At 51.9% G+C, this 139,754-nt stretch overlaps 9 protein-coding genes and 1 pseudogene across 9 annotated transcripts; 6 read left to right on the plus strand and 4 right to left on the minus strand.

Moving 5' to 3' along the window:
* The first annotated feature begins 27,691 nt into the window (after positions 1-27,691).
* Positions 27,692-28,651, plus strand: LOC147412957 (olfactory receptor 14C36-like; annotated as a pseudogene).
* A 9,570-nt stretch (positions 28,652-38,221) lies between these two features.
* LOC147412958 (olfactory receptor 6E1-like) lies at positions 38,222-39,241 on the minus strand. Its single transcript, XM_086480828.1, has one exon. The coding sequence runs from the start codon at positions 39,239-39,241 to the stop codon at positions 38,222-38,224; it is 1,020 nt and encodes a 339-aa protein (XP_086336954.1).
* Positions 39,242-49,872: 10,631 nt separating this feature from the next.
* Positions 49,873-50,853, plus strand: LOC147412959 (olfactory receptor 6E1-like). Its single transcript, XM_086480829.1, has one exon. The coding sequence runs from the start codon at positions 49,900-49,902 to the stop codon at positions 50,851-50,853; it is 954 nt and encodes a 317-aa protein (XP_086336955.1). The 5' UTR covers positions 49,873-49,899.
* Positions 50,854-60,471: 9,618 nt separating this feature from the next.
* On the minus strand, positions 60,472-61,395 carry LOC147412960 (olfactory receptor 14C36-like). Its single transcript, XM_086480924.1, has one exon. The coding sequence runs from the start codon at positions 61,393-61,395 to the stop codon at positions 60,472-60,474; it is 924 nt and encodes a 307-aa protein (XP_086337050.1).
* A 13,456-nt stretch (positions 61,396-74,851) lies between these two features.
* On the plus strand, positions 74,852-75,790 carry LOC147412961 (olfactory receptor 14A16-like). Its single transcript, XM_086480830.1, has one exon. It carries the CDS (start codon positions 74,852-74,854, stop codon positions 75,788-75,790), a length of 939 nt encoding a protein of 312 aa, XP_086336956.1.
* A 5,280-nt stretch (positions 75,791-81,070) lies between these two features.
* On the plus strand, positions 81,071-83,213 carry LOC147412962 (olfactory receptor 10AG1-like). The gene is made up of 2 exons (XM_086480831.1): positions 81,071-81,181; positions 82,566-83,213. The coding sequence occupies exons 1-2, from the start codon at positions 81,071-81,073 to the stop codon at positions 83,211-83,213; spliced, it is 759 nt and encodes a 252-aa protein (XP_086336957.1).
* An 8,144-nt stretch (positions 83,214-91,357) lies between these two features.
* On the plus strand, positions 91,358-92,284 carry LOC147412963 (olfactory receptor 14C36-like). The gene has a single exon (XM_086480893.1). The coding sequence runs from the start codon at positions 91,358-91,360 to the stop codon at positions 92,282-92,284; it is 927 nt and encodes a 308-aa protein (XP_086337019.1).
* A 6,897-nt stretch (positions 92,285-99,181) lies between these two features.
* On the minus strand, positions 99,182-100,117 carry LOC147412964 (olfactory receptor 14C36-like). Its single transcript, XM_086480918.1, has one exon. The coding sequence runs from the start codon at positions 100,115-100,117 to the stop codon at positions 99,182-99,184; it is 936 nt and encodes a 311-aa protein (XP_086337044.1).
* A 13,804-nt stretch (positions 100,118-113,921) lies between these two features.
* LOC147412965 (olfactory receptor 14C36-like) lies at positions 113,922-114,887 on the minus strand. Its single transcript, XM_086480832.1, has one exon. It carries the CDS (start codon positions 114,885-114,887, stop codon positions 113,922-113,924), a length of 966 nt encoding a protein of 321 aa, XP_086336958.1.
* Positions 114,888-133,316: 18,429 nt separating this feature from the next.
* Positions 133,317-134,282, plus strand: LOC147412966 (olfactory receptor 14A16-like). Its single transcript, XM_086480833.1, has one exon. The coding sequence runs from the start codon at positions 133,317-133,319 to the stop codon at positions 134,280-134,282; it is 966 nt and encodes a 321-aa protein (XP_086336959.1).
* The last annotated feature ends 5,472 nt before the right edge of the window (positions 134,283-139,754 follow it).

Below are 139,754 nucleotides of genomic sequence, written 5' to 3' on the forward strand. Positions count from 1 at the left end.
AAGTACATGGGGGTGTGCAGGCGGTGGTCACAGGCTACGGCGGTGATGATGAGTCCGTTGCCCAGGAGGGCAGCCAGGTAGATGCCCAGGAAGAGCCAGAAGGTCAAGAGCTGCAGCTCCTGTGTGTCTGTGAATGGCAGGAGGAGGAACTCTGTGATGGTGCTGGCGTTGGACATTATTTCATTGCAGGAATGGGGGACTGTTGAAAGAGGAGAAGACATTGACAGGTCAGGACCGATTTCTATTAGCCCGTCTTATGTCATTTCTCAGAGATGTCCCCAAAAATTACTTCTCTTTCTTTAGGGAGACCTTCTGTCAGTTCCTGTCTGTGAGATCAGGATTGATGAGCAGAGGCTCTGCCCATGGGCTCCAGAGAAGTCAGACCTGTGCTATTGCAGTGGTGTCAAACAGCCCATGCATTCAATAGCTGTTCCTGGCAGCGGGTGCCTTCACTTGAGTGAGAGGTATTTCCCTCAGTGACCGTGTGATAATTGTCCCTATTTATTGCAGTGTGATGGAGTCAGCACCCAGACCAGCTGTGTCTGAGAGGGAAGAGGCGAGAGAGGGACCCAGCCCTTCCAACTCTGCGCTCCTGAACAGCAAAGTCTGCGTCGGAATCACTCACGGCCGACACAGAACATTTCTCACCCCCATTTTCCATCTCCAGGCTCTCTCCAGACATGATAACAGCATCGTGCCTGTGGGGGAGAATGGGGCTGTCACTAGGTTCCCACTCTTCTCTGCTGAAGTCCCCCCAGCACGGGGGAAGGGCACTTCAAACTCTTCACCCCAGCGACATGTTCAGTCGCCCAAAAGACAGCGCCCAGCGTCTCCTGAAGGGAGAGTCAACTTGTTTACAAGTCTCTCACGCTGCATTGCCCACAGCCCCCCATGGTCAGTGTCCCAAAATGCAACTGGAAAACCCTTCTTGCCCTCAACCCCCACAACACAAACATTCCACAAGCAAGAACAGGAGCAGCAGGAACAGGAGAAAAAAATGGTGAGTAAAACTCTGATCCTTCTGCACATGGGGAACAGGAGAGGAAGACAGGTGCACTCAGGAAAGCCTTCTCCTTACAGAGCAGAGAGCAGCACCTCCACACTGATGACATCCCAGGCAGGTTGCTCTCAGTCCCTTTTCTCTGCAGAAAGAAGAGGTGTATGTGTCAGGAGAGATGCATCTTTGCTGGGGATGTCACTTTCCACCCACAGCTTCTCCCCACAGCTCCATGAGGAGCTCCCAGGGGCAGGATGAGTACTGATCCTGGCTGATGACAGAGTCCATGCCCAAGGTCACAGAGCCCCATGGTGAAGACACCCTGCTTGGAAGGACAGCCCTGGGCTCCCCCGGGTGCACATCCACCTTTACACCCTCACGCCATCCCCACCAGAAGGCAGCCGTCATGCCCTGTCCCTCTCACACTGCACTAGGGAAGCCCTGCTCTGCAGCCCGGCTTCCTCTTCTCCATCACAGACAGATCCCAGAGGTTGGACACATTCAGCAGATCCTGCAAGGAGCCACCGACACATCACCCTGCACCCAGAGACTTACTGTGTCAGAGGCTGGGAAGAGTTCTCCTCCAGTGAGCTCTCAGCCATCCTCCCCCTCTCCCCTGCCTTCAACCTCTCTCTGCCCCGCTCCTTCCTCCTTGGTGCCCACAGGCAGCCCCCTCAGCCCTGCTGCGCTTGGCAGAGCAGCTGCTGCTGGGCAGAGCTGTCTCCCTGCAGCTCTGCCTGCTTGCTAGGAGCTCTCTCTGTCCCAGGAGCCCAGCCCAGATCAGCAGCACAGCAACAGCCCAAGAACATTTTAATCATCTCTCTAGTGGTTTAGTGTGATGTTCATGAAACTCAGAGACTGAGGTGAAGCTGAGGAAACTTCTCGAGGAGTCAAAGTCAGAAGCAAACTCCAAAATTTCTTGGAGTGCTAATGGGTTCCACTGAGAGATGTTACTGACAAAGCCTCCCTCGGGGCTTGTTAAAGGAGAAAACTGGAGGCAGTGAGGAAGATAGGCAAAGGCAAGGTGAAGGTGGCTCTGATGTGTAAAGCTTGGTGTGCTTTATCAAGACAAAAGAAGCCCTGACTCCCCAGCCCCTGCAAGGCAGACCCTGTCCCTCAGCCGTTCCTCAGGGTTCTTCCTGGGGCAGGGTGATGTGGGGATGTGCAGTGCCAAGGGCAGGGCCAAGGTCCTGTGCTTCTGGGTTTGTCCTGGGTGAGCTGAGGAGGCACTGAGGTGCTGGTGCTGTGAGGTGAAGGTTTCTTCTGGTAGGCCTTGGGGGTTGAGACAACAGCCCTAGCCAAGGGGAGAAAGACCTCGGCTCTCTTGGGGGCTTTTTGTCTTGCCAGAGCCCTTGAGCGTCTCCACCACAGGATGTCCTACAGTGTCCCACACCTGCGCTTCCCATTGCACCGTGCAGATCAGACTGTCCCCAGGAGAGGCCTCTGCAACGTATGAGGGACATGTGGCAAGAGGACAGTGCTGCAAAGCGCTCTGTAGTGTCACCCTCCTCCCAGAATCACAGAACCAAGGAGGCTGGAAGGCAGCCAGCCGCCACCTTTTCTGGGCTTCCCCTTCATGCTTGGTTTTAGCCAGCAGCTCCTTTCTCAGCCATGCCAGCCTCCTGCCACCTTTATGTGACCTCCAGCATATCAAGGTGGACTATTCTGGATCATGAAGAGGAGATCCTTGAGTATCAAACAGCTCTCTGGACCTGTCTTCTCTGCTTGGCTGTAGCCCATCCATTCTTCTAAGAAGGTCCATCAGCAGGCCAAAGTCTGCCCTACAGAAGCCCTGCTCTTTCTTTTCTTCTCTTTTTCTCAGTATCTTAAACTCTACCTTCTCTCCCTGGACTTTTCCATTCCTAGCCAGCTCTTCCTTGTTTGTAAATGTTGTGTGTTAAACCCAGCAAGAATTTAGGCACAACCCTGCAGCTTGCACACCTCCCTCCTCCAACCTCTGTGGAACAGCGGAAAAGGAAAGAAGAGTAAAAGCAAGAAAACTTGTGGGTAAAGATGGTCACTTGGGGTCATTGCCCTGATTGTGTCCCCTCCAAACCTCTTGTACTCTCACCCCCCCAGTCTATTCACTGCTGGAGCACAGTCAGAAACAGAGCAGGCCTTGACGCTGTGCAAACACTCTTCAGCAACAGCCACAACATTACTGTGTTCTCAGCACAGTTTTGGTCACAAATCAAACACAAGACCATGGGAGCCTCCATGAACAAATGTATCTCCAGCCCAGCCAGACCCAGTCCAATCTCCACCCCTTCTCCATCCCCTTACTCTCATACTCAGCTCCACACTGTGCAAAAGCACCTCATCTGCCACCACCCCTTCCCATCACGTGACTGACAGCTATTATTGCCTTATCTATGGGTCATCCCTCTCACATGTCCATGAAAAGATCCATAAAGTGTCCACTGATTTAATGTTGTCCATGACTTGGGCTCCATTTGGTATGGCGGTTACTGAGGACAAGAGAGGTGTGATGTGTGGAGTTACTGGTCATGAAACCAGCTCAGGTTGGATCATTGCTGCACTTGCTCAGGTTTTTAGAATGCTCATTTAGGTGATATGTGCTGTAGAACTTTCTAAAATGTACAACTCAAATTGTGAGTTTTTTTCTACCCAGGTTAAATCTACTGCAGGTACACGTCAGATTTTCCAGAAATAAACCCAGTGCACCCACATCTTTGAGAAAAGAAATCCCACAATCAGGTTGGCCTTTTCCTGAGGGAGGTATAACCTGTGCTGTCTTTCCCAGACAGTTCCCTATGTGCACTATGGGTCCTTATCTCTTTCTACAATACGCAGGTTTTTGTCTGGGCAGAGCCAGGTCGGTCAGTCGATCCTCTGGTATTAACCAGGCAGGTGGCTTCTGCCCACTCTGCACCCCACCGCTTGTATTTCCCAGCCCCCTTTGCTCTCACTCTTGTCCTTAACAGTCCCTTCTCTCCGTCAATCATTCCGGAGGCTGGTGTGTGACAGGGGATGTGGCACACCCAATCATTGCCACGTTCCCTGGCCCAGGGGCTTCTGAGGGTGTTTCAGAAAGGAATCCTGCTGTCTGCCTCAGGTCTTTCTGGGGTGCCACAGCACTTGCTGTTCAAGGCCCAGGATGGTGTTTTGGGAGGTGGTTTGCGTCACGGGCCATGTTGCCATCCATCTGGTTGTCACTTCCACCACAGTAAGCACATGGCACTTGCCTGGGCAGGTTCATGGCAGTGTGATATAACCCATCTGTGAGGCCTCTCTGGATTGATATCGCAGCCACCATCCTTCACACCACAGAGGCTTTGCTCGCTTGGCTCACTTGACTATGGTGTGTGTGTCACACTCCTGAATAACACCTGCAATGGCTTCAGTGGTCAAGTCCACCCCTCCATCTCAAGCCTATCTGGACATCTGCTAGGGTGATTACTTTAGTGAGTTGGGGCTTGTCTTCCTGTCTCGTCCCTGGTTCCCTCAGGTGTCATTTGGGTTCCCATCCCAACCATGGTGTCCTCCATTGTTATGTCAATGTCACAGTCATGGCATCCTCAGAGGTGGCTTGGGTCCATATCTCAACCATGTTGTTCTGACAGCACCAAACAGTGACTAAATGGGTTTCACTGGGTTAGGCAAGACACCCTTCTGTTAGGCAGTGTGTCCATGGAGAGGGATTATCTGCCTTTTCAGGCTTCAAAACACAGGCACTGGGAGGTGATAACCACCCTAGGCACCTGCCCACACACCCTGACACCCAGAGACTGGCTGCCTCAGGGCATCTCTCAGGATCTCCTCACCACTAACTTCTCTCCTCTGATGCCACAATTCCACACCAGATTGCACAGGCATTAGGAGACAGGAACAATGTTCCCATAAAATTGCTGCATCATTATCTGGAGACCCAAGACTTATCACCTCCCCTTTCTGAGAAGAACAAGTGGGCAACAAAGAAAAGGACACCTCTGGTCTCCCAAAAGTAACAGATGGAACCACATTGAAGAGAAAAACCAGTTGCTGATGCCCAATGACTTTGCAGAAGTCAATGATGTAAACATAGTATCATAGACTCATGTAATTGTTTGGGTTCAAAGGGACCTCAAACATCACCTAGTTCCAACCATTCTGCCATGGCAGAGACACCTCCTACTAGACTAAGTTGCTCAAGGTTCCATCCAACCTCATCTTGAAGACTTCCAGGAATGGAGCTGAGGCTGACCGGTCTGTAGTTACTTGAGTCCTCCTTCTTGCCCTTTTGAAGACTGGAGTGACATTTGCTTTCCTCCAGTCCTCAGGCACCTCATCTGTTCCCCACGACTTCCCAAAGACGAGGAGGAGTGGTCTAGCAATGACTTCCGCCAGCTCCCTCAGCACCCATGGGTGCATCCCATGAGAGCCCATGGATTTGTGTATGTCCAGCTTGCTTAACTGATCCCAAACCCAGTCCTCATCAACCAAGGCAAACTCCTCCTTTCTCCTGATTTCCTCTGGGACCTCAGGGGTCTGGGACTCCTGAGGATTGTTCCCAGCAGTGTAGACAGAGGCACAGAATGCATTCAGTAGCTCCACCTTCTTTGTATCCTCTGTCACCAGGGCACCTTCCTCATTCAACAGTGGGCCTGCATTGCCTCTGGTATTGGTTTTGTCTGTAGTGTATTTGGAAAAGCCCTTTCTGTTGTCCTTGACCTCCCTTGCAAGGCTTAACTCCAAGGAGGCCTTAGCTTTCCTAGTTGCCTCCCTACATCCTCTGACAACACTCTTACAGTGCTCCCAATTGGCCATCCCCTCCTTCCAAGATCTATAGAATCTCGTCTTCCACTTGAGTTTGCCCATCTCTTCCTACTTTTGACATGCAAGTCACCTGGCTCCCTTTCTTGATTTCCTACCCACTGGGATGCTCAGATCTTGAGCTTAGAAGAACTGGTCCTTGAATAAAAAACAACTCTCTTGGGCCTCTTTACCTTCTAGTACCCTGTCCCGTGGGATTATCCCTAACAATTGCTTGAAAAGGCCAAAGTTGGCCCTGCTGAAGTCCAGGGTTTTGATTTTGCTTGGTATTCTCTTCCTGCCACACAAGATCCTGAACTCCACCATCTCATGGTCGCTGCAGCCAAGGATGCCCTCGACCTTCACTGCTTCAACCAGATCCTGCTTGTTAGTGAGGAGGAGATCCAACAGTGCTTCCCTCCTAGTTGGCTCATCCACCAACATTGCATCAAGAAGTTATCACCGATGCACTGGAGGAATCTCCTGGACTGTGAATGACTGGCTGTGTAGGCCTTCCAGCAGATATCTGGGGAGTTAAAATCCCCCATGAGAAGCAGGGCCTGTGATTGTGAGGCTGCTGTCAGCTGCCTGTACAAGGCCTCACCAACTTCCTCATCCTGGTCAGGTGGCCTGTAACAGACACCCACAACAGTATCTCCCATGCTAGCCTGCCCCTTGAGTCTCACCCAAAAACTCAGCTCACTCCTCATCCACCCCTGGCCAGAACTCCATACATTCTAGTTGCTCTCTCACGTAAAGAACAACTCTTCCACCTCGCCTTGTTGGGTTGTCTTTCCTAAAAAGGACACAGCCATCCATGACCACATTCCAGTCATGTGAGCTGTCCCACTATATCTCTGTAACTGCCACCAGATCATAACCTCTGGACTGCACAAGGGCACATTGCTGGCTCATGGTCATCCTGCTGCCCACCAGGACCCCTGCCTGTCTTTCCTCAAGAGCCTGTTCCCATCTGTTCCTGCATTCCAGTTACAGGAGCTATCTCACCACCTCTCACTGGTACCTGTAACATCACAGCCTTGTAGATGTGCACACATCTCTCACGCCTCTTGTTTGTTCCCCATGCTCCATGAGATGCATAGAGGCGTTCATGTGGGTCCCTCCTCCTATTGAAGCCGACTTCCCAGCTGGAGTGCTTCCTGGCTGGAATTCCTTCTCTTACGCTTGATGTGCTCTCTCACTGGTCTGGGATCCATCTCCAGGGAGAGGGCATCTGTTTCTGGCACATGGCCTTGAAGTGGGATGGATTGAGGATCCCCTCCCCCAGCCAATCTAGTTTAAAGCCCTCCTTCCGAGATTGGCTAGGCTTTGTCCAAAGATGTTCTCCCCTTCTCTGAGAGAATGTCCTCCAGCAACCCCCAGGAGACCAGGCTTCTCAAAGCGAGTCCCATGGTCTAAGTAGCCAAAGACCTGGCTGTGGCACCACTCCTTCAGCCGTTCATGGATTTTCATCAATCTGACGTCTCTTCCAAGCCCCTTGCCTTTGACTGGGAGGACTGGTGAAAAGATGACCTTGGCCCCCGAGTCCTTCACTGCCTCTCCTAGGGCTCCAGAATCCCTCTCGATGCTCCTGACATTGCTTCTGGCTGTGTCACTGCTGCCCACGGGGAACAGCAGCAATGGAGAGTGCTCCATGGGAGGTACCAGGTTAGACAGACTCTCTGTGACATCCCTAATCCCAGCCCCTGGTGAGCAACAAAACTCTCTAGACAGTGGGTCAGCAAATGGGCGCCTCAGTACGCCTCAAAAGAGAGTCTCCCACTACTGTTACCCATCGCTTTTTCTTGGATGCACTTATTGTAATTCGGGGAGCCGATCTAGCCGCCTTCCCCAACTCTGAGGCGTTGTCTATCTCATCATCCTTTTTTCCCTCCTCATTCTGCAGAGCCATGAAGTGGTTCTGCAGGAGCATCTCAGGCTTTGAGGAAGGCTTCTTCCTCCTTCTGGATCGTCCCTGCACCAGTTCCCAATCTGCACTAGGGTTGGCTTCCCCCTGTTTTGGGTGTGCCAGTGGAAGAATTGCTCTTTGGCTGGAGGGAACGGTTTAGGGTGTGCTGGTGGAAGAACCTCAGGCTCTTTGGCCAGAGGCTGTGGTTCCGCTGCTGCGTTCCCCTGCATCCAGCTCGCTCTCTCCTTCTCTGCCTCCCTGGTGCTCCACAGACTTGTGACCGTCTCCTGCAGCTCAGCCACCTGCCGCAGGAGGTCCTCCACCTGAGCACAGCTTTTGCAGCTGCGTTTGTTCCCCACCCCTTCCCCAGGAGGAAGGTCTAGGCACTTCCCCCAGGCTGAGGGCTGAACCGCAGCCTCTCCCTTCAGCAGCTCCGTCTGGGTGGAGACACTGGTCCCCGCCGGGGCCGGTGGTGCAGAGTGTCCAGCCAGAGCTGCAGCCTTGGCTCTGCCACGAGTGCCCACCCTTCTGCCTCGAGGGTCAGGGAGGATGAGCGCCCTTGGCCTCTCCAACTGGCGGAGCTTCAGCGCCCTCCCCGCACAATGCCGCGGGAGCTGCTCGCTCCGCTCCTTTGCTCCCCACAGGCTCCTGTTGTGGGCAGGCAGTGACAGCCGGTGACAGCCGTTGCTCTGGCCATGCCGACGGCCCCTCCGCCTCTCCCCGCAAGAGCTGCCGGCTCCAGGCGGGTCTCACCGTTCCCCTGGCGTTTCCCTACAACCGGAAAAACCTCAGGAAACCTCCTGAACATGGAGATCCGCTGCTGGGCCCGTCCCCAAGCAGCTGATCTCAGCGACTGATGTTTAATATCTTTAAGTTTCCTCTTGAGAACATGTCATGTTCTGTGTAACCAGAGTGTCATTTTCTGTATCTGCCTTCCTGTTTGTAGGGACTGGATTTGTTGCTGACAGTATCTATTTCCTGAAATCCTCGAGTGTGAGGGTTTTTTGGTTGAAATTTTTTTTTTTAAAGACTACTCTAAACTTTCTATTAAACTGAGGCAGCTGCTTCTTTACAGTTTCTTCATATATTTGTTGGGAAGAAATGGATCTTATGAATCAGAAAACTTGGAGGAAAGCTCTGCTTTGTTCAGTGTAAGCTTGCTTCTCAAATCCCAGTTGCATGGAGGATTTGTCAGCTTTCTTTTGTAATGCTTTTTATTATACAGAAAGTATGTGCGTGTTCCAATTGGTAGCAGAGCGCGTTTTTAGCCTTAGTTCATCCATCCAGAAAGTGTCAAATTCAGTAGTAAGAGGGGAGGTTACAGGCAGGGCCTTAATCATTCCTCAATGTGGAATCTTTCATCCTAGTCAGGTGTCTGCTTGTTATGGAGTGTCTGCGTTTGTGGGGCGTGTAACAGTGGTCAGCTCGTAACCTTTGGAGTGAATCACTGACATGTGACGCACAGCAATGAAGTAAAACATCCCGTGAGCTGCCTGAAAAACTTCTCTGGGGGAAAACTCACCCCCATGACTGCTCTGAAGAAGCTGTGGTTGGCTGGGGCAGACATGGTAACCGGCTCCGTAAGGAAGTGTCAGTGTCAAAAGGGCAAGTGGAGCATTCCCCACCTCTGGTTTTTTGAGTGAGGTGCGTGTGAGTAAACTACACTCACAGCTCAGACATGAAGGCTTTTATTGCCCAGAACAGGCTGCCGGAGGGCTAAAGTACTGCATGGGTCGCTGAGAGCCGCCAGACTCTCTGGAGTGCTCTGAGGTTCCGTTGTGGTAGGAAAATGAAGAATATTTGGGTCAGTGCTGTCCCTGCTGTTCTTGCTTCACACTAAAACAGGACACTAAGCTAAATGGGTCGTGCTGGGTGAGGTCATAGGTGGCTGCACAGGTGACAGGTCAAGAGCAGCCCCTGCCTTGTGCAGCTCCTCCTGCTGTCCCTGATGGCTCAGGAGCTGCTAGGGCAGGAGTGTGCAGCAGGCTTGTGCCGCTGCTGGGGATGTCACTGGAGGCTTTGTGTCAGTCCCAGCAGAAGCAGGCAGCTGGCTTGTGCTGGTGCTGGTGATGGCCATGGTGGGTGAGGAGGTGTGAGTCCAGGGGCCAGCTGGGTCTTTGCCAAAGCCATGGTGATCTTCCCCTGTAACTGCATTACCACTACTCTGCCTATCACACGCTGTATTTGATTTCTCTGCCTTTTCATGGATTTTCACCTGTCCTGATAAAACGACCATTTGTAAAGTCATCTTTTCAGATGCCAACTGCCCAGGCAAAGGCCTTTTCCATCATTCTCCAGGTTTCTCCTTCCTTTACACTTTGTTCATTCAGACACCTCTCACCAATGCAGCTGCTTTGAGATTCAGCAAATAAAAGAATTTCAGTAGTTTAGTTTTCTCTCGCCAGCTCTTTCATTAGGTTTATACCTACCTTTGTGTATGTATTGATCTAACACATTTCTCATAGGATTATCCCTAGTCGAAAGGTGCCATTAGAGAAACCTTGTACTTAGTACATAGTTGAGGAGTGTGTTTTATTGTTGATGAGACTTGGTCATGCTTTATTTTTTTTTGCTTGCCCATGGGAGAAGTCCTTCTGTGCCTGTGTGCAGGCAGTTCTCTAAGGAAAGCAGGTGGGAGATGGTGCAATGGAGATGTAACTGTTGTCTGCAGACTTGAGTGGAGAAGTGTGAGGTAAGAGAGGATGTAAATCCCTGTTGGTCAAAGACAGCAATGGGGAGATAGAGGAGGTGAGGAGCAAAGCTGTCCGTACAGTGTCAGACCTCAAGGGACTGCTGTTCCTAGCTGTCCAGACCTGCTGAGGAGACACTCTGGATCAATATCGATTGCAGAATGCTTCTATCATCTCTTCTCTAAACTGAAAATTAAATAAAGATACCCCTTAAAATATAATTAATTTTAATTCGGTGCACTTTTCAATTTTCGTCTGTAACTATATTCTGAAAGGACTCCAATTAGCTGTAGAAATCTCGAAGACTTGAAAAAAATGAAAGAAAGACAAATAGCTCCTTAGGGCTTTCTGTCTTTTAATGAACCACATGGGGTATTTGGCCTTAAGTAAAGGAATCTCAGCTACTGAGAGGAGTCTGAGCAAACTGCTCAAGTCGTCAAAGTCAGAAGCAAACCCCAAAGTCCCTTGAAGGACTGATGGGCCCCACTGAGGGCCACTGCTGACAAAGCCTCCCCAGGGACTCCTCAGAGCAGAGAATTGGAGGCTGTGCTTGCAGGTAGGCAAAAGCCCTGTGCAGGGGGCTGTAGTGCTGAGAAAACCCTGGCTTGGTTTCACCCAGCAGAAAGTCCAAGCCCTGACCCTCAGGCCCTGGGCAGGCAGATCCTGCCCCTCATATGGGGCTCAGGGCTCTTCCCGGGGGCAGAGGGGCGTGAGTGGGAGCAGTGCCAAAGGCAGGGAAACTGGACAAGCCCTCCCGGCTTCCCCAAGCAACGGGGAAGGAGAAACGGAAAGTTGTGCCTGGGAGGCCTTGGTGGCAGAGGCCACTGCCATAGCCAAGGGGCCCAAGGCCTTGCTCCTGTTGGGCCTTTGAGCCTTGCCAGAGCCCTCGGCCATCTCTGCTGCAGGCTGTCCTGCACTCTGCCACGCCTGCACCTCTTCCCTTGCAGGCTGCACACACCCATCTTGCTTTCCCACACAGCTCTGCCCTCAGCATTTCTAGACCTTTACTTACGTCTCTCCACCCTCACTGCCTGTTCCTTGAAACACAAAGCCGTGGGCAGATCCTGACACCCTCTGGGGGACCTCTTGCACCACAAGGCTACCCTTTGAGGGAGATTTCTTTTTCCTCACATGCAGTCTGAACCTTCCAAGCGGCACTTTGTGGAGGTTTCCTTCTTTCCTTCTCTTCCCACTTCCCAGAAAAGCTCCATCATCTCTGGAACCACCATTCAAGCAGTTATTATAGAGCCTTGGGTGTGCACTTCATCAGCCTAAAGAAGCCCAGGTCCCTCAGCCCTCCACACAGGCCCCAAACCCCATCCTGGAAGATCCTATCTAGAGCTTCTCCAGCTCCTGCCCATTCCTCCAAGATAGAGCACCCCACATGGAGACACACTAGTCCAGATGTGGCCACACCAGTGCTCAGACAAGGGCCATCATAATTCCTGTCTGGCTGGCCATGATGGCCCTAATACAGCCTTGTGTGCAGCAGGCCTTATTCATGGTCAGCGTGTGCCACTGGCTAATGCGGCATCCCTCATCATGCCCAGGCTCCTCTCCTCAAGGTCATAGAATCACAGAATGGTGGGAGTTGGAAGAGCCCTCTGCAGGCCCAGGCCACACTCTTCTTCACACACCCCAGGATACCACTGGTCTTTTTTGCCACAAGGGCACGTCTGGCTCATGGTGAACTTGCTGTCTACTACAGTTCCCGGGTCCTTCTCTGCAGAGCTGCTCTCCAGCAGGTCAACCCCCAGCCTCTACTGGTGCAGGGGGTTATTCCTCCCCATGTGCAGGACCCTACTCTTGCCGTTATTGAACCTCATGAAGTTCCTCCCTGCCCAGCTCTCCAGCCTGTCCAGGTCTTGCTGAATATCAGCACAGCCTTCGGGTGTGTCAGCCACTCCTCCCAGTTTAATATCAACAGCATGTTTTAGTTCTATATTTTAGCAAGTACTACAGCAGGTAGCACCTAAATGCGAGTTTCAAAAATCTAGGCAAGTGCAACAATCGTAGAATCATGGAATCGTTTTTTTTGAGAACCTCCAGGAATGGTGACTCCACCACTTCCCTGGGCAGCCTGTTCCAGTGTTTGAGAACTCTTTCAGGAAAAAAAAAAATTCCTAATGTCCATTCTAATCTTCCCCTGGTGCAACCTGAGGCCATTTCCTCTTGTCCTATGACTTGTTACTTGGGAGAAGAGACTGACCCCCACCTCACTACAACCTCTTCTCAGGTAGTTGTAGAGAGCGATGAGGTCTCCCCTCAGCCTCCTCTTCTCCGGACTAAACAATCCCAGTTCCCTCAGCTGCTCCTCACAAGACCTGTTCTCCAGACCCTTCATCACCTTTGTTGCCCTTTTCTGGACACGCTCCAGCACCTCAGTGTCTTTCTTGGAGTGAGGGGCACAAAACTGCACACAGAAGTTGAGGCGCGGCCTCACCAGTGCTGAGTACAGGAACACAATCACCTCTCTGCTCCTGCTGGCCACACCATTGCTGATACAGGCCAGGATGCTGTTGGCCTTCTTGGCCACCTGGGCACACTGCTGGCTCACGTTCAGCCACCTGTCGGGCAGCACACCCAGGTTCTTTTCTGCCGGGCAGCTTGCCACCCACTCATCCCCAGCCTGTAGCAGTGTGTGGTGTTTTTGTGACCCAAGTACAGGACTCGGCTGTTGGACTTGTTGAACCTCATGCAATTGTCCTCAGCCCATCGATCCAGCCAATCCAGGTCCCTCTGTGGAGCCTCTCTACCCTCGAGTAGAACAACACTCCCACCCAATTTAATGTCATCAGCAAACTCACTGAGGGAGCACTCAATCCCCTCATCCAGATCGTCGATAAAGATGTTAAACAAGACCGGCCCCAAAACTGAGCCCTGGGGGTCACTGCTTGTGACCAGTCACCATCTGGATTGAACTCTGTTCACCATCACCCTGTGCTTGACTGTCCAGCCGGTAACCTCACCCAACCTGACCTACATGTCATGATCAGTAACACCACACAACACACCTTTCCTCTCCTGTGTAACCACCATACCAAATGGAAAAGAAGTTATTGACGAACTCAGTCGACACTTCACGGACAATTTCATGGACATTTGAGAGTGGTGGCCCACAGTTAAAGCAGTGCTAGCTGTCTGTAAACAGTACGATTGGAAGGGGGTGTTTGCATATGAAGGTCTTCTGGATAGTGTGGGACCTGATTATGACAGAAATGGGATGGAATAACGGATGGAGATTGGACTGGGCCTGGCTGGGCTGGACTTACTTCTCTTCATGAAAGCTCCCGTGGTGCTATGTCTCAGTTTCGTGACTAAAACCATGCTGAGAATACACGAATGTAGAAGCTGTTTCTGAAAAGTGTTTGAAAAGACTCAAGGCCTGCTCTGCTTCTGACTGTGCCACGCCAGTGAATAAAGGGGTGAGGGTGCAAGAGGTTGGGAGGAGAAACAAGAAGGCCATTGACCGCAAATGGTCACCTTAACCCACAAGTATTCTTGCTTTTACTACCCTTTAGTCTTCCCCTGTCCCAAGGAGGTTGATGAGGGATGTGAGCAAGCCGCAGGGTGGTGCCTAATTTCTTGGGGTTGTTAATCCACAATACATACAAAACAAGGAAGAGCTGGCTAGGAACGGCAATGTCAGGGGTGAGAAGGCAGAGTTGAGGATCCTGAGAAAATGGGAAGAAAGTAAAGAACAGGGCTACTGGAGGGCCTGCTGAGGGACATCCCTAGAAGAACCCACGGTCTACAGCCCTGAAGAGAAGACAAGTGCAAAGAGCTGTTTGATGCTCAAGGATCTCCTCTTCATGACTCAGAATGTTCCACCTTGACATGCTGGAAGTCACATAAAGGTGGCAGGAGGCTGGCATGGCTGAGAAAGGACTCCTGGCTAAAACCAAGCATGAAGGGGAAGCCCAGAAAAGGTGGCGGCTGGCTGCCTTCCAACCTCCTTGGTTCTGTGATTGTGCGAGGAGAGGGACACTCCAGAGCTCTTGGCAGCACTGCCCTCTTGCCAGGAGCTCCCTTCATCCCAGGCAGGCAAAGGCAAGGGCAAGTTCGCTCTGATGCTGAGGAGACCTGGAGGTGTTCCATGAAGGCTACAGGTCCTGACCTCCAGCCTCTGGGAAGGGAGAACATGTCCCTCAGGCGTTGCTCAGTCCTCTCCTGGGGACAGTCTGATCTGCACGGTGCAATGGCAAGCGCAGGTGTGGGACACTGTAGGACATCCTGTGGTGGAGACACTCAAGGGCTCTGGCAAGAAAAAAAGCCCCCAAGAGAGCTGAGGTCTTTCTGCCCTTGGCTAGGGCTGTTGTCTCAACCCCCAAGGCCTACCAGAAGACTCCTCCAACTTCTGTCACTAGCACCTCAGTGCCTCCTCATCCCACCCAGCACAACCCCAGAAGCAGAGGACCTTGGCCCTGCCCTTGGCCCTGCACATCCCCACATCACCCTGCCCCAGGAAGAACCCTGAGGAATGGCTGAGGGACAGGGTCTGCCTTGCAGGGGCTGGCGAGTCAGGGCTTGGTCTTTTAGCTGGACAAAGCACTCCAAGGTTTACTCAGCATCAGAGGCCCCTTCACCTTGCCATTGCCTACCTGTCATCACTGAATCCAGGTTTCTCCTTCAACCAGCCCCCAGAGAGGCTTTGTCAGTAACGTCCCTCAGTGGAACCCATGAGTGCTCCAAGAAACTTTGGAGTTTGCATCTGACTTTGACTCCTCAAGAGGTTTCCTCAACTTCCTCACAGTCTCTGTGATTTATGAACTTCACACTAAACCACCAGAGAGATGATTAAAAAGTTGTTGGGCTGTTGCTGTGCTGCTGATCTGGGCTGGGCTCCTGGGACAGAGAGAGCTCCTAGCAAGCAGGCAGAGCTGCAGGGAGACAGCTCTGCCCAGCAGCAGCTGCTCTGCCAAGCGCAGCAGGGCTGAGGGGGCTGCCTGTGGGCACCAAGGAGAAAGGAGCGGGGCAGAGAGAGGTTGAAGGCAGGGGAGAGGGGGAGGATGGCTGAGAGCTCACTGGAGGAGAACTCTTCCCAGCCTCTGACACAGTAAGTCTCTGGGTGCAGGGTGATGTGTCGGTGGTTCCTTGCAGGATCTCCTGAATGTGTCCAACCTCTGGGATCTGTCTGTGATGGAGAAGAGGAAGCCGGGCTGCAGAGCAGGGCTTCCCTAGTGCAGTGTGAGAGGGACAGGGCATGACGGCTGCCTTCTGGTGGGGATGGCTGTGGGGTGTGAAGGTGGGTGTGCAGCCAGCAATGTCCAGGCCTGTCCTTCTAAGCGTGGTCCCTTCACCATAGGAGCCTGTGTCCTGGGGCAGGGACTCTGTCACCAGCCAGAGTCAGGACTCGGCCTGCCTGGGGAGCTCCTCATGGAGTTGTGGTTAGAAGCTGTGGGTGGAAGGACAGTTCCCCAGCAGGGCAGGGCAGGGATCTTCTGCTGTTCAAAGGGTGTTGTGCTGCTCAGGACTTCTCACAACTCCAGATCCGCCCCCCCCGGACATTGGCAGAGGCAGCTTCTCAAGAAGTACATCAAGGCAGGGTTTACCTGAATGGGAAGGAGCCTGTGCTTTCAGTCTTCTACTCTGAGTGGCCTCTGGGGTGGAGGGAGTGTTGGACATGGACATTATTCTCTCAGTTTGGGAGGAGGCACTGAAACTCTAGATGTGTTTCACTTGGAGGTTTCTAAATCTGAGGTTATCAGAAACAAACCACCTTTGGCTTACTGAGCTCCTCAGCATCACCTCTGCAGCCTCATCAGCAATGAACTCATGTTCCCATCAGAGCCTGCAGCTACGGAGATGGCCCTGGGCAGTGCTCTGCTGCCAGGAGGGGTCTGCAAGGCTGAGCTGAGTACACAGCGCGTGGGACGGTGTGTGTGAGTGCTGCCAGGGAGGAGATGTGGGACAGAGAAACAGCTCCTGACAGGGACAGCTCCAGGCAGCAGAGACTTGGGCAGGGAAAATTAGAAATGTCATGGCAGCGGGAATTCAGAAAGCTCCTGACTCAACACAGAGAGCTTCTTCTGAGCAAGCCTCCCTGGTCACCTCTCCCCCTCAGCAGACCCTCTGCCCTCAAGGCGAGGGGGTCCAGGGCAGGTGCTGCTTCCTCTGCAGCCAGAGCTGCAGTAGAGCAAAGATGCATCTCTCCTGACACATAAACTTCTTCCTTCTGCAGAGAAAAGGGACTGAGAACAACCAGCCTGGGCTGTCACCAGCGTGGAGGTGCTGTGCTCTGCTGTGTAAGGAGGAAGTTTTCCCAAGTGCCAGCTGTCTTTCTTTCCTTTTCCCTATTTGCAGAAGGATCAGGGTATTGCTTTGTGTTTTTCTTTTCTTCTTCCTGCTGCTTTTTTTCTTCCTTATGGAAGCTCTGGGTTCTGGGGGTATCTCAGATCCACTTTGAGACACGGGCCCTGGGAGGCTGTATGCAATGCAGTGGGTGGAACTTACAAACAAGATGACTCTCCCTTCAGGAGACACTGGGCAGAGTTTTTCAGGCACCTGGGCATCTCCCTGGGGTAAAGGGGTTGAAGTGCCCTCCCCCGTGCTAGGGGCACTTCAGCAGGGGAGGATGGGAACCTACCGACAGCCCATTCTCCCCCACAGGCACGCTGCTCTTATCATGACTGGAGAGAGCCTGGAGATGGAAAATGGCTGTGAGAAAGGTTCTGTGTCAGGCATGAGGGATTCCAACCCAGACTTTGCTGTTCAGGAGAGCAGAGTTGGAAGGGCTGGGTCCCTCCCTGGGCTCTTCCCCCTCAGACACAGCAGGTCTGGGTGCTGACTCCATCACACTGCAATAAATAGGGACAATTGTCACACGGTCACAGGCAAATACCTCTCACTCAAGTGAAGCACCCATTGCCAGGAACAGCTATTGAATGCACGGGCTGTTTGACAGCACTGCAATAGCACAGGTCTGACTTCTCTGGAGCCCGTGGGCAGAGCCCCTGCTCGTCAATCCTGAACTCATAAAAAGGAACTGATCGATGTCATGTCCCCCCCCCCCCCCTAAAGCCTTTGAGGCAGTTATGTGTGAGAAATGGCATAAGACTGGCTCAGAGAAATCTGACCTGACCTGTCAAAGTCTTCTTCTCTTTCAACAGTCTCCCATTCCTGCAGTGAAATAATGTCCAATGCCAGCTCTATCACAGAGTTCCTCCTCATGGCGTTCGCAGACACACAGGAGCTGCAGCTCTTGACCTTCGGGCTCTTCCTGGGCATCTACCTGGCTGCCCTCCTGGGCAATGGACTCATCATCACCGCCGTATCCTGCGACCCCCACCTCCACACCCCCATGTACTTCTTCCTCCTCAACCTCTCCCTCCTTGATCTGGGCTCCCTCTCCACCACTCTCCCCAAAGCCATGGCCAATTCCTTCTGGAGAACCAGGGCCATCTCCTACTCAGGATGTGTTGCCCAGGTTTTTCTCCTTGTCTTTTTGATGACAGCAGAGTTTTGTCTCCTCACCGTCATGTCCTACGACCGCTACGTTGCCATCTGCAAACCCCTACGGGACCCTCCTGGGCAGCAAAGCTTGTGTCCACATGGCAGCAGCTGCCTGGGGCACTGCTTTTCCCTATGCTGTGCTGCACACGGCCAATACATTTTCACTGCCCCTCTGCCAGGGCAATGCTGTGGACCAGTTCTTCTGTGAAATCCCCCAGATCCTCAAGCTCTCCTGCTCAGACACCTACCTCAGGGAGGCTGGGCTACTTGCGGTTGGTGTCTGTTTATCTTTTGTGTGTTTTGTGTTCACTGTGGTGTCCTACGTGCAGATCTTCAGGGCCGTGCTGAGGATTCCCTCGGAGCAGGGACGCCACAAAGCCTTTTCCACCTGCCTCCCTCACCTGGCCGTGGTCTCCCTTTTTCTCAGCACAATTTTTTTTTGCCTACCTGAAGCCCCCCTCCATCTCCTCCCCATTCCTGAACCTAGTGATGGCAGTTCTGTACTCGGTGGTGCCTCCAGCAGTGAACCCCTTCATCTACAGCATGAGGAACCAGGAGCTCAAGGATGCCCTGAGGAAACTTATGACTGATTGCTTCTCAGAAGCAGCAATGAACTGCCCATTTTTTTCTGCGTATCACTAGTAATAGAACTCATTACAGGCCCAGCGTCTCTTTCGCAGGTTATTTGCTTTCATTTCTCTGGGTTTTTGCTCTTCTTGGTTGTATTAATGCTGTCCACAAAATGCTGTCATTCTTCATCGTATTTCTATGCCAGTATCTGCCTGCCTTGTGTGCCCCACAGACTTGTGTAAATAAAGAGCTGTGCTCTCTGTGTGTTGAAACCAAATAAAGGACCCTGTACCAACTTGTTTGAGTTCCTTTCTCCAAGACCTTCTCTGGAGCTGCTGGGGCAACTTACGCGTGCTGGGGTGGAGGGGACAGTGGCCAACCTGAGCTGGGTCTGCCTCTCAGCCTCCCCAGCATGGCACTGGCCACCACAGCCCATTTGCTCTGCAGAGCAGCACCACCAGTTCAGGGTCTGTGGGGTTTCCACCACGCCTTACGGACAGGCAGTTACCAGTCCCCCAACCCAATAATGACAGAATGCCTTTAACTTCTCCTGGGGAACTTGCTTGAGCAGTGCGGTCTGGGGATCGGTGGTTCTCCCCGAGAATCCCTCGGTGCCGGCTGGAGGTCCTGCCATCCCCAGGATCCGACGAGGTTAACAAGAAGTGTCCCAGTTACTGGTTATACTGGATACATAATACATAATAAACAAGTTCTCCTACATAAACAAGTTAATTCTTGTAACTCACTATCATCTCTCCACCTTCATCCTGTTGTGTGCAGTAGGTTCTTGAAACGAGTCAACGGGCTGCGCTGCGACCACCCGCAGACCCCAGACTCAAATGTGCGACCCTCCAATGTCCTTGAGTCAAAGCCTTTGGCTCAAACTCTCCTTTGGTCACGATTCAAAGACTGTTAACAAAAAGTTAGAGTAATAAATCCCACCTAGCAGACATCCCTAAAGAAGAACATATTACCTTTGCCCTTAACCATGAACAGACCATCGGTTAACGAACACCTCTGGTCTACGTAGCTTGGGACTCTACAGGGTATCTTAACAGAATATATAGAATTGATTTTTATACATACAATTAATTTTTATAGCTGTTTGATACCATTGGGAGAGGCTGGGGGCGAGCAGGGGGGTCTTGGAGGCCAGTGTCTTTGCAGAGCCTTGCGAAGAGGCCTGACAGCCCTTTCCTGGGGCGCTGGGTGGGACAGGCTGGAGAGGGCTTCAGCTGCTGCTCGGTGTCTGGGGGAGGAGATGCAGCAGGTAGAGCTGTGTCATGTCTGCCTGACCTCTTGAGGCCACGTCCTTTAGGTGGCTTCAGGTTTTAGAAGAGTGAACGGAAATCTTTTTTTAGAAGTAATTGCTGATGGATGTGAAAAATGTCTTGTGCTATTTTTGGTTTTGGTTGGATCTGCTGCTGCGTTGGTGCTTGATGCAGAGCCCTGGGGCTTAAGGAACTGCAGGGCTGCTTTTCCTTCTGCAAAGAAGCTGGGCTGTTGCCATTTCTTATATACGGGAATGAATCGTTTTGCTGAAACCAAATTCGGAGCTTCCAACCCCCCCTGCTTTCTAACGCCCCTCACTGAGGTGGGAGGACAGCTGCAGCCGGGTGAGCATTCCGAGATGACCGCTCAGTAACAACAGGTGTCATGAAGCAGCGTTCTTTGTTGCAGCACTGGTCAGCACTGGGGATCGCTCCGCCACAAGCGGTCTCACAAAGCAGCTTAAGGACAGTTTAACTGGTGCCTATTCATTACATCTCTCAGAACTAATTAGAATAATCAGGATTTTCCTAGAAACCATTACTATACACTAATTTGTTGGAACCTGCACAGTTAATTATGGTAGAGGACTCTTCTCCCTCTGGTGGTCTTTTGTAGTCTTTCTCACTTTGTCCTTCTTTAACCCCAATCGGTGCACATGCTTAAGTTGTCCTTTGAACGTATTTTTGTGTCTCCTGGTCTCATACTGTACTTGGGTATTTTTCCAAGGTCTTGTTATTTACACACATTGATATGTCTGTATCTTCCAGACACCAAAGGCCACACAAACTGTTCTTCCTTGACACAAACACATGATCAAATTCCTTATGCCTTAACTAGTAAAAATATCATTCTCTGACAAACAGTGTAAACTACAGACAGAGTATATAAGATCAAATGCTTCTGAAAGACAGTAGTTTAAAACAACCAGGCTTAACATGGTAAATACAAGGAAATCTTAGCCCTTTCATTCAACCCCTTTTATTTAATCTCTGCAAACTCTTTTACAGATCTTCTAAATTCTCATACTTCATTACTTTGGCTAAGGCCCATATTCTGCAAGTAAGAGTTCTAAGCTTATACATCATTTTTCCTGCACTCCATTGGATAGGACTTCACCCAATGCTGCGGACTGATCCACTGTTTCAATCATTGTCTCCACAGGAATTCATTATTCCTCATTAAGCCCGCCTGTACCTGGTCCTTTTGAGTAATTCCCCAAATAATCTGTAAAGTACAAACCATCCAGTCCATGAATTGAGTTCGGGTTTTGGAGGTTTCCAACTGGTTCAGAATGCTCACCTCAAATAAATGTAAGAACCTGTGATCACAATTTAGGGACCGGATCTACAATTTAAAAGTGGTTGGTAACTATTCTGCCTGAAGTCGTCCAGATTGAGAAACATCGAACCCTGCTCTTCCTACTCTATTTTGCAGAGTTTCCAAATCCACAGCATTTAGAATCCCCATAACGGTCCCAGCTCCTCCGAATAATATCTCCTACCAGGTGTGCTTTATCCTACAGCGAGGGGTAGCTGGGAGAGAAATGTTGAAGTATAACACAGGTTTCTGCTGATTTGGTGCCATTTCTGCACAGGTAGGTGGGATTCTAACTAGCTGATCCTTATTAACTTTGCGTCTAGGATTGAGCATGGTAAGCGTATCTCCCCACTAACTCCTGTTTTTAATAGCAGTAACATTCATACAAAATAACGTCTCTAACTCCCTTTTAGGCCAGGTGTGGGACCGAGAAGCATTAAGTGCTTCGTTTCTTGATTGACATTGTGTTAAACCGGTTGATATGCCCATTATATTACAGCAAGAGATGGCTCCTTCACTAAGAATTGGGATATTTGTCTCGTCTAGCCTTGGACATGAAATAAAGACCCTCCCCTGCCATTCAGTTACGCTCCTGTTGGTAGGAGCTGGCCTCCAGCTTGAACAATTACCACTTAGGGTAATATTTAGAATCTTACTGTTCTGATTTGCTGGGCACATAAAATCATCTCCTTTCTGAACTGTGGTCACATTCACCCATCCACACGACCCACTCAGGCAACTCGAATAACCTCCTCCTGTTAAGGGCCAACCGGGGGAAAAGGCAACTCTTTCCATTCCCCACCCTAAAACGACACATACAGCTGTTAACTTCATCTCTTCAACAGTCTCACGGAAGGTGGCCCAGTGACATCAGGTCTTCACAGTGTTGGTGCTTTCTTAACTCTGGAGAAGCGGATCCACGCGGTGAGTTTCTGGACCTTCACAGCAGTGTAGGCAGTTAGCAGCACTTGAAATGGTCCCACCCACTTCTCATCCAAGGCAGATCCAGAAATGCTCTTGACGTACACCCACCCTCCTGGTTTGTAGGAGTGAACAGGCGCATCCAGTCCTGCGGGATGACTAGATAGCACCAATTTATTAATACCTTTTAATACTGATCCCAAAGAAAGAAGTACTGATTAATCTGAGCCTCTCCTTCTTGTTGAAGATTCTCATCTTTAGAGTGAGTCGGAAATGACCTGCCGTACATTATTTCAAAAGGGCATCTGCAGGTATAATATGTTTTCCTTCCGCAGCTGAAAGTCCTTTTCCCTTCCAAATAGCTCCACGGGCGTGTGCAACTCCAAAAGCACATTTGAAGTCTGTCTGGATCATTATCCTTTTATCTTTCCCTGGCTCTAGGGCTCTGAGCACCTTCACCCTTCAGAGCTGCTTCCCATGGCCCCACTTGTGTCGGTCTCCTGAGGACACCAAAGTCTCCTCCTCTGAAGTCCCAGGTCTGTGTACTGCTGCTGGCCTTCCTCGCGCCCCTCTCCTGCCTGGGACCCCCCTATTTCCTGGTCACAACAGCCAAGGCTGACACAGATTATAGTGTCCCTGAGCAGCTCTTCTTTGTTTGCCAGGACCAGGTCCAGGGGAGCATCCCCCTTGGTGGCCCTTGTAGCATCTCTGCTCAGAAGTCATCCCAGCAGCCTCCACACTGTTGGCACTGGGTGGCTTTGTATGGCCAGGGGCTGCCAGGGCCCTTCCCATTCCCAACAGGAACCTGCTCATCAACCTGGACACTCCCAGACCTTTTCTGCCTACCCACCCTCATCAAGTAGTTCATAACTGCCAAGACAGTGTCACCCTCACTGTCTTCTCCTCTAACCCTCACTCACACAAGCTAACGCAACCTGTTGCCCGTCTTGTAGCGGAGCTTCATGTATCTGAGCTGCTCCTTCACACTGGGGGCATCCCCCCACCCTCATCCTCCTTGCCACTGCCTCTGGCACAGCCTGTATCCTTCCAGCGCAGCACCAGTGCTCAGCAAGCTGTCCCACCACGCCTTGTTTAGTGCAGAAATGTCACAGGGCTGTGACAAGCCATGGGGGCTCCTCCTGGCCGTGTGTATTTGGGCCACAGCCCCTCAGCTGTGTCACCGTAGGGGAGCACAGACTTCTCAGAGGGAAACCTGGGCACTGATCCTGACCAAACACCATTGTACCTCGGGCAGTTAGTGCTGTGCTGCGCTGTGCTGCACGTACAGCGTGGCCTTCAAACCCGCGCTGTGCTGCCCAGATCCCTTGGAAGCAGGACAACCTCAGCAGCATGTGGTCACACAAGAGCCTGGAGGCAGCTCCCACTCTCTACCAGACATTATGCCTCCTGCGTGGCCTTGCCTCTATCTAACACAGCACCAAATAGTTCTCACTCCAAAAACATTTTCATTTGACTGTAGAGCTGATCAATAGAGTTGTTTCCTTGTAAGAAAATCCTATAGCAGCTGGAATGACCAAAACTGGGGCCTGTCCTCTATGGATGGGGTCTGCATGGTTTGCTGCATTCAGGTCGAAGGCCCGTTCAGTGCCACATGCCCTGGGGTTCCCATCAGTTAAAGGGACCTACGATTATCTGCATGATTCTTTCCTTATAATGTCAGTGCTATTAAATAGGGTTTTAAAAGGTACCTCACCGAGTCTGAGTGCTGTTCTTACTGGCATTGTGATGAACCAGTGTCTCCTGGTTCAGCACCCTTGGATGCAGCCTCTCCAGTCCCGTGGCCTGGGAAGAGTGCAGTTTGCTCAAGTAACCCCTGCCTTGACCCCCATCCATCCCAGGTTGCTCTCCTTCAAAGGCTGCCTCAAAGCTCAAAGGCCTTGGAGACCTTACTGGTGGCAACTGAGGCAAAGGGGTCACAGACTATTTCAGATCTATCCACACCTGCTCTCACTAAATTCAGCAGTGGTCCTATGTTATCGCTTTTTCTTCTTTAACAGTTCCTGAAGGACTAAAAATTCATCTTGGTGCCCTTGAATTCCTTTTTGAGTACCAGTTGGGTTATGATATGGACCCTTACTGTGCTTGGAGGACACTGTCCTGGAAGACACAGTATCCAGGCACACGGTTAAAGTTCTTGGTCTTTGCATGGATTTTATCCTCAAGGAGCCGGTAAAGATCCCTGGGTGATCTGCTTTGTGCTCATGCAATGCCTGACGCTGGTGGGCAGAGAAGGGACAGACCTTGCCGCTCTCATGGCATCTGAGGACTGATCGATCGTATCAGTCAATGGCACACGGGCACCAAGTCAAGCTCTCATCGATGCTGTCTGGGGCCTCTGTGACACACCTGCCATAATGGGAATTGCTTTCCTGTAGGTCCTGTGCTGTCCCTGCCAGCCTCGGCACCTCATGTAGCTCTGGGGGCCTGGGCTTGAGCATTAAATGCAGTAGCTGCCCTGAATTCTGTCAGGCAACGTGGGGATGAACATGGGACAAATGCCATTGTAGTCACTGGTGATCTAGTAAATCCAGCTGGTGAAAAGAGAGACACCTCGCTGTCCCTATGGCAGATGACCGAAATAGTCCATAGGATCACCTCTATAACCGGCCATGAGCGTGATGAGCAGGAAACGATTATTTTGGCCTTTATAGGGCTGTCATTTCCCTGGGCCAAAGGAATTTCCACCACACTCATATATGATCCTTGAGATGTTGCCCTGTCTCTATAAACTTCTCCATTAGAGCTTGCAGTTACCTGTGTGCCTCTTGCATCACCTCTGGCAACTCAGATGTGGCCAGGGGGTTGCATCTGAACACCTCCCTCCTGCCTTTCACCTCCAGGAATTCCCAGGGGAGCTGAGAAAAGACTTCTCAAATGCAGGTGCTTATTTTATGCAGAGCTGAAGAGAGGCCAGAGGAATCCCACCTCCTGTGGGTCTGTGGCAGGCATGGGAGGGAGCTGAGTCTCCTTCAAATGCCAGGAATAGAACTGCAGGGTGAGATGTCTCCATTGATTCAGCTGAATCTCTTCCCTCAGCAGGGGTAAAGGAGATCCCTGCCTGTCACTGCCTCCATCTCCTGTCTGATAATGAGACAAAAAAAGGTGATTTTTAGATATAACTTTGTCTCTGAAATCTTTTCTCTCTCCAGCTGAGAAAGAAAAACCTCAGGATGATTTCAGCCTGTTTGAGAGCAGGTGTTCCTGGAGCCCCAGGGACAGCTGGAGGGAGCCCAGAGGGGGCAGAGAAAGGGCTGCCTTGGGCTGCTCCCCTGCTGCTGAGCTGGGCTGGGCTCCTGGGATGGAGGGAGCTGCTGGCAAGCGGGCAGCGCTGCAGAGAGACAGCTCTGCCCAGGAGCAGGGCTGGGGGTGCTGCCTGCAGGCAGGGAGGGGAGAGGAGCCAGGCAGAGAGAGGTGAAAGGCAGTGTGGGGTGGGAGGAGAGAGGAGAGCTCGCTTGGAGAAAAATCTTCAGAGCCCTTGACATGGTAAGTCTGTGGCTGAAGGACGGTGCAAGTGCCTGGAACGATCTCCTGAAGCTGGCCCACCCCACAGCCTGCAGCTTCCCTGCTGCACTGTCAGAGGGACAGGGCATGTTGGCTGCAGAGTGTGAAGCCGGATGTGCAGCCAGGGGTGCCCAGGGCTCTCGTTCTGAGCAGGGTCCCTGCATCCCAGCAGACTCTGTGCCATTCCAGGGACTTTGTCTCCTGCCAGGGTCAGCACTCAGCCCGCCCAGGGAGCTCCCAACAGCAGCGCAGGGAGAAGCTGTGGGTGGAAGCAGCAGGTGGTGGCAGGAGAGGGTCCTTCTGGTTTCACGAGGGTGCTGTGTGGCTCAGATCTCCTCACAGTTCCTCATCACCTCAGGACATTTCTGAGGGCACTTTTCAAGGGCAAGGCAGGGATCACTACAAAGGTAAGGGGCTCTCCTGAGTCTGTGTTCTCAGTTTCTTAGTGTTGGGGATTTGGGGGGAGAAAAGGCGAAGGAGCTCTCGTGCTTGAACAAGTCACTCAGCCTGCTGAGCTGTAAGTGAGAGTCCCCAGTAGGTCTGACAGCAGCCTCCGAAAGTGCCTCCAGCCACTCCTCTGCCTACGGACAGCACCAGCATCACCTTTGCTGGACCCAGCAGTGTTGGTCTGACCTGCCCTTTTCCACCTGCAAACAGGAACATGCATCCAGCCAGTGACCTGCAAGCAGTGTCTGTAGGGCCAAGGTGAGTGCACAGCGGTTGGGATGGGGTCTGTGAGCAGTCACAGGGAAAAGGCATGGCACAGGGAAACACCTCCCAGGAGAAAACTCTCCAGGCAGCAGGGATATGATCTGGGAATGAGAGGAAACTAAAACCAGGAATGTTGTGGGAGGGAGAATTCAGAAAACCCCTGGTCATCCCCTCCCATGCAGAGCCCTTCCTCTCAGCCAGCCCCCTTGCCTCCCCTCCCACCCACCAAAGCCTCTGCCCTCAGGGCTCCGGGGGTCCAAGCCATGAAGCAGCTCCTCTGCAGCCAGAGCTCCAGCAGAGCCGTGCTGCAGCTCTCCAGCCCCGTGCCCAGGGCCCTCTGCAGAGCACAGGGGCTGAGAGCAGCTGCCTGGCCAGGTTGGGGTCTGGGAGGTGGCGTGCCCAGCTGGGGCAGGGGGACGCTGCCCTGAGTGCGCGGCTGCCTCTGCCCTGGCCTCTCTCAGCTGGACCCTCCCTGCATTTTCCCTTCTCTCTCTTATTTGCGTTGTCCTCTTGTTCTTGCTGTCAGTCTCTGTGGGGATGGGAGCTTCATCTGCAGAGTCACACACTGATCTTGGGTGTGCTCCCATGCAGGTGTGTCCGTGGGAACGTGTGTCCCAGCTGTCCTGTCACCTCCTAGGGTCTGGTCCATGCAGTCCGTGGAGCCTGAGTAGGAGCTTACTCTTCCTTTTTGAGGTGCCGTCTCTAGGGCACTTGGCTGTCTCCTTGAGGTGTCCTTGCCAGCTTTGAGCTGCCCTCCAGGATGCAAACCTGTCGAGTAGAACCTCTGTTATATCTGAATGCCATGTGGAGAACGGAAAGACTTCAGAGCTGTGGAAATACTGTTGGGTTGGTGAAATGAGGCAAGAGTGTCCTTGGATAGAAGTGGGGTGCTGGGACCTTGAGAAAGGGTGGGACATTGAGTGGTGTGCACTGGATCCCTCTGCTCCCAGCAGGGTCGAGTTGCTTTTCAGGGTAACATGGGATTGTGATCCTCCTGCACCTGAGAAAGGTGCAAGCCCAGGGCAGCTGGGCACAAGGCGGAGGGACAGACCAGCTCCCTTCCCTCTGCACTAAGCACAGGCAATCCTCCTGCCTCACAGGGCTCTGCCGTTCCCTTCCAGTGCAGCAGGAGTGCTGAGGGTTTCTGAGATCCAAGAAAACTGCCAGGGGAAATGGGAGATCTGTAGCACCTCCCCAAACCTCTCCGACTGCCTTCTGCCCTCCTGGTTCCTTGGCATGGGGAGTGCAGGTGCTGACCAGCCCTTTTGCATTAGGAGTGGTTTCTGCTGACAAAGTCGAACCCCTGGACTGGTCTCTGCCCGCTCTGTTCCCGTGAACCCCCTGCTGCAGAGCAGGGCTGACTCCTTGGCTGCCAGCAGGCACAGGTCCTGCTTCTCATGAGACACCAACGAGAGCTCCAGCCACAGAGCTGAAGGAAGAGCTTCTAGAAAAGTGTCTGTGTGTGTGTGTGTGTAGTGGGGAGAGGGGGTATGGGAACTGGCTTTCATGTTTTAGAAAGTCTCCCCTAACTTATTGTGTTTCCCTCCTAGAACAGTCCCCCACACCTGAGAGCAGCAAATGTCCAACGGCAGCTCCATCACCCAGTTCCTCCTCATGGCATTCGCAGACACACAGGAGCTGCAGCTCTTGACCTTCAGGCTCTTCCTGAGCATCTACCTGGGTGCCCTCCTGGGCAATGGACTCATCATCACCGCCATAGCCTGTGACCACCGCCTGCACACCCCCATGTACTTCTTCCTCCTCAATCTCTCCCTCCTTGACCTGGGCTCCCTCTCCACCACTGTCCCCGAAGCCATGACCAATGCCCTCTGGAACACCAGGGCCATCTCCTACATGGGATGTGTTGCACAGGTTTTTCTATTTCTCTTTTTTATAGCAGCAGAGTATTTTCTTCTCACCGTCATGGCCTACGACCGCTACGTTGCCATCTGCAAACCCCTGCACTACGGGACCCTCCTGGGCAGCAGAGCTTGTGTCCACATGGCAGCAGCTGCCTGGGGCACTGCTTTTCCCTATGCTCTGCTGCACACGGCCAATACATTTTCACTGCCCCTCTGCCAGGGCAATGCCCTAGACCAGTTCTTCTGTGAAGTTCCCCAGATCCTCAAGCTCTCCTGCTCACACTCAGGCTTCCTCAGGGAGGCTGGGTTTCTTGTGGTCAGTGTCTGTTTAGGCTTTGGGTGTTTTGTGTTCATTGTGGTGTCCTACGTGCAGATCTTCAGGGCCGTGCTGAGGATCCCCTCGGAGCAGGGACGCCACAAAGCCTTTTCCACCTGCCTCCCTCACCTGGCTGTGGTCTCCCTCTTTATCAGCACTGCCATGTTTGCTTACCTGAAGCTCCCCTCCACCTCCTCTCCGTCTCTGGACCTGCTGATAACAGTTCTGTACTCGGTGGTGCCTCCAGCAGTGAACCCTCTCATCTACAGCATGAGGAACCAGGAGCTCAGGGATGCTGTGTCGAAAATCATGACTGGCTTTTATTAGGAAGCAGGAAACTGCCCATCTTCCTCTGCATAGCCGTTGTCCTGTACCTCTGTAGAGGCCCAACATCTCATCTGTATTTTCTGGTGTTGATGGTGGCGTTTTACCAGCCATGATGTTGTACCCCCCTTCTAATTCACTGCCTGATTTTCTTTCCAGACGGAGAGGATGTGTAGAGGAGGAGCTGTGCTCCTTGTGTGTTTAAACAAAACACACAACCAAGATGTCCTGCGGAGACATTTTTCCTGAGATCCTTGCTCCGTTTTGGAGCTGCTGGGGGAATTCCTGTGTGCAGAGGTGGAGGGGAAGAGAGTTCCCAGCATGGCAGCGCTGCCAGGAGCACTTGGTCTTCCAGAGCTCTTCTCTTTCCACTTCCACATTCTCCCTCTGAGCCCTTGGGTTGCTGTAAGGCCCGATTGCTCTGGCAGCTTGGTCACAGTCCTCCTGCGTGGTAGTCCTGTGACCGCAGGCAAGGACAGGCAATGGACACTTCTCTGACAGAGCTGCCCTCCATAAGAGTGGTTCCATCAGGGAAGTGGATCTCCTCAGGGCACTGCCTGAAAGCTTAGGTCTTCCTCCAAAGTTTCTCTCAAGAACATGCCCAAGAAACTGTCCCACAGATGACAACGCCGATGAACAGAGGAAGAGTGTGAGTGTGCAGGGTGTGGGGTGTGGGGAAAACAGCAGTGTCCTCACACAGCCGGGCCTCCTGGGAGAGACCTGAAGGACCAGCAGAGCAGGGTCTTGTCTGTGCCTGGGCTCACTGGACACCCTGGGGAAGCTGCCTGTGCTGGTTTGGGCTGGGATAGGGTTAATTGTCCTCATCATAGCTGGTAGGGAGCTGTGTTTTGGTTTTGTGCTGGAAACAGTGTTGGTAATACAGGGATGATCTCTTTATTGCTGAGCAGTGCTTGCACAGAGTCAAGACCTTTTCTGCTCCTCACCCCACCCCACCAGCGAGTAGGCTGGGGGTGCACAAGGGGTTGGGAGGGGAAAGAGCCGGGACAGCTGACCCCACCTGACCAAAGGGATATTCCATACCATGGGATGTCATGCTCAGCAATAAAACCCGGGGGAAGAAGAAGGAAGAGGGGGACATTCGGAGTGATGCCATTTGTCTTCCCAAGTAACCATCATGCACGATGGAGCCCTGCTTTCCTGGGGATGGCTGAACACCTGCCTGCTGGTGGGAAGCAGGGCCTGAATTCCTTCTTTTGCTTGGCTTGGGTGCGCTGCTTTTGCTTTACCTATTAAACCACCTTTATCTCAACCCACGAGTTTTCCTACTTTTACCCTTCCGATTCCCTCCCCCATCCCACTGCAGGGGTAGCAAGGGAGGGAGCAGCTGTGTGGTGCTTAGTTGCCGGCCTGGGTTAAACCTCGTGCCCTGGCGCTATCGTCATGGAGGAGCCCCATCACAACCACCATTTCCAGCACTGCCCTCTCACCCCAGCTCAGAGAGGTTCTTGTCCCAGCACAGAGGGACACTGAATGACCAGGTCAGACGTCCATGTTCTCATTGTTCAGATGAGATGTAAGAATGCACATCACATCCACGAGGAGAGATGAGCCTGAAGGAGCACAAACGCCATCAGCTGTTCCTGGGGATGCCATGAAGGGCAGTGGGACAGGCAGTGTCTCAGGGTCACTTCACATTGACGGTAACGTCCCCTGGGAAACCACCGGAATGCAGCACTGGGGTGGGCTTCCTTGAACCCAAATGTCCCTGCATCCATTTCTCTTGCCATGGGACATCTCAGATGAGTGCAGGGCAACGTGACACACTGCAGGGTTGAGGTGCCTGCCAGCCTCTGGGAATGGCAGCAGGAGGCCAGAGAGGCACGACAACTCCTGCCCTGCACTGCCTGTGTGTGTGCGAGGGAAGGACTCGTGTCTCTGAGCAGCCCTGCGGGTAAGATGAGTGCACGAGACCAGCTCAGATGTGCTGAGGGAGCTGGCAGATGCTACTGCTAAGCTACTCTCCATCATCTTCGGCAGGTCACGGCAAACAGGAGAGGAGCCTGAGGACTGGAGGAAAGCCAATGTCACTGCAGTCTTCAAAAAGGGCAAGAAGGAGGATGTGGGGAACTACAGAGCAGTCAGCCTCCCCTCCATCCTTGGAAAGGTGATGGAACAGTTGATTCTGGGTGTCACCTCTAAACAGGGGGAGGAAAAGAGGATTGTCAGGAGTAGTCAGCATGGATTCACCAAGGGGAAATCATGCCTGACCCACCTGAGAGCCTTCTGCGACAGCATGACTGGCTGGGTGGATGAGGGGAAAGCAGAGGATGTTGGTGACCTTGACTTCAGCAAGGCTTTTGTCACTGTCTCCCACCACATCCTCACAGGGAAGCTTAGGAAGTGTGGGCTAGACGAGTGGAGAGTGAGGTGGATGGACAACTGGCTGAAGGAGAGAGCTCAGAGGGGTGTGCTCAGTGGTGCTGAGTCCAGCTGGAGGCCTGTGACTGGTGGTGTTCCCCAGGGGTCAGTACTGGGTCCCATCCTATGTATCATATTCATAAGTAACCTGGATGAAGGGACAGAGCACACCCTCAGCCAGTTTGGTGATGATACTAAACTGGGAGGAGGGGCTGAGACGCCAGAAGACTGTGCTGCCATCCAGCAAGACCTGGACAGGCTGGAGAGCTGGGAAGGGGGGGAACCTCATGAGGTTCAACAAGGGCAAATGTAGGGTCCTGCACCTGGGGAGGAATATCCCCCTGCACCAGTCCAGGCTGGGGGTGGACCCACTGGAGAGCAGCTCTGCAGAGAAGGACCTGGAAGCTCTGGTAGACAACAAGTGGACCATGAGCCAGCGATGTGTGCTTGTGGCCAAGAAGGCCAGAGGTATCGTGGGGTGTATCACGTATAGTGTGGCAAGTAGTTCGAGGAAGGTTATTCTCCTGCTCTACACTGCCCTGGTGAAGCCACATCTGGAGTGCTGTGTCCAGTTCTGGACCCTCCAGTTCAAGAGGGACAGGGAACTGTGGGAGAAATTCCAATGGATGTTACTAAGATGATGAGGGGGCCGGAGCATTTCCCCTATATGGAAAGGCTGAGAGACCTGGGGCTCTTTAGCCTGGAGAAGACTGAGAAGGGACCTTACCATCACTTATGAATGTCTAAAGGGTGGGTGTCAAGGGGACGGGGCCAGGCTCTTTTCAGAGGTGCTCAGTGACAGGACAAGGGGCAACGGGCACAAACTGGAGCACAGGAAGTTCCACCTCACCATGAGGAAAAACTTCTCTACAGTAAAAGTGACAGAGCATTGGAACAGGGAATCTCCTTCCCTGGAGATATTCAAACCTCCCTGGACATGATCCTCCACGACCTGCTTTCGGCAAATCAGCTTTAACGGGGGGGTTGGAGTACATGATCCCTTCCAACCCCCACTGTTCTCTGATTCTGTGATTTTTTTCTGCAGTAGCTGATAGATCAGCCCTTGACTCCTGGCTGGGATACGTGATTTTAGGCTCACCTCTGCCAGTGTCTCTAACAGGCCAGCAAAAGCACATTGATGGTGAGAATCCCCTTCCCTAAGAACCTGGTAGAGCCCTTCAGGAAGAGGGCATGGATAGGGGTTGTCACAGCTCTTCTGCTGTGGAGGGCAGCTTTGGTTGAAGTATGGGTGAAGGTAGTAGGGTACAAAAACCATGAGGGAGGTGAGCAAGAGAAAGTGTAGCAGTGCTGAGAGGAAGGATCACTTCCACCAACCCTCTGGCAGTGCTCTTCCTACTGCTGCCCAGGATGCTCTTGGCCACCTTTGCTGCCAAGGTGCAAAGCCAGGAGAGGACAAGGCTTTGGGGAGCCCTCACAGCCTTCCCAGATCTTCTTGGATATCAGCAAGAAAATGCAGTGAGGCTCTACTCTGTTGTGCATGATGGGAGGATGAGGGCCAACGGGCATCACCTGAAAGAAGGGAGGAAATACTCTGCTCACCAAGACACTCAAGCACCGCAGCAGATCTCCCAGAGAACTGGTGTTGTCTCTGTCCTTGGAGATTTTCAAGCCCCAAATGAATGAAGCCCTGAGCAACCTGCTCTGACCCCATAGCTGACCCTGCTGTGAGCAGCAGGTTGGCCTAGAGACCTCCTGAGGTCCCTTCCAGCAGGAATGATTCTGTATTTCCATCCAACACAGATCTTGCCTTCCTGATGGAGGGAAATCATGCAGGTGCCAGCTGACCATTGACGTCAAAGAGAAAGTTTGGTCAGATGACCTGTGGCTTTCTTGTCCCACTCCAGGCATTGTTGCAGAGATGCAGGGCTGCCTGGCAGGTACCCCCAAACAGCCCTCATCAGCTCCACGACATCACCTTTTCTTTTCTTTTTCCCTCACTTCCTGGTCACAATTTCTTCCCTTTGACCATCCTTGTACCCTCCCATGCAAACTGCCCATCTCTGTTCACCCTTCCCTCCCTAGTCCTACTCTGCCTTGCTTTGGACCTTCCTTTGGTGTTTCAGAGCTGAACACCATGGGAATGTGTCCCTTGGTCAGCACTATCACTGAACAAGTGCCTTCTGTTATGATCTGTAGTGCCCTGCAATTCCTCATGCTGTTGTCTTGTCAGAGGCACCACAGGTCAGGGTGAGCCATCTGCGGGTGCAGATGAAGAGCTGGTCCAATGGTGCTTCCCTGCTGGGGGACCTTGGAAATCTCTGGGATTTGGCACTAGAAACCCCAGGAAGCTTTGTGAGGAGAAGTGGTGAGTCCTTTACGGGGGCAGAGTGAAACCATAGCTGAGGGCAGGCTGGGAGCTGAGCAGCTCAGGAGTGACCCTGAGGAGAAGGGCCTGGGCACTACGAGGGATGCCAGAGGAGCCGGTGGTACACGCTCACCATGTGGAAGGCCAGCTGCAGATGGGGCTGCAGAGACGGGGCTGCATTAGGGGGTGTGTGGCCACCCAGACAAGGGACCTCTCATCCCCCTCGACTCAGGACTGGTGTGGCCACATGTAGATGACCAGAGTCTGGCTTTGGAGCTCCGTTGTCTGGGGGAATGGGGAGGAAATGAAGGACTGCCGAGGAGATCTGCCAGGCTGGAGTTTGGAGCCTGTGCAGGAAGGATGAAGGTTCTGGGCTTCTTTAGCCTGCTGAAGTGGAGGCTCAGGGCACAAGAGCAGCGTGCACCTGCTTGAAGGGTGGTTTCAGAGCTGACGGAGATTTTCTTGGTAGTGGGAAGAGAAGGAAAGCTCCACCAAGTGCGGCTTGAAGGTTCAGACTGGAGGTGAACGCAAAAGAGATGTCACTGCAAGGGTAGCCTTGTGGTGCAAGAGGTCACCGAGAGGGGGTCTGGATCAGCCTATGGCTTTGTGTTTCATGGAATGGCCAGCGAGAGTGGAGAGACATGAGGGAAGGTGTAGAAATGGTGGGGTGAGAGCTGGGTGGGAAAGCAAGCAGGGTGTCAATGGCCTGAAGGGAAAGAGGGGCAGGCTTGGGGCAGGGCAGGACAGCCTGCAGTAGAGATGGCCAAGGGCTGTAGCAAGGCTGAAAGGTCCAAGAGGCCTGAGGTCTTGGTCCTCTTGACTAGAGCAGTTGCCTTTGCCAGCGAGGCTGGTGACATGGAACATGGAGGGTGTCAGGATGGGCCTTGGCAGGGCCTGAGGGTCAGGGCTTGGCCTTTCTGCTTCCTAAAGCAAAGCAAAGGGTTTTCTCAGCATTCCAGCCCCCTGCACAGGGCCTTGGCCTGCCTGCAAGCATGGCCTCCAGTGATCTGCTCTAAGGAGGCCCTGGGGAGGCTTTGTCAGTAAGGGCCCTCAGGGGGGGCAGTCAGGGCTTCAAGGGACTTCTGGGCTTTGCTTCTGACTTTGACTTCTGCAGAGGTTTCTTCAGGCTTCTCTCAGTACCTGAGGGTCATGGAATGAGCCCCAAATGCCCTAATGAGCTGTTTACCTTGTCATTTTCTTCAGGTCTTCAAAACTTGCACAGATAACTGGAGCTATTTCATAGTGTAGTTCAGGAGGAAGTTTTCAAAGTGCATCTAAGAATTTTTTTTTTTTTTTAAGGGTTACACCTTCTGCCTTTTCTTTCAGCGAAGGGGTTAGAGCAGCATTCTCTAAGTGCTAACGATCCCGAGGGTCTCCTCAGGAGGTCTGGACTGATCAGAAAGGCATTTTTTTGAGGTCTGACACTGTATGGACAACCTTACTTCTCACCTCCCCAACCCCACCGTTTTCCTCATTGTCCCCTTTAACTTGCATCACTTTTTGTCATATCAGCCTTCTCCACTGCATTCTGCAGCTGGATGTTACAGCTCCATTGCATCATCTCCCGCCTGATCTCCTGACAGACCCGGCTGCACACAGGCACAGAAGAACTTTCCTGATGTGTAGAGAACAGTGCGGCATGATAAAGTTTCATGAACAATAAAACACACTCTGCAAGCACATGCTCTGTCCGAGCTGTCTCTAATGATCTTGAACTTCCTACAAGCGATAATCTGAGGAGAAATATCTACAGTAGGTGGATACAAGATAATTAGAAATAAAGACAATGAAAGGGTTGGCTAAGGACACAATTAGACTGTTGAAAGACAGGTAAGATTTTACTGCCTGAAGCTCAAAACAGCAACATAGGTGAGAGGCATCTGAATGAGCAAAGATTAAGGGGAGGAGGAAACCAGAGACTAATGATCTTTGTCAGTCTGCATCTGAAAAGATGACTTCAGAAATGGTCATTGTATCCTGAACAGGTGCAAATATCTGAAAGATTAAAGAAATTAAATCCACCATAGAACAGGAAGAACAGTGTTAGTGACCTCACAGGGGAAGATGGATATTTCTTTGGAATATCCCTTTGGAAAGGTCATGGGAATGGCAGAGGTCTCTTCTGAGAGAGGACAAACATCCATCTTTGAAAGAGGCCGAAAGTGCATCCCAGGGAACCCCAGACTGTACAAGCTCACGCTGGGGAGGAGTGTGACATCACTGAGAGTCCTCATGGGTGACAGTTCTGAGCACCTGCGAGAGAGTGACTGTCAACATGGACTCTCCAAGGGTCACTCGTGCCTCACCAACCTGACAGCCTGCACTTGTGCACGAGCAGATAAAAAGTGGCTGCCATTTGCCTCAGCTTCAGCCCAACCCTTGCCGTGGTCTCCCTCAATATTCTTCTACCCAAGTCAGGCCATTCCAGTCGGGACGGGTAGAGAAACATTAGGTTAAAACTGCATTAGGAAAAGCATTGCTGGCAGGTGGAGGGAGGTGACCCTTCCCCTCCACTCAGCACTGGTGATGCCACACCTGGAGTGCTGTGTCCAGTGCTGGGCTGCCCAGGGCGAGGAAGTTGCTGTTCTACTAAAGCACGTCCAGCAAAGGGCCACAGAGCTGGTTTAAGGGACTGGAGCAGCTTTCGTAGGTGTTAAGGCTGAGAGTTGTGGGACTGTTCAGTCTGGAGAAGGAAGCTTGGAGGGATTTTATTAATGTATAGGAATACCTGATGGAAGGGCATGAAGACCAGGGAGCCAAACTTTTCTTGGTAGTTCCCAGTGACAAGGGGGTGATGGACACAGGTATATAGACACAAAATTCTGTCTGAAACAGGTAAATGCTTTTTGACTGGAAGGGTGGTCAACAACTGGAACAGAGTGCCCCAGTGGATTGGTGGAGTCTCCATCAACCGACCTCGACCAGGTCTTCAGCAACCTGCTCCAGCTGGCCCTGCCCCAGCTGGGGTTCGGACTAAATGATTTCAGTGTCTTTAGATGACCATTGAATGTCCCTTCCAACCAAATCTATTCATGATTCTATGATTCTAAAAGCTCATTTTGGTGAGGAGTGTGCCATCAATTAGAGTCCTCTTGGTGATGTTCCTAGGCCCCTAAAAGAGAAGAATGTGTCCAAATGCAGGCAGTATGGACTTAGCAAGGATACATACTGGGACGTACGTGGGGAACACACAGACCTTTTCTGGGCCCTGTTCAATTTAATACCTGTATCCATGACCCAGAGGAGTCACCGTGTTTAACAAGAACAAATGTCAGATTCGACTCCTGGGATGAAAGAACACCAGTCACAAGTGTAGACTGGGAGAGGAGTGGTTGGAGAGCAACCCTGTAGAACGGGATCTGGGGGTGCTGGTTGACAGCAGGCTCAACAGGAGTCACCAAGGTTCCCCATCAGCCAAGAGGGCAAACTGGAAGCTGGGGTGCATCGATCAAAGTAGAACCAGCCAGCCCAAAGAGGGGATTATCCCACTCTGTTCAGCGTTGGTGTGGCCTCACCTTGAGCACTGTGTGCACTTCTGGGCCCCACAATTTTCAAGGATGTTAAGATACTTAAGGTGCTCAGAGGAGGCCAACAAAGCTGGTGGCAGGGCTGGAAGGCATGTCCTATGAGGAACGGCTAAGGAGAGTGGGTTTGTGTAACTTGGAAATAAAGAGGCTGAGGAGTGACCTCATTGCTCTCGACAGCTTCCTGAGATGGGGATGTGGAGAGGGAGGGGCTGAGCTCTCCTCCCTGATATCCTGTGACAGGGTATGTGGGAATGGTTCCAAGCTGCACCAGGAGAGGTTTAGACTGGACATTAGGAAGCATTTCTTTACCAAGAGGGTGGTCAAACCCTGCAATGGGCTTCCTAGAGAGGTGATCAACACCTTAAGCCTGTCAGTGTTTAAGAGGCATTTGGACAACGCCCTTATGAATATGATTTATCTTTTGGTGAGAGGTGAAGTGGTCAGGCAGTTGGACTAGATGATCATTGTAGCCCCCTCCCTACTGAACCATTCTGTTCTATAGAGGTACCTGTACAGGGTGGATCCCTCCAGCACCCGGGCTTTGACACTCAGTCTCCTCAGTATGAGCCCCTGAGGCTACAATCCCATTCCAGATGCTGGTACAGACCATCTCAGTCTCACACACACACACAAACTCTGACCTCCAGTCACTCCCATCTCTCAGTTGCTGGCACAAACGACACAAGGGCTGTCTGACCCCCTGGTCCTGCTTAAGTTGCTGCACTCACACCCCTGTGCTCACAGGTTCACGCAGAGGAGAGATTGACTCACCCAGGAAAGAGTTAGAAATAAAGTTTCATGAGAAGACAGAACAGGTTATACTCGTCGGGGTCCTCCCCTAAACTTCCCATAATAAGTCCTGTGCAATCCAAAAATGCTCCTGCCCTGCATCCCAAAAGGTGTCCTACACCTCAAGGCAAAAGTCCCCTTAGCCCAAGTGGCAAACCAGAAAGCTGCTCTCAGTGACTCCTCTTGATGGGTTTCACACCTGGAAACGGGGCTGATGGCTTTCCCAGGGCAGCCCTGGAAGGAGCTGGGACAACTTGTTCATGCCTCAGAAGCCTGTAATTTGGGTTTCCATCTGCCACTGTGCCTCTGTGCTCTTCTTAGTTTGCAGAGAAGGGCTCTTGATGAGCTGGTGGCTCTCCTGGGATGGGTCTGGGAGAGCTGAGGCAGGGTATTAGCTGAGCTACTCCTTCTGCCATTGGTAGTGCTTTCTTCGACTGTACAGATGAGCTTCGTATCACTTAGCCTGACACAATCCCACAAGAACTTCAGCCTCCTGAGGCATCTGTGTTTGGAGGTCACATACATATGCACTGGTATCATTTAAGAGGTGACAGCAGGTCATTGGAATCAGTGTCCAGAAAGGCATCACGATGAGGGGAAAAGCTGTACTGTTGCACGGGCAATGGCTTTGTTCAGGGCCAGCATCACAGCCTTGTTTCTAAGGCTGTAGATGAATGGATTTAAGAATGGGTACAGGACGGTGTTCAGCAAAGCTACGATTCTGTTTGTCTCCAAGGAAACGTCTTCGGAAGGACACACATAGAGAGCAATGCAGCTCCCATATACAATGGCCAAGGTGGTGAGATGGGAAGAACATGTAGTAAAAGCTTTTTTCCTCCCAGAGGCTGCTGGAAGGTGTAGAATACAGAGAAGGATGCCCATGTAAAATGCCAGAGTTAAACATAAGGAACCCAGTACGACAAATGGCAATAAAAAAGAGTCTAGTTTCCAAAACAGGCTGGTGTCAGAGCAGGACAATTTGAACAAGGGGGAGTTGTCACAAAAAAAATGGTGGATCTTGTTGGAGCCACAAAAAGTCAGCGTGTGGAGGAGGACCAGACGGTAACTCATGAGTGTGATGCCTGTGACCCAAGCAGCAACAACCAGGCGGATGCAGAGCTCAGGCTTCATGATGGCAGCGTAACACAAAGGCTGGCAGATGGCAACATAGCGGTCAAAGGACATGACAACCAGAAGAGCCAACTCTGTGCAGCCCAGGGCAAAATAGAAATAGGATTGGGCAAAGCAGCTGCTTAGGGAGATTCTTCTCCTCCCAGAAGCCAGGATCACAACAAGTTTGATGCTTGTGGAGGATGTAAACCAGATCTCCAGGAAGGACAGGTTGCTGATGAAAAAGTACATGGGGGTTTGCAGGCGGTGATCCATACACACCAGGAAAATGATGGTCATGTTCGCCACCACTGTTGTCAGGTAGACGAGCAGAAGGACCAGAGAGAGAAATAGCTGTAGTCTTTGATCAAGCCCTGAGAAACCCTCTAGGATGAACTCAGTAACTGCACTTTCATTTTCTGGTCCCATGCTCAATTTCAGTTCATCCTGAGGAGACAGGGACCTGGCAAAAACCAACTGTGGTAATTTCACCATCTGGGTGAATAGTTCTGTCCTTCCTTCTCTGCTGCTTTCCTTTCTTGCAGTCTTCCTATATGACACAGACAGAGACAGTTCTATAAGCATTTCTCCCACCTGAATTTTTCTGTTTCACATTTTAGTGGCAGTCCTCACAGAATTTTTTCTCCCTTATCTACCCTTTCCAAACACTCACAAAGGATTTTTTTCTCCAGATCACATTTTAAAGAGGCTGTTAGCTATTTCATCCCATTCCTGGGTAATCCCAAATTCATTCACTCAGACCTGTTGCAAACCTCTGTCACACCTATGTGCCAAACTCTCCTCTTCTATTGCACAAACATTAAACAATCAAAGAAATGAAATCAAATCAAATATGTATGGTGAAAGCTGTTCTTTCTACTTTTCAATACTTGCCTTTTTGGGCTAGGAATCGCCGACAATATGTTGATTTCAAAATAAATAATATCAAGTATCTTTTCTGTAATCCTCTGCTTTCTTCCATAGCTTCTTGCACTCTGTTTCTTCAGGAAAGGGCAGGGGGGTGACGGGGGAATAAGGACCAAGTCTAACTTGTCTTCCTTAGTACTCTAAATAGCGACTGAAATTTTTTATGGTTCCACACAGTCTCATCTGACATCTGCCTGCACAGAAACGCAGGTCGCTCTGATGCTGAGGAAACTTGGAGGTGTTCCATGAAGGTTACAGGTCCTGACCTCCAGCCTCTGGGAAGGGAGAACAGGTCCCTCATGCGTTGCTCAGGCCTCTCCTGGGGACAGTCTGATCTGCACGGTGCAATGGCAAGCACAGGTGTGGGACACTGTAGGACATCCTGTGGTGGAGACGCTCAAGGGCTCTGGCAAGACAAAAAGCCCCCAAGAGAGCTGAGGTCTTTCTCCCCTTGGCTAGGGCTGTTGTCTCAACCCCCAAGGCCTACCAGATGACCCCTTCACCTTATGGCACCAGCACCTCAGTGCCGACCCAGGACAAACTCAGAAGCAGAGGATCTTGGCCCTGCCCTTGGCACTGCACATCCCCACATCACCCTGCCCCAGGAAGAACCCTGAGGAATGGCTGAGGGACAGGGTCTGCCTTGCAGGGGCTGGCAAGTCAGTCCTTTGTCTTTTGGCTTGATAAAGCACACCAAGGGTTACTCAGCATCAGAGCCATCTTCACCTTACCTTTGCCTACTTGTCCTCACTGCCTCCTGTTTTCTTTTTCAACCAGCCCCCAGGGAGGCTTTGTCAGTAACGTCCCTCAGGGGAACCCATTAGTGCTCCAAGAAACTTTGGAGTTTGCATCTGACTTTGACTCCTTGAGAAGTTTCCTCAACTTCCCCTCACCGTCTGAGTTTCAAGGACTCAACATCAAAACCACCAGAGAGATGATTAGAAAGTGGTTGGGCTGTTGCTCTGCTGCTGAGCTGGGCTGGGCTCCTGGGACAGAGAGAGCTCCTAGCAAGCAGGCAGAGCTGCAGGGAGACAGCTCTGCCCAGCAGCAGCTGCTCTGCAAAGCGCAGCAGGGCTGAGGGGGCTGCCTGTGGGCACCAAGGAGAAAGGAGCGGGGCAGAGAGAGGTTGAAGGCAGGGGAGAGTGGAAGGATGGCTGAGAGCTCACTGGAGGAGAACTCTTCCCAGCCTCTGACACAGTAAGTCTCTGGGTGCAGGGTGATGTGTCAGTGGCTCCTTGAAAGATCTCCTGAATGTGTACAACCTCTGGGATCTGTATGTAATGCAGAAGAGGAAGACGGGGTGCAGGGCAGGGCTTCCCTAGTGCAGTTTGAGAGGGACAGGGCATGATGGCTGCCTTCTGGTAAGGATGGCTGTGGGGTGTGAAGCCCGTTGGGGATGGCTTGAGGATGTGAAGGTGGGTGTGCAGCCAGAGGTGCCCAGGGCTGTCCTTCCGTGCGGATTGTCTTCACCATGGGAGGCTGTGACCTTGGTCATGGACTCTGTCACCAGACTACATCAGCACTCAACCTGCCCCGGGAGCTCCTCATGAAGTTACGGGGAGTAGCTGTGTCTGGAAGGACAGATCCCCCGCAAAGATGCATCTCTCCTGACATGTAAAACTCTTCCTTCTGCAGAGAAAAGGGACTGAGAGCAACTGGCCTGGGATGCCACCAACATGGAGGTGCTGTGCTCTGCTGTGTAAGGAGAAGGCTTTCCCCAGTGCCAGCTGTCTTCCTCTCCTGTTCCCCATTTGCAGAAGGATCAAGGTATTGCTCTGCATTTTTTCTCCAATACCTGCTGCTCCTTTTTCTTACTTGTGGAAGATCTGGGTTGTGGGGTAGTGTTATGCATCTCAGATGCATTTGAGTCACTGATCCTGGGGGGCTGTGGGCAATACAGTGTGTGGGACTTGGAAACAAGTTGAGCCTCCCTTCAGGAGAGGATGGGCGCTGTCTTTCAGGCACCTGAGCATCTCCATGAGGTGAAGAGGTTGAAGTGCCCTTCCCCCGTGCTGCGTGCAACTCAGCAGAGGAGGATGGGAACCTAGTGACAGCCCCATTCTCCCCCACAGGCACGCTGCTGTTATCATGTCTGGAGAGAGCCAAGAGATGGAAAATGGGGGTGAGAAAGGTTCTGTGTCGGCTGTGAGTGATTCCGACGCAGACTTTGCTGTTCATTACAGCAGAGTTGGAAGGGCTGGGTCCCTCCCTGGGCTCTTCCCTCTCAGACACAGCAGGTCTGGGTGCTGACTCCATCACATTGGAATAAATAGGGACAATTGTCACACAGTCACTGAGGGAAATACCTCTTACTCAAGTGAAGCACCCATTGCCAGGAACAGCTACTGAATGCACGGGCTGTTTGACACCTCTGCAATAGAACAGGTCTGACTTGTCTGGAGCCCCTGGTCAGAGCCCCTGCTCCTCAATCCTGAACTCACAAAAAGGAACTGATCGTGGTTCCTAGAAAAAAAAAAAAAAAAAAAAAAAAAAAGCCATTTTGGGTGTTTTGTCTTAGAAATGGCATAAAAGAGGTTCAGAGAAATCTATCCTCAATTGTCAATGTCTTCTCCTCTTACAGCAGTCCCCCATTCCTGCAGTGAAATAATGTCCAATGCCAGCTCCATCACAGAGTTCCTCCTCTTTAGATTTGGAGACACATGGGAGCTGCAGCTCTTGACCTTCGGGCTCTTCCTGGGCATCTACCTGGCTGCCCTCCTGGGCAACGGACTCATCATCACTGCCGTAGCCTGTGACCCCCACCTCCACACCCCCATGTACTTCTTCCTCCTCAACCTCTCCCTCCTTGATCTGGGCTCCCTCTCCACCACTCTCCCCAAAGCCATGGCCAACTCCCTCTGGAACACCAGGGCCATCTCCTACTCAGGATGTGTTGCACAGTTTTTTCTCTTTGTCTTCTTGCTCACAGCAGAATATTCTCTTCTCACCGTCATGGCCTACGACCGCTACGTTGCCATCTGCAAACCCCTGCACTACGGGACCCTCCTGGGCAGCAGAGCTTGTGTCCACATGGCAGCAGCTGCCTGGGGCACTGCTTTTCCCTATGCTCTGCTGCACACGGCCAATACATTTTCACTGCCCCTCTGCCAAGGCAATGCTGTGGACCAGTTCTTCTGTGAAATCCCCCAGATCCTCAAGCTCTCCTGCTCAGACACCTACCTCAGGGAGGCTGGGTTTCTTGTGGTCAGTGCCTGTTTAGTGATGGGATGTTTTGTGTTCATTGTGGTGTCCTACGTGCAGATCTTCAGGGCCGTGCTGAGGATCCCCTCTGAGCAGGGACGCCACAAAGCCTTTTCCACCTGCCTCCCTCACCTGACCGTGGTCTCCCTGTTTCTCAGCACTGCCATGTTTGCCCACCTGAAGCCCCCCTCCATCTCCTCCCCATCCCTGAACATGGTGATGGCAGTTCTGTACTCGTTGTTGCCTCCAGTAGTGAACCCCCTCATCTACAGCATGAGGAACCAGGAGCTCAAGGACGCCCTGAGGAAACTGATGACTGGTTGCTTTGCAGAAGTAGCAATGAACCGCTCATATTCCACTGCATGTCCCTAGTAATGGAACACATTACTGGCATAGTCTGTATGTTTGGGAGGTTGTTTGACCTGGTTTCTTTGGGTTTAGCTTTTCTTGGTTGTATTAATTCTGTCCCCAAACCCTCCCCTTATTCTTTACCCTATTTCTGTGTCAGTGTTTGCTTGTTTTGCGTGCTCTAGAGACTTTGTGTAAATAAGGAGCTGTGGTCTCTGTGTGTTTATTCCACATAAAGGACCCTGCACCCACTTCTTTGTCTGAGTTCTTTTCTCCAAGATGTTCTGTGGAGCTGCAGGGGCAGCGTCTGTGTGCTGAGGTGGAGGGGGCAGTAGCCACCCTGAGCTGGGTCTGCCTCTCAGCCTCACCAGCATGGCCCTGGCCACCCCAGCCCACTTGCTCTGCAGAGCGGCACCACCAGTTCAGGGTCTGTGGGGAGCCTGGGGAGGGGGTGCAGGAATGGCCGTCCACGTCAGCAGAGATGAGCTCTGTAGGGAAAAGCCTCTGTGGGGAGATGGGATGTCCTGGGAGAAGAGCAGGGCACTGTGTGTGTGTGCAGGGGGGACATGGAAAGAGAAACCCTTTGGTGTGGGTGTCAGCTCGGGTCAGGCTGCCCTTTCCCTGGGGCAAAAGGACCTTCCTGAGGATCCCCAAGGCCAGTTGTCTCCTGCTGTCCTGGGGAGCAAGTTTGGCATTTGGGACTGCAAAATGCTCGGTGTGGGGATCTCCTCAGCATGCCGGCTGGATGAACGTTCTGTGGCCTGTTTCTTGCTCTGGGACGTGAGGGATGCGCAGAGCAGTGTGGAGATTGAGGGCACGGACTCCAATTTGGGATAAACCAAAGACCTTTATTGTTTGCTACAGCATCATTATATACTTTTCTCTACTAGCACACGCACCACTAAGCAAGCTGTGATTGATTTATGGGCATTGTCCGCCCGCCACTACCGCTAGCCCCATTGGCTGCTGTCCTGCAGGTTTGTGTTCTTCTCGTGTCTAAGGGTCTGCACCTGTTTACTTCCCTGTTCTCTTCCTTTGCTCTTGTTCAAGGCTCAGGGCAGGAGCTGCCTGAATCCTCTTCCCACCCCTTCTCTCCTTGTTCCTCCTCAGTGCAACAGTGCCTGGCTGGCTTCCAAAGGTCGCCTCTGACTTACTCCTACGTCTCCCCCTCCTTTGCTACAACCAAGACAGCTGTGACAGTCATATATTAAACGCTTAATACATTGCAGGAGACATGGTATACAGAGAAGGATATGTAGGAAGAGAAGGAGACAGATTAACAACACCTTATTAAGTGATTTAAACCAGCTAACAAAACCCCATCCCTCTAAAACTGATTTAGCGATTGTCATGGGTCATCAACCCGAAGCTTGAGAACTCCATCCTTCAGCGTCTGGATACTTTTAGGGATTGACTCAGAGTGATCTGATAAATTCATGCAACACATTCCTTCAAAATCCTCACATCCATGACTTGTGCTAAAAACAAAACACCAATAGCTGTACGATTTTGCAGCGTGACATGCCCAACTATTACACAGGCTTCTGTAGAACAACTGCACTGGTGCTCGCTCTGAGTGACCAGTTACAGATCAAAGGAAACACACGTGACCAAGGCAAAGTAAAGCAAACACAGGAAAAGAAGCTCAGCCCCTGTAACTCAGACTTTTCCTAGCTAGCAGGAATCCACTTCTAGAAATCTGTCAAAGGCTTTTATATCTTTTATGCAGTTCCCTTCTTTCTTCCCTGTTTTTTTCTTTTTTCCTTTTTTTTCCTTTTTTTTTTTTTCCCTTTTTTTTCCCTTCTCTTTCTTTTTTTCTTTTTTTTAAAATTTTCTTAGAAACACGCTCCACCTGGAAAATGACTCGGGGGGGTGGGGGGGTTGGGCAGGGCCATTCCATAGCATTTTGGGGGTGAGGTCCGTTTTGGGGGGCGGTGAGGGGGTGAAGTCCGTTTTTTTTGTGGGGGGATGTGTTGGGCTGACTCCAGGTGTGACGCTGGGGGTCCCCCATCCCCGGCCACGAGCCTTCAGCGTCGTCCTTGTCCTCCTTCCTGCTCATGGCATGGGGGGCTACAGGAGGTTCTTGGCCAGGCCATCGGCGTCTGGGCCAAGGGGGTCTGGGCCAGCTGGCCCTGGCAGCTGTATGGGAGGACGCACTCACCGGGCGCGCCTCACTCTGCCACGCCAGGAAGATACTTTGGGAGCGGGCGCCGCTGCCAGCACCAGCTGTGCCGCCTTCAGCTGCAGCAGGGTCCTGTGGAACCAGGGGTACTCAGAGAGGGGGTGCTCCAGGGGGTCCATCTGGCAACTGTACCGAACCGGCAAGGCACGTAACATTTCCAAGTCCCCCTCTTCCCGAGCCTTAGGGCGAGCTTCGTCCCATATCTCAGGGGAATAGGTAGTACATGAGTCCACTCTGGGGACTGAGACCGTGATCCACTTCAAGATACGCTTAAGTTAGGACTCAATTTTGGCCTTTCTCTCCTGCATTTTTTGTTCACATTCACTTTTTAAACTATCGAGATTCTTGCTTTGTTTATTGTTCGAGGTTACAGTGTAAGATGTGCCCAAAAAGTATTCCATTACCATCTTCATGAGCTTTTGAGACCAGGTGGGGCGGTGCTCCCTGCCTCCCACCTCTGGACTGTCTCCTGTTAATGGCCCATCAAGGAACTGCCTCAGGACTCACCATCCCAATGTGAGATGCTCCGCCCAGGGGGGGAAGGAGCCAAGCAGTCCATGCTAAATAAAAACTGAGATCTCGAACACCCTGGCAGCCTTCTTCCACTGGATTCGCAGAGGAGTTTTTTCCCACTGGAGTTCCAGAGGACAAGAGCTACCTACCTACCACTGGACCTTTGGAGGAAGACCAGACACTTTTACATGATCGCTTCTTCAACAGAACTACATCCATCACTTCAGGAGGACTGCAGCCAGCATCTTATCGGACTGCTACTGCCACCTGTAATAAGTAACATATTGTGCTTTGTTCATTAAACCTGTATGGGAAGGTATGGATGGAAGATTTATGTGCCCGCAAGGCTTGATAGCCCAACCGAAGGACATTCTTGCATAAGTCAACAGGACCCGTAGCTGAGGGGGTTGAGTAGTCACATTCTTGCATAAGTCCACCCACAGGGCAACGAGGAAGACCTTCAGCCTTCATCCTTACGATCACCAGGAGGCAGAGAAAGACCCCCCAGCAACAGAAGGAACATGCGCAGAGTATCGACCTGATTGCAACACCACGAATGCAGGAAATGAGACTGTATATAATGTGCTTACATGAGGCGGGAAGTTGCGAGCCGTTGGCGGAGCGCAGACTCCCCGGCCGCCCAGCGCTGCCTTTGCTCTTGTTCGCTTGCTAATATAATAAAATTCACATTGGATTTTGACACTTTAAATTGTCCGTGTCTCTACCTATCACACCACCCTAACAGGGTGTCAGATTGTATTTCTGACTCTCAGTTTAAACCAGTGGGTTTTTTTTTTCTGCCTTGTTTTTTATATATATATATATATATATATATATATATTAGTAAAGAACTGTTATTCCTATTCCCTATATCTTTGCCTGAAGGTCCCTTAATTTCAAAATTATAATAATTTGGAGGGAAGGGGGTTGCATTTTCCATTTCAAGGGAGGCTCCTGCCTTCCTCCGCAGACACCTGTCTTTCAAACCAAGACATTTATCCAGCTGCTCGTTCAGATTATTTAGCTCTTCATGACAGTCTTTTCCTCCCCAGACACAGAGCTATCCATTATGCCCCATTTCTCACTCCTGTCCTGCAGAGAAGATTAATGTGATTCCGCGATCCTGCTTCCTTTCAGCAGCCTGAGGAGTTCAACGGGGTTGCCACTGGATCAGCTACTCCTTAAGTTACATTCCCAGCCGCTCACCTTTTTTCCTAGGTGATTACTTGTCCGGACGGCAGCTCTCAATCCTCTGCTTTATTCCTTCTGCTGGGCTCTCCACCGGTCGCTCACTGCCGCGATTCAAGTCCCTGTTCGGGTGCCATTTGTGAAGACTGAGGGCACGGACTCCGATCGAGGATGAATCGGAGACCTTTATTGTTTGCTACAGCATCATTATATACGTTTCTCTACTAGTATACGTGCCACTAAGTAAGCTGTGATTGGTGTACAGGCATTGTCCACAGGCCACTACCGCTAGCCCCGTTGGCTGCTGTCCTGCAGGTTTGTGTTCTTCTCGTGTCTAAGGGTCTGCACCCGTTTACTTCCCTGTTCTCTTCCTTTGCTCTTGTTCAAGGCTCAGGGCAGGAGCTGCCTCAATCCTGTTACCTCTTTCCATCCCTTCTCTCCTTTAAAGCCACCACACCAGCAGCAGCACATACACAGCTGGGAAGACAGCGGGTCCCATCCCATTCCCCTCTCAGGCTCATCTGGGGTGAAGGTCATGAGGGGGCCTTGCATCCCCTGCAGCATTGACCCGTGGATTTGGTTCACTTTGGTCCTTCCCCCTGACATGTTTGTCAGTCCCGTGTTGCAGACTAAGAGATCTCTGTGGCTGCTCACGAGCCGCAGACATTCTCTGTCTCCCTGGGCACGGCTGAGTTTAACCGAGGTGTTGCGACGTGTTTCGACGGCTGCAGGGCCATTTGCAAGCCCTCGCGTTGCTCTTGTCTTTGCCAGCTCCTGCTTGTGCTCCGTGCTCGTGTTCACCTGCTGGGGAATGTCTCCTCTGCCCATGCTCAGACTCACCATCTTGTGTGCCACCCGACCCTCTGTGCCCAGTGCAGAGACTGCTTCTTCTGGGACATCATCCCTTTGCTGAGAGGAGCCCGCACGGGCACCAGCTACTATGAACCAGGAGCGTTGCTCTCTCCTCCGCTGTGCTGCTGAGCTCCTTCACATGGACTACTGTGGTTTATGCCTCCATGAGAGGCACCATCCTGAGGATAACCTCTGTGCAAAGCCACAATAAGGCCTTCTTCACCCGGATATCCTTCATCTGCACATCCTCTCTTTCTTCACTCTGTGTCTCTCATGCTGGCTGCGTGTTTGGCGATGCAGGGCCTGAACAGAATCTGTCTGCAAATTATCAGGTTCCCCTAAGGAGGTGCCTTCAGGAGAAGAATACTTTTAGATAATTTAGGTGTCACCCAACAGAGTAAGAAGACACCAGCCTTTGAGTGTGTGAACTGACCTAGAAAATGGAAACTGGGATGACCACCTCTGATTCACCAATTCACCACGCTCAAACTGCTGGAGGTGACTGAGCTTGAGCATTTGCTCAAATGCAGCCAGTGGTTTAACCTCAGAAACTTTTCCAGACGAACCCAGTGCAGAGCTTCCCCTGTGCCAGACTAGAGGCAAAGAACAAGCCAGGCATTTGGGATGTAAGACAAGCCTGAGCCCCAAGCTGAAATGTCATGCCAATGTGGAGCACCACCCTATGCTGAAATTCCCATTTTTGCTCCTTCCGTAATGCTACCCATTCTGCCCTGGGACAGAGCCTGAGGGGACAGCACAGCCTGTGGAGAACTTTTGTTTCACTGCTTGAAACCCACCAGCTCCTCCCCTCGCTCTCCTCCCCTTGCATTGTGAATCATCCTGTGTCTGGTCTCATCTGCTCTGCTCCTTTCTATGTCTAAAAATAACGGTGAAGATGAAGGGAAAAACATTGGTCGTTATTATGTATACTTTTCTTGTGCTTCCTTTTGTTAGATTAGTATTTTGATTTTAAAAAATAATAACTGAGTACATCCGAGATTTGAGACTTGAACAGTGAGTGTCACCGACTGTGCTGCAGGTGCCTGTGAGAACTTGTTTCCCAGAGGCTCCCTCTATACTCAATGGAGACAAGAGAAAACACTAGAGGCTGGGTCCTCCCAGCCTATAACTGGCACGCAAAAGAAAGCTTACAAATCTCTTCGGGACACCCTTGCTCTGCGTTTTGGTCAGGACATTTGAGGGTAATAGCAATGAGCAGCTGTTTGGAAACAACTGCGTTTCTGTGCAGGCGGATGTCAGATGAGACTGTGTGGAACCACAGAAAATTTCAGTCACTATTTAGAGTACTAAGGAAGACAAGTCAGACTTGGTCCTTGCTCCCCCTTCCCACCCCTGTCCTCTCCTGAAGAAACAGAGAACAATAAGCCACGGAAGAAAGTGGGGGATTACAGAAGAGATACTTGATATTACTTATTTTAAAATCAGCAGATTCTCAGCGATTCCTAGCCCAAAAAGGCAAGTATGGAAAAATAGAAAGAACAGCTTTTAACATACAGATTTGGTTTGATTTCATTTGTTTTGCTTTTTTAGTATTTGTGCTATAGAAGAGGAGAGTTTGGCACATAGGTGTGACAGAGGTTTGCAATAGGTCTGAGTGAATGAATTTGGGATTACCCAGGAATGGGATGAAATAGCTAACAGCCTCTTTAAAATGTGTTCTGGAGAAAGAAATCCTTTGTGAGTGTTTGGAAAGGGTAGAAAAGAGACAACAAATTCTGTGAGGACTCCCACTGAAATGCGAAACAGAAAAATTCAGGTGGGAGAAATGCTTGAAGGACTGTCTCTGTCTGTGTCATATAGCAAGACTGCAAGAAAGGAAAGCAGCAGAAAAGGAAGGACAGAACTATTCACCCAGATGGTGAAATTATCACAGTTGGTTTTTGCCAGGTTCCTGTCTCCTCAGGATGAACTGAAATTGAGCATGGGACCAGAAAATGAAAGTGCAGTTACTGAGTTCGTCCTAGAGGGTTTCTCAGGGCTTGATCAAAGACTACAGCTATTTCTCTCTCTGGTCCTTCTGCTCGTCTACCTGACAACAGTGGTGGCGAACATGACCATCATTTTCCTGGTGTGTACGGACCACCGCCTGCAAACCCCCATGTACTTTTTCATCAGCAACCTGTCCTTCCTGGAGATCTGGTTTACATCCTCCACAAGCATCAAACTCGTTGTGATCCTGGCTTCTGGGAGGAGAAGAATCTCCCTAAGCAGCTGCTTTGACCAATCCTATTTCTATTTTGCCCTGGGCTGCCCAGAGTTGGCTCTTCTGGTTGTCATGTCCTTTGACCGCTATGTTGCCATCTGCCAGCCTTTGTGTTACGCTGCCATCATGAAGCCTCAGCTCTGCATCCGCCTGGTTGTTGCTGCTTGGGTCACGGGCATCACACTCATGAGTTACCGTCTGGTCCTCCTCCACGCGCTGACTTTCTGTGGCTCCAACAAGATCCACCATTTTTTTGGTGACAACTCCCCCTTGTTCAAATTGTCCTGCTCTGACACCAGCCTGCTTTGGAAACTAGACTCTTTTTTATTGCCATTTGTTGTACTGGGTTCCTTATGTTTAACTCTGGCATTTTACATGGGCATCCTTCTCTGTATTCTACACCTTCCAGCAGCCTCTGGGAGGAAAAAAGCTTTTACTACATGTTCTTCCCATCTCACCACCTTGGCCATTGCATATGGGAGCTGCATTGCTCTCTACGTGTGTCCTTCAGAAGATGTTTCCTTGGAGACAAACAGAATCGTAGCTTTGCTGAACACCGTCCTGTACCCATTCTTGAATCCATTCGTCTACAGCCTTAGAAACAAGGCTGTGATGCTGGCCCTGAACAAAGCCATTGCCCGTGCAACAGTACAGCTTTTCCCCTCATCATGATGCCTTTCTGGACAGTGATTCCAATGACCTGCTATCACATCTTAGATAATATCAGTGCATATGTATGTGACCTCCAAACACAGATGCCTCAGGAGGCTGATGTTCTTCTGGGATTGTGTCAGGCTAAGTGATACGAAGCTCATCTGTACAGTCAAAGAAAGCACTACCAATGGCAGGAGGAGTAGCTCAGCTAATACCCTGCCTCAGCTCTCCCAGACCCATCCCAGGAGAGCCACCAGCTCATCAAAAGCCCTTCTCTGCAAACTAAGAAGAGCACAGAAGCACAGAGGCAGGTGGGAACCCAAATTACAGGCTCCTGAGGCATGAACAAGTTGTCCCAGCTCCTTCCAGGGCTGCCCTGGGAGAGCCATCAGCCCCGTTTCCAGGTGTCAAACCCATCAAGATGAGTCACTGAGAGCAGCTTTCTGGATCACCACTTGGGCTAAGGGGACTGTTGCCTGGAGGTGGAGGACACCTTTTGGGATGCAGGGCAGGAGCATTTTTGGATTGCACAGGACTTATCATGGGAAGTTTAGGGGAGGCCCTCGACCAGTGTAACCTGTTCTGTCTTCTCGTGAAATTTTATTTCCAACTCTTTCCTGGGTGAGTCAATCTCTCCTTTGCGTGAACCTGTAAGCACAGGGGTGTGAGTGCAGCAACTGGAGCAGGACCAGGGGGTCAGACAGCCCTTGTGTCGTTTGTGCCAGCAACTGAGAGACCGGAGTAACTGGACGTCAGAGTTTGCGTGTGGTGTGTGTGTGAGACTGAGGTGGTCTGTACCAGCATCTGGAATGGGACTATAGCCTCAGGGGCTCATACTGAGGAGACTGAGTGTCATAGCCCGGGTGCTGGAGGGATCCATCCTGTACAGGTTTGTCTATAGAATAGAATGGTTCAGTTGGAAGGGGCCTACAATCATCATCCAGTCCAGCTGCCTGACCACTTCTCACCAAAAGATAAATCATGTCCTTAAGGGCATTGTCCCAATGCCTCTTAAACACTGACAGGCTTGGGGTGTTGACCACCTCTCTAGGAAGCCTGTTGCAGGGTTTGACAACCCTCTTGGTAAAGAAATGCTTCCTAATGTCCAGTCTAAACCTCTCCTGGTGCAGCTTGGAACCATTCCCACATGCCCTGTCACAGGATATCAGGGAGGAGAGCTCAGCCCCTCCCTCTCCATGTCCCCATCTCAGGAAGCTGTTGAGAGCAATGAGGTCACTCCTCAGCCTCTTTATTTCCAAGTTACACAAACCCACTCTCCTTAGCCGTTTCTCATAGGACATGCCTTCCAGCCCTGCCACCAGCTTTGTTGCCCTCCTCTGAGCACCTTAAGTATCTTAACATCCTTGAAAATTGTGGGACCCAGAAGTGCACACAGTACTCAAGGTGAGGCCACACCAATGCTGAACAGAGTGGGATAATCCCCTCTTTGGGCTGGCTGGTTCTACTCTGTTTGATGCACCCCAGCTTCCAGTTTGCCCTCTTGGCTGATGGGGAACCTTGGTGACTCCTGTTGAGCCTGCTGTCACCCAGCACCCCCAGATCCCGTTCTACAGGGCTGCTCTCCACCCACTCCTCTCCCAGTCTACACTTGTGACTGGTGTTCTTTCATCCCTCGAGTCGAATCTGACATTTGTTCTTGTTAAACACGGTGACAACTCTGGGTCATGGATACAGGTATTAAATTGAACAGCACCCAGAAAAGGTCTGTGTGTTCCTCACGTACGTCCCAGTATGTATCCTTGCTAAGTCCATTCTGCCTGCATTTGGACACGTTCTTCTCTTTTAGGGGCCCAGGAACGTCACCCAAGAGGACTCTAATTGATGGCACACTCCTCACCAAAATGAGCTTTTAGAATCATAGATTCATGAATAGATTTGGTTGGAAGGGACATTCAATGGTCATCTAAAGACACTGAAATCATTTAGTCCAAACCCCAGCTGAGGCAGGGCCAGCTGGAGCAGGTTGCTGAAGACCTGGTCGAGGTCGGTTGATGGAGACTCCCCCAATCCACTGGGGCACTCTGTTCCAGTTGTTGACCACCCTTCCAGTCAAACAGCATTTACCTGTTTCAGACAGAATTTTGTGTCTATATATCTGTGTCCATCACCCCCTTGTCACTGGGAACTACCAAGAAAAGTTTGGCTCCCTGGTCTTCATGCCCTCCCATCAGGTATTCCTATACATTAATAAAATCCCTCCAAGCTTCCTTCTCCAGACTGAACAGTCCCACAACTCTCAGCCTTAACACCTACGAAAGCTGCTCCAGTCCCTTAAACCAGCTCTGTGGCCCTTTGCTGGACGTGCTTTAGTAGATGAGCAACTTCCTCGCCCTGGGCAGCCCAGCACTGGACACAGCACTCCAGGTGTGGCATCACCAGTGCTGAGTGGAGGGGAAGGGTCACCTCCCTCCACCTGCCAGCATCGCTTTTCCTAATGCAGTTTTAACCTAATGTTTCTCTACCCATCCTGACTGGAATGGCCTGACTTGGGTAGAAGAATATTGAGGGAGACCACGGCAAGGGTTGGGCTGAAGCTGAGGCAAATGGCAGCCACTTTTTATCTCCTCATGCACAAGTGCAGGCTGTCAGGTTGGTGAGGCACGAGTGACCCTTGGAGAGTCCATGTTGACAGTCACTCTCTCGCAGGTGCTCAGAACTGTCACCCATGAGGACTCTCAGTGATGTCACACTCCTCCCCAGCGTGAGCTTGTACAGTCTGGGGTTCCCTGGGATGCACTTTCGGCCTCTTTCAAAGATGGATGTTTGTCCTCTCTCAGAAGAGACCTCTGCCATTCCCATGACCTTTCCAAAGGGATATTCCAAAGAGATATCCATCTTCCCCTGTGAGTTCACTAACACTGTTCTTCCTGTTCTATGGTGGATTTAATTTCTTTAATCTTTCAGATATTTGCACCTGTTCAGGATACAATGACCACTTGTGAAGTCATCTTTTCAGATGCAGACTGGCCAGATCATTATTCTCTGGTTTCCTCCTCCCCTTAATCTTTGTTCATTCAGATGCCTCTCACCTATGTTGCTGTTTTGAGCTTCAGGTAGTAAAATCGTACATGTCTTTCAACAGTCTAATTGTGTCCTTAGCCAACTCTTTCATTGTCTTTATTTCTAATTATCTTGTATCCACCTACTGTAGATATTTCTCCTCAGATTATCGCTTGTAGGAAGTTCAAGCTCATTAGAGACAGCTCGGACAGAGCATATGCTTGCAGAGTGTGTTTTATTGTTCATGAAACTTTATCATGCCGCACTGTTCTCTACACATCAGGAAAGTTCTTCTGTGCCCGCGTGCAGCCGGGTCTGTCAGGAGAGCAGGCGGGAGATGATGCAATGGAGCTGTAACATCCAGCTGCAGAATGCAGTGGAGAAGGCTGATATGACAAAAAGTGATGCAGGTTCCAGGGGACAATGAGGAAAACTATGGGGTTGGGGAGGTGAGGAGTAAGGTTGTCCATACAGTGTCAGACCTCAATAAAATGCCTTTCTGACCAGTCCAGAACTCCTGAGGAGACCCTCGGGATCGTTAGCACTTAGAGAATGCTGCTCTAACCACTTCTCTGAAAGAAAAGGAAGAAGGTGTAACCCTTAAAAAAAAAAAAAAAAAAAATTCTTAGATGCACTTTGAAAACTTCCTCCTGAACTACACTATGAAACAGCTCCAGTTACCTGTGCGAGTTTTGAAGACTTAAAGAAAATGAAAAGGTAAACAGCTCATTAGGGCATTTGGGGCTCATTCCATGACCCTCAGGTACTGAGAGAAGTCTGAAGAAACCTCTGCAGAAGTCAAAGTCAGAAGCAAAGCCCAGAAGTCCCTTGAAGCCCTGACTACCCCCCCTGAGGGCCCTTACTGACAAAGCCTCCCCAGGGCCTCCTTAGAGCAGATCACTGGAGGCCATGCTTGCAGGCAGGCCAAGGCCCTGTGCAGGGGGCTGGAATGCTGAGAAAACCCTTTGCTTTGCTTTAGGAAGCAGAAAGGCCAAGCCCTGACCCTCAGGCCCTGCCAAGGCCCATCCTGACACCCTCCAAGTTCCATCTCACCAGCCTCGCTGGCAGAGGCAACTGCTCTAGCCAAGAGGACCAAGACCTCAGGCCTCTTGGACCTTTCAGCTTGCTAGAGCCCTTGGCCATCTCTCCTGCAGCCTGTCCTACCCTACCCCAAACTTGCACCTCTTTCCCTTCAGGCTGTTGACACCCTGCTTGCTTTCCCACCCAGCTCTCACCCCACCATTTCTACACCTTCCCTCATGTCTCTCCACTTTCGCTGGCCATTCCATGAAACACAAAGCCATAGGCTGATACAGACACCCTCTGGGGGACCTCTTGCACTGCAAGACTACCCTCAGTGAGACATTTCTTTTGTTCTCCCCTCCAGACTGAACCTTCCAAGCCCCACTTTGTGGAGGTTTCCTTCTCTTCCCTCTACCAAGAAAACCTCCGTCAGCTCTGAAACCACCCTTCAAGCAGGTGCACGCTGCTCCTGTAGTGCCCTGAGCCTCCACTTCAGCAGGCTAAAGAAGCCCAGAACCTTCATCCTCCCCATACAGGCTCCAAACTCCAGCCTGGCAGATCTCCTCGGCAGTCCTTCGTTTCCTCCCCATTCCTCCAGACAACGGAGCTCCAAAGCCAGACTCCAGTAATCCAGATGTGGCCACACCAGTGCCGAGTCGAGGGGGATGAGAGGTCCCTTGTCTGGGTGGCTACGCACCCCCTAATGCAGCCCCGTCTCTGCAGCCCCATCTGCAGCTGGCCTTCCACACGGTGAGCGTGTACCACCGGCTCCTATGGCATCCCTCATAGTGCCCAGGCCCTTCTCCTCAGGGTCGCTCCTGAGCTGCTCAGCTCCCAGCCTGCCCTCAGCTATGGTTTCACTCTGCCCCCATAAAGGACTCACCACTTCTCCTCACAAAGCTTCCTGGGGTTTCTAGTGCCAAATCCCAGAGATTTCCAAGGTCCCCCAGCAGGGAAGCACCATTGGACCAGCTCTTCATCTGCACCCGCAGATGGCTCACCCTGACCTGTGGTGCCTCTGACAAGACAACAGCATGAGGAATTGCAGGGCACTACAGATCATAACAGGAGGCACTTGTTCAGTGATACTGCTGACCAAGGGACACATTCCCACGGTGTCCAGCTCCGAAACACCAAAGGTAAGTACAAAGCAAGGCAGAGTAGGAGCAGGGAGGGAAAGGTGAACAGAGATGGGCTGTTTGCATGGGAGGGTACAAGGATGGTCAAAGGGAAGAAATTGTGACCAGGAAGTGAGGGAAAAAGGAAAGAAAAGGTGATGTCGTGGAGCTGATGAGGGCTGTTTGGGGGTACCTGCCAGGCAGCCCTGCATCTCTGCAACAATGCCTGGAGTGGGACAAGAAAGCCACAAGTCATCTGACCAAACTTTCTGTTTGAGGTCAATGGTCAGCAGGCACCTGCATGATTTCCCTGCCTCAGGAAGGCAAGATCTGTGTTGGATGGAAATACAGAATCATTCCTGCTGGAAGGGACCTCAGGAGGTCTCTAGGCCAACCTGCTGCTCACAGCAGGGTCACCTCTGGGGTCAGAGCAGGTCGCTCAGGGCTTCATTCATTTGGGGCTTGAAAAGCTTCAAGGACAGAGACAACACCAGCTCTCTGGGAGATCTGCTGCGGTGCTTCACTGTCTTGGTGAACAGAGTATTTCCTCCCTTCTTTCAGGTGATGCCCGTTGGCCCTCATCCTCCCATCATGCACAACAGAGTAGAGCCTCACTGCATTTTCTTGCTGATATCCAAGAAGATCTGGGAAGGCTGTGAGGGCTCCCCAAAGCCTTGTCCTCTCCTGGCTTTGCACCTTGGCAGCAAAGGTGGCCAAGAGCATCCTGGGCAGCAGTAGGAAGAGCACTGCCAGAAGGTTGGTGGAAGTGATCCTTCCTCTCTACTCAGCACTGCTACACTTTCTCTTGCTCACCTCCCTCATGGTTTTTGTACCCTACTACCTTCACCCACACTTCAACCAAAGCTGCCCTCCACAGCAGAAGAGCTGTGACAACCCCTATCCATGCCCTCTTCCTGAAGGGCTCTACCAGGTTCTTAGGGAAGGGGATTCTCACCATCAATGTGCTTTTGCTGGCCTGTCAGAGACACTGGCAGAGGTGAGCCTAAAATCACGTATCCCAGCCAGGAGTCAAGGGCTGACCTATCAGCTACTGCAGAAAGAATCACAGAATCAGAGAACAGTGGGGGTTGGAAGGGATCTCTGATGATCACGTACTCCAACCCCACTGCTAAAGCCAGTTTGCCTAAAGCCGGTCGTGGAGGATTGCGTCCAGGTGGGTTTTGAGTATCTCCAGGGAAGGAGACTCCCTGTTCCAATGCTCTGTCACTCTTACTGTAGAGAAGTTTTTCCTCATGGTGAGGTGGAACTTCCTGTACTCCAGTTTGTGCCCGTTGCCCCTTGTCCCGTCACTGGGCACATCTGAAAAGAGCCTGGCACCATCCCCTTGACACCCACCCTTTAGATATTCATAAGTAATGGTAAGGTCCCTTCTAGTCTTCTCTTCTCCAGAGTAAAGAACAGAGGTCTGTCAGCCTTTCCTCATAGGGGAGATGCTCCAGCCCCCTCATCATCTTAGTAATATCTGGTGGGCTTTCTCCTGCAGTTGCCTGTCCCTCTTGAACTGGAGGGCCCAGAAATGGACACAGCACTCCAGATGTGGCCTCACCAGGGCAGAGTAGAGGGGGAGAATAACCTCCCTCGACCACCTTGCCACACTCTTTGTGATACATCTCAGGATACCTCTGGCCTTCTTGGCCATAAACACACATGGCTGGCTCATGGCCCACTTGTTGTCTACCAGAGCTCCCAGGTCCTTCTCCTGCAGAGCTGCTCTCCAGCAGGTCGAACCCCAGCCTCTACTGGTGTGTGGGGTTATTCCTCCCCGGTGCAGGACCCTACACTTGACCTTGCTGAACCTTATGAGGTACCTCTCTGGCCAGCTCTCCAGCCTGTCCAGGTCTCTGGATGGCAGCACAGTCTTCTGACATCTCAGCCCCTCCTCCCAGTTTAGCATTGTCACCAAACTGGCTGAGGGTGCACTCTGTCCCTTCATGCAGGTTACCGATTATTATGATGAATAGGATGGGACCCAGTACTGACCCCTGGGGAACACCACCAGTCACAGGCCTCCAGCTGGACTCAGCACCACTGAGCACACCCCTCTGAGCTCTGTCCTTCAGCCAGTTGTCCATCCACCTCACTCTCCACTTGTCTAGCCCACACTTCCTAAGCTTCCCTGTGAGGATGTGTTGGGAGACAGTGACAACAGCCTTGCTGAAGTCGAGGTCACCAACATCCTCTGCTTTCACCTCATCCACCCAGCCAGTCATGCTGTCACAGAAGGCTCTCAGGTAGGTCAGGCATGATTTCCCCTTGGTGAATCCATGCTGACTACTCCTGACAATCCTCTTTTCCTCCCCCTGTTTAGAGGTGACACCCAGAATCAACTGTTCCATCACCTTTCCAGGGATGGAGGGGAAGCTGACTGCTCTGTAGTTCCCCACATCCTCCTTCTTGCCCTTTTTGAAGACTGCAGTGACATTGGCTTTCCTCCAGTCCTCAGGCTCCTCTCCTGTTTGCCATGATCTGCCGAAGATGATGGAGAGTAGCTTAGCAGTAGCATCTGCCAGCTCCCTCAGCACATCTGAGCTGGTCTCGTGCACTCATCTTACCCGCAGGGCTGCTCAGAGACACGAGTCCTTCCCTCGCACACACACAGGCAGTGCAGGGCAGGAGTTGTCGTGCCTCTCTGGCCTCCTGCTGCCATTCCCAGAGGCTGGCAGGCACCTAAACCCTGCAGTGTGTCCCGTTGCCCTGCGCTCATCTGAGATGCCCCACAGCAAGAGAAATGGACGCTGGGACGTTTGGGTTCAAGGAAGCCCACCCCAGTGCTGCATTCCGGTGGTTTCCCAGGGGACGTTACCATCAATGTGAAGTGACCCTGAGACACTGTCTGTCCCACTGCCCTTCATGGCATCCCCAGGAACAGCTGATGGCGTTTGTGCTCCTTCAGGCTCATCTCACCTCGTGGATGTGATGTGCATTCTTACATCTCATCTGAACAATGAGAACATGGACATCTGACCTGGTCATTCAGTGTTCCTCTGTGCCGGGACAAGAACCTCTCTGAGCTGGGGTGAGAGGGCAGTGCTGGAAATGGTGGTTGTGATGGGGCTCCTCCATGACGATTGCGCCAGGGCACGAGGTTTAACCCAGGCCGGCAACTAAGCACCACACAGCTGCTCCCTCCCTCGCTACCCCTGCAGAGGGATGGGGGAGGGAATCGGAAGGGTAAAAGTAGGAAAACTCGTGGGTTGAGATAAAGGTGGTTTAATAGGTAAAGCAAAAGCAGCGCACCCAAGCCAAGCAAAAGAAGGAATTCAGGCCCTGCTTCCCACCAGCAGGCAGGTGCTCAGCCATCCCCAGGAAAGCAGGGCTCCATCGTGCATGACGGTCACTTGGGAAGACAAACGACATCACTCCGAATGTCCCCCTCTTCCTTCTTCTTCCCCCGGGTTTTATTGCTGAGCATGACATCCCATGGTATGGAATATCCCTTTGGTCAGGTGGGGTCAGCTGTCCCGGCTCTTTCCCCTCCCAACCCCTTGTGCATCCTTAGCCTACTCGCTGGTGGGGTGGGGTGAGGAGCAGAAAAGGTCTTGACTCTGTGCAAGCACTGCTCAGCAATAAAGAGATCATCCCTGTGTTATCAACACTGCTCCAGCACAAATCCAAAACACAGCTCCCTACCAGCTATGATGAGGACAATTAACCCTATCCCAGCCCAAACCAGCACAGGCAGCTTCCCCAGGGTGTCCAGTGAGCCCAGGCACAGACAAGACCCTGCTCTGCTGGTCCTTCAGGTCTCTCCCAGGAGGGCCGGCTGTGCGAGGACACTGCTGGTTTCCCCACACCCTGCACACTCACACTCCTTTTCTGTTCACCGGCGTTGTCATCTGTGGGACAGTTTCTTGGGCATGTTCTTGAGAGCAACTTTGGAGGAAGACCTAAGCTTTCAGGCAGTGCCCTGAGGAGATCCCCTTTCCTGATGGAACCGCTCTTACGGAGGGCAGCTCTGCCAGAGAAGTGCCCATTGCCTGTCCCTGCCTGCAGTCACAGGACTACCACGCAGCAGGACTGTGACCAAGCTGCCAGAGCAATCGGGCCTTACAGCAACCCAAGGGCTCAGAGGGAGAGAGTGGAAGTGGAAAGAGAAGAGCTCTGGAAGACCAAGTGCTCCTGGCAGTGCTGCCATGCTGGGAACTCTCTTCCCCTCCACCTCTGCACACAGGAATTCTCCCTGCAGCTCCAAAACGGAGCAAGGATCTCAGGAAAAATGTCTCCGCAGGACATCTTGATTGTGTGTTTTCTTTAAACACACAAGGAGCACAGCTCCTCCTCTACACATCCTCTCTGTCTGGAAAGAAAAGCAGACAGTGAATTAGAAGGGGGGTACAACATCATGACTGGTAAAACGCCACCATCAACACCAGAAAATACAGATGACAGGTTGGGCCTCTACAGAGGTACATGACAACTGCTATGCAGAGGAAGGTGGGCAGTTTCCTGCTTTCTAATAACAGCCAGTCATGATTTTCGACACAGCATCCCTGAGCTCCTGGTTCCTCATGCTGTAGATGAGGGGGTTCACTGCTGGAGGCACCACCGAGTACAGAACTGCCATCACCAGGTTCAAGGATGGGGAGGAGATGGAGGGGGGCTTCAGGTAGGCAAACACGGCAGTGCTGAGGAACAGGGAGACCACGGCCAGGTGAGGGAGGCAGGTGGAAAAGGCTTTGTGGCGTCCCTGCTCCGAGGGGATCCTCAGCACGGCCCTGAAGATCTGCACGTAGGACACCACAATGAACACAAAACACCCAAAAAAGACAAATGCACCGAATACAAGAAGTCGAAATTCCCTGAGGAAGGTGTCTGAGCAGGAGAGCTTGAAGATTTGGGGTAGTTCACAGAAGAACTGGTCCACAGCATTGCCCTGGCAGAGGGGCAGTGAAAATGTATTGGCCGTGTGCAGCACAGCATAGGGAAAAGCAGTGCCCCAGGCAGCTGCTGCCATGTGGACACAAGCTCTGCTGCCCAGGAGGGTCCCGTAGTGCAGGGGTTTGCAGATGGCAACGTAGCGGTCGTAGGCCATGATGGTGAGAAGAAAATACTCTGCTGCTATAAAAAAGAGAAATAGAAAGTCCTGGGCAACACATCCCATATAGGAGATGGCCCTGGTGTTCCAGAGGGCATTGGCCATGGCTTTGGGGAGAGTGGTGGAGAGGGAGCCCAGGTCAAGGAGGGAGAGGTTGAGGAGGAAGAAGTACATGGGGGTGTGCAAGCGGTGGTCGCAGGCTACAGCGGTGATGATGAGTCCGTTGCCCAGGAGGGCAGCCAGGTAGATGCCCAGAAAGAGCCCGAAGGTCAAGAGCTGCAGCTCCCGGGTGTCTGAGAATGCCAGAAGGAGGAAATGGTTGATGGTGCTGGCATTGGACATTATTTCACTGTAGGGATGGGAGAGTGTCGAAAGAGCAGAAGACACTGACAGGTCAGGACGGATTTCTCTGAGCCGGTCTTACGCCATTTCTCAGAGATATCCCCAACAATTTTTTCTCTTTCTTTAGGGAGACCTTCTGTCAGTTCCTGTCTGTGAGGTCAGGACTGATAAGCAAGGGCTCTGCCCATTGACTCCAGAGAAGTCAGACCTGTGCTATTGCAGTGGTGTCAAACAGCCCGTGCATTCGGTAGGTGTTCCTGGCAATGGGTGCTTTCAGTTCAGGGAGAGGTATTTCCCTCAGTGACCGTGTGACAATTGTCCCTATTTCTTGCAGTGCGATGGAGTCAGCACCCAGACCAGCTGTGTCTGAGAGGGAAGAGCCCAGGGAGGGACCCAGCCCTTCCAACTCTGCTGTAATGAAAACCTAAGTCTGCGTTGGAATCACTCACGGCCGACACAGAACATTTCTCCCCCCCCCCCCATTTTCCATCTGCAGGCTCTCTCCAGACATAACAGCATCGTGCCCGTGGGGGAGAATGGGGCTGTCACTAGGTTCCCATCTTCCCCTGGTGAAGTCCCCCCAGCATGGGGGAAGGGCACTTCAAACTCTTCACCCCAGGGACATGTTCCATCGCCCAAAAGACAGCGCCTAGTGTCTCCTGAAGGGAGACTCAACTTGTTTCCAAGTCCCAAACACTGCATTGCCCACAGCCCCCCATGGTCGGTGTCCCAAAATGCAACTGAAACAGCCTCCTCACCCCCAACCCCCACAACACAAACATTCCACAAGCAAGAACAGGAGCAGCAGGAATTGGAGAAAAGATGCTGAGTAAAACTCTGATCCTTCTGCAAATGGGGAACAGGAGAGAAAGACAGCTGGCACTCAGGAAAGCCTTCTCCTTACAGAGCAGAGCACAGCACATCCACACTGATGACATCCCAGGCAGGTTGCTCTCAGTCCTTTCTCTCTGCAGAAGGAAGAAGTTATGTGTCAGAAGAGATGCACCTTTGCTGGGGATGTCACCTTCCACCCACAGCTTCTCCCCACAGCTCCGTGACCATCTCCCTGGGCAGGCTGAGTGCTGATGCTGGCTGGTGGCAGAGTCCTTGCCCCAGGAAACAGACCCTGGGTTGAAGAGGCACTGCTTGGAAGGACAGCCCTGGGCACCCTTGGATTCACACCCCATCTTCTCACCCTCAAGCCATCCCCACCAGAAGGCAGCCGTCATGCCCTGTCCCTCTCACACTGCACTAGGGAAGCCCTGCTCTGCAGCCCGTCTTCCTCTTCTCCATCACAGACAGATCCCAGAGGTTGCACACATTCAGGAGATCCTGCAAGGAGCCACCGACACATCACCCTGCACCCAGAGACTTACTGTGTCAGAGGCTGGGAAGAGTTCTCCTCCAGTGAGCTCTCAGCCATCCTCCCCCTCTCCCCTGCCTTCAACCTCTCTCTGCCCCGCTCCTTTCTCCTTGGTGCCCACAGGCAGCCCCCTCAGCCCTGCTGCGCTTTGCAGAGCAGCTGCTGCTGGGCAGAGCTGTCTCCCTGCAGCTCTGCCTGCTTGCTAGGAGCTCTCTCTGTCCCAGGAGCCCAGCTCAGCTCAGCACCAGAGCAGCAGCACAAGATCTTTATAATGATCTCTCTTGTGACTTTGGTGCCAAGTCCTTGAAACTCAGACTCTGGGGGGAAGTTGAGAAAGCTCTCGATGAGTCAAATTCAGATGCAAACTCCAAAGTTTCTTGGAGCACTCATGGTTTGCACTGAGGGTTGTTACTGACAAAGCCTCCCTAGGGGCTTGTTAAAGGAGAAACCTGGATTCAGTGAGGAGAGGTAGGCAAAGGCAAGGTGAAGGTGGCTCTGATGCTGAGTAACCCTTGGTGTGTTTTGTCCAGTTAAAAGACCAAACACTGACTCCCCAGCCCCTGCAAGGCAGACCCTGTCCCTCAGCCATTCCTCAGGGTTCTTCCTGGGGCAGGAAGTTTTTGCTCTTCTTGGTTGTATTAATGCTGTCCACAAAATGCTGTCATTCTTCATCGTATTTCTATGTCAGTGTCTGCCTGCCTTGTGTGCCCCACAGACTTCTGTAAATAAGGAGCTGTGCTCTCTGTGTGTTGAAACCAAATAAAAGACCCTGTATCAACTTGTTTGAGTTCCTTTCTCCAAGACCTTCTCTGGAGCTGCTGGGGCAACTTACGCGTGCTGGGGTGGAGGGGACAGTGGCCAACCTGAGCTGGGTCTGCCTCTCAGCCTCCCCAGCATGGCACTGGCCACCACAGCCCATTTGCTCTGCAGAGCAGCACCACCAGTTCAGGGTCTGTGCGGTTTCCACCACGCCTTACGGACAGGCAGTTACCAGTCCCCCAACCCAATAATGACACAACGCCTTTAACTTCTCCTGGGGAACTTGCTTGAGCAGTGCGGTCTGGGGATCGGTGGTTCTCCCCGAGAATCCCTCGGTGCCGGCTGGAGGTCCTGCCATCCCCAGGATCCGACGAGGTTAGCAAGAAGTGTTCCAGTTACTGGTTATACTGGATACATAATACATAATAAACAGGTTCTCATACATAAACATGTTAATTCCTGTAACTCACTATCAACGCGCTCCCTTCATCCAGTTGTGCGCAGTAGGTTCTTGAATTGAGTCAACGGGCTGTGCTGCGACCACCCGCAGACCCCAGACTCAAATGTGCCACCCTCCAATGTCCTTGAGTCAAAGCCTTTGGCTCAAACTCTCCTTTGGTCACGATTCAAAGACTGTTAACAAAAAGTTAGAGTAATAAATCCCACCTAGCAGACATCCCTAAAGAAGAACATATTATCTTTGCCCTTAACCATGAACAGACCATCGGTTAATGAACACCTCTGGTCTACGTAGCTTGGGACTCTACAGGGTATCTTAACAGAATATATACAATTGATTTTTATACATACAATGAATTTTTATAGCTGTTTGATACCATTGGGAGAGGCTGGGGGAAAGCACGGGGGTCCTGGAGGCCAGTGTCTTTGCAGAGCCTTGTGAAGAGGCCTGACAGCCCTTTCCTGGGGCGCTGGGTGGGACAGGCTGGAGAGGGCTTCAGCTGCTGCTCGGTGTCTGGGGGAGGAGATGCAGCAGGTAGAGCTGTGTCATGTCTGGCCTGACCTCTTGAGGCCACGTCCTTTAGGTGGCTTCAGGTTTTAGAAGAGTGAACTGAAATCTTTTTTTAGAAGTAATTGCTGATGGATGTGAAAAACGTCTTGTGCTATTTTTGGTTTTGGTTGGATCTGCTGCTGCGTTGGTGCTTGATGCAGAGCCCTGGGGCTTAAGGAACTGCAGGGCTGCTTTTCCTTCTGCAAAGAAGCCGGGCTGTTGCCATTGCTTATCTATGGGAATGAATCGTTATGCTGAAACCAAATTCGGAGCTTCCAAACCCCCCTGCTTTCTAACGCTCCTCACCGAGGTGGGAGGACAGCTGCGCCGGGTGAGCATTCCGAGATGACCGCTCAGTAACAACAGGTGTCATGAAGCAGCGTTCTTTGTTGCAGCACTGGTCAGTACTGGGGATCGCTCCGCCACAAGCGGTCTCACAAAGCAGCTTAAGGACAGTTTAACTCGTGCCTATTCGTTACATCTCTCAGAACTAATTAGAATAATCAGGATTTTCCTAGAACCCATTACTATACGCTAATTTTTTGGAACCTGCACAATTAATTATGGTAGAGGACTCTTCTCCCTCTGGTGGTCTTCTGTAGTCTTCCTCACGTTGTCCTTCTTTAACCCCAACCGGTGCACATGCTTAAGTTGTCCTTTGAACGTATTTTTGTGTCTCCTGGTCTCGTACCGTACTTGGGTGTTTTTCCAAGTTCTTGTTATTTACACACGTCGATATGTCTGTGTCTTCCAGACACCAAAGGCCACACAAACTGTTTTTCCTTGACACAAACACATGACCAAGTTCCCCATATCTTAACTTGTAAAAATATTATTCTCTAACAAACAGTGTAAACTACAGACAGAGGGTATAAGATCAAATGTTTCTCAAAGGCTACACTACGTAGTTTAAAACAGCCAGGCTTAACATGGTAAATACAAGGAAATCTTAGCCCTCTCATTCAACCCCTTTTATTTAATCTCTGCAAACTCTTTTACAGATCTTCTAAATTCTCATACTTCATTACTTTGGGTAAGGCCCATATTCTGCGAGTAAGAGTTCTAAGCTTACACCACATATAACAATTAAATTGGTAGCGAGGCAGGGGTCGGTCTGTTCTGCCTAGTAACAAGTGATGGAACAAGGGGAAATGGCCTTAAGCTGCACCAGGGGAGGTTCAGGCTGGAGATTAGGAAGAATTTCTTTACTGAAAGGGTTGTCAGGCATTGGAACAGCCAGCACAGGGAGGGGATGGAGTCACCATCCCTGGAGGTGTTGAAGAGACGGGTAGATGTTGTACTTAGGGACGTGGGTTAGTGGGGTTTGTAGAGCAAGGACAAAGGTTGGACTCGATGACCTCACAAGTCTCTTCTAACCAAAACTGTCCTATGATTCTAAAGAAGGTCTTTAGAGTCACTACTTTGATCAGGATCAGGATAGGGTGCATCTGCCCAAAATTTTCTGAGCGGAAGGTGAATAACCTGAGACAATGTCCCACTAATTATGAGCTGTATCACCTACTCTCTGGCTTTATCGTTTTACTAATTTGTCCTTGGTGATCATTGTCTCTACCATGGCCTCAGCCAGGGTCTTCTTTCTTTTTCTCAGGGTCTTATTTCTTTTTCTCCAATGTTCCTCTAATTCCACAGATTCCTTTAAAACCTTATTTGATTTTTCTGAAGAGAGGCTCGTATGACTTAGGTTCAATCTTTCAGAACGCCAAGACATACTAGTTTGCTGCTCGGTATGGGCATGAGGTACACATTTGCCCATGCCAGTTTAAATGAGTGAGATTTCTCAGGCACCCTACAAATGCAGTATCTAGACCAGATTTCTCTACTACTGCTCTGTTATTTGTTACAAAGCAAACATACCTTGCATTGACTTCCACCAACATTTCAAATTCTTCAGGGGATAATACTGTCCATTTGCAGTTATTGATAAACTCTTCTCGTAGGCAGGGCTCATAAAGCTGAGACTGTTGGCCACATCCTTTCCCATTTAGGGTATCTTGACATTGGTCCAAATCATATGGTCAATTATCTGTCCCTATGTATTTACCTTTCATTTCAGGTAACCGATATTCATTTTTCCCAGACCCACAGAACAAAGTTGGTGATGTCAAAAACTTGCACAGGAGATCTTTCTGAGGGATGTTAAAATACATCATTTTTCCTGCACTCCATTGGATAGGACTTCACCCAATGCTGCGGACTGATCCACTGTTTCAATCATTGTCTCCACAGGAATTCACTATTCCTCATTAAGCCCGCCTGTACCTGGTCCTTTTGAGTAATTCCCCAAATAGTCTGTAAAGTACAAACCATCCAGCCCATGAATTGAGTTCGGGTTTTGGAGGTTTCCAATTGATTCAGAATGCTCACCTCAAATAAATGTAAGAACCTGTGATCAGAATTTAGGGACCGGATCTACGATTTAAAAGTGGTTGGTAACTATTCTGCCTGAAGTCGTCCAGATTGAGAAACATCGAACCCTGCTCTTCCTACTCTATTTTGCAGAGTTTCCAAATCCACAGCATTTAGAATCCCCATAACGGTCCCAGCTCCTCCGAATAATATCTCATACCAGGTGTGCTTTATCCTACAGGGAGGGGTAGCTGGGAGAGAAGTGTTGAAGTATAACACAGGTTTCTGCTGATTTGGTGCCATTTCCGCACAGGTAGGTGGGATTCTAACTAGCTGATCCTTATTAACTTTGGGTCTAGGATTGAGCATGGTAAGCATATCTCCCCACCAACTCCTGTTTTCTATAGGAGTAGCATGCATACAAAATAACGTCTCTAACTCCCTTGTTGATCAGGTGTGGGACAGAGCAGCATTAATTGCTTCATTTCTTGATTGACATTGTGTTAAATCGGTTGATATGCCCATTATATTACAGTAAGAGATGGCTCCTTCACTAAGAATTGGGATATTTGTCTCGACTAGCCTTGGACATGAAATAAAGACCCTCCCCTGCCTTTCAGTTACGCTCCTGTTGGTAGGAGCTGGCCTCCAGCTTGAACAATTACCACTTAGGGTAATATTTAGAATCTTACTGTTCTGATTTGCTGGGCACATAAAATCATCTCCTTTCTGAATTGTGGTCACATTCACCCATCCACACGATCCACGCAGGCAACTCGAATAACCTCCTCCTGTTAAGGGCCAACCGGGAGAAAAGGCAACTCTTTCCATTCTCCACCCTAAAATGACACATAGAGCTGTTAACTTCATCTCTTCAACAGTCTCACGGAAGGTGGCCCAGTGACATCAGGTCTTCACAGTGTTGGTGCTTTCTTAACTCTGGAGAAGCGGATCCACGCGGTGAGTTCCTGGACCTTCACAGCAGTGTAGGCAGTTAGCAGCGCTTGAAATGGTCCCACCCACTTCTCATCCAAGGCAGATCCGGAAATGCTCTTGACGTACACCCAACCTCCTGGTTTGTAGGAGTGAACAGGCGCATCCAGTCCTGCGGGATGACTAGATAGCACCAATTTATTAATACCTTTCAATACCAATCCCAAAGATATGACATACTGATTAATCTGAGCCTCTCCTATTCGTTGAATATTCTCACCTTTAGAGTGAGTTGGAAATGACCTGCCATACATTATTTCAAAAGGGCTAACCTTTTATTTGGTTCTGGGTTTTGTTCTTCGTCTTATTATTGTTAAAAGTAAAGCTTGGTCCCACCTTAGAAAGTTTGCTTGGTAGATTTTACTTCATTGTGTCTTAATGAGGCGATTCATCTTTTCTACCTGTCCACTAGCTTGGGGTCGGGATGCCGTGTGGAGTTCCCACATTATTCCCGAATATTTACTAGCCTGTTGAACTACTTGACATACAAAATGAGGTCCTCGATCCAAGGACATTGTCTCAGGTACCCTCAATCTTGGAATAATTTCTCTTAGGAAGTTCTTAGTTACTTCCCTGCCCTTATTAGTTCTCCATGGAAAGGCTTCAGGCCATCCTGAAAAGGTGTCAGTTGGTACTAAGAGGTATCTGGACCCTCCTTTTCTAGGGAGTTCTGAAAAATCTATTTGCCACCCTCAGCCTGGTACATTCCCTTTTCCTGTGTTCCCAAATTTAACTCTAGTCTCTCTCTTTGGGTTATGTCTTAAACAGAGCTCACACCTCTCGGTAAATGACTTGATTTCTGTAACGTGTTCTGGCCACAAATTGTCAAGATAAAAAGGTGTAGAGTGCCTCTGCTCCCCAAGGAGTTTGACCATGTTCTGACTTTACCAAATGTCATAGAATATGAAAGGGAACTACTATTCTCCCTCTTTAGTTTTAACGCAACCTTGCTGTTCTGTTTGTGTGTCTAAGTCTTTTCTTAATTTTGGATCCTTGTCGTCATCCTTTACCTGTTCTGGTAGTGGCAAAGTTCTTTCAGGAATTTAATTTAATACTTCGCTTGGTTCTGCAGCCTCCTTTGCCCCTCGGGCTGCCAATTTATTTCCCAGTTCTTGGGCAGTATTCCCTTTCCGATGTCCTCTGCAGTGCATAATAGCTACTGCAGTTGGTGAGGGCACAGCATCTAACAATCTCAAAAAAACATCTCCAGGTATAATATGTTTTCCTTCTGCAGCTGAAAGTCCTCTTTCCTTCCAAATAACTCCATGGGCGTGTGCAACTCCAAAAGCACACTTGAAGTCTATCCGGATCGTTACCCTTTTATCTTTCCCTGGCTCTGGGGCTCTCAGCAGAGCTCTTATTTCCTCCGGCTGGGCTGACGTTTCTTTGGGTAGAGACTTAGCTTCAACTACCTGTTCCTCTGTAGTTACCACTACCCAGCCATCCTTTTCCCATTTGGAATGAAGCTGCTCCCTGCTCCCAGGTTCCAGTTGGCATCTTCTTTCAGGTCCAGTCTGCTCACCGGCCGATTCCTCGTCCTGCTTGGAGGAGGCTGTCCTGTAAGGCCTAGCAGGTTGCCTGAGCACCTTCATCCTTCAGAGCTGCTTCCCATGGCCCCACTCGTGTCAGTCTCCTGAGGACATCAAAGTCTTCTCCTCCGGAGTCCCAGGTCTGTGTTCTGCTGCTGGCCTTCCTCGCGCCCCTCTCCTGCCTGGGACCCCCCTATTTCCTGGTCACAACAGCCAAGGCTGACACGGATTATAGCGTCCCTGAGCAGCTCTTCCTTGTTTGCCAGGACCAGGTCCAGGGGAGCATCCCCCTTGGTGGCCCTTGTAGCATCTCTGCTCAGAAGTCATCCCAGCAGCCTCCACACTGTTGGCACTGGGTGGCTTTGTATGGCCAGGGGCTGCCAGGGCCCTTCCCATTCCCAACAGGAACCTGCTCATCAACCTGGACACTCCCAGATCTTTTCTGCCTACCCGCCCTCATCAAGTAGTTCATAACTGCCAAGACAGTGTCACCCTCACTGTCTTCTCCTCTAACCCTCACTCACACAAGCTAACGCAACCTGTTGCCCGTCTTGTTGAGGAACTTCATGTATCTGAGCTGCTCCTTCACACTGGGGGCATGCCCCCACCCTCATCCTCCTTGCCACTGCCCCTGGCACAGCCTGTATCCTTCCAGGGCAGCACCAGCGCTCAGCAAGCTGTCCCACCACGCCTTGTTTAGTGCAGAAATGTCACAGGGCTGTGACAAGCCATGGGGGCTCCTCCTGGCCATGTGTATTTGGGCCACAGCCCCTCAGCTGTGTCACCATAGGGGAGCACAGACTTCTCAGAGGGAAACCTGGGCACTGATCCTGACCAGAACACCATTGTACCTCGGGCAGTTAGTGCTGTGCTGCGCTGTGCTGCACGTACAGCGTGACCTTCAAACCCGCGCTGTGCTGCCCAGATCCCTTGGGAGCAGGACAACCTCAGCAGCATGTGGTCACACAAGAGCCTGGAGGCAGCTCCCACTCTCTAGCGGACATTACGCCTCCTGCGTGGCCTTGCCTCTGTCTAACGCTGCAGCCACGAGTTGTCACGCAAACATCATTTCCGTTTGACTGTAGAGATGATCAATAGAGTTGTTTCCTCGTAAGAAAATCCTATAGCAGCTGGAATGACCAAAACTGGGGCCTGTCCTCTATGGATGGGGTCTGCATGGTTTGCTGCATTCAGGTCGAAGGCCCGTTCAGTGCCACATGCCCTGGGGTTCCCATCAGTTAAAGGGACCTACGATTATCTGCATGATTCTTTCCTTATAATGTCAGTGCTAATCAATAGGGTTTTAAAGATACCTCACCGAGTCTGAGTGCTGTTCTTAGTGGCATTGTGATGAACCAGTGCCTCCTGGTTCAGCACCCTTGGATGCAGCCTCTCCAGTCCCGTGGCCTGGGAAGAGTGCAGTTTGCTCAAGTAACCCCTGCCTTGACCCCCATCCATCCCAGGTCGTTCACCTTCAAAGGCTGCCTCAAAGCTCAAAGGCCTTGGAGACCTTGCTGGTGGCAACTGAGGCAAAGGGGTCACAGACTATCTCAGATCTATCCACACCTGCTCTCACTAAATTCAGCAGTGGTCCTATGTTATCGCTTTTTCTTCTTTAACAGTTCCTGATGTACCAAAACTTCATCTTGGTGCCCTTGAATTCCTTTTGGAGTTCCAGTTGGATTATGATATGGACCATTCCTGTGCTTGGAGGACGCTGTCCTGGAAGACACAGTATCCAGGCATACGGTTAAAATTCTTGGTCTTTGCATGGATTTTATCCTCAAGGAGCCGGTAAAGATCCCTGTGTGATCTGCTTTGTGCTCATGCAATGCCTGACGCTGGTGGGCAGAGAATGGATAGACCCTGTCACTCTCCTGGCATCTGAGGACTGATCGATCGTATCAGTCAATGGCACACGGGCAGCAAGTCAAGCTCTCATCGATGCTGTCTGGGGCATCTGTGACACACCTGCCCTAATGGGAATTGCTTTCCTGTAGGTCCTGTGCTGTCCCTGCCAGCCTCGGCACCTCGTGTAGCTCTGGGGGCCTGGGCTTGAGCATTAAATGCAGTAGCTGCCCTGAATTCTGTCAGGCAACGTGGGGATGAACATGGGACAAATGCCATTGTAGTCACTGGTGATCTAGTAAATCCAGCTGGTGAAAAGAGAGAGACCTCGCTGTCCCTATGGCAGATGACCGAAATAGTCCGTAGGATCACCTCTATAACCGGCCATGAGCGTGATGAGCAGGAAAAGATTATTTTGGCCTTTATAGGGCTGTCATTTCCCTGGGCCAAAGGAATTTCCACCACGCTCATGTATGATCCTTGAGATGTTGCCCTGTCTCTATGAACTTCTCCATTAGAGGCTGCAGGTACCTGTGTGCCTCTTGCATCTCCTCTGGCAACTCAGATGTGGCCAGGGTTTTGCATCTGAACACTTCCCTCCTGCCTTTCACCTCCATGAATTCCCGGGGGAGCTGAGAAAAGACTTCTCAAATGCAGGTGCTTATTTTATGCAGAGCTGAAGAGAGGCCAGAGGAATCCCACCTCCTGTGGGTCTGTGGCAGGCACGGGAGGGAGCTGAGTCTCCTTCAAATGGCAGGAATAGAAATGCAGGGTGAGATGTCTCCATTGATTCAGCTGAATCTCTTCCCTCACCAGGGATAAAGGAGATCCCTGCCTGTCACTGCCTGGGTGTCCTGTCTGATAATAAGACAAAAAAAGGTGATTTTTAGATGTAACTTTGTCTCTGAAATCTTTTCTCTCTCCAGCTGAGAAAGAAAAACCTCAGGATGACTTCAGCCTGTTTGAGAGCAGGTTCCCCTGGAGCCCCAGGGACAGCTGGAGGGAGCCCAGAGGGGGCAGAGAAAGGGCTGCCTTGGGCTGCTCCCCTGCTGCTGAGCTGGGCTGGGCTCCTGGGGTGGAGGGAGCTGCTGGCAAGCGGGCGGAGCTGCTGGCAAGCGGGCAGCGCTGCAGAGAGACAGCTCTGCCCAGGAGCAGGGCTGGGGGTGCTGCCTGCAGGCAGGGAGGGGAGAGGAGCCAGGCAGAGAGAGGTTAAAGGCAGTGTGGGGTGGGAGGAGAGAGGAGAGCTCGCTTGGAGAAAAATCTTCAGAGCCCTTGACATGGTAAGTCTGTGGCTGAAGGACGGTGCAAGTGCCTGGAATGATCTCCTGAAGCTGGCCCACCCCACAGCCTGCAGCTTCCCTGCTGCACTGTCAGAGGGACAGGGCATGTTGGCTGCAGAGTGTGAAGCCGGGTGTGCAGCCAGGGTGCCCAGGGCTCTCGTTCTGAGCAGGGTCCCTGCATCCCAGCAGACTCTGTGCCATTCCAGGGACTTTGTCTCCTGCCAGGGTCAGCACTCAACCTGCCCAGGGAGCTCCCAACAGCAGCGCAGGGACAAGTTGTGGGTGGAAGCAGCAGGTGGTGGCAGGAGAGGGTCCTTCTGGTTTCACGAGGGTGCTGTGTGGCTCAGATCTCCTCACAGCTCCTCAACCTCCCCAGGACATTTCTGAGGGCACTTTTCAAGGGCAAGGCAGGGATCACTACAAAGGTAAGGGGCTCTCCTGAGTCTGTGTTCTCAGTTTCTTACTGTTGGGGATTTGGGGGGAGAAAAAGCAAAGGAGCTCTCGTGCTTGAACAAGTCACTCAGCCTGCTGAGCTGTAAGTGAGAGTCCCCAGTAGGTCTGACAGCAGCCTCCGAAAGTGCCTCCAGCCACTCCTCTGCCTACGGACAGCACCAGCATCACCTTTGCTGGACCCAGCAGTGTTGGTCTGACCTGCCCTTTTCCACCTGCAAACAGGAACATGCATCCAGCCAGTGACCTGCAAGCAGTGTCTGTAGGGCCAAGGTGAGTGCACAGCGGTTGGGATGGGGTCTGTGAGCACTCACAGGGAAAAGGCATGGCACAGGGAAACACCTCCCAGAAGAAAACTCTCCAGGCAGCAGGGATATGATCTGGGAATGAGAGGAAACTAAAACCAGGAATGTTGTGGGAGGGAGAATTCAGAAAACTCCCAATCCTCCCCTCCCATGCAGAGCCCTTCCTCTCAGCCAGCCCCCTTGCCTCCCCTCCCACCCACCAAAGCCTCTGCCCTCAGGGCTCCGGGGGTCCAAGCCATGAAGCAGCTCCTCTGCAGCCAGAGCTCCAGCAGAGCCGTGCTGCAGCTCTCCAGCCCCGCGCCCAGGGCCCTCTGCAGAGCACAGGGGCTGAGAGCAGCTGCCCGGCCATGTTGGGGTCTGGGAGGTGGCGTGCCCAGCTGGGGCAGGGGGACACTGCCCTGAGTGCGCGGCTGCCTCTGCCCTGGCCTCTCTCAGCTGGACCCTCCCTGCATTTTCCCTTCTCTCTCTTATTTGCATTGTCCTCTTGTTCTTGCTGTCAGTCTCTGTGGGGATGGGAGCTTCATCTGCAGAGTCACACACTGACCTTGGGTGTGCTCCCATGCAGGTGTGTCCGTGGGAACGAGTGTCCCAGCTGTCCTGTCACCTCCTAGGGTCTGGTCCATGCAGTCCGTGGAGCCAGAGTAGGAGCTGACTCTTCCTTGTTGAGATGCCGTCTCTAGGGCACTTGGCTGTCTCCTTGAGGTGTCCTTGCCCGCTTTGAGCTGCCCTCCAGGATGCAAACCTGTCGAGTAGAACCTCTGTTTTATCTGAATGCCATGTGGAGAACGGAAAGACTTCAGAGCTGTGGAAATACTGTTGGATTGGTGAAATGAGGCAAGAGTGTCCTTGGATAGAAGTGGGGTGCTGGGACCTTGAGAAAGGGTGGGACATTGAGTGGTGTGCACTGGATCCCTCTGCTCTCAGCAGGGTCGAGTTCTTTTTCAGGATAACATGGGATTGTGAGTCCTCCTCCACCTGAGACAGGTGCAAGCCCAGGGCAGCTGGGCACAAGGTGGAGGGTCAGACCAGCTCCCCTCCCTCTGCACTAAGCACAGGCATTCCTCCTGCCTCACAGGGCTCTTCCTTTCGCTTCCAGTGCAGCAGGAGTGCTGAGGGTTTCTGGCATCCATGAAAACAGCTCAGAGGAAATGGGTGATCTGTAAAACCCCCCAGCCCGGACCTCTCTGACTGCCTTCTGCCCTCCTGCTTCCTTGGCATGGGGAGTGCAGGTGCTGACCAGCCCTTTTGCATTAGGAGTGGTTTCTGCTGACAAAGTCGAACCCCAGGACTGGTCTCTGCCCCTCTCCGTTCCTGAGAACCCCCTGCTGCAGAGCAGGGCTGACTCCTTGGCTGCCAGCAGGCACAGGTCCTGCTCCTCATGAGACACCAACAAGAGCTCCAGCCACAGAGCTGAAGGAAGAGCCTCTAGAAAGGTGTGTGGGTGTGTGTAGTGGGGAGAGGGGGTATGGGAACTGGCTTTCACGTTTTAGAAAGTCTCCCCTAACTTATTGTGTTTCTCTCCTTGAACAGTCCCCCACACGTGAGAGCAGCAAATGTCCAACGGCAGCTCCATCACCCAGTTCCTCCTCATGGCATTCACAGACACACGGGAGCTGCAGCTCTTGACCTTCGGGCTCTTCATGGGCATCTACCTGGCTGCCCTCCTGGGCAACGGACTCATCATCACCGCCGTAACCTGCGACCCCCACCTCCACACCCCCATGTACTTCTTCCTCCTCAACCTCTCTGTACTTGACCTGGGCTTCATCTCCACCACTCTCCCCAAAGCCATGGCCAATTCCCTGTGGGACACCCGGACCATCTCCTACGCAGGATGTGCTGCTCAGCAATTTTTCTTTCTATTCTTGATCACAGCAGAGTATTGTCTCCTCACCGTCATGGCCTACGACCGCTACGTTGCCATCTGCAAACCCCTGCACTACGGGACCCTCCTGGACAGCAGAGCTTGTGTCCACATGGCAGCAGCTGCCTGGGGCAGTGGCTTTCTCAATGCTCTCCTGCACACTTCCAGTACATTTTCACTGCCCCTCTGCCAGGGAAACGCCCTAGACCAGTTCTTCTGTGAAGTTCCCCAGATCCTCAAGCTCTCCTGCTCACACTCAGGCTTCCTCAGGGAGGCTGGGCTTGTTGTGGTCAGTGCCTGTTTAGCATTTGGGTGTTTTGTGTTCATTGTGGTGTCCTACGTGCAGATCTTCAGGGCAGTGCTGAGGATCCCCTCTGAGCAGGGACGTCACAAAGCCTTTTCCACCTGCCTCCCTCACCTGGCCGTGGTCTCCCTTTTTGTCAGCACTGGCTTTTTTGCCTACCTAAAGCCCCCCTCCATCTCCTCCCCATCCCTGGATGTTGTGGTGTCATTTCTGTACTCAGTGATTCCTCCAGCAGTGAACGCCCTCATCTACAGCGTGAGGAACCAGGAGATCAAGGATGCCCTGAAGGAACGTTTTCAATCACTTGTCTGTCAGCAGCAATGAGCTGCCCATGGCTCTTCACAAGTTATTTCCCGTTCTCTCAGCAACCTCCTGTGCTCTGGGCATTTCACCCAGGAGAACTCTCTTTCCTCAGGTTTGTCTGAAGCCACTCCACTTCTCCAAAGGCAGGAACCCAGCTTGTCTGACCCAGAGGCCTTTGGATGTGTGTCTGGCATGATGGTACAGCTGGTCTGCTGTGCTGTATCTCTGCAATAAAAGGGCATTTCCTCAGTGCTCGTGTCTGGAGGTTGGAGGTCTTCTTCCAAAGCTGCAATTGGGGACAGGCTGAAGAAATACCCGCCCTGAGGCCGTGCTGCTGTGCTTGGGTTCTCCATGGGCTCACGGAGCAGTGTATGGGCTTGGATTCTTGTGCTGTGGAGAAGGGCTGGCCTAGAGGGGCTGCTGGCAGTGGGCTATAAGGATCTGTTGGGGAGAAGAGCAGCAGACAGGGAGATGCTGGCCTCCATCTCCTCATGCCATGGCTCACCCCGGACCTAGAGCTGAGGGGGACCCTCAACCGCCCTGTCTGTCCCCTAGAACCTTTTTTGCACTTCAGAGGGGCTGGGGCTGTGGGGGGAGTGTCCAGAGCTCTGCAGCACCCTGAGGTGGACAATTTTATGGGGCCAGCCCAGACTGGGTTGATTGCCTGGACAGGGCAGGGAAAAGCTCAGGAGAGTTGGGGAGAACAGGGGAGGGCCTGAGGTGGACTGGAAAGAGCCCAGGAGAGGAAAATATCAGTGTAGAGCTAAGTGGTATGTGCTTAGGGTGGGGGCAGCCAGAGGGTGCTCCCAGGGCAGAGCCAGGTCTTGTGCTGAAGGAAGCAGGCAGCAATGGTGCAGAAGAGAGGGGCCCAGTCTCTGCCTTGGTCGCTGGAAACTTCAGGGAAGCTGCCCCAGCAGAGTTGTCCCACATCAGTCCCACACACCAGCCATTTCCATCTCTGGTCCTACAGCCCAGCTCCGAACAGGGACCTTTGCTGCATGGTAAACTCTGTCCTCTTCTGGGGCTCAGTGATACCCAAATCCCCTCTCATTATTAATAAAAAAGGGATCCAGTTTCCTACTGACACTCATTACACACCAAATCCCACAGCTTTGCATCCGTCAGTACATAACAGTTCATCTCTGCCACTCCTGCTTCCTCACACTTCTCCCTGCTTCCAGTGTGAGTCTTCTCCATGGGATCCCACTGTATTTGTGTTCAAGGCTGTTTCTGGTTCAGTTCTTTCTGTCTTAATTTTCTCACTTGTTCTCACAGGAAATTTGTGGTTTGAAGGGACGTCTGGAAATCATTTAGTCCAACCCCCAGCTGAGGCAGGGGCAGCTGGAGCAGGTTGCTCAGGACCATGGCCTAGGTGGGTGAATGGAGACTCCACAAACTCACTGGGAAACTTGTTCCAGTGGTTGACCACCCTCACAGTCAAAAAGTGTTTCTTGGCTTCAGATGTAATTTCATGTGTTTAAGTGTGTGTCCATCACCCCCTGTCTTGTCATTGGGAACTCCTGAGAAAAGTTTGCCTCCCTGGTCTTCATGCCCTCCCATCAGGTATTCCTACACATTAATAAAATCCTTCAAAGCTTCCTTCTCCAGACTGAACAGTCCCATATCTCTCAGCCTTAACACCTACAAAAGCTGCTCCAGTCCCTTAAACCAGCTCTGTGGCCCTTTGCTGGACGTGCTTTAGTAGGTCAACAGCTTCCCTGCCCTGGGCAGCCCAGCACTGGACACAGCACTCCAGGTGTGTCCTCACCAGTGCTGAGCCGAGGGGAAGGGTCACCTCCCTCCACCTGCCAGCAACACCTTTCCTAATGCAGCTCAGGAGCTTTTGGCCTTTGCCACGAGGGTGCACTGTTGGCTTTAGGCTCAGCTTGTCCTCCAGGACCCCAAGATCCTGCTCTGCAGAGCTGTGTCTCCTTGCTTGGCCTCAGCAGGATGTCCGCTGTGTGGCTGGATCACAGGCTGTCCTCCCCCAGGGACATTCCAGCAGCATCAGCTGGTCCTTCTTGGAGATGGGCTTCACCTCTGGCACAGGCCCCACCGTGCTGCAGAGTGCCCTGGCACAGCCAACCCCTCTCCTGCCAGCGCTGCACAGCCCAGGCCTCTTTCTCTCTGCCCTCGGGCACTGCAGCTCTTGCTCTCGTGGTGGGAACCTCAGCCATCAGCACGCTGCCACCTGCCATCCCCTCCAGCGTGCCTCTGCTGGCAAGCAAAGCCTTTCCACACACGGCGTCCCATCTCTTGCCACCACGTTTCCATGTGACAAGCCCGCCCTTGGCCCTGGTGCCACGTCTGAGGTGCTGCAGCCCAAATGGGCCCCACAGCCCGGGGCACAGAGAGCAGGAGCCCCGTGTGCCAGCACAGAGCTGTGACAGGAGTGGAAGAAGGGCTGAGGTGGGGAAGGACAGCTCCCACGGCTTTGGTGGTGGGGGGAGGTGCAGGGTCTTTAGGAGAGACTGACAGGGAAGGTGAGGAGCTGGGGATCCCCTGTTTGGTGTCAGGGCTTATTAGATGTCTGAGCTCTTTTATTGGACAGGAAAGAGTGTAGGTGAGAGCTCTGTGTGGGTCAAAGGAGAGCCCAGAAAGGAGGTCACTGTAATAGGACATATTTTATGGTTTGAGCCTGGCCAACAGCTAAACACCCAGAATCAATTGCTCACTCCCTCCTTACACCCCCAGCAGGATGGGGGAGAGAATCAGAAGTGACAAATCAGCAAAGCTCATGGGTCAAGACAAAGACAGCTTAAGAGGGGAAGCAAAAGCTGTGTGTGCAAACAAAGCAAGATGAAGAATTCATTCCCTACTTCCCACGGGCAGGCAGGGATTTAGCCATTTCCAGGAAAGCAGGGCTTCATCACACGTATCAGTGCTGTGGGGAGACAAACAGCAGGATAACAAATGTCCTCTTTTCATCCTCCTTACCCTGAGATTTGTATATTTACCTTTCCAAAACCCTCCCCACAGGGACTGGTAGGTCACTCTGAGGTTTCCAAGGTTTTCCCTTCTGCAGCTGGAACAAGGCCATTTCCCTCACTTTCTCCTCCCAGGCAAGTGCTCCAGCCCCTCAGCATCTCCATGTCTCTCCACTGAACTCACTCCCAGTTATACACATCTTCTTCCCTGCTGTGCTGGGCTGTCTCTGGCCAATAGCCCAGCAGCCACCCAACTGCTCCCTCTCTCCTGCCCTTCCACAGTGGAGGCCAAATCATTCACACAGCAGTGTCCTGGTGCTCTAACAAGGGATGAGCATGGGGAGACATTCACTTCCCTCACCCTTTTGGCAAGGCTCCTCTTTCTACACTCCAGGACACTGCTGGCAGCCTTTGCCACCAGGTCGCACGGTGGGATCGTGCTTTGCCTTGTGTCCCCCCAGCACCACCAGGGCCTTTTCTGCAGAGCTCCTCCCCAGCCAGGCAGCTCCCAGGCCCTGCAGCTGCAGGGTGTTGGTCTGTCCCAGGTGCAGGATCTGCCCTTTGTCCTTCTGGTGGCTCGTGAATGTCCTGACAGGACAGTCCTCCTGCCTATCAGGTTGGCCCTCAATGGCATCCCTAGGGCACAGCAATGATCCTCTCCATTTAGTGTCATCGACCAATGTGATGAGAGTGGCCTCCTCTGGGTCATGGGCACACGGTGTTCAACTGCCCAGGGCACAGCAGGGTCTTCAGTGTTGCCCCACCATGCCTCCGTGTGTCCCCCTGGCCTCCAGGCAGGGTCTGACCCCTTCACCACTGCTCTTGCAGCCTTGATATGGGAAAGTAGAAAATATCTGAAAATATTCTTTTTGAAATATGTGATATGCTTTAGTCTCTGCAATATTAGCTAGCTAGCCTTGTCTTTGGTAAACAAGAGTGTAACCCCCTGCCCTTGGCAGGGCTTAAGTAGGGTCTTGATCACTCGAAGGCCTGCTTCATTGTTTTAGGTAAGATGGGGATGGGGGAGGAATTGTATTTGTGCAACAGACTGTGACCATGGAGGGGGATGTTGCCTTGAGCTGTGGTCATGGGGGAGACGCTGCCCAGCTGTGCCTGAACTGCGCACTCTGGAGGACGGGTGCAAAAGTACAATCATGATGAAGACTATCGAGGAACTCTTACTTCCTCCCCAAGACCACCAAAAGACGCCCGAAGGGGAAGACTGCCCCTGAGCAAGGGGGAGGAGATCTAATTTACATCTGAAGCGGGACAGAGTGATAAATATGTAAATATGTAAGTTTTGTTACTTTAAATAGGACGCAATTACTGCGGCTCGGGGTGCAGCATCCTTAGGGTACCTGACCCTTGCTGCACCCAGCGCTGCAGAGCTGTAATAAACAGACCTGCTTCACCATCAGCTTGGGTTGCGGAGTTCTTTTGCAGATCAGCCTCATCAACCAAGCACTGTTTTACCTGTCTGTTTCTCTCATCCCGACTGGAATGGCCTGACTTGTGTAGAAGAATGTTGAGGGAGACCACGGCAAGGGTTGGGCTGAAGCTGAGGCAAATGGCAGCCACTTTTTATCTCCTCGTGCACAAGTGCAGCTGTCAGGTTGGTGAGGCACGAGTGACCCTTGGAGAGTCCATGTTGACAGTCACTCTCCCGCAGGTGCTCAGAACTGTCACCCATGAGGACTCTCAGTGATGTCACACTCCTCCCCAGCGTGAGCTTGTGCAGCCTGGGATTCCCTGGGCTGCCCTTCTGGCCTCTTTCAAAGATGGATGTTTGTCCTCTCTCACTAGAGGACTGTCCCAATCCCATGACCTTTCCAAAGAGATATTCCAAAGAAATATCCATCTTCCCCTGTAAATTCACTACCACTAATCTGCCTGTTCAATGGTGTATTTAACTTCTTTAATCTTTCAGATATTTGCACCTGACCAGGATCCAGTGACCATTTCTGAAGTCACCTTTTCAGATGCAGACTGGCCAGGCAAAGGCCCTTGCCATTGTTCTCCAGCTTCGTCCTCCCCTTAATCTTTGTTCATTCAGATGCCTCTCACCTATGTTGCTGTTTTGAGCTTCAGGGAGTAAAATCTTACATGTCTTTCAACAGTCTGATTGTCTGTTTAGGCAACTCTTTCATTGTGTTTATAGCTCTCATTTTGTATCTACCTGCCTCAAATATTTCTCAACAGATTATCTCTTGCAGAAAGTTCAACCTCATCAGAGACAGCTTGGACAGAGCATGTGCTTGGGAGTGTGTTTTATTGTTCATGAAACTTCATCATGCCTCACTGTTCTCTGTTTGCACATCAGGAAAGTTCTTCTGTGCCCGCGTGCAGCCGGGTCTGTCAGGAGAGCAGGCGGGAGATGATGCAATGGAGCTGTAACATCCAGCTGCAGACTGCAGGGGAGAAGGCTGATGTCACAAAAGTGACGCAGGTTCCAGGGGACAATGAAGAAAACGGTGGGGTTGGGGAGGTGAGGAGTAAGGTTGTCCATACAGTGTCAGACCTCAAAAAAATGCCTTTCTGACCAGTCCAGACCTCCTGAGGAGACTCTCGGGATCATTAGCACTTGGAGAATGCTGCTCTAACCCCTTCGCTGAAAGAAAAGGCAGAAGGTGTAACCCTTAAAAAAAAAAATAAAAAATTATTAGATGCACTTTGAAATCTTCCTCCTGAACTACACTATGAAATAGCTCCAATTATCTGTGCAAGTTTTGAAGACTTGAAGAAAATGACAAGGTAAACAGCTCATTAGGGCATTTGGGGCTCATTCCATGACCCTCAGGTACTGAGAGAAGCCTGAAGAAACCTCTCCAGAAGTCAAAGTCAGAAGCAAAGCCCAGAAGTCCCTTGAAGCTCTGACTGGCCCCCCTGAGGGCCCTTACTGACAAAGCCTCCCCAGGGCCTCCTTAGAGCAGATCACTGGAGGCCATGCTTGCAGGCAGGCCAAGGCCCTGTGCAGGGAGCTGGAATGCTGAGAAAACCCTTTGCTTTGCTTTAGGAAGCAGAAAGGCCAAGCCCTGACCCTCAGGCCCTGCCAAGGCCCATCCTGACACCCTCCAAGTTCCATCTCACCAGCCTCGCTGGCAGAGGCAACTACTCTAGTCAAGAGGACCAGGACCTCAGGCCTCTTGGACCTTTCAGCCTTGCTACAGCCCTTGGCCATCTCTCCTGCAGCCTGTCCTACCCTGCCCCAAGCCTGCACCTCTTTCCCTTCAGGCTGTTCACACCCTGTTTGCTTTCCCACCCAGCTCTCACCCCACCATTTCTACACCTTCCCTCATGTCTCTCCACTCTCGCTGGCCATTCCTTGAAACACAAAGCCATAGGCTGATACAGACGCCCTCTGGGGGACCTCTTGCACTGCAAGATTACCCTCTGTGAGACATTTCTTTTGTTCTCCCCTCCAGTCTAAACCTTCCAAGCTGCACTTTGTGGAGGTTTCCTCCTCTTCCCACTACCAAGAAAATCTCCATCAGCTCTGAAACCACCCTTCAAGCAGGTGCACGCTGCTCCTGTAGTGCCCTCAGCCTCCACTTCAGCAGGCTAAAGAAGCCCAGAACCTTCATCCTCCCTGCACAGGCTCCAAACTCCAGCCTGGCAGATCTCCTCGGCAGGCTTTCCTTTTCCTCCCCATTCCTCCAGGCAAGGCAGCCCCAAAGCCAGACTCTGGTCATCCAGATGTGGCCACAGAAGTGCCGAGCCAAGGGGGATTACAGGTCCCTTGTCTGGGTGGCCACGCACCCCCTAACGTAGCCCCATCTCTGCAGCCCCACCTGCAGCTGGACTTACACACCATGAGCGTGTACCACCGGCTCCTATGGCATCCCTCGTAGTGCCCAGGCCCTTCTCCTCAGGGTCTTGGCTGTGCTGCCCAGCTGTATTTTCTGGTTTTGTGGGGCAGCATTGAGTGCCTTCTCCTTGTTGCCGTGGCCCACGACCGCTGCACAGCCCTCTGTGACCCCCTGCACTATGCCCTCATCATGAGCAGGGTTGTCTGCATCTGGCTGGTGGTGGGGTCGTGGCTGACTGTCTTACCAGTGCAAGTAGGACAGACCCACCAGGAGTTCACTTTGCCCTTCTGTGCATCTCATCACCTTCACCACTTTTTCTGTGACCTCCCCCCTCTGCTGGCACTGGCCTGTGCAGACACTTTCTGGAATCAAGGGATGCTGTACACCATCATCCTGGCATTCGGAGTCCTTCCCTTCTCCTTCATAGTTGTGTCTTACGTTAAAATTACCAGGGACACTCTGAAAATACCTTTGGCTCTGGGCAGACACAAAGCCTTTTCCACCTGCTCTTCCCATCTCTGGGTGGTGACGCTCTGCTACGGCTTGGCCACAGTCGTCTACTTAAAGCAACGGTCAAGGGATTCCATAGGCACCAACAAATACCTTGCCCTGCTTTACACAGTTGGGACCCCCATGTTTAACCCTGTCATCTATAGCCTGAGGAATAAGGAAGTGAGAATTGCCTTGAAGAGACTCCTCTGGACAAAGTGATACTACAGAGTACGCAAAAGAGTCCCAAATAGTACCAGAACTCTCCCTGGGGTACGTGGTGGCCTGAATAAAGCACCCCATACTTGCTCCAACAAAACCCTGTGTCCAGCCTGGCTTTCATCTTCCTCAAGAAGGGGAAAGGTCTCCTGAGGCCCTCCCGTTATACCATGCCCCACCATGACATCTTTGTCCTCCAGAGCATCTTCAGTGTCCCTCTATAGCTTAACGCCAGTAGCTACTTCAAGCTGTGCCTGACCAATCACACGTTAAAGGGAAATCCTCAAAGGATGGTCAGTAGTCAATGGGGCCCAGAGGGTGAAACAATCGATGAAGGGATGACTGCCCTCAGGGCTGAGAAATCGCTTGATGGACCCCACAGACTATCTACGGTGTCCCTGTGTGGAATCAGCTGTAAAATGTTAAAAGACATGAAAGTCATGTTCCCCTCCTATGATCTCGTCCACGTAGTTGTCTAATGCTTTCTAACTTGACATAAAGAATAAAAAACCCCAATCACCAGGGGAAGAGTCCAGCACTGGAATAGACCTCTGGAGTTTGTGTTGGTTGTGCTTTAACCCCAGCTGGCAAGGTTTCCCAGGAGGGACTCTCCAGGATTCACCACAGCCACACACGCCCTTGGGGCAGTTGACCTTCTGGCACTCATGAGGGGAGGCAGCTCAGGAACACGTGTGTCTGCTAGAACCGAGGCTCCAAATTCTTCTTTGCAGTCGGGGGCTAAGGCTGGATCGAGCTGCACCGACACTCCTCTTGGAGAGGAAGTTTAGAAAGTGAGGGGGGCCTGTCTGGACCTCACGATTCAGCGGTGGGTCTTCCCGGACTCTTCTAAAACACAGGGAGGGATCTCCTTCACCTGGCCTGAGGGAAGGGATTCAGCTGTCTCAAGGGAGGCATCTCATCCTGGGTCTGTAGTCCCCAGGGCTAAAAGAGGAGTTAGCTCCATCCCATGCCCACCACAAACCCGCAGGAGGGGGGATCCCTCTTGCCTCCGTTCAGACGTGCACAAGATAGGCTCCTGCACGTGAGCTCCTTGTCTCAGCTCCCTTGCTCGTTACTGGAAATGGAGGGCAGGAGGAAGGTGCTCAGGCACAGACACTTGGTGACACATTTGGTGCCAGAGGTGACCAAGATGCATGCTGGTGACTGCAAGCTCTGATGGAGCAGTTCCTAGGCACAGGGCAGCATCTGGGGGCATCTCCTTAGAGGCTGGCGGGAAATTCCGTTGGCCAACTTAAAAGACAGAAGGTGCCTGTGGGTTGTACCACTGAACCTGTAACTATTCCCTATGTCCAGGGCATCCTCTAGAGGTATTCAGCTGATCAAACGGAGCCATGTGGCACAGGCAGAGCCAAGTCTCTCTCTTTCTCTTCTCCACCAGCTCTATTTTCTCTATGTGCTTCGAGTCTAACGGCAGTTGTCTCCTATGCATCCCTTTATTGCCTGCCCTAATTCGGGGCAGCTGAACCTCAATTTAATATCCAAATACAAGCCCATAGTCTTATGGGAGGCACCAGGACTCCCCAGCACAACTGCAGGCACCTGACACGGACAGCACAGCTCCAACCCAGGAACCCCGCCCCCATTCAGACTAGCTGAGTGACAGGCACCACCCAGGGCACCTCAGAGTCAATGCCTTTGGGCCAGTGACTGAATCCCACCCCTGAAGTCACCTCAGGGGTGTCCTGTCTCTATCCAGTAAATGTCGGGCAGAGTGTGAGTACAAAGCTCATCGCAGCAGGGTCTTCGCTCATGGACATTCCTTCTCCAACTCTGCTGGTTCTTCTCTCCTCCAGTGTGTAACCGTCCCCTCGATGATACAATCACGGATCAGGCGAATGGTTTTCACAGTGTGCCTGAGTCACAGCATGTCCACATCATGGACATTTTCGACTTCATGTCTTCCTTCTTGAGGTCAGCTTCCCCTTCACCACAGGCCCTTGGGGCTGCAGAGACACAACAGACAACAAACCCCTCTCCTGTTCAGATTGCACAGCCCTGCTCTGTTTCTCTCTGGCCCTGAGGAGAGCAGGTTTTGCTCTCTTTGTGGGCACATCCTTTCCTCTCCACACTGCCATCTACCATCCACTCCAGAACATTATGGTGTGAGGCAGAGAACCCATTTAAGTCCCCTTGTGGACTTGAATTACCTGGCACTCACTGGAAGGGGACCACAACAACATGCAAACAGTCTTGGAGGTTTCTGGAGGGGCTTGGGACACAGGTGTTTATAGCACAGCTGCCAGCTTGGTCAGCAAGGGTGACGCTCATCTGCATCTGCTGCTTTCAAAGAAGGAAGAGCTGGGCATGGGTGTGAAAACCTTTCCTGTCATGACCACGGAAGCATGGCGTCTCCAAACCTAAGCAGAAGGAGAATAGAAGAGTGCAGATGCTAGACCTCAGAGGAGCAGACTTTGACCAAGCCTTGTGAATTTTAGGGAAGGAGCCCATGTATGTGAGCAGCACAGAAGGGCAGCAATGCTCAGTCTAGCTGGTGTTCAAGGACAGTGTCTTTCAAGCACGAGAGAGTGCGCACCAAGAGTCAGGACAACAAGCAGAGCTGTCAGGAGAGAAGCTTGGGGGAACAGGAGACTCACAGGGAAGCTACACAGAAAAAAGGAAGCCTACAAGAGGTGAATGCAAGGATCAAAAAAAGGAGGAATTCAGAACAACCTTTAGTTTTAGAAAAGCCAGAGCTGCTGTGAGGCTGACACTTGCAAGGCAATTCAAGGGCACAATGATGAGCTGTTACTGCTTCAGGAAGAGTTCAAGAAGAAATGCAGACAACGTGTGGCTGCTGCTGAATTTCCTCAGAGTAGGTGTAGAGATGTCTGAGGCACTTTTGGCTTTTGTCTTCACCAGCAAGGTCTTCCGGTTCTGTGTGTCTAAGAGGCAGAAGCCCAGAAACAATCCAACAGTGATGGAGATCAAGTCAGGGGTTACTTAGGTAAGGTCAGCCCAACCCTTAGGAGCCCATTGGAGCAGGCGGGATGAGTCCAAGGCTGTTGACAGACCAGGCCAGTGCCACAGCAGGGCTACTCTGGTCCAGTTGGAAGGTCTCCATGACTGGAGAAAGCAAGAAGTGAATCTCACACACGCCTTCTGAAGAGACCCAAGGGCTGAGCAGGGCAACTACAGGCTGCAGGGAGAGAGGCCAGGAGCCATGTGGCTGGGCAGCAGCTCTGTGGAAATGGCCCTGGTGGTCCTTGATTATCATCAGGCAAAACACGAACCAGCAGCAAAGGCGAGCAACAGCCTCCTGGGCTGTAGGAGCAGGAGTGCAGCCACAAGAAGGGGTTGTGCTCCTCTGCTCAGCACCTTTGACACCACACCCTGCACCACGACAGGGAGACAATGGCAAACAGGAACCAGTTCACTAAAGGGCCACCGAAGTGGCAATCCTCAAATTATCCTCCAAGTGCTTGGGTGATTTCACTATCTCCAACAACAACAACAAAACCAACAACAGCATTCGTCTGCCTAAACACCAATCTCTGCAGCGGAGCCATCTGCACCGGGGGTAGCCCCTCTGGGCGATGGCAACGCAATCAGCATTTGCCATCCACAGGGTGACACCCAATCCACAAGTCCCTCTCTGAAGCGGTTCAGATGAAGGGTGGCCTTGCAAAAGCCACCCTTTGTGTCACCAGGTGGCATGGACACTGCTGTTTCCCTCTCAGAGCGTGGCTGAGGCTGGATCCCCTTCTCAGGACAGACTCCCTGCCAGGAAGCCACAGCCATGAGGGCAACTCACCTGGCTCCTACTGACACTTCACTCGGTATCAGTTGTGATTGATTTGGTGCTTTTCTGGGACTGCTCCTGCACAGACAATCACAAACAGACAATCACTTCATAAGACATGGTCAAAAAGGCCCTGCTGTGTCTAAGAAAGCTCACCATGAGCTCTAGAGGCACCAAGGAAGATTCTAAAAAGCACCAGGAAGATCTAAAAATCACCAGGAAGATCTAAAATGCTCAAGGCCTCTTCTGAAGAGGAAATGGCCCTGAGCAGTAGTCGTTGGTCATGTGTAGGTGTGGGAGAGAGGGTTGGCGGATGTCAGTGAGAAATAAGGAGATTGCTGATGGCTTTATCAAATCCTTAAAAGGCTGTCCAGCAATAGAAAATAGGTAGAGGAGGAGGAGGAGGGTTTTACTGGAAACATAGCAGGAAGGAAGGCCCCTCCTGTGCATGTCAGGGATGATACAGATGTTTCCAACTTGCGTGCAGGCCATGGAGATGGGGAATGCCCACTGCTGGGGGTGGCTGGGTTTAGTCATCCTCATGAGCTGACCAGCACCCTTGGATGCAACACGTCCAGTCCCATGGAGTAGAAAGGGTGTGGTTTGCTAAGGAACCCCTGGCTTGATCCCCATCCGCCACTGGTTGTTCTCCTCCAGAGTCCTGCCTCACAGCTCAAAGGCCTGGGAGACCTTGCTGGTGGTAACTGCAGCAAAGAGGACAGACTATCCCAGATCTATCTACATGTATTCTTACCTAATTTAGGAGTAGTCCTGTAGGATCTCTGTTTCTTCTTCAACTGTTCCTGATGTAGCAACAGCTCGTCTTGGTGCCCTTGAATTCCCTTTTGGGTTTCAACTGAGTTTTGATATGGGCCATTGCTGTGCCTGGGGGATGCTGTCTTTGAAGGCAAGATGTCTCCAGGCACACTGTTAAAATGCTTGGGCTCTTCCTTGGTTGAATGGTCAGGGGGTGAGTAAAGACCCCGCTGTGATGCGCTTTGTGTTCCCCCAATGTCGGCAGCTGTTAGATAGAAGAAGGGACAGACCTTGCCTCTTTGGTGGCATCTGCTGATTGATGCCTCTGACTGATGGCAACCATCAATGGCACAAAACACCAAATCCCACTCTCTGAGGTGCCATCAGGGGTGTCTCTCACACACCTTCCCTGAATGAAAATTGCTTTTCCTGTAGGACCTGTGACTCCTGTGCCAGCCCTGGCATCTCAGGTAGCTCTGTGGGCCTGGACTGGAACTTTGACTTGAGTAGCTGCTCTGAATCGTGTCACACGACGTGGGGCTGACCATGAGACAACTGCCAATGCAGTCAGTGAAGATCTAGTAAATCCACCAGATGGAGAGGAGGAAGAGAGACACTGAGCTCTCCCTGTGGCACATGACTCCATCCCATCAGACGAACAGCTCTACAGGCCACCCTGAACATCACAACAGGGACAGGTTCAGATGCCCTTTATTGGGGCATCAGCTGCCATTGCAGTTGGCCAAAGGAAAGTGCCAAGAGCCTGCAAGAAGAGGCCCCCAGATGTTGTCCTGTCCCTGTATCAGCCTGCACATATCTTCCATCTGTCTCTATTACCTGCCCATACCTTTGACCACCTCTGTCACCTCAAGTGTCACCAGAAATCTGCATCTGAACACCACCCTCCTGGCCTCCATCGCCATTCATTACCATGGGAGCTGAGACCAGGAGCTCCCATGCAGGTGCCTCTTTCATGCAGACCTGAAGAGAGGCCAGGGGAATCCACCTCCTGCAGGTTTGTGGTGTGCGTGGGAGGGAGCTGAGTCCCCTTCCAGCCCCAGGGCTCCTCTCCCGGGATGAGATGCCTCAACTCACTCGGCTGAATCCCTTCCCTCAGCAGGGACACCCTGTGACTGTCTGGGTGTCCTGCCTAAGGATGGGGCAGGAAACAGCTGCCCAGGGAAGTGCTTGCGTCACTATCCTTGGAGGTACTTAAAAAGTATGGTTTACTGGTGGACTTGCTAGTGGTATGTTAACGGTTGGACTTGATGATGTCAAGGTTCTTTTCCTACCTAAATGATGCTATGTTTCCATGAAAAGTTGATATTTAGACCTAAGTCTGTCTCTCAGCAGGGCAATTACACCAGCAGAAAGAAGTATTTCTGCCCAGCTGAGGGAGGGAACCTCAGTGCTGACTTCAGTCTGTTTGACAGCAGGTTCCCCTGGAGCCCCAGGGACACCTGGAGTGAGCCCAGAGGGGGCAGAGAAAGGGCTGCCTTGGGCTGCTCCCCTGCTGCTGAGCTGGGCTGGGCTCCTGGGGTGGAGGGAGCTGCTGGCAAGCGGGCAGCGCTGCAGAGAGACAGCTCTGCCCAGGAGCAGGGCTGGGGGTGCTGCCTGCAGGCAACAAGAGGAGAGGTGCAAGGCTAGGAGAGCTTAAAGACAGTTGGGAGTGGGAGGATGCTGAGAGCTGACGGGGGGAGGAACCTTCCCAGCCCTCTGCGTGGTAAGTCTCTGGGTGCAGGGCGATGCAGCTGCAGTTCCTGGAGGGCTCTGCTAAACCTGGTACATCTGACAGTTCCTGGAATCTGTCAGGAGGACTCTCTTAGTTTCGGTGCTCTAGAGGAGGAGGAGGTGCTGCAGAGCAGGGCTTCCCTGCTGTGCCATGAGAGGGACAGGGCCTGAGGCTGCCTTCTGCTGCGGATGGTGGTGGAGGTGTGCGTGTGGGTGTTTAGCCAGGGGTGCCCAGGGCTGTCCTTCCGAGCAGGGTCCCTGCCCCCCAGGGGCTGTGTGCTGGGGCAGGGACTCTGCCACCTGCCAGGGTCAGCGCTCAGCCTACCCGGGGAGCTCCCAGGGTGCTGCAGGGGAAGCTGGGGGTGGAAGGAGCCACCCCTTGCAGGGCAGGGTCCTGCTGTCGAGAGGATGCTGTGTGGGTCAGCTCTGCTGACAGCTGCAGAGCAGTGCAGGACATTCCCAGGAGACTTTTCCAGAAGCACTGAAAGGCAGTGGCTACCTGAAAGGGAAGGACCCTGTTAGTCTTCTGCTCTGGGTGGGCGATGGGACTGAGAAATTTGTGCCTCAGTTGAGGAGGAGGCACTGAAATGCCACATCTGTTCCTCTTAGAGGTGCAGAAACCAGGCAGTATCGGAAACCAGCCCAGCGTGGCTGACAGACAGCACCAGCATGGCTCTGGCAGCCTCCTCAGGGCTGCTCGGAGGTTCCCATCAGAGCCTGCACCCAGGGAGCTGCCCCTGGGCAGGGCCCTGCTGCCAGGAGGGGTGTGCAGGGCAGAGCTGAGCCCCCAGCGGGTGGGATGGGCTGTGGGAGCAGGGGCAGGCAGGAGGGGTGGGGGCAGAGAAGCAGCTGCCGGCAGGATCAGCTCCAGGCAGCAGAGGCAGGGGCAGGGGCTGGGGGAAAGTGCAAAGAAGCCCTGGGGGAGGGCACGTGCGGGCAGCTCTCCCTTGGTCCTTCCCTGGAGGTGTCCTGTGGGTGCTGTCTGCTGGGCAAGGAGCTGCCCCTCTCCTTGGAGCATCTCCTCTGTGGGAGCCCCGACTGCCTGCTGTGCCTGTCCTGCTGGGCTTGCGAGCTGCCCCCAGAAAGGCCCAGCTCTCCCGTAGGATCCTGGGCAGTGCTGAGCCTTTCCGTGGGGGTCAGCGCTCCCCTCTCACGGTCCTTTGCTTCTCTCTGGGGGAGGTCGTGTCCTGCTCTCTCCATCACAGCTCCATCTCTGGGCTGGGGCACACAAGAGTTCACAGAGCTGCCCTTTCCCACAGGGCTCCCCTGCTCCCGTACCAGTGCAGTCGTGTGGGGCTTTTTCAAGGGGAGGTGGCGCGTGAAGTCATCCTCAGGGCAGTACGAGCGAAAGCGCAGGGCAGGTGGGAAAGAGGCTGACGGACCCTGTGGCTCTCCTGCCTCTGCCCTAAGGCACAGAGAGCTCTGCCCTTTTGCCTCTCCCGTCTCAAGACTCTTCACATTATCAGCCATACAAATGAGGATTTCCACTGTGAAAAAAACCACTCCCCAGCTGTGATGGTGGAAAATGCAAATCAGACACAATTGTTATAAGGCCGTGCTCAGCCTCTGCTCTGCAGCCCAGGCTCTGGAGAGTCATGAGTGCAGGGCCTGAAGTTTTCCATGACAGGTGGATTACATCTGACAGCCCTTGTGAACGTCGGAGCTGTCACAAACCAGCTCCATGTCTCCAGTGCAGAAGAGCAAAGCTGACTCCTCAGCAGCACACGGACAGAGGTGCTGCTCCTCACCCCAGTCAGCCAGTACAAAGCAGAGGAAGGAAATGCATCTCAGTTGGGGGTGTTGTTGTGAAAAGTGGAGTGGCTACGCTCAGAGGAGTCTGTCCTAAATTTAATCTTTCCTTTCCTTTTTTGAGCAGTGATGCCACGCCAAGACACCACAAATGTCCAACGGCAGCTCCATCACTCAATTCCTCCTCCTGCCGTTTGCAGACACGTGGGAGCTGCAGCTCTTGACCTTCTGGGTCTTCCTGGGCATCTACCTGGCTGCCCTCCTGGCCAACGGAATCATCATCACCACCATAGCCTGTGACCACCGCCTGCACACCCCCATGTACTTCTTCCTCCTCAACCTCGCTGTTCTTGACCTGGGCTGCATCTCCACCACTCTCCCCAAAGCCATGGCCAATTCCCTGTGGGACACCAGGGCCATCTCCTACTCGGGATGTGCTGCTCAGGTCTTTCTCTTAGTCTTGGTGATCTCGTCAGAGTTTTCTGTTCTCACCGTCATGGCCTACGACCGCTACGTTGCCATCTGCAAACCCCTGCACTACGGGACCCTCCTGGGCAGCAGAGCTTGTGTCCACATGGCAGCAGCTGCCTGGGGCAGTGGGTTTCTCACTGCCCTCCTGCACACGGCCAGTACATTTTCACTGCCCCTCTGCCAAGGCAATGCTGTGGATCAGTTCTTCTGTGAAATCCCCCAGATCCTCAAGCTCTCCTGCTCACACTCCTACTTCAGGGAAGCTGGATTTCTTGTCGTCAGTGTCTGTTTAGTGTTGGGATGTTTTGTGTTCATTGTGGTGTCCTACGTGCAGATCTTCAGGGCCGTGCTGAGGATCCCCTCGGAGCAGGGACGCCACAAAGCCTTTTCCACCTGCCTCCCTCACCTGGCCGTGGTCTCCCTGTTTGTCAGCACCACCATGTTTGCTCACCTGAAGCCCCCCTCCATTTGCTTTCCATCCCTGGATCTGGTGATGGCAGTTCTGTACTCGGTGGTTCCTCCAGCAGTGAACCCCCTCATCTACAGCATGAGGAACAATGAAATCAAAGATGCCCTATTGAAACTGATGACTGGATGCTTTTTCTGAAGCAATAAACTGCCCATCTTCTCCTGCATAGCATTTATACTGTAGCACATTGCCTGCCCAGCCTGTCTTTTGCACTTTTTATTGTTGGTGGTGTTTTAGTTATCTGTGATGATGTTGTCATCCCCTTTCTCATTTACTGGCTGGTTTTCTTTTCTGACTGAGTTGTTGTGTGAATGAAGACCAGAGTTCTCTGTGTGCTTAAATGAAATAAAGGGCCCTTCAGTGACTTTTTTCACCTGAAATCCTTCCCTGAACGTCTTTTTGGAGTTGCAGGGACAGTTCCAGTGTGGAGAGGTTGAAGAGAAAAGAGTCCTGGCGTGGCAGGACTGCCAGGGAGCACCAACACTTGGTCTTTCCAGAGCTACTCTCTTTTCGCTTCCACGTTCTCCTCCTGAGCCCCTATGGTGGTGTAAGGCCTGAGTGCTCTGGCAGCTTGGTCACAGTGCTGCCATGTGGCTCTCTGGGCAGCTCACAGCTTTCCTGAGCGTTTCTCAGAGCCCCACTTAACACTAAACTTTGTGATCATGGTGAAGGCATTCAGCAGGGATGTGAGGATGGTGTAGAAAGTGGGGTTTGTGTGACTATCCCAGGAGGGCTGTTGTGAGCATCACATGGACCAGGATCAGAGCGTTGTAGAAAACAGTGACACTAGTGAGGGCAGACAAAGAGTTGGAGAGGCCTTCTGCCTGCCTGCGCTGGGCAGTAGAGTTGCCCAAGGGTGGCAGCTCTGACGCACACCCAGGATGCCAGCACGGGCAGGACGGGGAGAGCTGGACCTAAAAAGCGGGTTATGGAAGCAAAGAGCCGGAGTGTCACAGTGTAACTGCAGGAGCCCTCCAGCAACGGGGTGAAATCACAGCAGCGGCCCGGTATCCCCAGGGCCACCAAACTGTATCAGGGACAAGAATGAAACGATTCCTGCAGATGACAGCAATGCCCCTCTCCAAGGTGCAGCTGCCTGCTGGAGACATACCTTCCAGCCCATGGGTCTTGCAGAGAGCAGTGGGTGGCACACAGCCCAGTGCTGCTGGCAGGGTTTGGCTCCCAGCAAGGACCACGCAGCTCATGCAAAAGGGGCAGGAAATGCTGTAACACCACTGTGAGCACAGATGGTGCTGTTCCCGCTCAGAAACCTGAGCAGCAGCCAGGACAGGGTGGGAGATCTGTAGCTGGTCTCCAGAGAGGACACATTCCCCAGGAAGAAGTCCACAGAGTGTTACGGCTACTGGTTGGCCACCACTCGCACAATGATGTTGGTCTTCCCAACCACAACCGAGGGCAAGTCATGAGAGAGGCAGAGGGACTGATGTGTAGGAGATCTCCAGGGTGGAGAAGTTCCTCAGGAAGAAATATGTGGAGCAGTGGAGGTTTGAGTCCACAATTGTGATGAGTGCAATCACACTATTCCCGGTGAGGACCACAAGGTAGATAACAAGGAATACTGGGAAGCGCAGACCCTGCAGGCTGGAGTGCTCAGAACATCCCAGAAGAATGAAGCCAAATCTAACAGTGTGATTCTCCAAGCCTTTTCTTTGGGGCATTTTCCCTAGAAACAGCAATCCAAACCACCAGCTCTCAGAGGATGCTGATGGCCTGTCCACCATCACACACACTTCACGCCTAGGGAAAGACTACAAACACCAGCATCCACGGGATTGCAGGGTTAGGCAAGGTTGGCCAAGAGCTGCAGGAACGTTTGGAAATCTAACAGGGGTTGCTTGCTGCAGCACGGGTTCTAAAGAGAGGAAAGAACAGAATCCTTGAGCCTGAAAGACTGGGGTTTGTCACATGGAGAAAAGAAACTTGACTTTCTTTTTTAGAGGTGATTGTATTAAATGGACTACCTGGTGATTGATAGGTGAGAAAAAAGGAAGAAAATGGATAAATCTGAGGGCCTTAAAGAACAGTCTTGCTTACTTCCCTGTCCAGATCTTGCCAAAGCTGCATTTAATGAAAGAACATGAAGAAGAAACAGGGTGGAAAGGCGGAAAGGGATGCAAAGGGAGAAGACAAAGCAAGGCAAGGCTAGATAATCAAAACAAAACAAGGCGAGGCACGACTTGCTTCTTAGAGCTCAGTGAGAGAGGTTAATCCCAGCTCTCCTCACATGTAAGAGCGCATCCCCTGACGCTGTGTCCACACACAAAGGTCTGGGAGACTATCCTAGATGGGAACTGTTCATTTTTACATGGCGAAGGATGAATCCCATCAGGAGTAAAACAGGCTTCTGTCTGCCAGTGAATCCACCGACACTCATGCACCCATGGGACATTTTAACATGACCAATAAGCAGCAGTTTGTGCAGAAATCACAAGTTTTCAGGGGGTTAAAAGGCATTTTCATGCAAGCAGTCAAGCTGCTTCATGCTGTTTTCAGTCCTGCAGAGAAGGGAGTGATTAAAATTGGGTGATCTCCCTACGATACCCCATTTTCTTGAACAGGTCAGGCTTGTAGAACTGCCGAGTGAGCCCTGAATAATTCAGCATTCCTAAACTTGCTGCTCTGTCACTTGGATTTCTGACAGCTTACAAATCTAGCTCTCATCCCAACCCTGCAATGCTCCCAGTCCCCTGCAAGTCCTCGCAGGAGCAGAGCAATGCTCTTGCTGCCTGGGGCAACCGAGCCTTCCCTTTGCAGTTCCCACCTTCCCAGAGCATAGAGACTTCTGGCCGGGCACACCTGAGGGATGGGAGCCACAAGCGAGTAGCACGGCAAGAGCAGGCTGTTTCTGGTGAAGGAGAGACTCAGATGAAAGATGTTTCAGAATCTCACTTTGACATGAGGAAGGCATATCCTCTTTGAGACAGAGGACTGAGGATGCTGACGGTGCCTCTCCAGCTATGGCCACCTCCCTCTGAGAAGCCTTCTTAAACTCTGGTGTATTAACAATGAGAATAGCAGCTCAGAAAACGTGATAAAAGCATTCAGGTTGGCCAATTGAAAAGCACAGGGTGGTTTTTCTCAAGAGAAGGATCTGAGTTCACAACAACATGTGGTCCTAATAGTTTGATTCCTTTTCTGAGGTATTCCTGCCTCTTTCCTGTGAGTTTTGTCTTTCTCATAGAGGTGCCATGCGAAGTGTCCAAGATAAAACTAGGGTTTGTGTGAGGGAGAAGTCACCACGATTGGTTTCTAATGTACCTGCTCATTCACATAACTGTGCAGAAAAATAAAATAGTTTTATTTTCAGACAAACTGTGAGATACCCACGTTGATTTTTTTTAAATTATGGTTTCAACTCAAAGCAACAATTTACCTGCAGATTCTCCACGATTTCCTGATGGCTTGGAAATGCCCTCAAGCATACAGCCTATTCTTTTTAACTCTCCAGTGTCTCAGTGCTTCACAAGCTCACAGGTGGAGCACGGTTCAGGCCAGCCTTGCTCACGGAAAACTGCCAGAGTGACTTTCTCACGGGCAGAACTTTTCAGAGCTGAAGGAAACGCGTGCCAGGGAGCCCAGCCAAGCTGGACGGATGCCTGCACCTGCTTCTGCTGGAGTCTGTGCTGCAGCACTATCTCAGCATTTCAGGGCACAGCAAAGGGGATTTACCGTTGCCTGTTGTTATATATTTTCTCCCCTGTCCAGCCGAGGGGGTAAGAGTGATAGAGTGGCTTTGCTGGGCACTGGCATCCGGTCAGGCTCAAACCACCACACCCACGCAGAAGTCTGCCGATTCATAACTGCTACAGCTATGGCACACTCGATCAAAACTGCTGTTTTCTGGGGCCCCACAATGGGATCCAAAAAGCCCTGTGGTGGGTTGACCTCGGCTGGTTGCCGGGTGCCCACCAAGCTGCTCTCTCACTCTCCCTCCTCAGGAGGACACAGTGAGAAAACAAAATGAAAAACCACCTGGTCTGAGATAAAGGCATTTTAATAGAAAGAAAACCATGAATGTAAAGGCCACGTACTTAAGCAAAACAACAAAAAAAGAGAATATTTATCCTCTACTTCCCCTCCACAGGGGATGTGCAGCCACTTCCTGGGAAGCACGGCCTCAGTGCACGTAGCAGTTGCTTTGGAAGACAAATGCCTTAAGAACAAATTCCTCCTCCTCCTTTACCCCCTTTCTCTTTGCCTTTATTGCTGAGCATGACCTCAGACGGTAGGAAACATCCCCTTGGTCACTTTGGGCCACTGCCCCAGCTGTGCCCCCTCCCAGCCTCTTGCCCACCCCCAGCTTACTGGCCCTTGGCGGGGGTTGGAGACCCAGCCTTGATGCTGTGCCAGCACCGCTCAGCCGCAGCCATCACATCTGTGCCTTGTCACCACCGTCCCCTCTGCACAACACTCGTGGGCTGTGACGAGGACAGTTAATGTCATCCCAGTGAGATCCAGTCCAAAAGCCTTTCCTGAGCTGAGGAGCAAAACCTGGACACTTTATTCTGCGTCTGCTCTAATGAGTGGTGAGCAGGGGAAACAATCGCTTCCCTCAAATTTTGGCAAGGCTTCTCTTCGTAATTCCCAGGACACCTCCTCACCAGCAGGGCACACTGCTGGAAGAGCTTTGGCCTTCCATTCCCCAGGACCACCAGGGTCTTTAGCACAGGACTGTACCCTGACCAGACGGTCCCCACAACACTGTGCTGGCTATCCCAGGTGCCAGACCTCATGCCAGTTTTTGTGCATGTCATCAGCTTTCTGAGAAGACAGTCCTGCCACCTGCCAGGGTTTCTCCAAACGGATTCCCTGAGGCACCCCAAGCTGGTGTCCCTGACAAACACGACGAAGGTTGCATCCTCCAGGTCACCTTGTAAAGGAGCACCATAGAAACCGCACCGGGCCCAGGAGAGATCCCCATGCTGCCTCACCTGCACTGCCCTCCAGGTAGGGTGTGATCCCTTCGCTACTAAATCTCAGTGCAGTCAGCAAACCGGTGTTTCACCCACCTACTTGTCTACCCATGCAGACTGTGATGTCCTAACTTGGATACAAGGATACTGCAGCAGAGCGTGTCTAAAGTCTTGCCAAAGTTGAGATAAATGGCATCCACTTTTCTCCTCTTATTCACAAACACAGGTAACTTATCCTGAAGGCAGTCAGCCTGGTGAGGCATGATTGACCCTTGATTACATTACGTGCTGATCATTCTCAGTCACCACCTTCTTCCTTAGGTAGGCAGAAATGTCACCCCACGAGGATTCATTCAGGAACACTCTTCTCATCAAAGCTTGTGGGTCCCTGGCTTGGACTTGTGGCCTTTTTTAGAGATGGGTGCAACGTTCCCTTTCCTACACTTAGCAGGGACCTCTCTGTCACCATGACATTCCCAAGGGGACTGGGAACGACTTGGCTCTGAGAGCAAGGTGCATCTGAGTGCAGGGAAATCTCCACACCAGCACAGTCCCTGTGACAGCCCTCCCTGCCTCCTCCCCCACTAAGCTCCTCCATTTGGCATCCCACCATCGGTGCCCGGCCCTGCACAGCCTCAGTTGTGTCCCATGCCTGTGTTGGCAGAGAGTTGTGCTGTGGGGTCTGGAAGGTGTGGGCCAGAAGAGATACTGCACAGGGCTGGCCATGCCCTAATACAGGCACGGAGACCACCAGGAGGAAGGAGATGGCCACGCAGCACAGGTCCCTCCCCACGGCTGGATTTATGGCCAGAGATTGAAATGGCTGATGCACGGGACTGCTTTGTCCCCACTGCATTGGCGAAGCTTTCCTGGGGTGTCCAAGGAAAATGGCACAGGCCAGCTCCCCTCTCTTGCACCTCTGATGCCTTGCTTCCTTCTCCACGAGACCTGGCTCTGCACCACAAGCCCACTAGAGCGTGTCCTCCCTCTGTATGGTCACCCAGCTCAGCTGACATTGGTGCTTTCCTCTCCTCAGCACTTCGCAGCCCAGCCCAGCCCCTCCTCAGCTCTCCACCCCACCCCTGCCCTCTCCCCAGTCCAGCAGAGCAGCCCAGTCTGGGCTGGCCCCACAGCAGTGCCCACTGCAGGGTGCTGCAGAGCTTTGGGCACTTGTCCCACAGCTGCAGCCTCTCTGAAGGGGTTCAAGATCCCCAGCAGCCCCAGGGCTGAAGATGGCGCCATTGGCATGAGGAAGCAGGCGCCAGTCTCTCTCTGGCTCTCCTGTATCCATCCTGTAGGTGATCTCCCACCCCGACTGCCTTTGCCCCACTTTGCCTCCTTGCCAGCCCCGCTCCTGAGGGCAGCACCAAAACCTGAGCCCTGGCGCTCCTCAGCAGCTCACGCGTCTCTCCGGTCTTCTGTCCCTGTACCTGCTGCATCTCCACTGGCTCCCACAACACTGCAGAGTCCTTGTTTCTGGATACCTGCATTTAGTGGTTTACTCTGGTGGGACTTAGAGGGTGTTTCACTGTCTGAGTCCTCATTCTCTGCTCTCCCCCACGGCATGTGGCAAGTCCCCATCCTCCCCTGGTCTCTCCAGATTCCTTTCCAGAGGGACGGACATCTGTCATTGCCCCTTTCATAGCTGTGGTACCTTCAAGAAGGTGACTGGGAGCTCATCTACGATCTCCACTGCTCCTGGACACCATGAAGAGATTTTTTCACTCAAGTTTTTGTGTTTAAAAGATCCCTATGTTACTGTGAGGTTCTGCCCATGAGCACAGGGAGAAGAGAAGGAGAAAATATGCTTTTACCATCCAAATCTTTTGGGTTGCTCTTGGCGGCAGCTGTAGAAGGAGAGCTCAGGCTTCAAGCACTGAACTGAGGAGATCCCCCTTTATTGCAGAGATGCTATTACAAGGGTCAGAGGTGACACAGTGTCTTTCCTTCTGCAAGGATCAGACACAACAAGTCAGTTGCTCAGGAGAAGCGGCATGAAACCAAGCAATTCCCTCTGAGTATGATTCTCCAAGGGAAAAACCCCAGAGCTTGGCCTAAACTCTGGGCAAAACCATGGGCACTCTGCAGAGAAGGAGGCAGATTATTGCTGATGGAATAAGTACCATTGGATCAGTTTCCTCAGGGCGTCCTTGAGCTCCTGGTTCCTCATGCTGTAGATGAGAGGGTTCACTGCTGGAGGCACCACCGAGTACAGAACTGCCAGCACCAGGCCAAGAGCAGGGGAAGAGGTGGAGGGGGGCTTCAGGTAGGCAAACATGACAGTGCTGAGAAACAGGGAGACCACGGCCAGGTGAGGGAGGCAGGTGGAAAAGGCTTTGTGGCGTCCCTGCTCCGAGGGGATCCTCAGCACGGCCCTGAAGATCTGCACGTAGGACACCACAATGAACACAAAACAACCAAAGCCTAAACAGACACTGACCACAAGTAGCCCAGCCTCCCTGAGGTAGGTGTCTGAGCAGGAGAGCTTGAGGATCTGGGGGATTTCACAGAAGAACTGGTCCACAGCATTGCCTTGGCAGAGGGGCAGTGAAAATGTATTGGCCATGTGCAGCAGAGCATAGGGAAAAGCAGTGCCCCAGGCAGCTGCTGCCATGTGGACACAAGCTCTGCTGCCCAGGAGGGTCCCATAGTGCAGGGGTTTGCAGATGGCAACGTAGCGGTCATAGGCCATGACTGTGAGAAGAAAATACTCTGCTGGTATAAAAAAGAAAATGAGAAATATCTGGGCAGCACATCCTGTGTAGGAGATGGCCCTGGTGTTCCAGAGGGCATTGGCCATGGCTTTGGGGAGAGTGGTGGAGAGGGAGCCCAGATCAAGGAGGGAGAGGTTGAGGAGGAAGAAGTACATGGGGGTGTGGAGGTGGGGGTCACAGGCTATGGCGGTGATGATGAGTCCGTTGCCCAGGAGGGCAGCCAGGTAGATGCCCAGGAAGAGCCCGAAGGTCAAGAGCTGCAGCTCCCTTGTGTCTGCGAATGCCATGAGGAGGAATTCAGTGATGGTGCTGGCGTTGGACATTTGCTGCTCCTGAGTATGCGGACCTGTCCATGGAGGAAAAGCCAGTGAGAAATTAAGGTGGCATTTTCTGAGCAAACCCTGTTCCACTTGATTTCTCAGCAACAGCTAAAAACATCAGTGTACTATCAACCTTCTGCTCATATCAAATCACATACTGAATCCAAAACACAGCACTGCTCTTGCTCCTAGGAAGAAGAAATAGCTCTATCTCAGCCTAAACCAGGAAAATAACAGTACATGCCGTGTTGGTGTCTCAGCTGCACTTCTGTCCTCCATCCCCCACACCAATGAGTGTAACAGCAAGAACAAGGGCAGCAGGGAGAAGATGAGATGCTAAAGTCCCCCTGCCAGCGGAGGCAGGAGAGGGAGATGCAGTCGGACACTCGAGCGTGTCTCCTCTGTGGTGGTCAGGTTGCTGGGAAGGCAACTCCTGACCAAATCCCCGTGACATTAAGGGCAGAGCCTCTGCTGCGTGAGTGAGGAGACCAGGGGGTTGCTCCAGGGAAGGCATCTGCACTGAAGGGAATGGCAGGGATATGCCTGAATCCCCCTCCCACAGCATGTCTGGGAGCAGTTCTCTCCCCCTCCCTGCCCATGTCTCTGCTTCCTGGAGCCTGTCTTGGCCAGGACCTGTTTCTCTGTCCCTACATCTCCTTCCTCTTCACACTCACAGACCCCATCCCACCTGCCACGTCCACAGCTCTGCCCTGCAGACACCTCCTGGCAGCAGAGCTCTGCCCAGGGACATCTCTGTGTGGGCAGGGGTTAATGAGCAGCTCAGACAAGTCCCAACAACAAATGGGGTCTCAAGGCCTGGTGCACAACGCAGAAAGAAATTCCCATTTCTCCCTGCCCACCCAGCAAACCAAGAGGACAAAACTCACAGCCCAGATTTCTTCTCTTTCAGGTGAACAGTTCCTTGACGTGCTGTTTCCAGAAGGAGCCTCTGCAAATGTTGTGGGGGTGATCTGGAGCTGGGAGCAGCCCTGACCCATGCAGTTCCCCCCTGCCAGCAGAAGGAGCCTCCCTGGCTGGGGGTCACTCCTTCCACCCACAGCATCTCCCCACAGTGCCGTGGGGAGCTCCCTGGGCAGGCTGAGAGCTGACCCTGGCAGACAGCAGAGTCCCTGCTCTGGCACACAGCCCCTGGGGTGCAGGGACCCTGCTCCGAAAGGCAGCCCTGGGCACCCCTGCCTGCACACCTACCTTCACACCCCGCAGGTGTCCCTGAGAGAAGGCAGCCATCATGCCCGGTGCATCTGGTGGGGCAGCAGGGAGTCCCTCACCTGGAGCACGTCCTCCTCCTCTACACTAGAGAAACTGTTGGGATCCTCGTGAAAGACTCTATGTGCTGTGGTGTGTTCCAGGATTTGGATAGCCCTCCAGAAACACCAGCTGCATTGCCCTGAACCCAGAGACTTACCATGCAGATGGCTGTAAAAATTTCTTTTCCAATAAACTCTCAGCATCCTCCCCTCCAGACTGGCATTAAGCTCTCTCAGCCTCACTTCTCTCCTCTTGGTGCCTGCAGGCAGTGCCCTCAGCCCTGTTGCACTTTGCACAGGAGCTGCTCCTGGGCAGAGCTGTCTCTCTGCAGCTCTGCCTGCTTACTAGGAGCTCCCTCCATCCCAGGAGCCCAGCCCAGCTCAGCAGCAGGGGAGCAGCCCAAGGCAGCCCTTTCTCTGCCCCCTCTGGGCTCCCTTGTGGTTTCCCTGGGGCTCCAGGGGAACCTGCTGTCAAACAGGCTGAAGGACTCACTGATGTTCCCTCCCTCAGCTGGGCACAGACACTGACTGACAGCTGTGTCATTTCTGCTGTCAGAAAAAGAAATGGACGTGAGAATAACCGTTTCTTGTCCTATCACTAGACAGGACACATGGAAGGTGGCAGGGAACAATTGTGCCCCTGTACTCAGCACAGTGATACCACACCTTGACTACTGTGTCCAGTTTTGGGCCCCACAGTAGAGGAAAGACCTTGAGGTCCTGGAGCGGGTCCAGAGAAGGGCAACGGAGCCGGGGAGGGGTCTGGAAAACATGTCCTATGAGGAGCGCCTGAGGGAATGGGATTGTTTAGCCTAGTGAAGAGGAGGCTGAGAGGAGACCTTATTGCTCTCTACAAGTACCTGAAAGGAAGTTGCAGTGAGGCTGGTGTTGGTCTCTTCTCCCAAGTAACTAATGACAGGACAAGAGGTAATGGCCTCAAGCTGTGCCAGGGGAGGTTTAGATTGGATATTGGGTAAAATTTCTTTCCTGAAAGAGCGGTTAGACATTGGAACAGGCTGCCCAGGGAGGTGGTGGAGTCGCCATCCCTGGAGGTGTTCAAAAGACGAATAGATGTGGTGCTTAGGGACATGGTTTAGTGTTGGGCTTGGTAGTGTGAGGATAATGGTTGGACCTGATGATCTTAGAGGTCTTTTCCAAGTGAAATATTTCTATGATTCTACGATCAGCATGGTATCGAATACCGCTTGGCTAGTTCGGTTTGGCTGTCCTGGCTGTGCCCCCTCCCAGCTTCTTGTGAAAATTAACCCTATTCCAGCCAAACAAAGGACACACTTTCTCTTGCTAAATTCCACAGTGGCCCCACAGTTTCTTTGTTTCTTCTTTAACTGCAACTTGCGTAGCACCAGCTCATCTTGGGGCCGTTGAAATCACTTGAGAGAGTCACCTGGACATGCCCATGGGCCATGGCAGGAGGCTGTCCTTAAAGACCAGCTGGACTGAGCTCTGCTCAGTGCTCAGGACTTGTGCTCTGCCCTTCAGTGCTTCTCTGCCCTGCTCAGTGCTCTGCCCTTCACTGCTCCTGTCCGGAAGATCCCCAAGCGAATGGCCCCACAACAGGCCACAGTCTACACCTCTGAGATCTTGTGTCTGCCCTTGTTACAGTCCTTTTCACACTCTGCTCAGGATCTGGGACCTGCCCCTATTTCAGGGTCACTACAACAGAGCCTGACTCTGCTTTTAACATCCCTGTCCAGCTCTTCCATGTCGGCAGTTACTAGATACAAGCAAGCATTGTGTTTGTTGGGCCACCTGGCAGCTGTGAGAAGAAGCTTTCTCAAAAACCCAAGGCCATGGGATTTTGGGCTGAGTCACTCCTCGACAGCCCGGCTCCTGATGAGAACAAACTCCTGAGCACTCATTGGTCTGTGCTGCTGCCTTGACTGGAGCTTAGGGGCATTTAGAAAATAGAATCATAGAATCATTTAGGTTGGAAAAGACCTTTAAGATCAAGTCCAACCATCCACCTCCCACTGCCACATCCACTACTAAACCATGTCACCAAGTGCCACATCTACATGTCTTTTAATAAATGCCAGGGATGGTGACTCTACCACTTCCCTGGGCAGCCTGTTCGAGTGCATGACAATGTGTACGGTGAAGAAATTTCTCCTAATGTCTCATCTAAATCTCCCCTGGCACAACTTGAGGCTGCTTCCTCTTCTCCTGTGACTTGTCACTTGGCAGAAGAGACTGAACCCCATCTCACTTGGACCTCCTCTGAGGTAGTTGTAGAGCGGGATAAGGTCTCCCCTCAGCTTCTTCTTCTCCAGGCCAAACAACGCCACTTCCCTCAGCTGCTCCTCACAGGACTTGTGCTCTAGACTCTTCACCAGCTTCGTTGCCCTTCTTTGGACACGCTCGAGCACCTCAGTGTCTTGCAGTGAGGAACCCACAACTGCACACAGTATTCAAGATGCAGCCTCAATGGTGCCGAGTAGAGGGGCACGATCACTCCCCTACTCCGGCTGGCCACACCATTTCTGATACCAATCAGGATGCTGTTGGCCTTCTTGGGCACCTGGGCACACTGCTGGCCCACATTCAGCCGACTGTGAACAAACATCTTTCAGGTCATTTTCCCCAGGCAGCTTTCCAGCCACTCATCCCCAAGCCTGTAGCGCTGCATGAGGCTCTTGTGACCCAAGTGCAGGACTCGGGCACTTGGCCTTGTTGAACCTCATACAATTGGCCTCACCCCATCAATCCAGCCTGTCCAGATCCCTCTGCAGAGTCTTCCTACCCTCCAGCAGATCAACTTGATGTCCTCTGCAAATTTACTGAAGGAACATTTGATCCCCTCCTCCAGATCATCGATAAAGATGCTAAACAAGACTGGTCCCAATACTGAGCCCTGAGGAACACCACTTGTGACTGGCCGCAAACTGGATTGAACTCCATTCACCGTCACTCTTGAGGTTGGGCCAGCCAGCCAGTTGGCTCCACAGTAAAGAATATCGTCGTCCAAGCCATGAGCAGCCAGTGTCTCCAGGAGGCTGTTCTGGGAAAATGTTTGTGGCTGTTGCCACTGCTGTAACATTTGGCACAGCAGAAGCGTTTGCCTCCACCACCATCTGTGCAGGGAGGTGTCACACACTTCTAGATTAAAAGGGTAGGTGGTTCTTTTTGGAGGATACTAGAATAACAAAATAGAGGAATTTGAGTTGGGGAGAAGATGTGGTCAGGGATGTTTGGGGGCACCTGTGAAGCAGCCCAACACCTCATATGAATTACTCCTGTGGTCAGGGAGAACCTGAGAGCTTTCCCGAATCTGAAAACATAAAGGGGAAGGAAGGACAGCCTCATTCAGGCTGGAAGGGACCTCAGCAGGTGTCTTGACCTACCTCCTGCCGAAAGCAGGGCTAGCCCAGATCAGTCAGGGCTTTATCTAAGCAAGTCTTGCTCCCTTTCTGGCACAGAGCTGGTGCAGACTCCCTGGGAAACAGCTTCCAGCCCTTGACTGTGCTCGTGGTGGAAAAGTTTCTCCCTGTGTCTAGTCTGACCCTTTGTGGTTTCTGCCCACTGCCTCTTGTCCTTGTGCCTTGGATCACAGACATGAGCCCCAATCAGCCACACCGCTGCGTGTCCACCCGAGATCTTCATTCTCAAGGCTGAACAACCCAAGCTCTCAGGCTCTTCTCACAGCACTTGTGCTCCAGCCATGACCGCCTCAGTGGCCCTCCACTGAACTTCCTCCAGCTTACCAATCTCTCTCTGTCATTGTCGGGGGTAACAAAGTAGAGAAGGAATCTGGATGGGGTTTCAAAAGTGCTGAACAGAGGGAGATAATCCCTTCCACTGGCTGTGCTCCTGCTCACAGCCCAGGATGCAGTTGGCCACCTTTGCTGATGGCTCATGTTTTGCCTGTTGAAACCCAAGGACCACCAGAGCCTTCCGCAGAGCCGCTGCCCACGCAGGCAGTCCCTGGCCTCTGTCATTGCAGGGCCTTAGTCCACTTCAAGGATAGGTCTTTAGCTTCTGTTCCTACTGGCCCATCCTGCTGGCCTGTCTAAGGAAACTTTGGGATTGCAGCCCCAACTTCAGTGTAGTGTCTGTGTTCGTCGATGTTCTATCACCCACAAATGTTATAAAAAAGCACTCTCTCTTCTCCCCTGGGTCATTATAACATGTTAAACAAGGCAGGTTATTGTACAGACACCTGCAGGTCCCTACTAGCTAGATGCCTCCAGGTAGAGTACTACGCACGGCCCATGTCTCTCCGAGCCCAAAAGTCCAGTTGGTTTTTTACCCACCTACTTATCCACCCGCGCAGACTATAATATCCCAATTTAGACACAAGATGGGGATGATGCTGAACACTTTCCTGACTTCCAGGTAAAAGATACCACGCTCTCCCTCTACCCAGCAATCCTGTCCTTCCCTTATGGAAAGCAAAGAGGATGGCCAGGTGCAATCTCCCCTGGGTACATCCAGGCACCTGCTCTTTCAGATACCCAGGAATAGGATCTGAGTGGACATGCCCTGGGGCGCAGCCTTTAGTTCCCCCTGCTCCTCCTGTGGGAATCTTTGAAAGGTGCCTGCAGCTTTTGGGTGCTGCCAGTCATCAGAGAATCCCTCCCATCTCCATGACCTTTCAAAGACAACAGAGAGTGACCTCACTGTGACATTGGTTTGCCCTCTCAGCTCCCTTGGCTGTTGTCCCTCCTGTCCCATAGCCTGCTAAGGATTGTGTTTGCTCAAGGACCCCTGACTTGATCCCCACCCAGTCCTGGCTGTTCTCCTCCAGAGTCCTGCCTCATGTCAGAGGCCAGGCAGAGGTTGCTGGGGAAGACTGAGGCAAAGAGGACATGGAGCACCTCAGATCTGTCTTCACTTGCTCTTAGTAAATCCAGCAGTGCCCACACAGTAACTTTGATTCTCCTTTAAATGTTCCTGAAGTAGCAAACACTCACTGTGGTGCCCCTGATTTGCCTTTCAAGTTTATATTGAATTGATATCTGGACTATTGCTGAGCTTGGAGGATGCTGTCCTTGAGGACCAGCTGGCTGCCACCGTGTCACAGCTCTGTCTCCCACAGGAACGGCTCCAGTTCATCCTGCCTGTGGCCCTGGCTGAGATATTGCTGCACATTTAGGCTGAAGCACCCCCGCTGTGGAAGCAGGCAAGTTTTGACTTGCCGTAAGGAATCCTCGGACTGAGTGTTCAAGACCCTGTGTGTGCTGTTGATGGGAGAAGAAGAGGTGCTGTCAAGGCCAATTCTTTTTCTGATAGCTGAAATGACACAGCTGGCAGTCAGTCTCTGTGCCCAGCTGAGGGAGGGAACCTCAGTGCTGACTTCAGCCTGTTTGAGAGCAGGTTCCCCTGGAGCCCCAGGGACAGCTGGAGGGAGCCCAGAGGGGGCAGAGAAAGGGCTGCCTTGGGCTGCTCCCCTGCTGCTGAGCTGGGCTGGGCTCCTGGGGTGGAGGGAGCTGCTGGCAAGTGGGCAGCGCTGCAGAGAGACAGCTCTGCCCAGGAGCAGCTCCTCTTCGAAGCGCAGCAGGGCTGAGGGCACTGCCTGCAGGCAGGGAGGGAGAGCTGAGTGTTCACTGGGGGAGGCATCCTCACAGCCCTGGACACAGTAAGTTTCTGTCTGTAGGACAACGCCGCAGCTGCTGTTCCTGGAGAGATCTAAAGCTGGCACCTTCGATGGTTGGTGCAGAGAAGGACGTGCTCCAGAACAGGGCTTGCCTGCTGCACCTTCAGAGGGACAGGGCATGATGACTTCTTTCTCCTGGGGATGTCTGCAGGATGTGAATCCGTGTGTGCAGGCAGGGGTGCCCAGGGCAGAGCAGGGTCCCTGCACCCCAGGGGCTGTGTGCCGGGTCAGGGACTCTGCTGCCTGCCAGGGTCAGCACTCAGCCTGCCCTGGGACGTTCCCATAGTGCTGCGGGGAGATGCTGTGGGTAGTAGGAGTGACCACCAACAAGGTAGGGTCCTTCCGCTGTAGAGAAGGGCGGCTCACAAATTCCAAGAAACAAAGTCCTTCTGCCCATGGCAGGGCTGTTCTTCTGGTACTTGTGACGAGCTGGTGGCCTTCAGTTTGCTACCTCAGGCATGGTAAATCAGTATACAATGGGAGCGACATACAGCTACCTTAAGAAAGGTACTTGTCAAGGTTTGAGGCTGGGCCGGCCACTAACGAATGACAGACGCTCTCTACTAACCCCTCTCCCCTCCCAAAAGTGAAAAGGAGAGAGAACAAGAGAGAGTGACTTTATGGCTTGGAAAAGAAAACTAAAACAGCTTTAATTAAATAATAACAATAAAAGAAAATATATTAATAAGAATAAGGAAATAACTAAATATATACAATATGTACAAAACCAATACCAAATCCAACTCCCCCCACCCTGATGACGATACGTCACCACCATACTGCGGGGCTGGCACTGGGGCAGTCCCAGGCTGGACTGGGCAGCAGACAGGGACAGGATGCAGGAGCTGGACTCAGGCCCTGGATTCAGGGATCAGGGATCGACGACAGAAGAACAGACGGAGTCCTCCTCAGACATTGGCCATCGAAGAAGAGAGATTGACTCTCGTGATCTCTCAGCTTTATACTGAATATGACGTATACGGGGTGGGACACTTTGTTGGTCAGGTTTGGGTCACCTGTCCGGTTTGCTCCTCCCCGCAGGTGTGAACTTTTACGTGCTTGTGACCCTTTTCACACCCGACACCCCAACACGCAGTACAAGATCTAGCAGTGACCTTGGTCGCTACAAGAACAAGTATAAGCAAGGGCCTCTCTGCATCCCATTCCTTGGTACTGACTCCCCTCAGCCTTATCACTGCTGGGAGTAGTCACTGTCTGGAAAAACATGCTCCTGTTTCAGAAAATGCCGTTAGTTAGAGGAGACTTAACTGAAAACTTAAAGGACTAAAACAAAATTAGTTCTGGTTTAGCCCAAAACAGGACATAAATAAAACTTCATACTGTAAAGACTTGTTAGTATAGGAGTTAGGGATGGTGATTTTGTCAACCTAGGACTGGCGGATGCCTGTGGGCAGGTGCATTCCTCAGTGAGCTGTTTTGATGCTCAAGGATCACCTCTTCATGACCAAGAATGGTCCAACCCAACATATAGGAATTCCCACCAAGGTGGAAAGAGGCAGCAATGGATGAGAAAGGAGCTCTCAAACTAAAATCAGGCGTGAGAATTAAGCACAGAGAAGGTGGAAGCTAGCTGCCTTCCAGCCTCAGTGGTTCTGTGATTCTGTTCTGGAAAGACCAGTTCCTGGACGGATCCATGCTCTCTCTTTGTCTATCTGAGTCTCTATCTTAAAGTAACACAGCCCAGCATGCCTACAGCCCACGCTCGTTTCTTCTTTCTCCAACTGTGTACTGTTTAGCTTGGCCTAGAGACCTGCCGAGGTCCCTTCCAGGATGAATGAATGACCCACCACGTGTGTTCCCTTGACGACAATAGAGACAGCTCTCAGGTGCCCCATGACCACAGAAGAAAGCAAACATAACTTTGGTGCACTCAGCTGTGGCTTTTGTGTCCCCCTGTGGTGGGCTGACCCTGGCCAAAATGCCAGGTGCCCACCAAGGCCACTCTATCACTCCCCTCCTTAACTGGATAGGGGAGAGAAAAAAAAATAACAACAGGCTTGTGGGGTTGAGATAAGGACAGGGAGATCATTCAACATTTACCATCACGGGCAAAAGAGACTCGACTGAAGGGAAATGTAATTTATTACCAATTAACTCAGAGAGGAGTAATGAGAAATAAAACCAAATCTTAAAACACCTTCCCCCCACCTGCGGGACCTGCGTGAGGACACTGACACGATCAATGTGATCTAACAAGTGAACCTTTATTTCCGTGTTTCCAGTGCAATTTATAACCCTCTGCCACACCCAATAAATACTGATTGGCTTCATCGCAAATAACGGCCCATAGTCCAACCCGATTGGCCACATTGCGAGTCATGTTCAAGTCACGTTCACAGATGTTCACACCCATCTTCTTCAGGAATTAAAACTGCGTCATTAATGGCGGCTGTCTCTTCTCCTGCCCCTGTAAGATGTTCATGCCCCCTGCACCACAAGTTGTTTACGCTTTCAGCAGTTCCGGTACGTCCCAGCTCAGATTCTCTGGAAAGGCTGGATTGTTCACATGTCCCTTATTTCATAAATGTCCTCCTGTAATAAGTAACATATTGTGCTTTGTTCATTAAACCTGTATGGGAAGGTATGGATGGAAGATTTATGTGCCCGCAAGGCTTGATAGCCCAACCGAAGGACATTCTTGCATAAGTCAACAGGACCCGTAGCTGAGGGGGTTGAGTAGTCACATTCTTGCATAAGTCCACCCACAGGGCAACGAGGAAGACCTTCAGCCTTCATCCTTACGATCACCAGGAGGCAGAGAAAGACCCTCCAGCAACAGAAGGAACATGCGCAGGGTATCGACCTGATTGCGACATCACGAATGCAGGAAATGAGACTGTATATAATGTGCTTACACGAGGCGGGAAGTTGCGAGCCGTTGGCGGAGCGCAGGCTCCCCGGCCGCCCAGCGCTGCCTTTGCTTTTGTTCGCTTGCTAATATAATAAAATTCGCATTGGATTTTGACACTTTAAATTGTCCGTGTCTCTACCTATCACACTCCCACACATACCAATCTTTGTCATTAAGAAAAAGACTGGGAAATGACACTTGTTACATGACCTGAGGCAGATCAACGCTGTGATAGAAAGTATGGGAGCCTTACAACCCGGAGTTCCCTCTCCCACAGTATTTCCATCAAATTGGCCGATAATAGTAATGGATCCATTTGTTTCTTTACAATTCCCCTCGCAAAGCAGGACTGTTTTCGCTTTGCTTTCTCCGTTCCATCTATTAACAATAGTGCACCCATGCAACACTATCACTGGACTGTCTTGCCTCAGGGAATGAAGAATAGCCCTACTATCTGTCAAATGTATGTTGCAAGGGCACTCTCTGGGGTTCGTGAACAGCCCCCGCAGATACTGGTGTATCATTATATGGACGATATCTTGATTGCAGGGCCTGAGTTGACAATTCTGAAGGACGTTGAAGGCCCTACAGTTTTATGGACTCCAGGTAGCACCTGAAAAAGTACAAGAGGAACCCCCTTGGCACTACCTGGGGTGGAAAATAATGGAACGAACCATAGAACCCCAGAGGGTGGCCTTGAAATAGGAAATCACAACGCTAAATGATCTGCCAAAAATCTTAGGTGCTGTCAATTGGGTTAATCATTACTGGGAATCAATAATGATACTTTACAGCCTTTGTTCATGTTGTTGAAGGGTGACCCTGCCTTGGATTCGCGACGTAGTCTAACACTGGAAGCACAACAAGCTCTAGCCCTTGTTGAACTTGCAATTCAGTCAAGGCAAGAACCAACTAAGGGAGGGTCGAGGCCTCCAACTTTTTATTATAAACACATCCTCTCAACACATGACATTATTAGGACAATGGGTGGAGACTGAAGCAGACCCCCTCATCCTCATAGAGCGGATCTTCCTGCTACATCAGCCAACAAAGACCATTATAACCAGGGCAGAGATGTTTGCAATGTTAATTTGTAAAGGGCGGAAACGGGCAGTACAATTACAAGGACAATAAATATTAATTTTCTATATACCATTTACAAAAGACTATCTGGGATGGAGAATGGCAAATAGTCTACCACTTCAAACTGCGCTGCTGAATTTTACTGGAAAAATCAGTATTCATTTACTGTCACACAAATTATTCGTGTCTTTTAAAGACATGCACATCATACCCGACCTGGATGCAGCCCAGTTCCTGTACCTGGGCGCACAGTATTTACGGATGGCTCAGGAAAATGAGGACGAGCAGTGATAGTTTGGAAAGAAGGATTAAAATGGGAGAGGGAGATTCGTACAGTCTCAGGAACGCCCCAAATTGACCACTTGACTTGACCTGGAGCTATAGCAGAAGGGAATTGGGAAGCAGACAGATTGACTGCCCTGGCCTGAGCGGCACCTACACCACAAATCTTAAAACAAGCCCAATTATCACATGAATTTTTCTACCAATCTGCTCAAGCTCTTCAAAAACTATTTTGTTTTTTCCTGCAATGATGCTCGTGCAATTGTGCGTATGTGTCCTGATTGTCAACAATTTGCGGCCGCAGGCCCAACTGGAGTTAACCCTCGAGGTCTCCAAGCGCTTAAATTATGGCAATCAGATGTGACACGTCTCAGAATTGGGAAGACAGAAGTGGGTACGTGTTTCAGTTGATACCTATTCAGGGGCGATATGGGCAACAGCTGAATCCAGGGAAAAAAGCAAGGGACGTTATTAGACACGGGACTGCTGCCTTTGCAGTATGAGGAATACCAGCAACTATAAAGACAGATAATGGCCCCAGATATAACAGCAAAAAGACACAAATGTTTTTACAAATGTGGGGTGTAAAACACGTCATGGGCATTCCACACTCTCCACAAGGACAAGCAATCGTTGAACACACTCACCAAATTCTAAAAAACATGCTGCAAAAACCAAAAGGGGGAATGCAGGGGGAAAGCCCGCAGATAAGCTTATGGAAAATGGTCTATGCCTTGAATTGTGTAGACCTTAGAAACGACATAGGGGACCAACAACCACCTCTAATTAAACCCTTTTTAGGCCTAGGTTCCGGAATGTCAGATACACTAAACCCAAACGTGAAGGTCTGGGTGCGCTTGCTGCAGACAGGGAAATGGGAAGGACCATACATGTTAATAACGTGGGGTAGAGGGTATGCTTGTGTTTCCTCAGATCAAGGACCAGAGTGGATTCCAGTGCAGTGTGTAAGGCTGTGGCTTGAAAAAACAAAATATGGGGATGGCGATCTACCTAATCACGCTGCTGGGAGTGGAAGTGTTGATCACATCAATACAGACTATGGGAAATATGATGAAGACGCTGACACCGACGCTGACACCCCAGAACAGCAGTAACATACGGGTATCTTTGGCTCATGCCTTGAACCAGACAGCCTTCTACGTCTTGATGGCACAACCAGAACAGCCTTTTCACACGTGCCTTGTTGGACTACACATAGATAATGTAGAAGTAATTGGGAAAGAAGTAACTGGATTACGAGGGTTGATAGGTGTGCATTGTAATGCAGCTAGCATCCTCATGGCTCCTTTAGCTACCTTATTAAACAATCGGGGCCTCATGGAGTGGTTGGAGATCTTAATCAAGGTTGGGTTATTGATTTTATGTATAATCATGTGTATAATTTTAATATTATCATGTTTCTTATCTTGCATGTAGGGAATGATCCTCTGAACGTCAGTAAGTGTCTATACAGTGGAAAAACAGAAAGGGGGAATTGAGGAGGAACAAGGAGAGAAGGGATGGAAAGAGTTAACAGGATTCAGGCAGCTCCTGCCCTGAGCCTTGAACAAGAGTAAAGGAAGAGAACAGGGAAGTAAATAGGTGCAGACCCTTAGACTCGAGAAGAACACAAGCCTTCAGGACAGCAGCCAATGGTGCTAGTGGTAGTGGCGCGTGGACAATGCCCGTACACCAGTCACAGCTTACTTAGTGGTGGTTGTACTAGTAGAGAAAAGGATATATTGATGCTGTAGCAAACAATAAAGGTCTTCAGTTTCTCCCCAATAGGAGTCTGTGCCCTTAATCTGCCCCAGCTCAATGCTGTTTCCTGTCGGGGGCACTCGCCAGCCCAGCCAGCCCAGCCCTTCCCTGAATCTTGACTCCTTTCTGCCATCTCCCCAGTTGAGCCCAGCAAAGCATCCCTGCTAGGACTGGTGTCACAGAAGGAAACGGAGGCCACAGAGAACGTTCATCCAGCCGGCATGCTGAGGAGATCCCCACCCTGGGGAACTTGCAGCCCCACATCCCAAACTTGCTCCCCACAACAGCAGGAGACAACTGGCCTAGGGGATCCTCAGGAAGGTCCTTTGGACCCAGGCAAAGGGCAACCTGACATGAGCTGACACCCACACCAAAGGGTTTCTCTTTCCATGTCCCCCCTGCACACACACACGGTGCCCTGCTCTTCTCCCAGGACATCCCATCTCCCCACAGAGACTTTTCCCTACAGAGCTCATCTCTGCTGACCTGGACGGCCATTCCTACACCCCCTCCCCAGGCTCCCCACAGACCCTGAACTGGTGGTGCTGCTCTGCGGAGCAAGTGGGCTGTGGAGGCCAGGACCATACTGGTGAGGATGAGAGGCACATCCAGCTCAGGGTGTCTACTGCCCCCTCCACCTCTGCACACAGATGCTGTCCATGCAGCTCCAGAAAAGAACTTGGAGAAAGGAACTCAGACAAACAAGTCGGTGCAGGGTCCTTTATTTGGTTTAAACACGCAGACAGCACAGCTCCTTATTTACACAAAGTCTCTGAGGCACACAAGGCAGGCAGAGACTGACATAGAAATAGGATGAAGAAGGTCAACATTTTTGAGGACAGAATACTCCCCGAGCAAGCTAAACCCCAAAGAAACCAAATCAAACAACCCACCAAAGAGAGGCTGGGCCTGTAATGAGTTCCATTACTAGTGATATGCAGGGGAAGATGAGCAGTTCATTGCTGCTTCTGCAAAGCAACCAGTCATCAGTTTCCTCAGGGCGTCCTTGAGCTCCTGGTTCCTCATGCTGTAGATGAGGGGGTTCACTGCTGGAGGAACCACCGAGTACAGAACTGCCAGCAGAAGGTTCAGGGATATGGAGGAGATGGAGGGGGGCTTCAGGTAGGCAAAAAAACTAGTGCTGATAAAGAGGGAGACTACGGCCAGGTGAGGGAGGCAGGTGGAAAAGGCTTTGTGGCGTCCCTGCTCCGAGGGGATCCTCAGCACGGCCCTGAAGATCTGCACGTAGGACACCACAATGAACACAAAACAACCAAAGCCTAAACAGACACTGACCACAAGTAGCCCAGCCTCCCTGAGGTAGGTGTCTGAGCAGGAGAGCTTGAGGATCTGGGGGATTTCACAGAAGAACTGGTCCACAGCATTGCCTTGGCAGAGGGGCAGTGAAAATGTATTGGCCGTGTGCAGCACAGCATAGGGAAAAGCAGTGCCCCAGGCAGCTGCTGCCATGTGGACACAAGCTCTGCTGCCCAGGAGGGTCCCGTAGTGCAGGGGTTTGCAGATGGCAACGTAGCGGTCGTAGGCCATGACTGTGAGAAGAAAATACTCTGCTGCCATAAAAAAGGGAAGGAGAAAGACCTGGGCAGCACATCCTGTGTAGAAGATGGCCCTGGTGTTCCAGAGGGCATTGGCCATGGCTTTGGGGAGAGTGGTGGAGAGGGAGCCCAGGTCGAGGAGGGAGAGGTTGAGGAGGAAGAAGTACATGGGGGTGTGCAGGCGGTGGTTGCAGGCTACAGTGGTGATGATGAGGCCATTGCCCAGGAGGGCAGCCAGATACATAGCCAGGAAGAGCCCGAAGGTCAAGAGCTGCAACTCCCGTCTGTCTGCAAATGCCACCAGGAGGAATTGGTTGATGGAGCTGGCATTGGACATTATTTAATTGCAGGAATGGGAGACTGCTGAAAGAGGAAAAGTCATTGATAAGTGAGGGCAGATTTCGCTGAGCCAGTCTTATTCCATTTCCCATAGATATCTCCCACAATGGCTTCATTTTTCAGGGAACTTCAGACAGTCCCTTTTTGTGAGGTCAACATTGACGAGCAGGGACTCTACCCATGGGCTGCAGAGAAGTCAGACCTGTGCTATTGCAGTGGTGTCAAACAGCCCGTGCATTCAATAGCTGTTCCTGGCAATGGGTGCTTCACTTGAGTGAGAGGTATTTGCCTCGGTGACCGTGTGACAATTGTCCCTATTTATTGCAGTGTGATGGAGTCAGCACCCAGACCTGCTGTGTCTGAGAGGGAAAAGCCCAGGGAGGGACCCAGCCCTTCCAACTCTGCTGTAATGAACAGCAAAGTCTGGGAAGGAATCACTGTAGGCTGAGAGAGAATATTTCTCACCATCATTTTCCGTCTACAGGCTCTCTCCTGACATGATAAGAGCAGCGTGCCTGTGGGGGAGAATGGGCCTGTCACTGGGTTCCCATCCCCCCCTGCTGAAGTGCTCCCAGCATGGGGGAAGGGCACTTCAAGCTCTTCACCCCAGGGAGATGCTCAGGTGCCCAAAAGACAATGCCCAGCATCTCCTAAAGAGAGACTTACCTTGTTTCAGGTTACTGCACTCTACATTATCCAAAGCCCCCAACGTTCAGTGTCTCAGAATGCATCTGAGACAATCCCCTGACGTCCAATGCCCACAACCCAGAGCTTTCAAAAGCAAGAACAGGAGCAGCAGGAATTGGAGAAAAAAACACAAAGCAACACCCTGATCCTTCTGCGAATGAGGAACAGGAGAGGAAGACAGCTGGCACTCGGGAAAGCCTTCTCCTTACACAGCAGAGCGCAGCACCTCCATGTTGGTGACATCCCAGGCATGTTGCTCTCAGACCCTTTTATCTGCAGAAGGAAGAGTTTTCTGTGTCAGGAGAGATGCATCTTTGCTGGGGATTTCTCCTTCTACCCACAGCTTCCCCCACAGATCCGTGAGGAACTCCCTGGCAGGATGAGTGCTGATCCTGGCTGATGACAGAGTCCATGCCCCAGGTAACAGCCACCTGAGGTGAAGAGACACAGCTTGGAAGGACAGCCCTGGGCACCCCTGGCTGCACACCCACCTTCACACCCCACAGCCATCCCCACCAGAAGGCAGCCGTCATGCCCTGTCCCTCTCACACTGCACTAGGGAAGCCCTGCTCTGCAGCCCGGCTTCCTCTTCTGCATCACAGACAGATCCCAGAGGTTGGACACATTCAGGAGATCCTGCAAGGAGCCACCGACACATCACCCTGCACCCAGAGACTTACTGTGTCAGAGGCTGGGAAGAGTTCTCCTCCAGTGAGCTCTCAGCCATCCTCCCACTCTCCCCTGCCTTCAACCTCTCTCTGCCCCGCTCCTTTCTCCTTGGTGCCCACAGGCAGCCCCCTCAGCCCTGCTGCGCTTTGCAGAGCAGCTGCTGCTGGGCAGAGCTGTCTCCCTGCAGCTCTGCCTGCTTGCTAGGAGCTCTCTCTGTCCCAGGAGCCCAGCTCAGCTCAGCAGCAGAGCAGCAGCCCAAGAACTTTTGATGATCTCTCTGGTGGTTTATATGAAGTTCATGAAACTCAGAGACTGAGGGGAAGTTGAGGAAACTTCTCGAGGAGTCAAAGTCAGAAGCAAACTCCAAAATTTCTTGGAGTGATAATGGGTTCCACTGAGAGATGTTACTGACAACGCCTCCCTCGGGGCTTGTTAAAGGAGAAACCTGGAGGCAGTGAGGACAGATAGGCAAAGGCAAGGTGAAGGTGGCTCTGATGCTGAGTAACCCTTGCTGTGCTTCATCAAGCCAAAAGAAAGCCCTTACTCCCCAGCCCCTGCAAGGCAGACCCTGTCCCTCAGCCATTCCTCAGGGTTCTTCCTGGGGCAGGGTGATGTGGGGTTGTGCAGTGCCAAGGGTAGGGCCAAGGTCCTCTGCTTCTGGGTTTGTCCTGGGTGGGCTGAGGAGGCACTGAGGTGCTGGTGCCGTAAGGTGAAGGTGTCTTCTGGTAGGCCTTGGGGGTTGAGACAACAGCCCTAGCCAAGGGGAGAAAGCCCTCGGCTCTCTTGGGGGCTTTTTGTCTTGCCAGAGCCCTTGAGCGTCTCCACCACAGGATGTCCTACAGTGTCCCACACCTGCGTTTGCCATTGCACCGTGCAGATCAGACTCTCCCCAGGAGAGGCCTGAGTGACACCTGAGGGACGTGTTCTCCCTTCCCAGAGGCTGGAGGTCAGGACCTGTAGCCTTCATGAACACCCCCAGCTTTCCTCAGCATCAGAGCGACCTTGACCGTGCCTTTGCCTGCCTGGGACAAAGGGAGCTCCTGGCAAGAGGGCAGTGCTGCCAAGAGCTCTGGAGTGTCCCTCTCCTCCCAGAATCACAGAACCAAGGAGGCTGGAAGGCAGCCAGCCGCCACCTTTTCTGGGTTTCCCCTTCATGCTTGGTTTTAGCCAGCAGCTCCTTTCTCAGCCATGCCAGCCTCCTGACACCTTTATGTGACTTCCAGCATGTCAAGGTGGAACATTCTGGGTCATGAAGAGGTGATCCTTGAGCATCAAACAGCTCTCTGCACTCGTCTTCTCTTCATGGCTGTAGGCCGTGGGTTCTTCTAGGGACGTCCCTCAGCAGGCCCTCCAGAAGCCCTGTTCTTTACTTTCTGCCCATTTTCTCAGGATCCTCAACTCTGCCTTCTCACCCCTGACATTGCCATTCCTAGACAGCTCTTCCTTGTTTTGTATATGTTGTGGATTAACAACCCCAAGATATTAGGCACCACCCAGTGTCTTGCTCACATCCCTCATCAACCTCTGTGGGACAGGGGAAGACTAAAGAAGAGTAAAAGCAAGAATACTTGCGGGTTAAGGTGACCGTTTGCGGTCAATGGCCTTCTTGTTTCTCTTCCCAACCTCTTGCATCCTCACCCCTTTGTTCACTGGTGTGGCACAGTCAGAAGCAGAGCGGACCTTTAGGCTTCTCAAACACTTTTCAGAAACAGCTAGAACATTCGTGTATTCTCAGCATGGTTTTAGTCACAAAACTGAGACATAGCACCACGGGAGCTTTCATGAAGAGAAGTAAGTCCAGCCCAGCCAGGCCCAGTCCAATCTCCACCCATTATTCCATCCCATTTCTGTCATACTCAGGTCCCACACTATCCAAAAGACCTTCATATACAACCACCCCCTTCCAATCGTACTGTTTACAGACAGCTATCACTGCTTTAACTGTGGGCCACCCCTCTCAAATGTCCATGAAATTGTCCGTGAAGTGTCGACTGAGTTCGTCAATAACTTCTTTTCCATTTGGTATGGTGGTTACACAGGACAGGAAAGGTGTGTTGTGTGGAGTTACTGATCACGACAAGTAGCTCAGGTTGGGTGAGGTTACCGGCTGGACGGTCAAGCACAGGGTGATGGTGAACAGAGTTCAATCTAGATGGTGACTGGTCACAAGCAGTGACCCCCAGGGCTCAGTTTTGGGGCTGGTCTTGTTTAACATCTTTATCGACGATCTGGATGAGGGGATTGAGTGCTCCCTCAGTGAGTTTGCTGATGCCATTAAATTGGGTGGGAGTGTTGATTTGCTTGAGGGTAGAGAGGCTCCACAGAGGGACCTGGATTGGCTGGATCGATGGGCTGAGGACAATTGTATGAGGTTCAACAAGGCCAGCAGCCGAGTCCTGTACTTGGGTCACAAAAACACCACACACTGCTACAGGCTTGGGATGAGTGGGTGGCAAGCTGCCCGACAGAAAAGAACCTGGGTGTGCTGCTCGACAGGCGGCTGAACGTGAGCCAGCAGTGTGCCCAGGTGGCCAAGAAGGCCAACAGCATCACGGTCCGTATCAGCAATGGTGTGGCCAGCAGGAGCAGGGAGGTGATTATGTTCCTGTGCTCAGCACTGGTGAGGCTGAACCTCGACTTTTGTGTGCAGTTTTGTGCCCCTCACTCCAAGAAAGACACTGAGGTGCTGGAGCGTGTCCAGAAAAGGGCAACAAAGGTGATGAAGGGTCTGGAGAACAGGTCTTGTGAGGAGCAGCTGAGAGAACTGGGATTGTTTAGTCTGGAGAAGAGGAGGCTGAGGGGAGACCTCATCGCTCTCTACAACTACCTGAGAGGAGGTTGTAGTGAGGTGGGGGTCAGTGTCTTCTCCCAAGTAACAAGTCATAGGACAAGAGGAAATGGCCTCAGGTTGCACCAGGGGAAGATTAGAATGGACATGAGGAAATATTTCTTTACTGAAAGAGTTCTCAAACACTGGAACAGGCTGCCCAGGGAAGTGGTGGAGTCACCATCCCTGGAGGTTCTCAAAAAACATGATTCCATGATCCTATGATTGTTGCACTTGCCTAGATTTTTGAAACTCTCATTTAGGTGCTATCTGCTGCAGTACTTGCTAAAATATACAACTAAAACTTGCTGTTGATATTAAACTGGGGGGAGTGGCTGACACACCAGAAGGCTGTGCTGATATTCAGCGAGACCTGGACAGGCTGGAGAGCTGGGCAGGGAGGAACTTCATGAGGTTCAAAAATGGCAAGAGTAGGGTCCTGCACGTGGGGAGGAATAACCCCCTGCACCAGTAGAGGCTGGGGGTTGACCTGCTGGAGAGCAGCTCTGCAGAGAAGGACCCGGGAATTGTAGTAGACAGCAAGTTAACCATGAGCCAGACGTGCCCTTGTGGTAAAAAAGACCAGTGGTATCCTGGGGTGTGTGAAGAAGAGTGTGGCCAGGGCCTCCAGAGGGCTCTTCCAACCCCCACCCTTCTGTGATTCTGTGATTCTGTGACCTTGAGGAGAGGAGCCTGGGCATGATGAGGGATGCCGCATTAGCCAGTGGCACATGCTGACCAGGAATAAGGCCTGCTGCACACAGGGCTGTATTCGGGCGAGCGTGGCCACACAGACAGCAGTTATCATGGCCCTTGACTGAGCACTGGCGTGGCCACATCTGGACTAGTGTGTCTGTATGTGGGACGCTCTACTGTGGAGGAATGGGCAGGAGCTGGAGAGGCTCTAGATGGGATCTGCCAGGATGGGGTTTGGGGCCTGTGTGGAGGCCTGAGGGACCTGGGCTTCATTAGGCTAATGAAGTTCACGCCCAGGGCTCTATAATAACTGCTTGAAGGGTGTTTCCAGAGATGATGGAGCTTTTCTGGGTAGTGGGAAGAGAAGGAAACCTCCACAAAGTGCCGCTTGGAAGGTTCAGACTGCATGTGAGGAAAAAGAAATCTCCCTCAAAGGGTAGCCTTGTGGTGCAAGAGGTCCCCCAGAGGGAGTCTGGATCAACCCATGGCTTTGTGTTTTAAGGAACAGGCAGTGATTGTGGAGAGACATCTGTAAAGGTCTAGAAATGCTGAGGGCAGAGCTGTGTGGGAAAGCAAGATGAGTGTGTGCAGCCTGCAAGGGAAGAGGTGCAGGCGTGGCAGAGTGCAGGACAGCCTGCAGCAGAGATGGCCGAGGGCTCTGGCAAGGCTCAAAGGCCCAACAGGAGCAAGGCCTTGGGCCCCTTGGCTATGGCAGTGGCCTCTGCCACCAAGGCCTCCCAGGCAGAACTTTCCGTTTCTCCTTCCCCGTTGCTTGGGGAAGCCGGGAGGGCTTGTCCAGTTTCCCTGCCTTTGGCACTGCTCCCCCTCACACCCCACTGCCCCCGGGAAGAGCCCTGAGCCCCCCACGAGGGGCAGGATCTGCCTGCCCAGGGCCTGAGGGTCAGGGCTTGGACTTTCTGCTGGGTGAAACCAAGCCAGGGTTTTCTCAGCACTCCAGCCCCCTGCACAGGGCCTTTGCCTACCTGCAAGCACAGCCTCCAGTTCTCTGCTCTAAGGAGTCCCTGGGGAGGCTTTGTCAGCAGTGGCCCTCAGTGGGGCCAATCAGTCCTTCAAGGGACTTTGGGGTTTGCTTCTGACTTTGACGACTTGAGCAGTTTGCTCAGTTTCCTCTCAGTAGCTGAGATTCCTTTACTTAAGGCCAAATACCCCATGGGGCTCATTAAAAGACAGAAAGCCGTAAGGAGCTATTTGCCTTTCTTTAATTTTTTTCAAGTCTTCGAGATTTCTACAGCTAATTGGAGTCCTTTCACAATGTAGTTACAGACGAAAATTGAAAAGTGCACCTAATTAAAATTAGTTTTAAAGTGTACTTTTATTTAATTTTCACTTCAGAGAAGAGATGATAGTAGCATTCTGAAATTGGCAGTGATGCAGAGTGTCTCCTCAGGAGCTCTGGACAGCTAGGAACAGCAATCCCTTGAGGTCTGAATATACGATCAGCTTTGCTCCTCACCTCCTCTACCTCCCCATTGCTGTCTTTGGCCAACGGGGATTTACCTCCTGTCTTGCCTCAGACTTCTCCACTCAAGTCTGCAGACAACTGTTACATCTCCATTGCACCATCTCCCACCTGCTTTCCTTAGAGAACTGCCTGCACACAGGCACAGAAGGACTTCTCCCATGGGCAAGCAAAGAAAATTAAAGCAGGACCAAGTCTCATCAACAATAAAACACACTCCTCAACCGTGTGCTAAGTACAAGGTTTCTCTAATGATGTCACCTTTCGACAAGGGATAATCCTGTGAGAAATGTGTTAGATCAATACATACACAAAGGTAGGTATAAACCTAATGAAAGAGCTGGCGAGAGAAAACTAGATTACTGAAATTCTTTTAGTCACTGAATCTCAAAGCAGCTGCATTGGTGAGAGGTGTCTGAACAGACAGGAAGGAGAAACCTGGAGAATGATGGAAAAGGCCTTTGCCTGGGCAGTTGGCATCTGAAAAGATGACTTTACAAATGGTCGTTTTATCAGGACAGGTGAAAATCCATGAAAAGGCAGAGAAATCAAATACAGCGTGTGACAGGCAGAGTAGTGGTAATGCGGGTACAGAGGAAGATCACCATGGCTTTGGCAAAGACCCAGCTGGCCCCTGGCCTCACACCTCCTCAGCCACCATGGCCATCCCAAGCCCCTGCACAACCCAGCTCCAAGCTCTTGCTCTCCCAACTCCCCAGGCACCTGGGACCTCAGCAGCAGCTGCAAACCCAGGGGCTGCCTCCTGGCCTCCCATTTCCTCAACCCCCTGGACATCACAGGCACCTCCACCTGCCAGGACCTTGCTTCTGCCCTATCTCCTGCTCAGGCACAGGGGACATCACCAGCAGCTGCACGTGCCGTGGTCCTGCTCCGCACCTCCTGGCTCCTCAGCCAAGAGGGGCTAGCCAGAAACGGGAAGAGATCCAGGACATGCTTCTGTCCTGTCCCCTCCTCAGCCATCGCTGACATCCCCAGCAGCGGCACAAGCCTGCTGCACACTCCTGCCCTAGCAGCTCCTGAGCCATCAGGGACAGCAGGAGGAGCTGCACAAGGCAGGGGCTGCTCTTCACCTGTCACCTGTGCAGCCACCTATGACCTCACCCAGCACGACCCATTTAGCTTAGTGTCCTGTTTTAATGTGAAGCAAGAACAGCAGGGGTAGCACTGACCCAAATATTCTTCATTTTCCTTCCACAACAGAACCTCAGAGCACTCCAGAGAGTCTGGCGGCTCTCAGCGACCCATGCAGTACTTTAGCCCTCCGGCAGCCTGTTCCGGGCAATAAAAGCCTTCATGTCTGAGCTGCGAGTGTAGTTTACTCACACGCACCTCACTCAAAAAACCAGAGGTGGGGAATGCTCCACTTGCACTTTTGACACTGACACTTCCTTACGGAGACGGTTACCACGTCTGCCCCAGCCAACCGCAGCTTCTTCAGAGCAGTCATGTGGGTGAGTTTTCCCCCAGAGAAGTTCTTCAGGCAGCTCACGGGATGTTTTACTTCATTGCTGTGTGTCACATGTCAGTGATTCACTCCAAAGGTTACGAGCTGACCACTGTTACACGCCCCACAAACACAGACACTCCACAAGAAGCGGACACCTGACTAGGATGAAAGATTCCACAGTGAGGAATGATTAAGGCCCTGCCTGTGACCTCCTCTATTACTCCTGAATTCAACGCCTTCTGGATGCAAGAACTAAGGCTAAAAACGCGCTCTACTACCAATCGGAACACGCACAGAGTTTCAATATTATAAAAAGCATTACAAAAAAAGCTGACAAATCCTTCATGCAATTGGGATTTGAGAAGCAAGATGACACTGAACAAGGCAGAGCTTTCCTCCATGTTTTCTGATTCCTGAGATCCATTTCTTCCCAATGAATACATGAAGATTCTGTAAACAAGTAGCCACCTCAATGTGATAGAAAGATTATAGTAGTCTTAAAAAAAAAAAAAAAAAAAAATCTCACACTTGAGGATTTCAGGAAATAGATACTGTCAGCAACAAATCCAGTCCCTACAAACAGGAAGGCAGACACGGACAATGACACTCTGGTTACACAGAAAATGACATGACATTTTCTCAAGAAGAAACTTAAACATAATATACATCAGTCTCTGAGATCAGCTGCTTCGGGACGGGCCCCGCCAGCAGCAGATATCACTGTTCAGGAGCTTTCCTGAGGTTTTCCTGCTGTAGGGAAACGCCAGGGGAGCGGCGAGACCCACCCAGAGCTGGCAGCTCTTACGGGAGAGGCAGAGGGGCCGTCGGCATGGCCAGAGCAACGGCTGTCACCGGCTGTCACTGCCTGCCCACAACAGGAGCCTGTGGGGAGCAAAGGAGCGGAGCGAGCAGCTCCCGCGGCATTGTGCGGGGAGGGCGCTGAAGCTCCGCCAGTTGGAGAGGCCAAGGGCGCTCATCCTCCCTGACCCTCGAGGCAGAAGGGTGGGCACTCGTCGCAGAGCCAAGGCTGCAGCTCTGGCTGGACACTCTGCACCACCGGCCCCGGCGGGGACCAGTGCCTCCAGCCAGATGGAGCTGCTGAAGGGAGAGGCTGCGGTTCAGCCCTCAGCCTGGGGGCAGTGCCTAGACCTTCCTCCTGGGGAAGGGGTGGGGAACAAACGCAGCTGCAAAAGCTGTGCTCAGGTGGAGGACCTCCTGCGGCTGGTGGCTGAGCTGCAGGGGACGGTCACAAGGCTGTGGAGCACCAGGGAGGCAGAGAAGGAGAGAGCGAGCTGGATGCAGGGGAACGCAGCAGCGGAACCACAGCCTCTGGCCAAAGAGCCTGAGGTTCTTCCATCAGCACACCCAAAACCGCTCCCTCCAGCCAAAGAGGCAAAACTCTTCCACTGGCACACCCAAAACAGGGGGAAGCCAACCATACTGAGATTGGGAAGTCATGCAGGGAAGATCGAGAAGGAGGATGAAGCCTTCCTCAAAGCCTGAGATGCTCCTGCAGAACCACTTCATGGCTCTGCAGAATGAGGAGGGAAAAAAGGATGATGAGATAGACAACGCCTCAGAGTTGGGGAAGGCAGCTAGATCAGCTCCCCGAATTACAACAAGTTTAGCCAAGAAAAAGCGATGGGTAATAGTTGTGGGAGACTCTTTTGAGATGTACTGAGGCACCCATTTGCCGACCCGCTGTCTAGAGAGGTTTGGTGCTTACCGGGGGCTGGGATTATGGATGCCACGGAGAGACTACCAAACCTGGTACCTCCCACGGAGCACTCTCCATTGCTGCTGTTTCCCGTGGGCAGCAGTGACACAGCCAGAAGCAATCTCAAAATCATCGAGAGGGATTCCAGAGCCCTAGGAGAGGCAGTGAAGGACTCGGGGGCCCAGCTGATCTTTTCACCAGTCCTCCCACTCCAAGGTAGGGGCTTGAAAGAGCAAACAGATTCAGGAAAATCCATGAACACCTCAAGGGGTGGTGCCACAGCCAGGACTTTGGCTACTTGGACCACGGGACTCCCTGTGAGAAGCCTGGTCTCCTGGGGGCTGATGGCATACATCTCTCAGAGAAGGGGAGAACATCTTTGGAGAAAGGCTAACCAATCTTGGAAGGAGGGCTTTAAACTGGATTGGCTGGGGGAGGGGATCCTCAATCCATCCCACTTCAAGGCCATGTGCCAGAAATACATGCCCTCGCCCTGGAGATGGATCGCAGGCCAGCGAGAGAGCACATGAAGTGTAAGAGAATGAATTCCAGCCAGCAAGCACTCCAGCTGGGAAGTTGGCTTCAGTGGCGGGAGGGGCCACACATAAATGCCTCTATGCAACTCACGGATAGTGGGGAACAAGAGGAGTGAGAGGTGTGTGCAGATCTACAAGGCTGTGATGTTACAGGCATCACTGTGACGTGGTGGGACAGCTCCTATGACTGGAGTGTAGGAACAGATGGGAACAGGCTCTTGAGGAAAGACAGGCAGGGGTCCTGGTGGGCAGCAGGATGACCATGAGCCAGCCATGTGCCCTTGTGCGGTCCAGAGGTTATGATCTGGTGGCAGTTACAGAGACATGGTGGGACAGCTCACATGACTGGAATGTGGTCGTGGATGGCTGTGTCCTTTTCAGGAAAGACAGGCCAACAAGGTGAGGTGGTGGAGTCGCTCTTTATGTGAGAGAGCAACTAGAATATATTGAGTTCCTGCCAGTAGTTAGATTAGGAGATAGCTGAGTTTGCGGGTGAGACTCAAGGGGCAGGCTAGCATGGGAGATACTGTTGTGGGTGTCTGTTACAGGCCACCTGACCAGGATGAGGAAGTTGACGAGGCCTTCTACAGGCAGCTGACAGCAGCCTCACAATCACAGGCCCTGCTTCTCATGGGGGGATTTTAACTCCCCAGATACTTGCTGAAAGGCCTACACAGCCAGCCATTCACTACCCAGGAGATTCCTCCAGTTCATCGGTGATAACTTCTTGATGCAATTGGTGGATGACCCAACAAGGAGGGGAGCACTGCTGGACCTTCTGCTCACTAACAAGCAGAGTCTGGTTGAAGCAGTGAAGGTCGAGGGCATCCTTGGCTGCAGCGACCATGAGATGGTGGAGTTCAGGATCTTGTTTGGTAGGAAGAGAATACCAAGCAAGATCACAACCCTGGACTTCAGCAGGGCCAAATTTGGCCTTTTCAAGAAATTTCTAGGGGAAATCCCATGGGACAGGGTACCAGAAGGTCAAGGGGCCCAAGAGAGTTGGTTTCTATTCAAGAACCAGTTCTTCTAAGCTCAAGATCTGAGCATTCCCATGGGTAGGAAATCAAGAAAGGGAGCCTGGAGACCCGTGTGGATAAACAGGTAACTAATGGTTAAAGTCAAGTGGAAGAAGAGAGTCTATAGATCATGGGAGGAGGGCATGGCCCCTTGGGAGGACTGTAAGAGTGTTGTCAGATGATGTAGGGAGGCAACTTGGAAAACTAAGGCCTCCTTGGAGTTAAGCCTTGCAAGGGAGGTCAAGGACAACAGAAAGGGCTTCTTCAAATAAACTACAGTCAAAACTAACACCAGAGGCAATGCAGGCCCACTGTTGAATGAGGCACGTGCCCTGGTGTCACCGTTTGAGGCTGGGCCGGCCACTAACGAATGACAGACGCTCTCTACTAGCCCCTCTCCCCTCCCAAAAGGGAAAAGGTGAGAGAACAAGGGAGAGAGACTTTATGGTTTGGAAAAGAAAACTAAAACAGCTTTAATGGAACAAGAACAATAAAAGAAAAGATAAATATTAAGAATAAGGAAAAAATATGAAATATATACAATATGTACAAATATATACAAACCCAATACCGAACCCAACTCCCCCCCACCCTGATGACAATACGTCCCCACCACACCGCAGGGCTGGCACTGGGGCAGTCCCAGGCTGGACTCGGCAGCAGACAGGGATGGGATACAGGAGCTGGACTGAGGCACTGGATTCAGGGAGGCACGGATCAGTCCTCAGATGTTGGCCATCGAAGAAGAGAGGAAGAGACGAAGAGGCGAAGAGAGCAAGACCCTCGTGATCTCTCAGCTTTATACTGAATATGACGTCTATGGGATGGAATACTCTGTTGGTCAGGTTTGGGTCACCTGTCCAGTTCGCTCCTCCCTGTAGGTGCGACCCTTTTCACCCCTGGCACCCCAACAGGGAGTACAAGATTTAGCAGTGACCTTGGTCGCCATAAGAACAAGTATAAGCAAGGGCCTCTCTGCATCCCATTCCTTGGTACGGACTATAAACACCAGGCCTTATCACTGCTGGGAGCAGTCACTGTCTGGAAAAACATGCTACTGTTTCAGAAAGTGCCGTTAGTTAAAGGGGACTTAACTGAAAAGTTAAAGCACTAAACCAGAATTAGTTCTGATTTAGCCCAAACCAGGACACCTGGTGACAGAGGATACAAAGAAGGTGGAGCTACTGAATGCCGTCTTTGTCTCTGTCTATACTGCTGGAGACTGTCCTCAGGAGTCCCAGATCCCTGAGGCCCCAGAGGAAGTCAGAACAAAGGAGGAGTTTGACTTGGTTGATGAGGACTGGGTTAGGGATCAATTAAGCAAGCTGGACATACATAAATCCGTGGGCCCTGATGGGATGCACCCATGGGTGCTGAGGGAGCTGGCAGAAGTCTTTACTAGACCGCTCTCCATCATCTTTAGTAAGTTGTTGGGAACAGGTGCGGTGCCTGAGGAAAGCAAATGTCACTCCCGTCTTTAAAAGGGCAATAAGGAGTACTTGAGTAATTACAGACCAGTCAGCCTCACCTCCATCCCTGGAAGTCTTCAAGATGAGGTTGGATAGAGCCTTGAGCAACCTGGTCTAGTGGTAGGTGTCTCTGCTGTGGCAGGATGTTTGGAACTAGGTGATATTTGATGTCCCTTTGAACCCAAAACATTACATGATTCTGTGTTTCCATCATTGACTTCTGCAAAGTCATTGGGCATCAGCAACCCAAGTTTCTCTTCAATGTGGATCCATTGGTTACTTTTAGGAGAACAGAGGTGTCCTTTCCTTTGTTGCACACTTGTTCTTCTCAGTAAGGGGAGGTGATAAGTCCTGGGTCTCGAGATAATGATGCAGTAATTATATGGGAAGTGTGTTCGTCTTTCCTAATGCCTTTGCAATCTGGTGTGGAAATGTGGCATCAGAGGAGACAAGTTGTTGGTGAGGAGATCCTGAGACATGCCCTGAGGCAGCCAGTCCCTGGGTGTCAGGGTGTGTGGGCAGGTGCCTAGGGTGGTTATCACCTCCCAGTGCCTGTGCTTTGAAGCCTGAAAAGGCAGGTAATCCTGCTACATGGACACACTACCTAACAGAAGGGTGCCTTGCCTACCCCAGTGAAACCCATCAAGCCACTGTTTGGTGCTGTCAGAACAACATGGTTGAGATATGGACCCAAGCCACCTCTGAGGATGCCATGATTGTGACACAGACATAACATTAGAGGACACCATGTTTGGGATGGGAACACAAACCACACCTGAAGGCATCAGGGATGAGATAGGAACCCAAGCCCCAACTCGCTAGAGGAAGCACCCCAGCAGATGTCCAGATAGGCTTGAGATGGAGGGGTGGACTTGAGCACTGAAGCCATTGCAGGTGTTATTCAGGAGTGTGACACACGCACCGGAGTCAAGTGAGCCAAGCGAGCAAAGCCTCTGTGGTGTGAAGGATGGTGGCTGCGATATCAACACAGAGAGGCCTCACAGATGGGTTATATCACACTGCCACGAACCTGCCAAGGCAAGCGCCATGTGCTTACTGTGGTGGAAGTGACAACCAGATGGATGGCAACATGGCCCGTGACAACCATGACACACCCCCCAAAACGCCATCCTGGGCCTTGAACAGCAAGTGCTGTGGCACCCCAGAAAGACCTGAGGCAGACAGCAGGCTTCATTCTGAAAGACCCTCAGAAGCCCCTGGGCCAGGGAACGTGGCAATGATTGGGTGTGTCACATCCCCTGTCACACACCAGCCTCCAGAATGATTGACCAAGAGAAGGGACTGTTAAGGACAAGAGTGAGAGCAAAGGGGGCTGGGAAATACAAGCGGTGGGATGCAGACTGGGCAGAAGACACCTGCCTGGTTAATACCAGAGGATCGACTGATCAACCTGGCCCTGCCCAGACAAAAACCTCCGTATTGTAGAAGGAGATAAGGACCCATAGTGCGTGTATGAAACTGTTTTGGAAAGACAGCACAGGTGGCTCCTGCCTCAGGAAAAAACAGCCTGGTTGTGGGATTGTTTTTCTCAAGGACTATGGTACACTGCATTGCTGTCTGGAAAATCTGACATGTACCTGCAGTAGATTTAACCTGGGTAGGAAATACTCACAATTTGAGTTGTACATTTTAGAAAGTTCTACAGCACATATGACCTAAATGAGCATTGCATAAAGCTGGGCAAGTGCAGCAATGCCCAACCTGAGCTAGTTTTCATGACCAGTAACTCCGCACAACATGCCTCTGTTGTCCTGCATAACCACCATACCAAATGGAACCAGAGTCATGGATGACATGACCTCAGTGGGCACTTTATGGATAATTTCATGGACATTTGAGATGGATGGCCCATAGATAAAGGAATGATAGCTGTCTATAAATCACGTGATGAGAAATGTGTGGTTGTAAATGAGGTGCTTTTGGACAGTGTGGGACCTGACTGTGACAGAAATGGGACGGAATCAGGGGTGGAGATTGGACTGGGTCTGGCTGGAATGGACCTACTTTTTTTCATGTGTGCTCCCATGGTGCTGTGTTTCAGATTTGTGACCAAAAAAATGTTGAGAACACACTAATGTTCTAGCTGTTGCTGAAGAGTATTTGCACAGTGCCAAGGCACTACCCCATCAGTGCACAGGCTGAAGTGGTAAGGGTGCAAGAGGTTGGGGGGAGACAAAACCAGGCCAATGACTACAAATGACCTCTTAATCCCCAGTTTTGTTGCTTTTATTCTTCCTTTCCTCTTCCCTTGTTGCACTGAGGTTGGAGGAGGGAGGTGTGCAAGCTGCAGGGTGATGCCTAATTTCTTGCTGGGCTTAACCCACAACATTTACAAACAAGGAAGAACTGGTGAGGAATGGAAGAATCCAGAGTGAGAAGGTAGAGTTGAGGATCCTAAGGAAAGGGAAGAAGGCCAAGACAGAAGAGATTTTGGATTGTTGAGGGACCTCCTTGGAAGAATCCCATGAGCTACAGCCCTGCAGAGAAGACGGGTGCAGAGAGCTGTTTATGATCAAGGATCTCCTCTTCATGATCCAGAATGGTCCTCCTTGACATATTGGAGGTCACATAAAGGTGTCAGGAGGCTGGCATGGCTGAGAAAGGAGCTGCTGGCTAAAACCAAGCATGAAGGGGAAGCCCAGAAAAGGTGGGAGCTGGCTGCCTTCCAGCCTCCTTGGTTCTGTGATTCTGGGAGGAGAGGGACACTCCAGAGCTCTCGGCAGCACTGCCCTCTTGCCAGGATCTCCCTTCATCCCAGGCAGGCAAAGGCAAGGTCAAGGTCACTCTGATGCTGAGGAAACCTGGGGGTGTTCCATGAAGGCTACAGGTCCTGACCTCCAGCCTCTGGGAAGGGAGAACATGTCCCTCGGACGTTGCTCAGGCCTCTCCTGGGGACAGTCTGATCTCACGGTGCAATGGCAAGCTCAGGTGTGGGACACGGTAGGACATCCCGTGGTGGAGACACTCAAGGGCTCTGGCAAGACAAAAAGCCCCCAAGAGAGCGGAGGTCTTTTTCCCCTTGGCTAGGGGTGTTGTCTCAACCCCTAAGGCCTTCGCAGAGACACCTTAACCTTATGGCACCAGCACGTCAGTGCCTCCTCATCCCACCCAGGACAAACCCAGAAGCAGAGGACCTTGGCCCTGCCCTTGGCACTGCACATCCCCACATCACCCTGCCCCAGGAAGAACCCTGAGGAATGGCTGAGGGACAGGGTCTGCCTTGCAGGGGCTGGGGAGTCAGGGCTTTCTTTGGCTTGATGAAGCACAGCAAGGGTTACTCAGCATCAGAGCCACCTTCACCTTGCCTTTGCCTACCTGTCCTCACTGCCTCCAGGTTTCATTTTTAACCAGCCCCCAGGGAGGCTTTGTCAGTAACGTCCCCCAGTGGAACCCATTAGTGCTCCAAGAAACTTTACAGTTTGCATCTGACTTTGACTCCTCCAGAGGTTTCCTCAGCTTCCCGTCAGTGTCCGAGTTTCATGGACTTCGCACCAAAACCATTAGAGAGATGATTAAAAAGTTCTTGGGCTGTTGCTGTGCTGCTGATCTGGGCTGGGCTCCTGGGACAGAGAGAGCTCCTAGCAAGCAGGCAGAGCTGCAGGGAGACAGCTCTGCCCAGCAGCAGCTGCTCTGCAAAGCGCAGCAGGGCTGAGGGGGCTGCCTGTGGGCACCAAGGAGAAAGGAGCGGGGCAGAGAGAGGTTGAAGGCAGGGGAGAGGGGGAGGATGGCTGAGAGCTCACTGGAGGAGAACTCTTCCCAGCCTCTGACACAGTAAGTCTCTGGGTGCAGGCTGATGTGTCGGTGGTTCCTTACAGGATCTCCTGAATGTGTCCAACCTCTGGGATCTGTCTGTGATGGAGAAGAGGAAGCCGGGCTGCAGAGCAGGGCTTCCCTCCTGCAGTGTGAGAGGGACAGGGCATGACGGTTGCCTTCTCCTGGGCATGGCTGTGGGCTATGGACCTGGGCATGCAGCCTGCGCTGCCCAGAGCTGTCCTCCCAAACAGGTTGTCCTCACCCAGGGGGCTGTGACCTGGAGCAGGGACTCTGTCATCAGCCAGGATCAGCACTCAGCTTTCCCACTGAGCTCCTCGTGGAGCTGTGGGGAGAAGCTGTGAGTGGAAGGGAGATTCCTAGCAGGGCAGGGCAAGGATCTTCTGCTGTTCAAAGGGTGCTGTGCTGCTCAGGACTTCTCACTGCTCCACATCACCCCCAGAACAATGGCAGAGGAAGCTTCTCAAGAAACACATCAAGGCAGGGCTTACCTGAATGGGATGGAACCTGTGCTTTCAGTCTTCTACTCTTAATCACCTCAGGGGTGGAGGGAGGGTTTGGACATGGAAAGTATTCTCTCCGTTTGGGAGAAGGCACTGAAACTCCAGATGTGTTTCACTTGGAGCTTTCTAAATCCGGGAGTATCAAAAACAAACCACCTTTGGATTACAGGCCTTCCCAGCATCAACTCTCCATCCTCATCAGCAAGGAACTCATGTTCCCATCAGAGCCTGGTGCCACGGAGGTGCCCCTGGGCAGTTCTTGGCTGCCAGGAGGTGTATGCAAGGCTGAGCTGCGTACACAGAGCATGGGATGGGGTCTGTGGGTGCTGCCGGGGAGGAGATGTGGGGACAGAGAAAGAGTTCCTGACAGGGACAGCTCCAGGCAGCAGAGACCTGGGCAGAGAAAACTAGAAATGTCATGGCAGTGGGAATTCAGAAAGCTCCTGATCCAATACAGAGAGGTGCTTCTGATCAAGCCTCCCTAGTCAGCTCTGCCCCCCAGCAGACCCTCTTCCCTCAAGGCGAGGGGGTCCAGGGCAGATGCTGTCTCTTCTGCAGCAAGAGCTGCAGTAGAGCAAAAGTGCATCTCTCCTGACACATAAACCTCTTCCTTCTGGAGAGAAAAGGGACTGAGAGCAACCGGCCTGGGATGTCACCAAAGTGGAGGTGCTGTGCTCTGCTGTGTAAGGAGAAGGTTTTCCCATGTGCCAGCTGTCTTTCTTTCCATTTCCCCATTTGCAGAAGGATCAGGGTATTGCTTTGTGTTTTTCTTCTTTGTGCTGCTGTTTTTTCTTGCTTATGGAAGCTCTGGGTTGTGGGGATATCTCAGATGCACTTTGAGATACTGGCCCTGGGAGGCTGTGGGCAACGCAGCGTGTGGAAATTACAAACAAGCTGACTCTCCCTTCAGGAGAAGCTGGGCAGAATTTTGCAGGTACCTGAGCATCTCCCAGAGGTAAAGGGGTTGAAGTGCCCTTCCCCCGTGTTGGGGGCACTTCAGCAGGGGAGGATGGGAACCTAGTGACAGCCCCATTCTCCCCCACAGGCACGCTGCTCTTACAATGTCTGGAGAGAGCCTGGAGATGGAAAATGGCTATCAGAAAGGTTCTGTGTCAGCCGTGAGTGATTCTGAACCAGAGCTTGCTGTTCAGGAGAGCAGAGTTGGAAGGGCTGGGTCCCTCCCTGGTCTCTTCCCTCTCAGACACAGCTCGTCTGGGTGCTGACTCCATCGCACTGCAATAAATAGGGACAATTGTCACACGGTCACTGAGGCAAATACCTCTCACTGAACTGAAGGCACCCATTGCCAGGAACATCTACCGAATGCACGAGCTGTTGGACACCACTGCAATAGCACAGGTCTGACTTCTCTGGAGCCCATGGGCAGAGCCCCTGCTCATCAAAGCTGACTTCACAAAAACGAAATGACTGAATTTACCCTTAAAAAAGAAGCCATTATAGGGGTTATCAGAAAGAAATTGCATAAGACTGTCTCAGAAAAATCTGTCCTCACTTGTCAATGTCTTCTCCTCTTTCAACAGTCTCCTATTCCTGCAGTGAAATAATGTCCAACGCCAGCTCCATCACCCAGTTTCTCCTCCTGCCATTTGCAGACACACGGGAGCTGCAGCTTTTAACCTTCGCGCTCTTCCTGGGCATCTACCTGGCTGCCCTCCTGGGCAACGGACTCATCATCACCGCTGTAGCCTGCAACCACCGCCTGCACACCCCCATGTACTTCTTCCTCCTCAACCTCTCCCTCCTTGATCTGGGCTCCCTCTCCACCACTCTCCCCAAAGCCATGGCCAATTCCCTCCGGAACACCAGGGCCATCTCCTACGCAGGATGTGCTTCCCAGGTATTTCTGTTTGCCTTCTTGCTCACAGCAGAGTATTGTCTCCTCACCGTCATGGCCTACGACCGCTACGTGGCCATCTGCAAACCCCTGCACTACGGGACCCTCCTGGGCAGCAGAGCTTGTGTCCACATGGCAGCAGCTGCCTGGGGCAGTGGATTTCTCAGTTCTGTGCTGCACACGGCCAATACATTTTCACTGCCCCTCTGCCAGGGCAATGCTGTGGACCAGTTCTTCTGTGAAATCCCCCAGATCCTCAAGCTCTCCTGCTCAGACACCTACCTCAGGGAGGCTGGGCTACTTGTGGTCAGTGTCTGTTTAGGCTTTGGTTGTTTTGTGTTCATTGTGGTGTCCTACGTGCAGATCTTCAGGGCCGTGCTGAGGATCCCCTCGGAGCAGGGACGCCACAAAGCCTTTTCCACCTGCCTCCCTCACCTGGCCGTGGTCTCCCTGTTCCTAGGCACTGGCATGTTTGCCTACCTGAAGCCCCCCTCCACCTCCTCCCCATCCCTGAACCTGCTGATGGCGGTTCTGTACTCAGTGGTGCCTCCAGCAGTGAACCCCCTCATCTACAGCATGAGGAACCAGAATCTCAAGGATGCCCTGAGCAAACTGATGACTGGTTGTTGTTCAGAAGTAGCAATGAACTGCCCATCTTCTTCCGCGTATCACTAGTAATGAAACTCATTAAAGGCTCAGCCTGTCTTTGGTGAGTGATTTGCTTTGGTTTCTCTTGATTTTAGCTCTTCTTGGTTGTATAAATGCTGTCCAAAAAAATGTTGTCATTCTTCATCCTGTTTCCATGTCAGTCTCTGCCCGCCTTGTGTGCCCCACAGACTTTGTGTAAATAAGGAGCTGTGGTCTCTGTGTATTTAAACCAAATAAGGGAACCTGCACTGACTTGTTTGTCTGAGTTCCTTTCTCCCAGACCTTCTCTGGAGCTGCTGGGGCAGCGTCTGTGTGCTGAGGTGAAGGGGGCAGTAGCCACCCTGAGCTGGGTCTGCCTCTCAGCCTCACCAGCATGGCCCTGGCCACCACAGCCCACTTGCTCTGCAGAGCACCACCACCAGTTCAGGGTCCGTGGGGAGCCTGGGGAGGGGCTGCAGGAATGGCCGTCCAGGTCAGCAGAGATGAGCTCTGTAGGGAAAAGTCTCTGTGGGGAGATGGGATGTCCCAGGAGAAGAGCCGGGCAGCATGTGTGTGTGCAGGGGGGGGACATGGAAAGAGAAACCCTTTGGTGTGGGTGTCAGCTCGGGTCAGGCTGCCCTTTCCCTGGGTCAAAAGGACCTTCCTGAGGATCCCCTAGGCCAGTTGTCTCCTGCTGTTGTGGGGAGCAAGTTTGGCATGTGGAGCTGCAAGGTGCCCAGGGTGGGGATCTCCTCAGTATGCCGGCTGGATGAACGTTCTCAGTGGCCTGTTTCCTGCTCTGGGACATAAAGTACAGGCAGAGAGGGTTCTGGTCTCTGCCTGTGCTCCCTGGACATCCCGAGGGAGGTGCCCCAGGGCCATCCTCACATAGCAGCCAGTAACAACCACCATTTCCAGCACTGGCCTCTCACCCCAGCTCGCAGGGGTTGCTTGTCCCTCCACAGAGGGACACCAAGGGATTAGGTCAGAAGTCCATGTTTGTATTGTACAGAGCAGACGTAAAAATCCCCATCGTGTGCATGTGGGGAGGTGATCCCGAGCAAGCACAAGGGCCATCAGCTCTTCTTAGGGGTGCCATGAAGGCCTGTGAGACAGACAGTGCCTTGAGGTCACTTCCTGTTGAGCGTAACGTCCCCTGGGAAACACCTGAATGCAGCCCTGGGATGGGCTTCCTTGAACCAAGATCAGAAGTAGCGCCCTGGCTTGTGAAGGTGCTTTTGAGGCAACTGCTGTCTGAGTATGAAGCCAGATCTAACAGTGTGATTGTCCAAGCCTTTTCTTTGGGGCATTTTCCCTAGAAACAGCAATCCAAACCACCAGCTCTCAGAGGATGCTGATGGCCTGTCCACCATCACACACACTTCACGCCTAGGGAAAGACTACAAACACCAGCATCCACGGGATTGCAGGGTTAGGTAAGCTTGGCCAAGAGCTGCAGGAACGTTTGGAAATCTAACAGGGGTTGCTTGCTGCAGCACGGGTTCTAAAGAGAGGAAAGAACAGAATCCTTGAGCCTGAAAGACTGGGGTTTGTCACATGGAGAAAAGAAACTTGACTTTCTTTTTTAGAGGTGATTGTATTAAATGGACTACCTGGTGATTGATAGGTGAGAAAAAAGGAAGAAAATGGATAAATCTGAGGGCCTTAAAGAACAGTCTTGCTTACTTCCCTGTCCAGATCTTGCAAAAGCTGCATTTAATGAAAGAACATGAAGAAGGAACAGGGTGGAAAGTCGGAAAGGGATGCAAGGGGAGTAGACAAAGCAAGGCAAGGCTAGGTAATCAAAACAAAACAAGGCGAGGCACGACTTGCTTCTTAGAGCTCAGTGAGAGAGGTTAATCCCAGCTCTCCTCACATGTAAGAGCGCATCCCCTGACGCTGTGTCCACACACAAAGGTCTGGGAGACTATCCTAGATGGGAACTGTTCATTTTTACATGGCGAAGGATGAATCCCATCAGGAGTAAAACAGGCTTCTGTCTGCAAGTGAATCCACCGACACTCATGCACCCATGGGACATTTTAACAAGACCAATAAGCAGCAGTTTGTGCAGAAATCACAAGTTTTCAGGGGGTTAAAAGGCATTTTCATGCAAGCAGTCAAACTGCTTCATGCTGTTTTCAGTCCTGCGAGAAGGGAGTGATTAAAATTGGGTGATCTCCCTACGATACCCCATTTTCTTGAACAGGTCAGGCTTGTAGAACTGCCGAGTGAGCCCTGAATAATTCAGCATTCCTAAACTTGCTGCTCTGTCACTTGGATTTCTGACAGCTTACAAATCTAGCTCTCATCCCAGCCCTGCAATGCTCCCAGTCCCCTGCAAGCCCTCGCAGGAGCAGAGCAATGCTCTTGCTGCCTGGGGCAACCGAGCCTTCCCTTTGCAGTTCCCACCTTCCCAGAGCGTAGAGACTTCTGGCTGGGCACACTTGAGGGATGGGAGCCACAAGCGAGTAGCACGGCAAGAGCAGGTTGTTTCTTGTGAAGGAGAGACTCAGATGAAAGGTATTTCAGAATCTCACTTTGACATGAGGAAGGAATATCCTCTTTGAGACAGAGGACTGAGGATGCTGACGGTGCCTCTCCAGCTATGGCCACCTCCCTTTGAGAAGCCTTCTTAAACTCTGGTGTATTAACAATGAGAACAGCAGCTCAGAAAACATGATAAAAGCATTCAGGTTGGCCAAGTGAAAAACACAGGGTGGTTTTTCTCAAGAGAAGAATCTGAGTTCACAACAACATGTGGTCCTAATAGTTTGATTCCTTTTCTGAGGTATTCCTGCCTCTTTCCTGTGAGTTTTGTCTGTCTCATAGAGGTGCCATGTAAAGTGTCCAAGATAAAACTAGGGTTTGTGTGAGGGAGAAGTCACCACGATTGGTTTCTAATGTACCTGCTCATTCACATAACTATGCAGAAAAATAAAATAGTTTTATTTTCAGACAAACTGTGAGATACCCACGTTGGTTTTTTTTTTAATTATGGTTTCAACTCAAAGCAACAATTTACCTGCAGATTCTCCACGATTTCCTGCTGGTTTGGAAATGCCCTCAAGCATACAGCCTATTCCTTTTAACTCTCCAGTGTCTCAGTGCTTCACAAGCTCACAGGTGGAGCACGGTTCAGGCCAGCCTTGCTCACGGAAAACTGCCAGAGTGACTTTCTCACGGGCAGAACTTTTCAGAGCTGAAGGAAACGCGTGCCAGGGAGCCCAGCCAAGCTGGACAGATGCCTGCACCTGCTTCTGCTGGAGTCTGTGCTGCAGCACTATCTCAGCATTTCAGGGCACAGCAAAGGGGATTTACCGTTGCCTGTTGTTATATATTTTCTCCCCTGTCCAGCCGAGGGGGTAAGAGTGATAGAGTGGCTTTGCTGGGCACTGGCATCCAGTCAGGCTCAAACCACCACACCCACGCAGAAGTCTGCCGATTCATAACTGCTACAGCTATGGCACACTCGATCAAAACTGCTGTTTTCTGGGGCCCCACAATGGGATCCAAAAAGCCCTGTGGTGGGTTGACCTCGGCTGGTTGCCGGGTGCCCACCAAGCTGCTCTCTCATTCTCCCTCCTCAGGAGGACACAGTGAGAAAACAAAGTGAAAAACCACCTGGTCTGAGATAAAGGCATTTTAATAGAAAGAAAACCATGAATGTAAAGGCCACGTACTTAAGCAAAACAACAAAAAAAGAGAATATTTATCCTCTACTTCCCCTCCACAGGGGATGTGCAGCCACTTCCTGGGAAGCAGGGCCTCAGTGCACGTAGCAGTTGCTTTGGAAGACAAATGCCTTAAGAACGAATTCCTCCTCCTCCTTTACCCCCTTTCTCTTTGCCTTTATTGCTGAGCATGACCTCAGACGGTAGGAAACATCCCCTTGGTCACTTTGGGCCACTGCCCCAGCTGTGCCCCCTACCAGCCTCTTGCCCACCCCCAGCTTACTGGCCCTTGGCAGGGGTTGGAGACCCAGCCTTGATGCTGTGCCAGCACCGCTCAGCTGCTGCCATCACATCTGTGCCTTGTCACCATCGTCCCCGCCGAACAGCACTCGTGGGCTGTGACGAGGACAGTTAATGTCATCCCAGTGAGATCCAGTCCAAAAGCCTTTCCTGAGCTGAGGAGCAAAACCTGGACACTTTATTCTGCGTCTGCTCTAATGAGTGGTGAGCAGGGGAAACAATCGCTTCCCTCAAACTTTTGGCAAGGCTTCTCTTGGTAATTCCCAGGACACCTCCTCACCAGCAGGGCACACTGCTGGAAGAGCTTTGGCCTTCCATTCCCCAGGACCACCAGGGTCTTTAGCACAGGACTGTACCCTGACCAGACGGTCCCCACAACACTGTGCTGGCTATCCCAGGTGCCAGACCTCATGCCAGTTTTTGTGCATGTCATCAGCTTTCTGAGAAGACAGTCCTGCCACCTGCCAGGGTTTCTCCAAATGGATTCCCTAAGGCACCCCAAGCTGGTGTCCCTGACAAACACGATGAAGGTTGCATCCTCCAGGTCACCTTGTAAAGGAGAAGCATAGAAACCGCACTGGGCCCAGGAGAGATCCCCATGCTGCCTCACCTGCACTGCCCTCCAGGTAGGGTGTGATCCCTTCGCTACTAAATCTCAGTGCAGTCAGCCAACTGGTGTTTCACCCACCTACTTGTCTACCCATGCAGACTATGATGTCCTAACTTGGATACTGCAGCAGAGCGTGTCTAAAGTCTTGCCAAAGTTGAGATAAATGGCATCCACTTTTCTCCTCTTATTCACAAACACAGGTAACTTATCCTGAAGGCAGTCAGCCTGGTGAGGCATGATTGACCCTTGATTACATTACGTGCTGATCATTCTCAGTCACCACCTTCTTCCTTAGGTTGGCAGAAGTGTCACCCCACGAGGATTCATTCAGGAACACTCTTCTCATCAAAGCATGTGGGTCCCTGGCTTGGACTTGTGGCCTTTTTTAGAGATGGGTGCAACGTTCCCTTTCCTACACTTACCAGGGACCTCTCCGTCACCATGACTTTCCCAAGGGGACTGGGAACGACTTGGCTCTGAGAGCAAGGTGCATCTGAGTGCAGGGAAATCTCCACACCAGCACAGTCCCTGTGACAGCCCTCCCTGCCTCCTCCCCCACTAAGCTCCTCCATTTGGCATCCCACCATCGGTGCCCGGCCCTGCACAGCCTCAGTTGTGTCCCATGCCTGTGTTGGCAGAGAGTTGTGCTGTGGGGTCTGGAAGGTGTGGGCCAGAAGAGATACTGCACAGGGCTGGCCATGCCCTAATACAGGCACGGAGACCACCAGGAGGAAGGAGATGGCCACACAGCACAGGTCCCTCCCCACGGCTGGATTTATGGCCAGAGATTGAAATGGCTGAGGCACGGGGCTGCTTTGTCCCCACTGCATTGGCGAAGGTTTCCTGGGGTGTCCAAGGAAAATGGCACAGGCCAGCTCCCCTCTCTTGCACCTTTGATGCCTTGCTTCCTTCTCCACGAGACCTGGCTCTGCACCA

Source organism: Leptosomus discolor, unplaced genomic scaffold, assembly GCF_034619465.1.
Source record: "Leptosomus discolor isolate bLepDis1 unplaced genomic scaffold, bLepDis1.hap2 HAP2_SCAFFOLD_35, whole genome shotgun sequence".
In the NCBI taxonomy this organism is placed as follows: Eukaryota; Metazoa; Chordata; class Aves; order Leptosomiformes; family Leptosomidae; genus Leptosomus; species Leptosomus discolor.

What these genes read in the sequence shown, in the direction of transcription:
- LOC147412958 (XM_086480828.1), bottom strand. Translation starts at nt 39,241, where the DNA reads ATGGTGAAATTACCACAGTTGGTTTTTGCCAGGTCCCTGTCTCCTCAG.
- LOC147412959 (XM_086480829.1), top strand. Translation starts at nt 49,900, where the DNA reads ATGGGACCAGAAAATGAAAGTGCAGTTACTGAGTTCGTCCTAGAGGGT.
- LOC147412960 (XM_086480924.1), bottom strand. Translation starts at nt 61,395, where the DNA reads ATGTCCAATGCCAGCACCATCAACCATTTCCTCCTTCTGGCATTCTCA.
- LOC147412961 (XM_086480830.1), top strand. Translation starts at nt 74,852, where the DNA reads ATGTCCAACGGCAGCTCCATCACCCAGTTCCTCCTCATGGCATTCACA.
- LOC147412962 (XM_086480831.1), top strand. Translation starts at nt 81,071, where the DNA reads ATGATGCAATGGAGCTGTAACATCCAGCTGCAGACTGCAGGGGAGAAG. An exon ending in AAAACGGTGGGGTTGGGGAG is followed by an intron (nt 81,182 to 82,565) that starts GTGAGGAGTAAG and finishes CCTTCTCCTCAG; the next exon opens with GGTCTTGGCTGTGCTGCCCA.
- LOC147412963 (XM_086480893.1), top strand. Translation starts at nt 91,358, where the DNA reads ATGTCCAACGGCAGCTCCATCACTCAATTCCTCCTCCTGCCGTTTGCA.
- LOC147412964 (XM_086480918.1), bottom strand. Translation starts at nt 100,117, where the DNA reads ATGTCCAACGCCAGCACCATCACTGAATTCCTCCTCATGGCATTCGCA.
- LOC147412965 (XM_086480832.1), bottom strand. Translation starts at nt 114,887, where the DNA reads ATGTCCAATGCCAGCTCCATCAACCAATTCCTCCTGGTGGCATTTGCA.
- LOC147412966 (XM_086480833.1), top strand. Translation starts at nt 133,317, where the DNA reads ATGTCCAACGCCAGCTCCATCACCCAGTTTCTCCTCCTGCCATTTGCA.